Source organism: Felis catus, chromosome E2, assembly GCF_018350175.1.
Source record: "Felis catus isolate Fca126 chromosome E2, F.catus_Fca126_mat1.0, whole genome shotgun sequence".
Taxonomy (NCBI): domain Eukaryota; kingdom Metazoa; phylum Chordata; class Mammalia; order Carnivora; family Felidae; genus Felis; species Felis catus.
The window spans coordinates 7995204-8128814 of NC_058382.1; the positions used below are offsets into that span (position 1 = coordinate 7995204).

At 56.7% G+C, this 133611-nt stretch overlaps 10 protein-coding genes and 1 long non-coding RNA gene across 44 annotated transcripts in view; 5 read left to right on the forward strand and 6 right to left on the reverse strand.

Moving 5' to 3' along the window:
- Positions 1–661: 661 nt before the first annotated feature.
- ATF5 (activating transcription factor 5) lies at positions 662–4754 on the reverse strand. Its single transcript, XM_006940973.4, is given in 4 exon segments — positions 662–1616; positions 1619–1897; positions 2842–3138; positions 4451–4754. Coding segments are annotated over 3 exon segments (840 nt in total). The 5' UTR covers positions 3020–3138; positions 4451–4754; the 3' UTR covers positions 662–1233.
- Positions 3748–28198, forward strand: NUP62 (nucleoporin 62). Of its 2 annotated transcripts, none has more exons than XM_006940972.5 (2): positions 3748–3888; positions 25416–28198. In XM_006940972.5, exon 2 carries the CDS (start codon positions 25480–25482, stop codon positions 27058–27060), a length of 1581 nt encoding a protein of 526 aa, XP_006941034.1. In that variant the 5' UTR covers positions 3748–3888; positions 25416–25479; the 3' UTR covers positions 27061–28198. The 2 variants fall into 2 exon arrangements, with proteins under 2 accessions (XP_006941034.1, XP_006941033.1); XM_006940971.5 differs by lacking the exon at positions 3748–3888 and adding an exon at positions 4394–4525.
- Positions 4393–40627, forward strand: IL4I1 (interleukin 4 induced 1). Of its 10 annotated transcripts, none has more exons than XM_045046458.1 (11): positions 4393–4525; positions 29766–29888; positions 31796–31968; positions 32990–33393; positions 35211–35245; positions 35349–35587; positions 36244–36356; positions 36792–36993; positions 38667–38735; positions 39060–39196; positions 39687–40627. In XM_045046458.1, exons 5-11 carry the CDS (start codon positions 35233–35235, stop codon positions 40606–40608), a joined length of 1695 nt encoding a protein of 564 aa, XP_044902393.1. In that variant the 5' UTR covers positions 4393–4525; positions 29766–29888; positions 31796–31968; positions 32990–33393; positions 35211–35232; the 3' UTR covers positions 40609–40627. The 10 variants fall into 10 exon arrangements, with proteins under 10 accessions (XP_044902393.1, XP_044902394.1, XP_044902390.1 ...); XM_045046459.1 differs by having other exon boundaries at positions 31849–31968; XM_045046455.1 differs by lacking the exons at positions 32990–33393; positions 35211–35245 and adding an exon at positions 30453–30517 and having other exon boundaries at positions 31824–31968.
- Positions 40628–40881: 254 nt separating this feature from the next.
- On the reverse strand, positions 40882–53338 carry TBC1D17 (TBC1 domain family member 17). 2 transcript variants are annotated; one of them, XM_045046451.1, is made up of 18 exons: positions 53320–53338; positions 52978–53112; positions 52599–52697; positions 52295–52369; positions 48099–48222; positions 47179–47386; positions 46644–46755; positions 46375–46533; positions 45917–46045; positions 45718–45821; positions 44795–44889; positions 44245–44361; positions 44041–44141; positions 43861–43960; positions 42581–42678; positions 42304–42420; positions 41691–41777; positions 40882–41601 (listed from the first exon to the last, which is right to left on the reverse strand). In XM_045046451.1, the coding sequence occupies exons 2-18, from the start codon at positions 52996–52998 to the stop codon at positions 41383–41385; spliced, it is 1965 nt and encodes a 654-aa protein (XP_044902386.1). In that variant the 5' UTR covers positions 52999–53112; positions 53320–53338; the 3' UTR covers positions 40882–41382. The 2 variants fall into 2 exon arrangements, with proteins under 2 accessions (XP_044902386.1, XP_003997540.2); XM_003997491.6 differs by lacking the exon at positions 53320–53338 and having other exon boundaries at positions 52978–53202.
- Positions 53339–53352: 14 nt separating this feature from the next.
- Positions 53353–61667, forward strand: AKT1S1 (AKT1 substrate 1). 3 transcript variants are annotated; one of them, XM_023245725.2, is made up of 5 exons: positions 53353–53485; positions 57455–57840; positions 58870–58947; positions 59030–59199; positions 60590–61667. In XM_023245725.2, the coding sequence occupies exons 2-5, from the start codon at positions 57462–57464 to the stop codon at positions 60731–60733; spliced, it is 771 nt and encodes a 256-aa protein (XP_023101493.1). In that variant the 5' UTR covers positions 53353–53485; positions 57455–57461; the 3' UTR covers positions 60734–61667. The 3 variants fall into 3 exon arrangements, with proteins under 3 accessions (XP_023101493.1, XP_019674754.2, XP_044902397.1); XM_019819195.3 differs by having other exon boundaries at positions 53464–54142; XM_045046462.1 differs by lacking the exon at positions 53353–53485 and adding an exon at positions 54156–54611.
- Positions 61668–62059: 392 nt separating this feature from the next.
- On the reverse strand, positions 62060–63438 carry LOC123382312. Its single transcript, XR_006590515.1, has 2 exons — positions 63258–63438; positions 62060–63145 (listed from the first exon to the last, which is right to left on the reverse strand). It is a non-coding gene; the product is annotated as an uncharacterized LOC123382312 (long non-coding RNA).
- On the forward strand, positions 62164–76198 carry PNKP (polynucleotide kinase 3'-phosphatase). Of its 8 annotated transcripts, none has more exons than XR_006590514.1 (17): positions 62164–62549; positions 62832–63076; positions 63650–63696; positions 64033–64335; positions 65232–65311; positions 65391–65448; positions 65539–65646; positions 65965–66297; positions 66979–67027; positions 67135–67205; positions 67298–67390; positions 67487–67583; positions 67671–67732; positions 67970–68079; positions 68158–68245; positions 68474–68977; positions 69123–76198. XR_006590514.1 is itself a non-coding variant. In XM_023245718.2 (17 exons), the coding sequence occupies exons 1-17, from the start codon at positions 62359–62361 to the stop codon at positions 68589–68591; spliced, it is 2115 nt and encodes a 704-aa protein (XP_023101486.2). In that variant the 5' UTR covers positions 62174–62358; the 3' UTR covers positions 68592–68634. The 8 variants fall into 8 exon arrangements, 7 of the variants coding, with proteins under 7 accessions (XP_044902382.1, XP_044902383.1, XP_023101486.2 ...); XM_023245718.2 differs by lacking the exon at positions 69123–76198 and adding an exon at positions 68325–68386 and having other exon boundaries at positions 62174–62549; positions 68474–68634; XM_023245722.2 differs by lacking the exon at positions 69123–76198 and adding an exon at positions 68325–68386 and having other exon boundaries at positions 62185–62549; positions 62832–62995; positions 65965–66036; positions 68474–68634.
- Positions 69446–80086, reverse strand: PTOV1 (PTOV1 extended AT-hook containing adaptor protein). Of its 2 annotated transcripts, none has more exons than XM_045046461.1 (13): positions 79972–80086; positions 75140–75277; positions 74943–75025; positions 74804–74861; positions 74609–74716; positions 72909–73064; positions 72341–72427; positions 72166–72239; positions 72032–72089; positions 71652–71756; positions 70003–70200; positions 69846–69915; positions 69446–69578 (listed from the first exon to the last, which is right to left on the reverse strand). In XM_045046461.1, the coding sequence occupies exons 1-12, from the start codon at positions 80050–80052 to the stop codon at positions 69904–69906; spliced, it is 1158 nt and encodes a 385-aa protein (XP_044902396.1). In that variant the 5' UTR covers positions 80053–80086; the 3' UTR covers positions 69446–69578; positions 69846–69903. The 2 variants fall into 2 exon arrangements, with proteins under 2 accessions (XP_044902396.1, XP_023101492.2); XM_023245724.2 differs by lacking the exon at positions 79972–80086 and adding an exon at positions 77848–78134.
- An 8774-nt stretch (positions 80087–88860) lies between these two features.
- On the reverse strand, positions 88861–105965 carry MED25 (mediator complex subunit 25). 9 transcript variants are annotated; one of them, XM_019819186.3, is made up of 18 exons: positions 105772–105964; positions 105630–105675; positions 105314–105438; positions 97854–97952; positions 97332–97497; positions 96894–97056; positions 96638–96768; positions 96258–96345; positions 95972–96165; positions 95424–95552; positions 94959–95044; positions 94823–94880; positions 94611–94718; positions 94301–94489; positions 93850–93921; positions 93499–93717; positions 93011–93191; positions 88861–90696 (listed from the first exon to the last, which is right to left on the reverse strand). In XM_019819186.3, exons 1-18 carry the CDS (start codon positions 105903–105905, stop codon positions 90452–90454), a joined length of 2433 nt encoding a protein of 810 aa, XP_019674745.1. In that variant the 5' UTR covers positions 105906–105964; the 3' UTR covers positions 88861–90451. The 9 variants fall into 9 exon arrangements, with proteins under 9 accessions (XP_019674745.1, XP_006941036.2, XP_019674747.1 ...); XM_006940974.5 differs by having other exon boundaries at positions 97332–97452; positions 105772–105963; XM_019819190.3 differs by lacking the exon at positions 88861–90696 and adding an exon at positions 92404–92536 and having other exon boundaries at positions 105772–105963.
- A 7394-nt stretch (positions 105966–113359) lies between these two features.
- On the forward strand, positions 113360–118287 carry FUZ (fuzzy planar cell polarity protein). Of its 4 annotated transcripts, none has more exons than XM_045045850.1 (11): positions 113360–113578; positions 114200–114321; positions 114574–114658; positions 114773–114841; positions 115040–115144; positions 115944–116141; positions 116270–116365; positions 116677–116783; positions 116862–116926; positions 117007–117081; positions 118018–118287. In XM_045045850.1, exons 2-11 carry the CDS (start codon positions 114239–114241, stop codon positions 118242–118244), a joined length of 1110 nt encoding a protein of 369 aa, XP_044901785.1. In that variant the 5' UTR covers positions 113360–113578; positions 114200–114238; the 3' UTR covers positions 118245–118287. The 4 variants fall into 4 exon arrangements, with proteins under 4 accessions (XP_044901785.1, XP_003997544.3, XP_044901784.1 ...); XM_003997495.6 differs by lacking the exon at positions 113360–113578 and adding an exon at positions 113614–113933; XM_045045849.1 differs by lacking the exon at positions 113360–113578 and adding an exon at positions 113614–113778.
- AP2A1 (adaptor related protein complex 2 subunit alpha 1) overlaps positions 118280–133611 on the reverse strand; it is a 29610-nt gene continuing 14278 nt past the window's right edge. Inside the window, exons 5-24 of one of the 2 annotated variants that reach the window (XM_011289690.4) lie at positions 130417–130546; positions 129948–130049; positions 128464–128572; positions 124863–125013; positions 124372–124540; positions 124128–124265; positions 123768–123950; positions 123181–123278; positions 122744–122975; positions 122469–122636; positions 122226–122389; positions 121847–121912; positions 121445–121501; positions 121252–121334; positions 121030–121119; positions 119768–119891; positions 119552–119668; positions 119365–119434; positions 119032–119166; positions 118280–118719 (exon numbers count right to left, since the gene is read on the reverse strand). In XM_011289690.4, coding sequence (XP_011287992.1) covers positions 118642–118719; positions 119032–119166; positions 119365–119434; positions 119552–119668; positions 119768–119891; positions 121030–121119; positions 121252–121334; positions 121445–121501; positions 121847–121912; positions 122226–122389; positions 122469–122636; positions 122744–122975; positions 123181–123278; positions 123768–123950; positions 124128–124265; positions 124372–124540; positions 124863–125013; positions 128464–128572; positions 129948–130049; positions 130417–130546 — 2464 coding nt within the window. In that variant the 3' untranslated portion in view covers positions 118280–118641. The remainder of the gene's footprint in view (positions 118720–119031; positions 119167–119364; positions 119435–119551; positions 119669–119767; positions 119892–121029; positions 121120–121251; positions 121335–121444; positions 121502–121846; positions 121913–122225; positions 122390–122468; positions 122637–122743; positions 122976–123180; positions 123279–123767; positions 123951–124127; positions 124266–124371; positions 124541–124862; positions 125014–128463; positions 128573–129947; positions 130050–130416; positions 130547–133611) is intronic. The other variant, XM_011289691.4, reaches the window with a different exon arrangement.

Here is a 133611-nt window from a genome sequence, read left to right on the forward strand (position 1 = left end):
AGCGGGCTCCTCGGCACGGGTGCCCCATCCCCCTTGCTGCAGCCCCCCTCTTGTTTCCGTGTCGTCCCCTTTGGTGTGTGTGACAAGAACCACAAGGAGCTGGCATCTTCTGTCTACACAAGTAGTAAGTGGTCTGGATCTAAAAGTGGGTCTTGGGGGCTCCTGGGTGGCTGAGTTGGCTGAGCATCTGATGCTTGGTTTCCGCTCAGGTCAAGATCTCACAGCTTCGTGAGTTCGAGCTCCGCGTTGGGCTCTACGTTGACAGCAGGGAACCTGCTTGGATTTCTTCCTCTCCCTCTCTGTCCTTCACCCAGTGCCGTCTCTGTGTCTCTGTCTCTCTCAAAAATAAATAAACTTAAAAAAATTAAAAATAACTAAAATAGTAAGTTAATTAATTAAAAAGAAGTGGGTCTTGAGTCTTGACCAGTTCAATGATCCCATCTGGGCCTTGGCCATGAGCCAAGTGTGTGTGTGTAATAAGGATTATCTGTTGTATCTACGTCATCATTCTTTGGCCTAAGACTGCCCTCTCCCCAAAAGAAAGACACACAGACCAGAGAAAATTCTTCATTTTATTTCTGCTCACAAACCACCAAAAGGATCAGTCCCTGCCCTCCCTCACCTAGATGCAGCCCCTCCCCCAACACAACACGACCCCTCCCCCCACAACAAAACACTGATTTCCTCCCAGAGCTAAAATGAACACCCAGTCCCGACTATGGCCGTTCCCCCGCCCTGCCCACCTCCCCGGCTACCTGCATATTCACCTGCTCTGTGAACTTGGCCACCTTTTGGCTTCCTGCCCAAATATGTTTCCCTAAGGTCACTTGGCTTGCTTTTTGGGTTATATTATTATACAGGGGCCATTCTTAAGACCCTCCCTGGCTCACATCCCCTGGGGGCTCCCCTGTTTGTTCCACATTCATTCTGCACAGCTTCCTGGCCTCACTTCCCTGATTGAGAGGCCAGGGTTGCAAGCTCCCCGTCTCTGGGCCCCCAGCCCCTCAGCTGTTACTTGAGAAGTGGAGATGTTGAGTAAAGCCAGACATTCCAGGATTCTGGGTGGGAGAAGGGGGGCAAATTCAGAAATGGGCGAGAGCAGTCAAAGATAAAAGGAGAGGGAGGGGGAGAAAGTCAGACAGAAAAGGGGATGGTGGGATCCTCCGACCCCAGCCCCAGAAATAGAGGTGAGCCAGAGATGAAGACCAGTGCCCCCTCCAGCCCAAAGCCCCTCTAGCTGTTCCGGGTCCTCTGGCTCCGAGCCTTATACACCTCAATGAGCAGATCCTTGACATACTGGATCTCGCGCTCTACCGACTCAGCCCTCTCCCTCAACTCCCGGTTTCGAGCCTCCAGCCCCTGGCACTCGCCCTCCAGGGCCTCGCCCTCTGCCCGTTTCCTCTGGCGGTACCTCAGAGCTGCTGACTTGTTCTGGTCTCTCTTCTTTTGCTTGCGGTCCCCTCGGGTGGTGGTAGGATTCGGGTAGGGGGCCGGGCGAGAGGGTGGAGGTGGAGGTGGGGGGGCCTGCTGTGGTGGGGGCAGGGACGCCAACCCTGAGTCTCCTGGCCCGGCCTCACTGCGGCAGTAGATAGCCAGCAAGTCAAGGGTATCCAGAGCGGGGGCTGGGGGAGGTCAAAGGTGGGGAGGGGGAGTGGAAGAGGGAGGGAGGGGGCTGGTGGTGGCGGCTGAGGCAGGGGGGAGGATGGTGGGAGGAGTGGCGCATCGAGGAAGAAGTCTTCTATCTGTTCCAGCTCCTTCTTGAGGAGAGAGGCCATGGCCTCCAGGTCAGGTGGGGGTGGGGAGGGTGGGGGGAGGGCACCTGGGGGTAAGGGGGGTTCCAGGGGCAGGAGGGCTGTAAAGTCCACTCGCTCAGTCATCCAGTCAGAGAAGCCGTCACCTGGAGAATTGGAGGAGGGACATAAATTTCCTTGAGTTCCCGGTCTCCTGCCTCACCTGGTGCTCATTCGCCTCGGCTTCATTCATCCCATTCACTGAGTGACACCACCTACGAGCCAATCGGTCAACCGACCAACCCGTGAATCATCAGACCCCTCAACAAACCAGCCAACAAATCAAACATCTAACCAACCAGTTAACCAGCCAATCAACTACCCACCAGTTGGCCAACGAATCAACTAAGTGAATGAAGCAGTCAAGCAACCAGTCAACCTATTAAGCAGCCAATCAATGGATCAATCAACCAACCAATGACCCAAACAACAAAACTCAACCAGCTAGATCTTCAACCATTCCCAAATAATCTTTACTAACTACCCTACGTCCATAGTTTCTGATTTACTCTCCATCCCTAAAGACAAACTAGGTCTCACACACACAACACACCCGTTTCATCTTTAATTCATTAAGTATTGAGAACAAACCATGTGCCAAGCGTTTGGAAAACACTCATGAGTAAAATAACCCCTGCCCCAGGGCGTCTGCGTATGCCGTTTCCTCTACCTGAAAAGCTCTTCCTTTGGGTCTTTTCTTGGCTTATTCCTTCCCAGCCTTTAGGTCTCAGCCAAAATGTTACCTATATGTTTCCTGGCTACTCGCTGTAAACTAAGGCTGTGTTTTTATTTTTTTGGCTCAGCTACTGTTTCCCACTTATCCCGATATATCATCACTTAATTTGTCTTTTGTCTGCCTCCCCACTAGTGTGTGAGTTCCGGGAAGGCAGGGATTATGTTGGTCTTGTCTCAGCTGTATCCCCCAGCACCTAAAACATGACCTGGCTTATTACAGGTACTCAGTAAATATTTCTTGAGTGAATAAATGAATTCTTCTCCCCTGTCCCCCATGCCCCAGCTCACCCCACCTCCATTCTCCACCTGTCCTTACCTGCCAGGGGCTCTCCTCCCCCTGGGAGCCCACCCTCCAGGGCTCCCCCAAGGATTTCATAGGAGCCGAGGGGGGCAGGGGCCAGGGGGAGTTTCCCATAGTCTACGAGCCAGCCCAGACCGCTAGCTGGGAGCAGGGCCCTGTCCAGCTCCAGCCCCAGGGTCGCCAGGAGTGACATGGCTGCAGCACGGGCTCTGGGCACGGGTCGCAATGAAGAAGGCTGAACCAACAGCTAGAAGGAGGCTCTGGAAGTTGCTCAGCGGGGCAAAGACAGGCACCAAGGTGAAAGTGGAAGACCTACATGTGAGACAAAAGTAGTCAGTGTCAGAGGCTATCCACAGCCAAAGTCACAGGGTAACCAAGCCACACCCCCAAGTCCCCAGGGTCTTCCCTTCCGCCTTCCAACTAGGCTCGAGACTGCACCTTGCGCTCGCAGAATTCTAAACCAATGCTTTCTTTCCCCAAATCTCTGGGCCCCACCCACTCCCAAGGGAATTCTCTTTAGCCCTCACTCACTTTCCTTTAGAATATCCAAGCCCCACTCCTTCCAATATAGAAACATAATGGTCTCCCAGGGGAATTTCCTTAAGCCCCTCCCAGCCCCCCCCCCCCGCAATTATTCAACTTCATAAAAAACTCAATCCCACAATTTTCTTCCAGCCACACCCCTTCTTTAGGCTCCACCCTATCCCTAGATGCAAGCTCGAATCGGTTCTCAGGGGACTTGCCCCAGCCCCGCCCCTTTGTCAACGTAGAACACCAAGTCCCACTCTTTCCTTTCAACTTTGCGGTGACCCCCTCTAGCCCCGCCCCCATTCTTACCTTAACCCCACCCCTTCCCGAAGGCCCCGCTTTGTCTATTGAAACCCCACCCCTCAGCGTTGTTTGCTTAGCCCCGCCCCCTCTCACAATGGGCTCCCCAAGGCCCCACCCTTTGCAACCAAGGTGATCCTAGCTCCACCCCCTTCTTAACAGGTTGCCCCTAAGCCTCGCCTTACGCCCAATCTAAATCAGTCCCCCTCCCCCGAGCGGGTGCCTGAGTCAAAGGTAAGTTGTGCTGTGCGCCTGAGCAACATGGAGCGGGAGAGTGGAGGGGCCGGCAGATAACAGCTCCCCACCCCTGACCCTTCCACACGCGGCTCTCTAGCCGAGGGCCAAAGCGCATGCTCCGCCACCGAGCCAACTGCTCTTACGCCTGCGGGGGATCGGGGGGTCAGGGCGCATGTGCCGTTGCTTCCGTCCGCCCTTCACACAGAAATGCGGGCTCTGGTGGCTCGTGCACGTGAGCAACCGCTCGCGGACAGACTTGCTCAAGGAGATGGTGGGTGGGAGACAACGCACCCTCTCTAGGGGCTAGTGCGCAGGCGCACCTGCACACAGGCCATCTTTAAACACCAACATTCTCAAGAACGCACCCTTCCCCCCATCGGCCCAAATGCGCATGCCTGGCCACGCGCCGACGGCGCGTCTTTTCTCTTCTGCGCTTGCGCGACCGTGATTCCTCACTCTCGTCTCCCCACCCCACCCCCACGAGACCTGGTGGAGAAGGCCGCGAGCTTCGAAAGGGCGGGAAAGGCGGTTGGAGAGGGAGGGGCGAGCGGTTACTCACTCCATGGCTGTGGAACAGAGAGGCGGCGGCGGCCTCCGCTGAAGAAAGAAGGCGGTAGCGAAGAGCGCAAGCGCGGTGAGCGCAGAGACGGGCCGGGGCACGGAGGGGTCGCGGCTACAGAGCCATAGCCAGGGCTATGCGGGCGGAGATGGCGTCGCGGTAGTCTGAGGAGAGATTGTGATGTGAGGATGGGGAATGAGGCGGCCCCGGGGACTGGGGACAGATATACCGCGGGTGGCGCAGCACAGCCCGCCAGGATCCTTCCGCGCTCCGCCCCACCCCACGAGGTCCCAACCGGGGGGCGGGCCTGGTCCCTACCTCTCGGGGATCCTGGGATCCAGTCCCCTCCTCCTCCCGACCCCTAGAGTTCGACCTTTCCCTTCCTCCTATTTGGGGATTCACCCTCCTCATCTTTCCTACCCCGGGGGTTCCGAGCTTCCCTTTCCTCTGACTCTGGGATCCAGCCTCCCCCCGCGATTTTCTGGATTCGGTCCCCTTCCCCCCCCCCCCCCCCCGAGCTGCACCAGTTCACTTTTCCCCCCGCTTCCCGAATTTCCGGCCAGCCACACGCTAGTGTCCTCATCCCCCAACTGCCCCACGCTAAGAAACCTTTTTGTGGGTTAGAGTCTGGGGTGAGTCACGATGAGATCGCGCGCCTTTCAAATCTCAGACCTTCGAGGGTGGCAAGTGACAAGGTCTCTAGTCTCGTAGATTGGGGACTAACTACCTGTAATGAGGAGGATTAATAAATCAGGTATACCTGGTGAGGTTGCTTGTTGGAATCAAATAGGTCGATGCCTGTGAAACCGAGAGCCGGGCTCTTACGTACCTGTTCAGCGTATTTTATTTTATTTTTCAACGTTTTTTATTTTCATTTTTATTTTTCAACATATTTTATTTTTAATAGGAACCCTTACCCCTTCCTCCCGCTCTGGCAAAAGCCCCGGACATTTGAACATCCAGCATGTGCTAGTAGGTCACTCCTTCAAGGTCTCAGTAATTTCCAGCCATCCCCACCCTTCCCCATCGTAGATGACGGACGCTCAGCACATCCCTGTGTGGGGTGCGGAGAAGCCAGCATCATCACCGTAACTGCCTTTTCTCCATCCTCTTACTCTCCATCAGCTTATTTCTGCATCAGCTCTTATCCTCAGCACTTCTTTCAAAAGGTCCTCTGCTTCAGCTGTCCCCCCCCCCCCCCCATCAATTTCCCAAACCTGCCGGAAATAGTGAGATCTGCACTTCCCTTTACTAAACAGAGGGGCTTCCTGGCCATTCCCTTCCTGTGCAGTAGGCCCTCCACTAGCCCAGGTGGTTTTGGGTCTTTGCTTCAGAAACCCTTCCCCACTCTGCATCTGCCCACAGCAGGACACCTGGAGTTCAGCTTTCCTCGCTTGTGAGGGTTATGAGATCCAAAGAAAGTGGGGGAACCCTGAACTTGAGGGGTATCTGGGAATGAAGACGTGCAGGCTTCTGTTACATGCAGAAAATCCTTCTTGGGATCGGACCACTTTCACTTAGAGCACTAGCTGTCCAGTCTGCCAGTGTTTGAGGACTTGACCTACATGATTACCTGGGGCGCACAGAGTCTCAGTTAAGCACAGACTGTGGCGCTAGGTCGTTGGGTTCAAACCCTGACTCTACCCCACTTATTAGCTTATTGGCAATTTCGCTTACTTCCCTGTGCCTCAGTCTCCATTAATAGTACCAGAAGAAAGTATGAAGTTTAGTTAATAGAAACATAGCAATATACATGGCAGTTTAGAGTGCCTACTTCTTGGGTGCCTGACTGGCTCAGTTAGTAGAGCATGCGACTTGATCTTGGGGCCGTGAGTTTGAGCCCCACATCAGGAGTAGAGTTTGCAGAACAATAGTGCCTACATCTTAGTACTGTTATGAGGATTAAATCAATTCAGGTCGAGCACTTAGATTAGTGCCTGGCAGACAGGTGCTACATAAGTAGTGGTGGTGGTTGTTACTGAGGCAGCTGTGTTTTATCCCCACTGCTAAGCAGTAAGTGCTTTAAAAGATCTCCCAGCCTTTTAAGTGAGGCTTAAGGACCGACCTTCCTTCTACTTCTCAGTATAGATATTTGAGCCATAGGTAGGATTAGGACGGACTGCTGGCAGAGAGTCGTGTCCCCCCCACTACCCACCAAAGTCTGAGTTTTTTTCTGAAAAGATATTCTATGATATACATGTGGACTAGATCTACAGAAAAGTCACAAAGATAGTACAGAGAGTTTCCATATACCCCTCATCTAGTTTTCCCCCTCGTTGGCATCTAACATTACTGTGGTACATGGGTCACAACTAAAGAACCCACACAGATAAGGGGGTTTTAAAGTGCATGCTTTATTCTCATTTCACTAGTTGTTCTTAATGCTGTTTTTTTGTTCTAGATGCCGTATCACATTTAGTCGTCATGTCTCCTTAGCCTCTGGTCTCTGCAGCAGTTTCTCAGACTTTCCTAGTCTTTTCATGATCTTGGCAGTTTTGAAGAGTTGGTCATTCTGTAGAATATTCCTCAATTTGGTTTTGTCTCGTAGACTGGGATTATGGGTTTTTGAGAGGGTGGCCAGGTAGGATATTTGTTAGTTACTGGACATGAACTTGCTTAGTATGGGAATCATGTTGCCGGCTGCATGCCACATATGCTGACTGAGGAGACACTGGGGCAGGGACCCTGGTCCTCTTGTCCCAGCCCCTTGCAGCTTTTTCTCTCCCTAGCTGTTGGATCTCACCCGGTTCAGCCCTGGTGCCAGCTGTCCCATCAAAGCAGCTTGACTGATTCCTACTGAGTGGGTGCCAGTTCACACACTTAGCTCCCTAGCCCTTCCCGGTGTATTCTAATTTGTGACTGGTGGGTCATCCATGGCCACCTGTGAACCCCGGTCTTGGCACCCCAAGCCCTTGACCCCAGACCCATGGCACCTCCAGGACTCAAATGCCGCTGCCTCCCCAAGACTTGCAGTCTTGCACGTGGGTCCAGGTGCCCCAGTCCCTTCAACTCCTGAGCTGGGGCTGGGAGCATGGGCGGGGCTTCTGGGGACTCTTTTTCAGTGCGGAGGAGCCAGGCTTGGGGAGTGCAGTGGCCATTGCAGGCAGGTTGCATCACCCTGGCTCTTTGATGGGAGGGGGAGTGGGGGGATTCTCTGGGGGCCCTGGCGCACCTGGCAACAGTTCCTGGTTAGCGAGGCCCTAGAGGCCTGGGTTGGGGAGGGGCCCCAGCGCTGCGAGGGAGGGAGAAGGAGAGCAGCCACCTATGCAGGATCCCGAGTGTCTGAGACCAGTGTTGAGAAGAGGCCTCAGCTCACAGGCCGACCTGCTGGTCCTGCAGGGGCAAGACTGAGGCCCTGAGAGGTGAAGGGGGTTGTGCGCAGTCACACCGCTAGTTAGAGCCCAGGCCTCCACAATACCGCATAGCTTTCAAGACCCCACAAGCCCCAGGGAGAGCCTGTCTTCTTTAGGCTCTGTGAGGTCCCTGACCCGCAGTCCAGGGCATAGCCTGCCGGGAGGCCGCCTCATCTAGACCTTCACCTCAGGTTTGCCGCTGCTCACGATTGCCAAATTCCATCGATTCCGACCTGTTCCTCCCCATCTTCCTGCCCCAGTGGAGGCCCTCCTCACCAGCCACCCCTCACTGTTTCCCAATCAAGGTGACTGGGCCTGGCATGATAGAAAAGGCACCCAGTTGGCATCAGACGGACCTAGATTCTCTCTGAAGAGGTGCTAGGGCAGGTACCGGGGTCATGCAGGCCCGGAAGGGGGCAGGAGTTGGAGGTGGGTGTCCTGGCAAACAAGGGCAGGAGGGCCAAGGCCAGCCCGGTTGGGGAAAGGGCGGTACAGGGGCCAGGCATGCAGAGCATAAGTCCACCACGTGGCCTAGTAGCTCAGAGTCCTCGGGAGCCCTTCCGCTGCTCCTGGGGTGTCTCCCTCGGCAGAAGCAGCCACCGCCCTTCAAGCCTGGGTGGGCCCCACATGGCTGTACTGGCTCCGGCACCCTCGGTGCTCATCTTCTGTGTTTGTTTCCCGTGGCTATTGCAACAGACCATCATAAACGCAGTGGCTCAGATCAACACACTTTCGTTCCCTTTCACTTCTGAAGACTGAAAGTCTACAATAGGTTTGCAGGGCCGTGTTCCTTCTGGAGGGAGGCTCAAGGGGAGAATCCATTTTCTTGCCTTTTCTAGAGGCGCCTGTGTTCCTCAGCTCATGGCCCTTCTCGCATCACTCAGACCTTTGCTTCTATCGTCTCCTCTCCCATTTTCTCCTTTGATCCTCTTGCCCTCCCACTTACATTACATTAGGGTTCACCCAGATCATCCAGAATATCTGCATTCAGGATCCTCAGTTTAATCATATCTGCAGACTCCCCTTTTTCCAGGTAGGGTAATCTGTTCACAGGTTGTGGGGACTAGGATGTAGACCTCTTCGGAGAGCCATTATCCAACCTATCACACCTCCCAAGGGAGCCTATTTTCTCATCGGAAGATGAAAGCTAGGGCCAGCCCTAGGGTGCCCCCTCCTGTGCCCACAGGGACTGGCTATAGGAAGAGGACTGGGCAAACTGGAGGTAGTTGACAGCCTAGTGCCCAGAGCTCAAGATGCCATCACTTACTGCACTGTGGCCTCCAGCAAGATACCGGGCCCTTGTGTGCTGCAGTGGTCTCATCACTAAAGTAGGGACAATAACAGAACCCTCAGAGGGCAGTGGTGCAGACAGATAATACACGAAAAGGCGTAGAACAGTTCCTGGCTCAACGAACAAGCCTCTCCTTAAACGCAAAGGGCCTGTGTTCAGGAGAGGCCAACAAAGCCCCTGGGAAACCCCAAAGGCACCTCAGGGGTGACCCCACCTTGCAGTGCAGAGCTGCTGATTTTATGAAGTTGGAAATCGAGCATTTCCTGTGAGATCCAAGTTTTAAAAGGTTGGCAAGTGATTGAGAGAAACTCCAGGGAACCATGAGTGTGGATGAGACTCAGGCTGTGGGTCCTCCCTGACCTTTGGTTCAGTGATTTCCCCTTCACCCTCAGATCTGTAATCCTCGCTGCCCAGAGCAGAGAACAAAAGGAACCAAGTACTTCCATTCCAGAGTTGCTGAAAGTTGAGACCACACCGCTCCCTGCTGAACTGATCAAGATTGAGGATGAGCAGGGCCTTGCTCAGCCCCAGCCCCATCTAGAGTCGAGAGGACAGTGTTCGTGGGGAGCAGGGAAGGAGGCCTCTCAGGAATTGTCGTTGAGGGTCAAATGCCTGCTAAAGAGGGGCTGGTGTCTTACTCCCCCGTCTGTTCCTCATCTGTCCGCGCCTCATGCCAGAGGCTGCCAGGAGCACCTATAGTTGAACATCGGGTTTCTTGCCCTCCACCATTGGGTCCCTCGGGGCATCTCAGTAAGTGGGTGTTAGGGAGAGCTTCTTGTGGGAGCTGGGTGGGGTTAGGTAGCTTTGGGAAGGGTTCGGGAAGCAGGCTTGGCTCTGGATTGGAGGCTGGGCAGCAGAGGCAAGTCCGGAACTGGGTATCTCCACTTCATCTAGAGGCAGGAGGAGTGAGCCCAGCTAATGCTATGGTTAAGGTAAGAAGCTCCCGTCTGCTCTGAGCCAGGAAGGAGATTTGGGTCATTTTTGTGCTTTGGACAAGGTTTGTGCATCTGTCTGTGTTGAAATATGATTCCAGAGTGGTCTTGTTCTGTCTCATCCACCACAGTCGGAGTGGCCCTGCCTGGTGTTCTCTGAAGTTCTGTCTGACGGGAGCGAGCCAGGGCCTGGCTTTTCCTTTCTCAAAGCAAACGTGCCCCATCCTTCCAAATGGGGAAAGAGAGGTGGAGAGTCCCTGCCATGTGGTGGGTCACACATGCAGAGTCCCCACAGGGCTGCTTGAGCACAGAGGAATATAGCAGAACCTGAACCCAGCCAGCACTCGGGATGGCCAGTTGTAGTGGGAGCTGCGGGGAGCAAGAGACAGGCTGAGGCAGAGGCAGAGGACCACAACAGGAATGCCTCATAGGTCCCCATGAATGTGGGGACTGCCCGATGGAGAGCGCTGGGTCAGCGCCAGCAGAGCCCCGCTCTGAGTTCAAGAGCCCTTTGCCTTTCTCCTCTGCCAGCCCCCGCCCAGAGCAGGGACAGATTCCCGAGGTGGGGGCAGGAAAGAGCAGCTAATGCCCTTCTTAGCTTCTAGCCTGTGGCTGGGGACGTAGACAGCACTGAATTGGATTCAGAGTGAAACCTGAACAAGTCTGGAAGGTGATGGAGATGCCCCGGATGTCCTTAGAGAATGGGGAGTGCTAGAGATGGCACACGGTGTGGAAGGTGGACACGATGTCGCGTTGGAGAGGCTAGTGAGTGATTAGCAGCTCAGCTCTGGGATCAGATAGCCTGGGTCTGTCCTGACTACCTGTGTGACTTGGAGTAAGTTACTAAAGTTCTCTTGGCTTTAGCTTGCTCTTCTGTAAAATGGGGTTTTGAATAATTCCCACCTCATAAAGTTGGCAGTCGGTGCAGGTAAAGCACTGCCAACAGCCCAGCACATAACAAATGTCCAGAAATATTAGCATGGTGATTGATACCCCGAGGCGGGTAGGTGTGATTGGTTTCTAGTTCTCAGAATCGAGGCCACCTTGCCCACCCCCCCTCACTTCTGGTGGCTTTCACTTGGTTCCCAGAGAAACCATTTCCATGGCAACTGTCTCTACCACAACCTGGCCTGGGCCTTTTCCTCCCCAACCAGTGACATCACTGCCTCTCCCTTGAGATGCTGGTGTTGATTACAGGGATTGAGCTGGGGAGGGAGCACAAGTGTGTGCGGTTCTACACACACACACACACACACATACACACACGGTGCTCTTAGAGTCCCTCTCCAAGTCTGAATGTCCTCTCTATGCCTAACTGCATGTCTCAAGGAGTCCCTGATAGCCTCACAGCTGAGGGCATTTCAGATCCTGTCTGGAAACTCCTCTGCCCAGTCCCTGCCCTCAAGGTAAAGTCAGGACTGAGTCTGGCCACTGCCTACTTCTGCAGGCTCACTTCTGCCCTCCTAACCCCTTCCTGGCATCTCCTACCTATTGGTTAGTTTATTGGCTTTTATTGAGGTATTGTATAATGTACATCCATTTATTAAAGTGAACAATTCAGTGGTTTTTAGTACATTCACAGAGTTGTCCAGTCATCACTATAATCTAATTTTCAAACATTTTCATCATCTACCCCCAAAACCCCATATCCATTCATTAGTAGTCTCTCCCCATTCCCCCATCCCTCAACCCTAGGCAGCCACTGACCTGTCTCTACATTTGCCTTTCTGGACATTTCATTGGAATGGAATCATGTCATAGAAGGTCCTTTGGCTTTCAAGGTCTATCTGTTTTGTAACATATATTAATACTTCATTGCTTTTTAAAGGCTGAATAACATTCCATTTTATGGATATACCACATTTTGTCCATTCATCAGTTGGTGGGCATTTGGGTTGTTTCTACTTCTTGGCTATTACAAATAATGCATGCACAAGCTTGGGGTGGACATATGTGTTCATTTCTCCTGGGAGATACTTAGGAATGGGATTGCTGGATTGTAGGGTAACTCAGTGTTTAACCTTTTGAGGAATCGCCAGACTCTTGCACAGTGGCTGGACCGTTTTATATTCCCTGGCGGTGAATGAGGGTTCCAGTTTTTCCGCATCCTCGCTAACACTCCTTGTCCATCTTTATTACCATCCTATGGGGTGTGGCCTGGTATCTTCATTGTGTTGTGATTTGCGTTCCCCGGTGGCCAATGATGACGAACATCTTTTCCTATGCTTATTGGCCATTTGTGTATTTTCTCTGACATCTTGTGGTTTTAACGTAGGGTGTTTAACACTGTTCCATAAGGCAGCAGGCCCTTGCCTGTCCGACCATTTGCCTGGAATGAGGTATTGATCTAACCCCTCCCTACCCTAACTCTTCCATGTTCCTCAAAACTATGCTTAAATATCCTTTTTCTTCTCTAGGAGGGTTTCCCTGGCCCTCCCTTTACCCATCCCCCAGGTGAAGGTAGTCATCATCTCCCCTAGGTTTCCAGTAGGTTCTAAGTCTTTTATTTTTTGCGGGGGTCAGGGGGACACAGGATCCAACGCGGCCTCTGTGTGGACGGCAGAGAGCCTGATGTAGAGATTGAACCCATGAACCATGAGATCATGACCTGAGCCGAAGGCAGACGCTTAACTGACTGAACCATCCAGGCACCCCTTTAAATTAAAAAAAAATTTTTTTTAATACTCATTTTTGAGAGAGAGACAGAATACGAGTCTGGGAGGAGCAGAGAAGGGGGGTGGGCACAGAATCCAAAGCAGGCTCCAGGCTCTGAGCTATCAGCACAGAGCCCAGTGTAGGGCTTGAACACACAAACTGTGAGATCACGACCTGAGCTGAAGTCGGACACTTAACTGACTGAGCCACCCAGGTGCCCCTAAATTTTTTTTTTTTTTAATGTTTGTTTACTTTGATAGAAAAAGCAAGTGAGAATCCCAAGGAGACTCTGCACTGTTAGTAGAGAGCCCAACCCAGGGCTCCATCTCATGAACTGTGAGCCACCCAGGTGCCCCAAGACCTTACTGTATTCATCTTGACTTTGAAGTTCATGTTGACATTGGACAAGTTACTTAACTCTAAAAGGGAAATAGTAATGGTACCTGTCTCATGGTTGGAGTTAGTATACAAAAAGCATCTGGCACAAAGAAACTCCTGGATGCCATTGACATCCATTTAGTGCCATTGGCAACCATTTAGTGAGTGCCTGCGATGGCCAGCAACCATTACTAACTGGGAATACAGCAGTGGAAGTCACAGACAAAAATGCTGCCCCTCATGTAGCCGACATCCTAATGGAGAGACAATAAATGAGATCCGTGAGGTCAGTATATTATTTCAGATGGTGCTAAGTCCTAAGGATAGCCAGGGAGAACCTCACTGAGTAGGTGAGCAAAGGCTGAAGAAAGTAAAGGAGTGAACCCTGGGGACGCTTAAGGGAGAACATTTCAGGAGAAGGGACCAGCAAGTGCAAAGGCCCTGAGGCAGGAGTACTTTAGGCCTCAACAACAGGTGGGGCTGGAGTGCAATAACGGAGGCAATGAGAGTACCTTTTGGCTGTTGGGAATAGTGCTCCTGTGAATATTTGTGTATAAGTTTTTGAGTATCTGTTTTCCATTCTGGTAATTTTTTTATTCATATTTAAATATCACTCTGGGTTTCATGAAAATGGTAGCCATACCGTATATTACTGTCTTTGTTTGCCCAGCACAGGGTCTGTCCTGTTCTACATCTTAGTGGACTTAGTGCCAACACATGCTGGCATATAATGAGTGCTGAATGGTGCTTTTTTTTTTCTTTAAGTTTATTCTGAAAGAGTGAGTGTGCTTGAGTGGGGGAGGGACAGAGAGATGGGGAGAGAGAATCCCAAGCAGGCTCCGTGCTGTCAGTGAAAAGCTTGATGCGGGGCTCGATGTCACAAACCATGAGATCGTGACTTGAGTCGAAACCAAGAGTCAGATGCTTATCGGATTGAGCCACCCAGGCGCCCCTGAATGGTTAGTGCTTTTATCTTTATTTTTTAGTAAGTGCAGTTGGTACATCAGATGGGTGGGACTTTCCTAATCTCACGTGCTGGCAAGTTGTAGGGAAATGATTCTCTTTAGGAACCAGGATAAAAACAGGTATAGGCAGGTTGGAGGGCAATTTGGTCATCCCCAGTAAAACCAAACTGCAAGTGTCCACAGCCAGCAACTCTGCTTCTGGAGATGATCCTGGAAAAATGCACCTGTGCCAAAGGTGTGAATGAGCAATGCTTGTTGCCATATTGTTCAGGAAAAGAAAAATCGGAGTCATTTCATTTCCTCAGGCTCTGAATGCACACACAAGTTTGCAGATAAAAGATACGCAACAGCTTTTAACAGCGGTTACCTCACAGGTGTGGGCACCAGGGTGGAGGGTAGTGTTAAGAGAATCTTAGCTCTGTTGGTGATGTGCAAGACATTATTTTAAAGGAAGGACTGATGTAGTAATTCTGTAGTTAAAATATGAATGTTAAAAATGCAGCTAGGGGCCCCTGGGTGGCTCAGTCGGTTAAGCATCTGACTTCAGCTCTGGTCATGATCTCACAGCTCATGAGGTTGAGCCCCACATCGGGCTCTCTTGTCGTCAGCATAGAGCCCACTTAGGAGTCTCTGTCCCCCCCACCCCCACCCCTCCCCTGCGCACATGCTCGTGTGTGTGCACTCTCTCTCAAAAATAAACATTTTTTTAATGCAGTTAGAAAAAAAATCTTTCAATAGAAGAGAAACAAAATATACTAAGAATTGTTCTAAAATCTTTCTTAAAGTTGACTCTTCTTTTGTTTCCTGACTTCTTTTCTGTGCATGTCTTAACCTGATTTGTTTTCCCTATGGGAAAACTGCTGTTTTTCCTGCCACGTGAGCTCCTTTGGATGTAGTTATGGGTGTTGGAGTAAAGGAGAATGTAACTGCTAATTAGCTGGCTAGTGCTCCCTTAGGGTAAAACTAGTATTTTCAGGGGAAGGAAGGGAGGAGAGAGGAGGTTGGGAATATCGAATCCAAGAAGCATTTAGGTGCTAGCTGGAGGCAGCCCACAGGAGCAGGCAGCTGAGGCAGGATGTCGTTGCCTCGGCCAAGGTGGTTCCCCTCTGAGAGCCTGTTTCCTCCTCTCTCCAGCGAGGATAATAAGCCTGCTTAAGAGGAATCCTGAGATCTAGTAAGTGAAAATGAACAGCGCGTCCGGCACATGACATCTTGTGTGCGAAGGGGTAGAGAGCTCACTGCATTTGCTTAAATGAATCAGAAGTCTGACAAGGGGCACAGGAGACCTAGCCGCGTTTCTTCAGGGAGGAGAGCTGGTGGCTGTGGGGACAGGGGAAGACGGAGACCAGGGTATTATTTCCCTTTCGAATGTAGAACCACGTGAACAGACTGCTTGCAAAAAGAATCTTAAAAATTTCTAAAACAGCCACCACGTCGGTGGGTAGAGAAACGGAACACGTGTGACAAAGCTTCCGTAGCAGTTAGCATGCAGGGACATTTAGGGACCTGGTCAGGGCACTCCGCCTGGGAGAAGGAAGAGACAGGCAGCAGTGAGACAAGCAGTGAGGCTTTCCACCGCTCCTCCCCCTGAAGAGCAAACAGAGGGACAGACACGCCTTCTGCTTGTCATCTCCTCACAGGTGTCTAATATTTAACACAAGTTCGATACACCCGGGGGTGGAAGGGCCTCGAGTGTGCTGGTCCTCAGGGAGGGGCGGGCTGGAGGAAGTTAGGACCAGAATCCCAAGCGGCCTAAGGAGGTGAGAGGTGGGTGTCTATCCTGCCCTCTCTGTCGGGGACACCATGTACTGCGGAGAGAAAGGCCTCTAGGCAGTGGCGAGTACTGAGGTTTCCCTGCTGCCCATTTCGCTTAGGAAAGCGTCCCTGCCCCTCCCAGAGGCTCCGTTTCCTGGTTTCCTGCAACCGGGGTTGGCCGTGCCCACCGGGCAGGGCGGTCGTGTAAGAGCCCACGAGTGACCCGGACCCCGACCGCCACCCTCCTTCCCAGCCCCCCGCGGGGTGGGTGGGGGTCCTTCAAAACAAGATCCTGTGACACAGAGCCCTCCTGTGGCTTCATAGTGCACCCCAGTCTGGCCGCACACCCTCTCACTGCTGCCTCTTCAGCCTGGAACAGTGGAGACGCTGTCTTGGTTACGGTCTGGTCAGCGAGCTGCTCTGCGCTTATCAGTTGATTTCCATTCCCGTAGGGTAGGCTCTGTGAACTCACCTGTTCCCTGTGGGTTAGAGGGGTTTTCTTTGACTCCGAGAGAGAGGGGAACCGATTCAAGAGAAGTTTAAGAAGCAGAGTTGGTGGACTTGGGGTGAGTGGCCGACGAACGCATGTTGGTGAGACAGCCCAGGGGAGACGGTTGTGGGGGCGGGGGCAGCAGAGTGGACGGGGAGTTCCTGCACTGACGCACTTGGCAAAGGCTCCAGCCGGCGTTTGAGCCTCAGTGGGGACCAGATTTCCCTGGCTGCGCCGATGGGGGCCAAAGGCGAAGGTCCCTTCAGTCTCTCATTTTCCCCCTTTTCTCTCCTGCTCCCCTTGATTCTTCTCTGGTTTCTGTGCCTGTGATCACACTTCCTGCAAGTTCTTAAATTGCTAATTGTCTTCCTTTTCTTTTTCTTTCTTTCCTTCATTTTATTTTAAATCTCTCCACCCAGGAGATCCAGAGTCTCCCCATTAAATTGCTAATTTCTTGGGGGGAAAGGGTGGCTCCCTCCCAGATGGCTCATCCTTGCTTCCTGGGCGCCACCTGGGCTTGGCGTTGTTGGCAGCGCCACCAGGTGGCTGTGGGCCGAAATGTCAGGAGCATCTGTTCCAGTTGCTCCCAGAATAATAAGAGAGTAGCTTTTCCTGGGCCCCAAGGGTGTACCGTGTGGTAAGTGCCTGACGTGGATCAGACAGTTTCATCTTCACAGAGACTACATGATTCATGAGCTGTAACCCCCATTTTTCACATGAGGAAACAGGCGTGGCGGTGAGTTTAGAATCTAAGATCCCAGGGTTAGGAGTGGAGAAGCAGGGGCTCTGGCACGTGGGCTGCAGAGCCTTGCCAGGTGACTCGTGGAAAAGGACGAGCAAAGGCCCCTGTCCTCAGAGTGCACAGAAGTCCACGGTCTGGACATTTTTTTTTTTAAGTTTGTTTATTTTAGAGAGACAGCGCGAGCAGGGGAGGGGCAGAGAGAGAGGGAGACACAGAATCCAAAGCAGGCTCCCGGCTCTGAGCTGTCAGCACGGAGCCCAGTCACTCGAACTCGCGAACCACGAGATCATGACCTGAGCCGAAGTCGGACACTCAACCGACTGAGCCACCCGGGTGCCCCCACAGTCTGGACCTCTAATGACCCCTACTGACCTACTGCTTGCAGTCACTCTCCTGGCCCATCAGTGGACTAGAAAACCCTGGACTCAATCCCAAGCCCCACCGAGGAGCCCTGGGAAATAGAGCCGTTTGGCTTGACTTATTGCTGCCCCAAATGAAATGGAGTAGAACCGGTGTAAAGGAGGGGACAGCCTCTATCTCTACCCCAGTGGGGTGAGCCTGGTGTGGAAGGGTCGGTCACTTAAGCTTCTGAGGTGAGAAGACGAAGGCCAGCTTTAGGATCAGAAAAGGAAGCAGCATCATGGCTTTGTCTCTGCTAGATGGACTAGAGGCAGTCTGCCTCTGTGACCTGGCCCCCGGCTCCCCCTCCCCACTGCCTGCCGCTCCCGCCACAGCTATAGAGAAGCTGCCTGTATGTGTGTCAGTCCTGCGGTGACATGTCTGCCCGGAGAACCTCACTCATCCTTCAAGACTTAATTCTGACCTCTCCTCCTCCCATGTTCCACACAGAACAGCAGGACTTAGCTCCAGAAAGATCTGGATTCCCATCCTGGGACTGGTGTTTGCTGCTGTGTGACCTTGAAGAAGTCACATCACCTTTCTGATCCTGTTTCCCATCCCGAAGGGATTCGTTGGGCTGCTACCTAGTATTTCTGGCCCAGTACCATGACATAGGTGGCACTCTGTAAGTGGTAGTTCTGAGTTACCAGGTTGTCAGTCACAGTCACTTACAGAGCGCCTGCTGCATGCCGGCCACCGCTCCAGGTGCTGGGGATAACCACAGTGAACAAAAGCGAGAAATCCTGTGGGCAGACACCATCTCCATTATGAGCCCTCCTTGGTGCTCCCAGGCCACCTTTCCCTCCCTCTGTCACAGATGGCTTGTTGCTGGGTTTCATACACATCCGCACCGCTGATGAGGTCGCCCCAGCAGCAGAGGACATCCTGATTCTCAGAATCGCAGCTGCATGTTCTTTTCCCACCGGCTCCCCAGCTGCTGGGGCCCAGCGACTGCAGCAGCCTCCCGCCTTGGTCCTGATGCACAGAGGCAGACCTGCCCCGGCCCTGTCTCCTCTCGCTCTAGCCCTTTTCTCAACCCCAACTCTAGGATGTGTTTCCCAGCCATGTATCTAGATTTAGGCCATCCTGTTCTCTCTCCCCTATTCCTCTGTCCGCTTCCTATTGCTGTCGTAACAAACGATCATAAACTTAGTGGCTTAAAACAACACACGTTTATCCTCTTACAGTTCTAGAAGTCAGAAATCTGAAATGGGTCCACAGGATCTCATTCCTTCTGGAAACTCAGAGAGAATCCATCTTTTCTATCTTCTAGAGACCCCCTACGTTCCTTGGTTTGTGGTCCAAGCCCTGTCTTCAGAGCCAGCAACGCAGCATCTCTCGGAATTTTCTTCCCATGGTCACACCTCCTGACTCTTCTGCCACCTCACATTCCACCTAAGGACCCTTGTGATTACATTCAGGGTCCATGCTGCCATCCAGGGTGATCTCCCCATCTCGAAATCCTTAATTTAATCACACATGCAAGGTCCTTTTTTGCCATGTGAGGTCTCCTATTCACAGGTTCTGGGGCTAGGGCGGTGGACACGTATGAAGGCCATTCTGTCACCTAGGCACTCCCCACTTCCCCCCATTGCCTTCTCAATCCTTCCATTCCTTTCAGTCCAAGGCTGAGGTTTCCCCCTCCATATTCATTCCCAAACACCCCTGTTTCAGATAGAGGAAAGGGGCTGGGACAGGGAGGGAGAGAGTCCCAGGTGCAGGGACAGCGGCCCCTGCACCTTAACCACACTGGCTGCCTGTCGTCATGTCCCACCCAGGACTTTGTTGTGGCTCTTCCCTCGGTGTGACTCAGTCAACCCCTTTGCCCCCGTGCCGCCACCATGTTCCCCTGCCCTGCCCCACTTTTGCTTCCTCCATAGTGTTTAGCCTATTCTAGCATGCTGTATAATTGCTTTGTGAAGTTCGTTGTTCTCCTGTCTCCTTGGCTGGAATACAAGCCTCGTGAGAGCAAGGAGCCTCTGTCTCAGTCACAGCCATAATCCCAGGGCCTCGAACGGTGTCTGGACATAGCAGGTGCTCACAAATATTTGTTGTATGAGTGAATGTTGCACTGCAGAGAGTCTGGTTTGTCTCCGTTGTCATCCCTGTACATAGAATAGGGCTGAGTAAGTAATAGAGTAAATAAATTAGATAATCTGAGTTGGGATTTGGAGTGGCAAAGGAACTGCACAGGTCAGGTTAGTGGACCTGAGTGAAGTTGGAGGTGGTGGCAGAGAACGGTGGTCTTCAAAGCCGGGGCGGGGGCTGGGGGTGGTCAGAATCTCGGACTCCTGGGCTGTGAAGGCGGACGGATGTGGTGTGAAAAACAAGGACAGATGCAGGGCAGGCCGCTCTGTCACCGACTCCCTCAGTGACTTGGAGGCAGCCCCTCCTCACTCCGGGCCCACTTGGGCGTCACATCTGTGGCCATCTAGCCCTCAGCACCTGGCCCAAGCACCGTCCGCTTCTCTTGTAGGGAACTTTGCCCGTTTGGTGAAAGTGGAAAAGTCTTGAAATAGTGTATGTTTTTCAGACACGTTTGTGAGAAACTCCCAAGGTCCTGGTCTTGGTTGACGGCCTCGTTAACTGAGACAGCCCCACACAGCCATCACTCCATTTCTTTACATTTCCCAAACCGCGGTTCTCTCTCCTCTGTCCTCAGAGTCCTGGCTCTGGCTTCTGGCCTAGACCATCACCCCGACCTCCTCCAGTCCGTTCCCCACACGTACATCTGCCATGTTAGTCTCCCTACCCGTGAAGTGCCTCCCTGGCTGCCTCGAAACCAAGTTTGAGGCATCCGCATGTCATTTCTTGACCAACAGCTCCCGTCACGTGGTGCTATACACACACTGTGCACCGTGGTCCCCGAGACCACCCTTGTGTTCACTGATTAGTTAGAAGGACTCCTAAAACTCGGCAAACCTGTTAGATTTTGCCCCTGTCACGGCAAAAGAGAGAGGAGAGTCAACAAAGGTAAAAGATGCACAGGGCAGAGTCTGGGAGAGACCAGGTGTGAGCTCCCGCTCGTCTCCCAGTGGAGCTGACCCGACAGCACCGCACTTGGTTCTCCAGGCACCGTCGTGTGACCACACACGTGGAGCGTTGCCCTCCAGGGATGCTCCCCTGAGCCCTGGTGCCAGGATCTTCACACAGGCACGGAGCATCTGTGTGACTGATCTTCATCACTTGGTCTCTGGCCCCTGCTGAGGGCAGGCTGGCAGGATGCTCTGGGGGCTTGGAGGTTATCTCCCAGGAACCAGACACAGGCCAGTCTTTTCTTTGGATAATCCGGGCCTGCCGAGTCCACCTTTCACTGTGTGCACAGACACGCCTGCGGTTTCAGCCTCTCTGTGCCCGCGACCAGGCCCTTCTCCCCTCCTGCCTGGCCGATCCTGGCTGATCTCACATCTCGCCTCCACACTCAGTTCCAGGAGAGTGCTCCCCAGGGCCCAGGCCAGCGTGAGGACCTGTCCTTGCTCGTACAACACGTGACCCGGTCCTGTCCCTGCCTGGTGCCCTGGTACTGAAGGTCACGTTTGGCCACCTCAAGGACGAGGGCCATGGCTTAAGTAACCTCTCTGGGCCTCACTCTCCTGGCTTAGGAAAGGGACCTGCTTTCAGGAGTAAATGAGCAATGATACATCTAAAGTGCAAAGCGTGGGGCCGAGTCGGTGTGTTTGCCACTGCGAGTAGCTCCTGGCTCCTGTAGAATCAGAAACACGTGAGGCATTTAATAAATGGTGAACCATGAAACCACAAAAGCCCCCCACGGAAAATTGTTTTTCTTTTAGTTTTTTAACAGCTACAGATCTTTTTATAAATGCTCTTGTGGAAAAATTTAGCTGCAGCTTATTCATAGAAGTTCTGTGGGGCTGAGGTCTTGAGAACTGAGACGTGTAGGTGGTAGCTGTTCGGAGGCTATTGGCCGCCAGTAACCCGAACGGACCTGGCTTGACGCGGCACTTGAGTGGGGAGCTGGGCTCTCATGAAGAAGGGGTCCAGTGCGGGGCGCCGGCGGCCCTGGGGGCTCAGGCGTTGCTGTGGCGGGAGAGAAGGGACCTTTCCCGGAACCCCCGGAAGAGCTTTATAAAAATGCCACGGCCGGGGCGCCGCCCCCAAGAACCTGCCCCCAGAGGTGCTGATGGGCAGCCAGCCAAGGTCCCCAGGCTTAGACCAGGCAGCCCCGAGGTCCTCTCCTTAGAGGCGCGTGTCTATGCGGAACAGGCGAACGGAATGGCAGGCTCTGCCAGGAAGGCAGAGGGTGCAGTGGACGTTGGAGGGGGGCAGCTGCCACAGGTTTCCTCAGACCCGGGCCACAAAAGGATCCCTGGAGACCCTTGCAGAAGTAAAACTGGTCCTGAAGAGGGAGAGGGGAAAGGAATCAGGACTTGGGGATGCCTTCCCTGGGCCAGGCTTCTCAGTTGTGACCTTGTTCTTCACGGTGGGAGGGGATTGTCCTCCTTACAGAGGGAGGCACTGAGGCTTGGAGAGGCTCAGGAATAACTTGCCCCAGTCCCCACGGCTAGCAGTGGAAGCAGAGTTCGAACACAGGTCTTGAAGCCTGAAGAACCAACCTCGTGCCTCAGGACAGGGAGCTGTCTTGCCTCCGAACTACCTTTGCTGTCTTGGATGAAAGGGAAGTAAGAAACGCGGGTATTGGATGGAGGCTGGGGTGCAGAATAGCGTCCGTGCCCCAAAGCAGGGCTGCTTGCCCTGTGACCAGGTGCACCTGTTTGACAGGGTAGAACTAAAGAGGGGTTTACAGCCCAAGGCCAGGGTTCAGGGCCCACTGTGGGATAAGAATGGACAAGTTACTTCCATCTGAGCCTCTCTTTTCCCATCTGTGCCGGGGCACAGTCATCCCGACCTCTCTGTAGGATCGGTGTGAAATTAGCTGGGGGTCTGGCTAGGGAGAGTGTACGTAGCACGGTGCCGGGCACACCTGGCTGCCTGGAAATCCCCCCGGGGTCTACATCTCGTGGCAGCCTACCGTGAATTCGCGTTAAACTTGAGGTCGGCCTCAACCCCCGCGTTTCTTTCAGAAGAACTTCTTTACAGCTGGGTGTTTGCGGCCCCTCCTGGGCTCCTTTCCTTCTTTCCTCACCAGCTTCCAGAGGCTGTCCCCAAAGTAAAACTTTCAAGCGTGTGCCTGCGCATGGCAGCAGTGATAACGAGCACCCTAACTCGCATCCCACGGATGCTGGCCTCGCTTCAGCCCAGTAGCTGCCGCCCCACTTTCCTGATAAGGGAACTGAGTCTCAGAGAGGTTTCCTGTCCCTCGTTTGAAACCGGAGCCCTAGGGAGCCACTAGGTCCTACCTCAGGTCTGTCAGATATTTTATGCTTTCCAACCGTGTTCTTTCCCCATGGCTGCTCTCACAAATTTACAACAGCTTCTTGGCTTAAAATGACAGATTTATTTTCTTACAGTTCAGGAGGTCAAAGTCCGAATTCAGTCTCAAAAGGGCTAAAAGCAGGGTGTCAGCAGGGCACCTGCTGTCACCTTTTTCTAGCTTCTAGAGGTCTGTGTGTTCCCATGCTTGGGTCACTTCCTCTGCATCTCAAAACCATTAATTTAATCACACCTGGAAATTTCTTTTGCCACACACAGCAGCATATTCCCAGGTTCCAGGGATTCGGGTGTGGGCATCTTCAGGGGGACCACATGGTTAATAGCACTTCCCATACTGACTCCACTGGAAACTATTTAGGGCTCCCACCACCTTCAGGGTCAGCTCCACCTCCCCACCTCGGTCTGGCCCCACCCCAACCCCAGTCACCTTTGAGGCAGGGCCAGCCTAGGGGAGGCTTGTTTAATTCAGTAACTCCATCTATCCTACTTGAGTTGTGATTTTATTTTATTATTATTTTTTTTAATTTTTTATTTTTGAATGTTTATTTTTAAGAGAGAGAGAGAGTCAGAGCATGAGCGGGGGAGGGGCAGAGAGAGAGGGAGACACAGAATCCGAAGCAGGCTCCAGGCTCTGACCTGTCAGCACGGAGCCTGACGCGGGGCTCGAACTCACGAACCGTGAGATCGTGACCTGAGCCGAAGTCGGACGCTCAGCCGACTGAGCCACCCAGGCGCCCCTTGAGTTGTGATTTTAAAACCTGGCTGCATAAGTTCACTGGTTCCTCAGACTGAATCCACACCCTATAATTTGAGCCTCTTTGAAATACGAGGCTTATAGATTATGTCCCTCCATTGTATGGACAGAACAAACATCAAAGTAGAAAGGGGATGATGTAGTCCCACCACCCAAAGATGGGCCCTGTCCACATCGGTGTGTCTCCTTCCTGTGCTCCTTTTTTTTTTTTTTTTTTTTTTTTTTTTAATTTTTATTTAAACATTTTTTTTTAATGTTTATTTCAAGAGAGAGAAAGAGAGACAGAATCTGAAGCAGGCTCCAGGCTCTGAGCCATCAGCACAGAGCCCAACACAGGGCTCGAATTCATGAGCCATGAGATCATGACCTGAGCCGAAGTCAGACGCTCAACTGACTGAGCCACCCAGGCACCCCTCAAATTTTTATTTAAATTCTAGTTTGGTTAACATGCATACATTGTAACATTCGTTTCAGGAGTAGAATTTATTGACTCAACACTTAACTGTAACCCCCAGTGCTGATCCTAACAAGTTCCCTCCTTAATGCCCATCAGCCGTTTAGCCCTTCCCGCCCTCCTTGAAAGTTCTGTTTTCCACAGCTGAGATCACACTGCACTAGTGACGTGCATTCTGCCCAGGTCCCTTTGTTGTCACTTCTTACATTTCTTGTGTGTCGTAAGAGTCTGTCAGTAGGTGTAACGCAGCTCTTCCCTTACACCGAAAACTTAATCCCCTCGCTTGGTGTGAGAAAGTGCCCTGTTGTCCGGGACCCATGCTGGGCCAGTAGAAGTCAGCAAACAGGCCCGTGGCCTGGGGTCAGCTCCTGGCTCCACCCCTTGCTGGCTGGGAGATCCTGGGCAAGTCACCGCAGCCCTCTGAGCCCCATTGTCCTCACCCCACTCTGTCTCGAGGACAGAATCCCTGTCTCCAGGTATTAGTGAGAGTGAGCGTCTGTGAGCAGCCCCTGTGTCAGCTAACAGGTGACTCTGCTTGGGTCTTTTTCAGTCAGAAATCGTAGAAATCTAGTCTGCTTAGACTGAACAGGGTTGTGCTGGCTCACGGAGCTTCTAACGAAGATGGGGTGGGGCCTCTGAGTACGTGTAGATACTCTGGGCCACATGATCACTTTCTCCCTCTCCCCACTGTCACTCTCTCTGGTGGCAGCTCGGCTGCAGATGGCCAAAAAGGAGGGGGGTGCCCCACATGTGCATTCTCTGTGCCCTACACCTGCAGGTGAAGGCCACCTCCTCTTGAGTGCCTGGAGAGCAGTCCCAGGGGAGGTCTGAGTTAACTGACTGGGGTCTCCCGTCCACCCCTGAGTTAGAAGGAGGGCAGAGGGATGTGCCAACACGCCCTCCATCCTCCTAACAGGTCAGGGGTGTGCACAGATGGGACCTTCGCCACCTCAGGCCCTGCCGTGCAGCTCAGCTTTCTGGGGCCTTTCTGTGAGTCCAGAAGGGCAGTCAGCGTGGCACTCGGCCACATCAGCCCACCGCCCACCACCTCCCACCTGTGGTTGGCACGGTATCCTGGGCAGCCGGTCCTCCAGGTGTTATTTTGTGTGCCCTCCTCGGGGCTGAGGTCAGCTCAGGTGCCTGCTCTTTGGCCTTCTCTTCCACGGCAGCAGATACTCCTGCTTGTGCTGAACCTGGCTGCGCATGGCCCAAGCACATCTAGCCCCGAGCACCTGACCTCCAGGGCACCGGCTTATGCTTCCAAATCTTTCTTTGCTAGTTTAACAGGGCCTGTCTGGGCTGTAGCAGGGAGCAGGGTGGCGAGCACGTATTATAATTATGCAAAGTCCCGCCACCCTCCACACGTTCCATCATGCCATTGAGGTTGCCTTTCCCAAACTGCCATCTGATCATGTGACTTACTGTGCTTTGAAAATCTTCCCAAGGTTGCGGACACCGAGGGATTTGCTCTGGGAGTCAGAGTAGCCGCTGCCACTGGAATCTGGAGCCATGAGCGGGTTTAATTTTGGAGGCACTGGGGCCCCCACAGGCGGGTTCACGTTTGGCACCGCAAAGACAGCAACAACCACGCCTGCTACCGGCTTCTCTTTCTCTACGTCTGGCACTGGCGGGTTTAACTTTGGGACTCCCTCCCAGCCAGCTGCAAGCACCCCTTCTACTGGCCTGTTCTCGCTCACCACCCAAGCTCCAGCGACACAGACCCCAGGGTTCAGTTTTGGAACCACAACTCCTGCTACGGGAGGAACGGGATTCTCCTTAGGGATCAGCGCTCCGAAGCTAAACCTGAGCAATGCAGCCGCCACCCCAGCCACTGCTCACCCTGGCGGCTTTGGGCTCGGCGGCAGCACCCTCACCAACGCCATCTCGAGCACTGTCACCTCCAGCCAGAGCACAGCACCCGCTGGCTTTGTGTTCGGCTCCACCACCACCTCTGCCGCTCCGTCCACCACACCGGGGGGATTCTCGTTCACAGGCGGAAGCACGTCCCAGAGCGGGACCTCCGGTTTCAATATTGGCTCCATGGGGAGTTTGGCCCAGCCCACGGCACTGGGCGGACTGCCCTTCACTCCCGCCACGCCGGCAACCACTGGAGCAGGAGCCACTCAGCCAGCTGCTCCTGCACCCGCCGCGGCCACCACCAGTGCCGGGCCCACGCTGTTCGCCTCGCTAGCGACCGCTCCAGCCTCCTCCACCACCACCGGGCTTTCCCTTTGTACCCCGTCGACCACAGCTGCGGCACCCGGGGCCGGAACGCTGGGCTTCAGCTTAAAGGCCCCCGGGGCGGCTTCTACCTCCTCCACGACAACATCCACTGCTACTGCCACCACTGCCACAGCCACCACCACGGCGGCCACCACCACCGCCGGCTTTGCCTTGAATCTGAAGCCACTGGCACCGGCCGGGATCGCCAGCAACGCACCGGCTGCCGCGACCGTGCCTCCTGGCTCCGGCGCACCCACGGGGGCGTCCGCCAGTCCCGTGATGACCTACGCCCAGCTGGAGAGTCTGATCAACAAGTGGAGCCTGGAGCTGGAGGACCAGGAGCGGCACTTTTTGCAGCAGGCCACACAGGTCAACGCCTGGGACCGCACGCTGATCGAGAATGGGGAGAAGATCACTACCCTCCACCGCGAGGTGGAGAAAGTGAAGCTGGACCAGAAGAGGCTGGACCAAGAGCTCGACTTCATCCTGTCTCAGCAGAAGGAGCTGGAAGACCTGCTGAGCCCGCTGGAGGAGTCGGTCAAGGAGCAGAGCGGGACCGTCTACCTGCAGCACGCCGACGAGGAGCGCGAGAAAACCTACAAGCTCGCCGAGAACATCGACGCGCAGCTGAAGCGCATGGCCCAAGACCTCAAGGACATCATCGAGCACCTGAACACGTCTGGAGGTCCCGCCGACACCAGCGACCCCCTGCAGCAGATCTGCAAGATCCTCAACGCGCACATGGACTCGCTGCAGTGGATCGACCAGAACTCGGCCCTGCTGCAGAGGAAGGTGGAGGAGGTGACCAAGGTGTGCGAGGGGCGTCGCAAAGAGCAGGAGCGCAGCTTCCGGATCACGTTCGACTGAGCTGCCGGCCGTCTTCAGGGCCCGTGGGTTCCGAGGGTGTTGGGGGCAGTGGGCGCCGCGTAATTATTGTCTGGTTTTTGGTTGCAGTGAATACTTGTTTGCTCCTTTCTTCAAACGACTGTGCTGTTGAGAACAGTTCTGTGGTCTGGCATTTTGCATTAGTAAAAAGAGAAATATTCCAAGCACTCTGGCCCTGACAGCAGCCTAGTGGGTGTGGTTTCTTTTGTGTATCTTTTGCGTATCCCAGACCCCATGACCTACAACAGCACCCTCCCCATCCTTCTTGGCTCCAGCCAGGTGCTGGAGAAGTGCTGATTCGCACAAACACCATCCGTCTCCCAGCAGGGTCCGCTAAGTGGCCACTTGTCCAACACATAGTCGTAGGTGCAGTGAAAAGTCTCCGTCTTCGAGGAGACAGCATCCTCGTATGAGGTGTGTGCGTGTGGAAATTCACCACCAGTGCAAAGAAGGGACGTGTGAATAGAACCGACCGTTGGATGTAGAATTCAAAGGAGGAAGGACAGGTCAGATGAGGGACTTAAATGAGGTGTTGAGAAAAGGGTCAGACTCGAACCGGGAGGTCTTCACTTTGCCTGGCTGACATGCCTCCTGATTGTCCAGGTCTCATCTTAGGCCTCACCTCCTCCAGGAAGCCCTCTCGGCCACCCCAAAAGCTGGGTCAGATGGCTGTCCTGTGGTCCCTGCACCGCACTGAGCTCACAGCTTTGATAACGCTCGCCACACGATCTTAGGCCAACCGGTTACTGCCTCACCATTAGAGTGTGAGCCCCTGCGGGCAAGGAGCGTTCCTTATTCCCTTTTGTGACCTCAGCACCATCCCTCACATTTGCGAATGAATGAACAACAGAGATGAAAAAACAGCATAAAATGTTCATCCACAAAATGGCCTGCTGAAATGGCCACGGGTGCCAGAGGCGGCCACAGACTTGGTTCTGAACTTGACCGACGCTAAAGCAAACCTGGTTAGTTACAGTGAGATCCAGTGTCCAGAAGAACAGAAGGCAGCCAGTTGTATCCCAAGTGTCTTTCGTATTTGTCTTTACAGTTCGCTGCACTGTCTGAAATACCTGTGACTGTATGTTGCTTTCCTAAATAAAATTTATTGTGGAACAAAAAAGATGCCATTAACGTGGATAACTTAGAAGGCTGGGTAAAAAGAGCAGGTTCCAGGTAAAAACCGCATGAAGTGGCCGTTTGTCTGGAACTCAGAAACCAGCAGAACTAGACGACGCATTTAGGCCCGCCTCTGTGCCAAAACGCAAGTGGTATGTTCCTCTGGTGCTGACGGCAGAGGAGGGACACATGGGAGAGTGTGTGCAGGTGACGTTCTAGGTTATATCTTAGATACACGTCAACGTTCAGTCCTTTGCCATCGTCCCGAAGGCGGTAGCTCCGCGGTAGCGGGTGCCATGGGCAGCGTCCCTCTCCATTACCTGGGGCTAGCTGGAGGGTGCTCCTTGTGCTTCAGAGGTGGAAAGCAGTAAAGCTGGGATGCGGATTTGTTCGGGTCATTTCCACACGCCCAACATTGTGCCTCTTGTCCCCAGCTCCCGTAGGCAAGAATGACGCCCAGCAGTTGGATCTGATCTCCTGCTGCGGGGTGGAGAGTCTGTCCCTCCGGCCTTTGCCTCGCTGAGCCTGCTTTTTGCTAAGGAATGCCCAAAGCTTATTCCTGGAGACCTGTGGTCCAGTTGCCCAAAGTCATGACCATAAGTCGTTTCACCATCTTTGGCTTCCCAGAACAAGTGTCTTGCAAAAGCCACAGCAGAGAGAGAAGGGAGCCCCCAGACTAAACCACTTGATTCTCTCTAAAAGCTCCCCACCACCTTCCTGGCAAGTTGGCCTTCAGAGCCTCCGCGACCCGTATCTGACCCCTCTCCCTGAAGGGGGAGGTGGGATGGGGCAGCCTCAAGTCCCCCTAGAAAGTAGGAAGTAGTTCGTATTTTATACACATTTATTCATTCAACACCCATTTTTGGAGCACCTGCTAAATAGCTGGCCTGGCATCGGGGTCACAAAAATGGGACAGTGTTTCTGCCCACACACAGGTTGCTGGCAGGGGCCACACAGTCGTGCTAAGATTTCCCCTGAGCTTGCATTTCAAATGTATATCATTTGCCTGTTTTGCATATTAAACGCTCATAAAACTTAATTGCTTTCATATAGCTGTATTTTTAAATTTTTTTTTAGATTAAAAAAAAATTTTTAATGTATTTTTGAGAGAGACAGAGCACAAGAAGGGGAGGGGCAGAGAGAGGGGGACACAGAATCTGAAGCAGCTCCAGGCTCTGAGCTGTCAGTCCAGAACCCAATGTGGGGCTCAAACTTACAAACTGTGAGATCAATACCTTAGCTGAAGTCAAGACGCTTAACCGACTGAGCTACGCAGGTGCCCCAGAGCTGTATTTTTTTTTTTTTTTTTTTAATGAAAACATTGAAGTTCCATCTATTTTCTTCCTGTTCCCCAAGGGATCTTGGGCAACCCACTCAAACACAGTTCAAAACCAGGACGATGGCCATGTGGGAGGGCTGGCTACAGTGTTCTGGTGCCACAGGGAAAGCGGCCCCAACAGGCTTCCTCGGGGAGTCAGGGAGGGGTCCCTGAGATTGCAACAGATTCAGCAGCTGACTGGGTACCACCCTGCGGATGATGACTTCCTTGTCATTGCCGTTTCCCTTTCCAGGAAGAAAACAGATGCGCTTCTTTGCCAGTGCAGACAAATGGCCTCTGCTTAAGGTTCCTCTTCATGAATTAGTACGAAGACAGCCAATGTGGTGACTGAATTTGGAATCAGTGGCTTTTAAAGGTGAATCTCTCCATAAGCTATACCTGCGTTTCTTCTCCCCGTACAGGGATAAGAGTGGCAATTAGATCTGTGGCTATGACTTTCCGTTAAGCTCAAAGAAACCCTTTCAAACGACTGCCTCTCTATGGCCCAGCACCTTCCCCAGGATCATGCCTCTTCCTGTCAGCCACAGCTTGGCGTCAGAAGGATCAGATGTCCCCAAACAGCACCCTTGATCTTCTAGGGGAGGTTGAAACGAAGGACTCCCAAGCAGTGGTGTGCTGGTAAATGTTGAATAGCTGGCTCTCCAGAGAAGGGGAGAGCCCTCATGGGGTACCGGTTGTTGATCCCATGGTGGAAATACTCCCACCGGGGCTGATTTCAAGCTATCGACTTGAGGTCACTGAACATGACGTCACTGAGCATGAATTTGGGAAATTGACATGCACTATCTAGATACAGTGAATTCACCCTAAGAATATACAGAATGGTAAAATGTAATCCGGTGATTGGGAAGAAATGAGTTTTGAGTAAATCTGTGTTTCAGGAGATTGATCAGAAATTTTTTTTTTTTTTTTTTTAAAGAATGGCTTGCAGAATCAAACCGAGAAAAAGACCCTAAAAATGAAACCATCCGCTCTCGTGCACTGGTATGAGCCAGCCCCAGCACACCACTGCTCCCAAGTTTTCGATCAACCTTGGAATTACTTGGGTGCCTAAAAAGCCTGCTCTCAGACTCTCCGGGCAGCAGTGCTCTGCAGAACTTCCGGGAACAAAATCCCTCAGCCTCAGAAGCCAGCCCCCAGTCAGGCTTGACTCGGCCACGCTGCCCCTGTGCCTGCCCTAGAGTCCTCACACATTGGCACCGATCACTTCAAACGCCAGTGACTCACCTGGTGCACACACACACTTCACAGGCAGACACCGTCCTGGTCGCACCCATGACCTCCCAAGATTTCCCTGAGGCAGAAACCAGACCTGGTGCGCTGCTGTGCCAGGTTCAGGCCTGGCCTGGGGCTGTGGGGTCCCATTAAGCCCCTTGGTTCCAAGGACACAGACACCAAATCCACCAACCTGAAAGTAATACTCGCTCATTGACAAAGACCCTCAGCATCACTCAAATGCCAAGTGGGCCCTGTCTTGAGTTTTGATTCAAACCGACTGTTAATTATTTTTTCTTTTTTTTTTTTTTTTCCAACTGTTAATTTTTTGAGACAATCAGGGAAATGCGGACTTTGGTTTAATGCCATTTTTATTTATTTTTTTTTAAGTTTATTTTGAGAGACAGAGATAGCACGAGGGGGGGAGGGGCAGAGAGAGGGAGAGAATCCCAAGCAGGCTCCACACTGTCAGTGTAGAGCTTGATGCAGGGCTCAAAACTCATGAACCGTGAGATCGTGACCTGAGCCAAAACCAAGACTCGGATGGATATTTAAGTGACTGAGCCACCCAGGTACCCCTGTAGTTTTGGTTTTTGGTTTTTGGTTTTTTAAAGCAAATGAGTTCATATATATTTTTAGAGCAGAAGTTGGTTGACAAACTACAGTTCCACTTCCTGATTTTGTAAATAAATTTTTATTGGAACACAGCCACAACCAATTCATTTATACATGCTGTGGCTACTTGGAGGGCAGAATTGAGTAGGCAAGACAGAGATGGTGTGGGCCAAAAAGCCCCACATATTTACAGAAAAAGTTTGCAGACCCCTGTTTTCGAGAAGCATCCTGAAGTATTTACCTACAAAATATAAGATGTCTGGTATTTGCTGTAAAATAATCCGAGGAGGAAAGAGAAAATGTGAATGAAACAAGACGGGCTAGGAGGCGACGGATGCACTTGAGTTCGGCATCCCAGTCTCTCTGTTGTTACATATGTTTGAAATTTCCATAATGAAAAGCTTTTGAGAAAGAAGGACCTGCTCTCCACAGCCTCACCACTGTTCTGACTTCACACCAGGACCCTGGCACCTTTAATCTAACAGGAATCAGGACAAAGCCACCATCATTCACGCCGTTTCCGCACACGCCCCAAGATGACTTCTGTCCCGGGCTAACCAGAAAGGCCATGGGCACTGAGAGGGCCCCCCAGAGCCAGCTGTGCAGTGAGTGCCCGCCCCCATGGGGCCCAGGGATTCTGGAAACTGGGGAAGGAGGGGCAGGAGGGCTCCGTAGGAAGGGGGACTCTGTCCAGGAGTCAGGCCATAGATCAAGGGCCTCTGGTAAGTCTGTCCTCTGCTCTCTGTACCCCTCCCCGATCCAGGCCCGGAGCCCTGACTTCCACCTGGGGCCCTGGACATCCCCTGGGCAAGGCCCTGCCCTCTTCTGAGACTTGGGGAAAGTTTTAGTACCAACCACTCGTGGTCTTTGAACTGACTCTGGGAAAGCGATATATGTAGGCACTAGCCCTCTCCCCTGCACATCTGTGTGGCTACCACTATTTCTTTCCTGCCCCCATACCCAGGTCCCCGTCCTGCGCCATATCTGGCCACCTTTGGGAGTTCTATTCAACATCAACCTAAGCCTAGCCCAGTGGTTCTTAGCCAGGGTGATTTTGCGTCCCCTTCCCCGGAGAATGATTGACAATGCCTGGAGACAGTGTCTTTTGTCACACTTTGAGGGCCAGGTGCTGCTGGCATCTAGAGGGTAAGGCCAGTGAAGCTGTTCGGCATCCTACGATGCACAGGATGGTCCCCACCAAGATGGCCCCCAATGTCAACAGTGCCGAGGCAGAGAGACCCTGCCCTGGCCCCCTCCCTAGTTCACAAGCCTGAGCTTTCTGCTGGTGAAAAAAGTGCTTAAGAACATGGGACTGGAGCCAGGCTGCTGGGATCACACCCAGGTTCTGCTACTTCTTAGCTGGTGACTTCTCTGGGCCTCGGTTTTCTCCACCGTGAGATGGGGACAGTTAAACCCACCTTGTCAGAATTGTTCCCAGAGTAAATGAAGTGAAGCATGTCTGGCACGTGGTACCAGTCATGTTATAGGTAGCAAGATCAATCAGGCCTGGCCCTAATAGGGCCCCTGCGCCCTCAGGCGCTGCTGGTTTCCAGTCCTGGGTGGCCTCATGAGTTGGGTTCCTCTCCCTTCCTTTCCCTGTCCTGCTGAGCCCCACTTTTGTTGTAGAGTCCAGGAGGTGAGCTCGTGGCGTGCCCGGAGCCAGGGGATTTTTAAGCGCAATCCTGTGGTGGAGAGACCAGGGGGTCTGCTCGGACCCCGGCAGGGCCCTCCAAACTGATCTGGGGACCGACACGGCTTGCCGAGACCAGTGCAGGAGTTCCACAGCCCTGCGGCCTCCACCCCTTTCTGCGTCCATGTTACTCCTGCTCGTGACATTGCCATGGGGAAGTAGCACAGATGGGCCTCCGGGGAGGGGCCGGCCGGACCCCCAGCTCTGCAGGCCGGGCTCCCCCTCCGACACAAGGTGTCTGGGATTAGAGGAGAAACCAGGCGGTGTGCTCAACTCGTGTCACCATGAAGGAAGGAGGCAGGGTCTGTGATGGGAAGGCCTTCCCACGCTGAGGCCTGGGGTGAGTCCTGGGGTCCTCCTCCCCCACCTGCCCCCTGTCCATCTGTCAGATCCCTCCTCTGCCAAGAGCAGCTCTGTGAGGTCCACAGTGAGCACGAAGCACTGAGCACAGGACCACCTTAGTGCGCGCTCACCATGGGGACTGTCTCGGTCGTTTTTGCTGACTGTCCCCTTTGCTTTCTTGGCATTTGGCCTCAAGGCCCAAGGCTCTGTCCAGCTGATTGTGTTTCCTGCTTGGCTGCTGCCTCCCAGGCCCCTGCATCATATGTTTACTGACTCACTCAGATATACCCCCTCCAACCCCCACCCTCCGCCAAACCACATCCCTCTTTGATGTACTGTTTGGATTTTCCCATCTTGTTGCTGGAGAGGATCTGCCACCAGCTGCCTGGTGCCTTCTCCCCCCGCCCCAAGAAAACCCCCTGAAATTGCCTCTCTACCTCCACCCATTTCAGGGGACCCACCACGTGTCCCCTTGGCTAAAGTCCCAAGGGCCGAGGGACCCCTGCTGCCACGAGTGGGGACCCCTTGAGGCTGGGTCCTCTTGTTCTGACTGCCTGCCCCCCTCAGGGAAAAAGCACCCCACAGACAGGTGGAGAAGGCTAAGGCCAAAGGCAGAGAGGCGGAAGCTCCAGTGGCCTTTTTGCTGAGCCCCCAGCACCCTAGTGTGAGCGGAGAGCCACAGTGGTTCTCAACGTAGGGATGGGAAGGGTGAGCACACATCCTGGGCTGCGACTTGTGCAGGGCTGGGGAGCGGGGGTGGGGGTGGGGGGTCATTCCCTGAACCCCTGCCAGCGCCCCCACGGTGACAGGGGCTGGCAATTTCTAAGGAGCAAGTTGTAGTATCGACCCAGGCGCTTGTTCACAAGGCCTGACCTGGATTCACGGCCCCCACTTGACAGCTGGAGACCAGAACCACACAGGCAGGCACCAGGCTCAGGACCCAGGCAGGCTGGCCCCGAGCCCACGCCTCTGACCACTGTGCTGTTGCCTGCAAGTCCCACTACTGAGTCCATTTCACGGAGGGGAAGACGGAGGCTCAGAGCAGCCATGTGGGAGGGGAGTGGAGCCAGCAAGGGCCCTTCAGGGCACAGCGACGACAACTAGACACAGGGACAGACTCAGACTATCACAGGGAACATGCGGCCCCAAGGCCAGACACCCCCCCACCCCCGCCCCAGCAATTAAGGAGACAGAGCACAGAGGAGGGCAGACACAGGGACCCTGAGACCAGGCACCCTTAGCATGGTTACCTGAGCATTTATTTCCGGCCTTCCAACTGCCCCAGAACTATTTGGGGCAAGAGGAAGAAAATAGACTGATTTGCTTCCTCTCAACCCCCTTTCCCCAACGCCCACCCCCTCCAGCCTCAACTAAATTCTAAGCACCTGACCCTACAACCCAGGAAAGTAGTTTCATTTCCCCCACTGCAGATTTCTCAAAGGGAGGGGAGGGCGGGGCTCAGCTCATTGTTTAAGGACCAAGAAGGGGGCCAGGGCAGACCTTTGGAAGCAACAGGAGAGAGAGGGTGGTACCGCTGTCCACAGAGAGCCCAAGGTAGAGGGGAGGCTGCCAGGAAACTGGGACCCACAGAAATAGACACAGGGAGACAGGGCAGAGGAGAGGGGAACAGAGAAGAGAAGGACAAGGAGGGCAGGGACGGGGACAGGGGGGCAGATAGGTGAGCACAGAACAGGAGACTGCTAGAAGGGGTAGATGGAGGCATGAGGCTCCAGAGAGACAGGTGGCCTTAGGGACGGGGCCTGGGGTGGGACCCAGGCCCCTGTCACAGTGGCCCTTGCTTTCCCTCCAAACTAGACACCATCTCCCGCGGAGAGTTATGGCCTCGTCGGGTAAGTAAGCAGGAGAGGGGGGCACAGGGACGGGGGGGACGGAGCCCACTCTCCCCACACATACCTACTGACCTTCCCACTGATCCCGTCCTCCTCCCTCCAGCCCGGTACTTGCTTGTCCTGATCTCCATCTTCTTCAGCCTGGTGGCCTCCCTGGACTGGAAGACTTCCCATAGCCAGGATCCCTTTGAGAAATGTATGCATGATCCTGACTATGAGGTGCTGCTCAAGGTTGTGACCTTGGGCCTCAATCGAACCTCAAAGCCCCAGAGGGTGATTGTGGTTGGTGCCGGTGTGGCTGGGCTGGTAGCTGCCAAGGTGCTCAGTGATGCCGGACACAAGGTGAGAAGTGCTGCTTGCAGTCTACCTGGAGTCTTTTGTGCTGCAGGCTGGGAATCCCGGGTGTTAGGGGCCTGGCCACGTCCCTGTTGAGGGGCTGGTAGGAGGTGGAGAGAGGAGCTGTGCTTTCCCCCTCGGTCTGAGGACTGAGACTGGAGGGGAGGCTGAGAGACCTTTGACCTTCCCTGCCCCACTCTCTCTCATTCCCGAGGGAAGTCCCTCTGAAAGTCCTCCAACCTCCCGGAGGGGAATTTGTCCTGGTGGCCATGGTAACTCCACTCAAGGAACACTGCCTGAGGTCTAACCACTGCCCCTCTCACTGAAAGCCGAGAAGGAGAATGGGCTGGGCCAGGACTTCTGTGCACGGAGGAAATCTTCCCGCCCCTACCCCCACTCCCTAGGCTGGGAAGTTCCTCTGCAATCTGGCTTGCAGTCGTCCTGCTGCAGCTGGGAAACTGCATATTGTACGTGCTTGCTAGGACATCTGTTCTCCCACCAGCTCCTCTGGCTTTTTCATGTAGAAGGGCGTCCTTCTCTAGTCTAGGTCTGGGCTGCTGTGGGGATGGAAGCTGGGTGCTGGCACAGGGTGGGGATGGGGGGGGGGGTCAGTGGGAGGAGCTGAAGGGCCCTGCTTGGTGCTCCCCACCCCCATCCCTCAGGTCACCATCCTGGAGGCAGACAACAGGATCGGAGGCCGCATCCTCACCTACCGGGACCGGAAGACAGGCTGGATTGGGGAGCTGGGAGCCATGCGCATGCCCAGCTCGCACAGGTGAGGCCTGGCCAGGCAGCCCTGTGGGCACCGAAGCCTCCCCTAGCCCCACCTCTGTGTCCCTGAGGTGCTCAGAGCTCCGTGTCCAGCCAGAGTTCCAGTTCTGCCCTCCCAACCTTGTCTCCTCCGCATCGCAAGCCCTCACCCGACCCAAGCTCTGTCCTCATTCCCACTTCAGCCCCAACGAAAGCCTGCCGGGGCACCAAACACGATCCGAAACCCGTATACCTTCAGCCTTCCAGCCTCTCTCTCCTCTCATTCACGGCCCCAGCTCCAGTGACCCACCCTCCCACCCGACTCTAGCCCCGATGCAGACTCAGGCCCATCCCCAACCCCTGCCCCCCCCCCCCCCCGCTCCAGAAGAGGGGCCCCAACTCCTCCCAGCCCTGCTCCCGCCCCCACCTGACCCTCAGCAGCCTCTCCCGGCTCCTTCAGGATCCTCCACGAGCTCTGCAAGAGTCTGGGACTCAACCTGACCAAATTCACTCAGTATGATGAGAACACGTGGGTAGAGGTCAACAACCTGAAGCTGCGCAACTATGTGGTGGAGAAGATGCCAGAGAAGCTGGGCTACAAGCTGCGCCCCAGGGAGAAGGGCCACTCGCCCGAAGAAATCTATCAGATGGCTCTCAACCAGGTAGGCAGCCTCGGGAGCCCCGCGGCCCGTCCCCCACACCCCTCTGCCCTCGGTCTCTGATCTGCTTCTCAACGCACGCTGTCCGGACAGCCTCAGATTCTACGAAGGCCTTTGGCTTAAACTTTGGTCTTCGACCTGATGTTTTCCCCATCCATCTTGGGGGACCCAGACTTTTGTCCATGTCCCCCCTCCCCGGGTCATACCCCAGGACGAGCTCAGCATCTTCCCTTAACCCCACGCATACTCCTGGGTTCCCCCATCTCACGATGGCCCCATCACCCCCACCCTAGTCACAAGGCAGACAGACCCTCAGGTGCTGTCCTAGCTCCCTCCCTGTCCCTTCCACCACCAGTCAGTCCCCAGCCCCATCCCTCCTGCCCCCTGACTCTCCTGCAGTGTTCCCACCTCTCTGTCCCCACGGGCCCTGCTCTGGCTCAGGCTTTTCATCCTGTTCCAGCCCCTGCTCACAGCCCCCTATGGCTCCCCAGCGCCTTAGCCTCAGGGTCAAGCCCTGAGTGGTCTGGTTTCTCTCACCCCTCTAGCCTCATCTCTCCTCCAAGAAGTGTTTGTTACCCTCCAAAGCCTTCGGAGTGGCCAAACACCCCAGCCCTGCACTCCTTCGTACCCACAATGCTCCTTCACCATCCTGCACCCATGCCCTTGCTCTTGCTTCCTGCCCCGCCTGGCAGGCCTTTTCCCTTTCCCACCCAGGGAACCCTACTAATCCCCCAAGAACCAGGTCCAACGTCCCCTCCTCCAGGAAGCCTTCACTGGTGCCCTCAGGGAGGAGCCAGCCTTGGCCTCCTCTGGGAGCTCCTGTCTGGCTCCCCTCCTGGACCAGGGTGGGCACTGAGTGCAGGCCATTTCTGTGCCCTGGCACTGACCAGTTCAGGGAGCCTAGGGAGACGCAAGGTGAATGGTGAGTGAGTGAGCAAAGGAGCACATGCTTTGAGGAGTTCCCCAGCCACAGGGGAAAGCCACGTGGACAGAGTAGAAGGCTAACATCAGATGGGGCTGTGAGGTTCCCAGGAAGGGAGGAGACTTGAACAGCGCAGTAAAGGATGGCCACTCATGTTTCAGGCAAAGACAAGGCAGGGGAACGAGTGCAGTGGTGCGGTGCAAGTGGCCGGGGGGCCCGAAAGTGGTCTGGGCACTGCACATAGTGCTGCAGAACGACAGCTGCTGTAAGATGGTGACTGAGGGGCCCTGGGCCCTGGGGAGCCACAGGAGGGCTGTGGGCAGGGGAGGATCCAGTGAATAACCCCTCAGGGCTGACAGGGGGCAGAAGGGACTCTGCTTCTGTCTGTGCCCCCAGTGATGCAGGTGACAATCACTAAGCACCAGGAGGATACAGCATTGACTAAAACAGACACGATACCTGCCTGCACTAATTCACAGACTAGGACAAGTGCAGGCCAACAGTACCCAATAGGGCTTAGTGTGACACTGTCAGGGTGGGATGAAGGCTGGGAGATGAGGGGCATTAACAACTTGGGAAGAACTTCCCAGAGTGGAGGGCAAGGCCGAGGGCACAGCATGGACAAGGACTTGAGCAAGAATGGTAAATGGCTGGTCATGGGCAGGTGCGGGAGGAGAACCCAGGTTTGGACCCCAAGTCTGGCCTCTGCAGTCCTGCCCCTGGAGCTCAGCACTGTCCCCTTGTTCCACCACAGGCCCTCAAAGATCTCAAGAAACTGGGCTGCAGAAAGGCAATGAAGAAGTTTGAAAGGCACACGCTCCTGGTGAGTGGGGGCCTTGGCGTCGCCGTCTGAGAAACAGAAACAAGGAGGGCACCCGTGGGCTTTAGCCCTGGAGTCAGAAGGCAGGAGTCCCGGACTCCAGGCCTGCCACGGCCCTCCTGCCTGACCCGAGGCGGCACACGGCCCCCTTTCTGGGCTTGCGTCCCTCCTCTGGATGGCTAAGCTTCAGAGAACCGTACTAATAAGCTCACGGTCCTGTCACGGAACCAGGAGGCCCAGCCTGGGAGGGATCCCCATGGGAGCGGGGACAGAACAGGCAGGTGCAGGACGCTTGGGTCCTGACCCGGGCGCGCACCCATCCCCCAGGAATACCTCCTCGGGGAGGGGAACTTGAGCCAGCCGGCCGTTCGGCTCCTGGGAGACGTGATGGCCAAGGACGGCTTCTTCTATCTCAGCTTTGCGGAGGCCCTAAGGGCCCACAGCTGCCTCAGCGACCGGCTCCGGTGAGAGGCGGGGCCGGTGGACAGGGCGGGGCCGACGAGGGCCAATGCGGGCGAGAAACGGAGTGGGCGGAGCTGTTGGCGTTGGGTGGGGCGGGACTGGCGGGAAAGGAGCCGGACGCACAGGTGCGGGAAGGGGCACAGAGGGCGGAGAGACGCGGAGCTCGGGTCTGGCCACACGCGCCCTCTCGTCACGGTTCCTCCGGAGGAACTGGATAAGAATGTTCCCGGAAAAAGGTGTGGCTCAGAGAAGAGACGGGGTTCCCGGGTCGCACATTCTCTGCTCCCTGGTCCTCCGGGTGATGTCAGGGACTGGCGAGGTCAAGGGTAGATGAATGGGCGGGGCCCGCGAGAAGGGGCAGGATAAGAGGGGACCCGGCAGGTGAAAACTAGGATGGGTACCGGGGAGTGCCCAGGGCGGGGCCCGCGGGGAGGAGCCCACGAGGCAGGGCAGTGCCCGAGCTCCCGGATCACGCTCTCGCCCTGCCCGCAGGTACAGCCGCATCGTGGGCGGCTGGGACCTGCTGCCGCGCGCGCTGCTGAGCTCGCTGTCGGGGCCAGTGTTGCTGCACGCGCCTGTCGTGGCGATAACGCAGGGGACGCACAATGTGCGCGTGCACGTCGCGAGCTCGCGCGGGGCCCGGAGTCTGAAGGCCATGACCGCCGATGTGGTGCTGCTCACCGCGAGCGGGCCGGCGCTACAGCGCATTGCCTTCTCGCCGCCGCTGACGCGCAGGGGGCAGGAGGCGCTGCGCGCGCTGCACTACGTGCCGGCCACCAAGGTGTTCCTGAGCTTCCGCCGACCCTTTTGGCACGACGAGCACATCGAGGGCGGCCACTCGAGCACCGCCCGCCCGTCGCGCGTGATATTCTACCCGCCGCCGGGAGAGGGCGCGCTGCTTCTGGCTTCGTACACGTGGTCGGACGCGGCCACCGCCTTCGCCGGCCTGAGCCAGGAGGAGGCGATGCGCGTGGCGCTCGACGACGTGGCGGCGCTGCACGGGACGATCGTGTACCGGCTCTGGGACGGCAGCGGCACAATCAAACGCTGGGCCGAGGACCCACACAGCCAGGGCGGCTTCGTGGTGCAGCCGCCGACGCTCTGGCAAGACGGCGGGGACGACGGGCAGGACTACGACTGGTCAGTCCCCTACGGCCGCATCTACTTCGCCGGTGAGCACACGGCCTACCCGCACGGCTGGGTGGAGACTGCTGTCAAGTCGGCGCTGCGCGCGGCCGTGTTAATCAACAGCCGCGAAGGGCACAGCCGCGAGGGGCACACGCTGGTCAACGAGGAGGGGCTCGTGCGCCAGGTGCCCAGCCGTCCCCGGTGCGAGTTCCAAAAGGCTGGTGCCACCCACGCTCCGGCCCCACATGGGATGACCGCTCAGCACACCAAGAGACCCGAGCATTAAAAATGTATTTTCAGAAAAAGCCGTGTGGTTCAGTAGCTTCCCCAATGTGCACGAAGCAAAGCCGTTAGCCTTCGTGGTGGAAGGAGCTGCGCCTCGTTCTGGGGCCGCAGCAGCTGTCCTACTTCTTCCTGGGCGGTGGGGCCCCACCGGGGGAGGGGGAGAGGAGGGACCAGATGGACACTGCTTTGTGCCACTGGTAGATGGTAATCACGGTGCCCACTCCGGCTGTCACCAAACAGAGGAGCCCTGATGTCAGTAATAGCCCAGCAGGCAGTGGGTTAAACACGAGTTTATTGTTTTCATGTAACAAGAAGCTGGTGGGCAGAGTCCCTAGAGCGTCTCAACAGCTCTGCAGGCCCTTCCATCTCGGTTATGTCCCGGACGTGTCCCCGCAAAGCTACCGGTGGCGGCCATACCCCAGCACTTCCTCCTCATTCCTCCAAAAGCCCCAAATCCAGGCGGATAACAATAGCCCTACCTCCACGAGCCCCCCAAAGGCCTCCTCTGACGTCTCATTGGCTGGGTCGGGACCACGTGATCAGGCGTCAGCAGAGCGGCAAGGCCACCACCCCCTCCCCATCCAGGTCCACGCCAAGATAGCCGCCTCCTTCACCTACACGAGGCCAGCTGGACACGGGAAGTGTCAGTTTAATGAGATGGGCTCATTAGGAGCCACGGGAGGTACGGTGGGGAGGCCCACCCTCTTCGCACACTTCCTCCCCAGCCTCTGCGATCTGGATAAAGTGCTTGTGCCGGGCAGGCCGGCCGGGAGGGTTAAGACTTCACGCTTTCCTCTTCCTCCCCCTCCTCTTCCTCCTCCTCCGGCAGGATCTCCAGGCTGCTGTCCGGCTGCGGGGCTGTGTCCTCGGGGGGCGGTGGGGCCGGTGGGGCCCGGGTGGGCGACAGAGGCAGTGGGGAGGCAGGGGGCGAGGGGCTGTGGGGCTCTGTGGGTGGCACCAGACCCAAGACCTCCTGCACGTTGTGGGGCAGCTCCTGCAAAGTCGGCAGGTGGGAGCGAAAAGTCAGTGGTTTTACCGGGGGTGGTGGGCAGGGAAGGGTGTCGGCAGAAGTCGGGGGCTCACCGGGCAGGCGGTCAGTTGCCGGTAGAGGGCCTCGGCCCGCGTCAGCACGTCCTCCACGCTCAGCTTCATGGTCAGCTCATTGATGTGCTGTGGGAAGGGGTGGATCAGGCCTGCCGGCCTACGGGCCCTCAACCACCACCGCCCCAGCGCCCATTCTGTGCCTCTGGGTGGGGATATAATGGAAGAAAGACAGACTGGGGAAGGCTGGAGGCTGGGGAGAGGACGAGGTCATGCCCTCAGGCTGCTTGCCAGATGCAAGTACAGTGAAGGGAAAGGGCACTGAGCTCCACCCCTATGGCCCTGTCGTGCATTAACGTGATAGGGAAGGGGTAGGTCCCCCCTCACGTGCTGGCCGCACCCCATGAGGGTGCTGCTGGCAGCCAGCGATAGGATGGGGTAGGGAAAACAGCCCGATGTCACGGCCATGGTGCTCACAGCTTGGCCAACCGCACTTCCCACAATCCTGTTTTGAGTAGTTGCTACCCCAAGGTAAAGTGTGGCATGGGCACAGCACCAGCCTCTGCGGAATTCACACCTGAGCTGCCTTGAAACGCTTACGCAGGTCAGGACTGGCAGGGAGAAGGGGAGGACTGGGAAGGAGCCAAGGCCTCACCTTGAGGATCTCATTGGAGCCAAAGCCAGAGAGCATGAGGGTGTCCCGTTCCATGTCCAGAATGGCACAGGCCACCAACAGGTGCAGATTGGGGCCAGGGAGCCCCGTCCACAGCACCTGGGAGGGCCAGAGGGAGGAGTCACCGCACAGTCTCTGCCTGAGGTCCCACCCAGGTCTGCCTCACCCCTGCCCACTTCCCCCCCACAACCTCCCAGCCCGGGGTTGCTGACCTATTTCTCTTTCCTGTTCACCCACCGACCCAAACTGGGGGGCCCACCTCCCACAGCCGAAGGACGTCCGGGAAGGGGAATTCTCTCTTGAACCAGATGAGCAGCCACCGGAAGCAGAAGCAGAGAGAGCCAGAGTCCTGGGAGTCTGGAGAAAGACAGTGGTGGGGAGGGGAGGTGCTGAGCAAAGAGCCAGCCCCAAAGCCATTCCAACCCCATTTTCATTTACAGTGTGCACGGTGGTCAGACTGCGACTCTAAGAAGTTATCTCAGTCGTAAGAATCTCCACCAGTCTAGGCAAGGAGCTTATGCCCAGCATGGGAAGGCTTCAGCAGTGAGCCAGGAATGCTCTGTGTCCACAGGAACCTTCCAGACTCCAGATGAGGTGAGCCAGTCCTGTTTCCCACCTTCACATAAAAGGGGTGCAGTGTGCACTCGAGGAAAAAAATAAAAGGTACCAATACCCAATGCTGGTGGAGGCGTGAGGAACCGGGACACTCGTGTGACACTCGTGTGACACGTGTACTCGGCTAGCAAAAAAAAAGTTGGTAAAAACTTCCAGGAAAGCAGTGACGGGAACAAACATTTCAAAAGCCGTGAAACTATCTCCTGCCCTGAATACAATTTCACTTCTTGGGATTTAGCCTAAAATAATCATCCTGACTATGGTCATTGTGATGAGAAACTGCCAATAACTGACACGTCCGGCAGGTCAGGGGAGATCTAGTCTTGCAGGCACTTAAGGCAGACACAACACCTAGTCCGGCAGCTAGTGGCCTGTACTTTCCTGGATTGCCTCCTCTTTGGTGAGGCGATTTCGGCAATAGCTCCCTCCCCCAGGGCCACCCTAACGTCAGTGAGGAAACGCCCCTAAAGAACTTAACTCATCGTCACCTGCGTTCAGAAAGAACCATATTATCGACAGTAGCTTTGACTTTCCTTATCGGGATTCCCTGCATTTTTTACATCCAACAAGCAACGAAGAATAATTTTGAGGCCGGAATGCAGTGGGCCCAGCCCCGGGAGCCCCGACAACCAGTTTGCAATCCTGGTTCAAGGTGGGTGGAGGGACGAAGTGCTAGCAGCCGCGTCCAGCCCCCACCCCTTCCATCTGTGAAGTAAGGGGCTTGGGGAGCGTGGAGGAGCGGGGGCGCACGGGAGCGTGGACACGTCTGCGCCTGTGGGGAGGTTTGCTCCCAAGGGCAATCCTGCGTAAATTTTGGGTTCTGGGTTTATGCGGGGAGACATTTCTCTTGTTTGGATCAGGACCAAATGTCCCGGACACCGTCCGTGGCCCCGCCACCCACTGACCGCCCGCTGGGACGCCTACCCAGGAAATCACAGAGCGACGGGTCCAGCACCCTCAGGAGCAGCAGGAGCTGCCCGAGCTGCCGCTTCATCGTCTCCTGGCTCTCCTCGAAGTTCCCGTGCTGCAGGAGGGACGGCGAGATGAGGAGCCAGACCCCGGTCCCTGGAGGGGCCTGTCTCCCATGCCCTCCTGGGGCCTCACCACGAGCTCCATGAAGCCACAGAAACACCAGAAGGCATCCACCTCGTTCTGGATGACGTAGAGGATCGGGGAGAGGAGGTCACTCATGCCCTGGACGTAGCCTGGGGGAACACGAGGTCAGGGCCCGGCCTAGGCCCTCAGCACCCCGCCCCCCTCCCCAAGGGAAGGCCGGACCCCCAACCCCTCCCCGGGCCGGCGTCGCACCGAGGTCGAAGTGGTACATGCAGTAGGTGAGGAGGATGTCGTTCAGCAGGCCCAGCCCTGGGTTCTCAGGACCCTCATAGAACTTGTTGGTCCTGTCGGTACGGCTCACGTCTCTCTCTGCGGAGACAGGGCGTGGGATGCCAAAGTGACGAGGCTGTGGGGGCCCATCCCTACTGGCTGTGGGCACCAGCCCCCGCTCCTCCCTTCCGCAGACCCCGGGCAGGTGTGAGTCAGTCCAGAAACCGTCTCGGGCGCTCTCACGTGAGGCGCCCTGCTTCATGCTTGGCCAGGTCGCTGCATCCTCCCAGCCACCAACAGTCACTGAGCCATCCACAGGTGGGAAACTGAGGCCCAAGGAGGCAAAACCACTCGCCAAGGCCTGACGGTATGCAGACGGCAGGCTGAGCCCAAGGAGTCTGGCTCCCTTCCCCTACTCCCCATCTCCTCACTGCAGATAACCTCATCCCTTTTCTTGGGAAGGTAAGGGGCTCCCCTGTCCTCTCCCTGCCGTTTCCCATCTCCCCGCCCCAGCCCTGGCCCCGCGACCCACCGATGAGGCTGCGGTAACCGTGCAGCAGTGAGTTCCTCCGCTCTTGCTCGGGGCTCACAGACTTCCACTGCAGCTTCATTCGGAAATACTCATCCCTGAGGGGCCCAGAGAGGGTCACACAAGGCCACGACGCGAGCCACCCAGTCACCCTCGCCCCTGTCCCCGTGCTTCCCCTTTCTGACATCTCTCACAACACACAACAGCCTTGTGAACTCTACACCCGACGTGGGGCTCAAACTCACGACCGGAAGATCAAGAGTCGCACGTTCTACGGTCTGGACCAACCAGGCACCCCCCACCCCCGCCCTGTTGCGGGCTTTTGTTCCGAGTCTGTCATCCCCGCTGGACAGAGAGCACTGGGGCAGGGACCAGGACATACACAGTGGGGTCACGGTATGTACCAGGAAGGAGGAGAACTGGGCCCATGGGGTTAGGAGGACCGCCACAGAGTGCTGATAGCGGCAACGTTATGGTCTTGGAATGGAACAGCGATGGACATGGGAGATGGACCAGCCTGCTCACCACCATCTCCCTGTGCCAGGGCCGGTGCCCGCATGTGCCAGGCTCTTGACTGACCCTTCGGGAGCCAGCCTACCTGTGCATCTGTGATGTATCAGGTGTCGTGCCGTGATAGGGGGATATGTTCAACTTGGGGGGTGGGAGCTGGGCGGGGCGGGGGGCCCACAGTTTCTCACTCGTGTTTTCTTTCTTTCTTTTTTTTTTTTTAAGTTTATTTATTTTGAGATTGTGACCGAGGGAGAAGCAGAGAAAGAGGAGGTGAGAGAGAATCCCAGGCAGGCTCCATGCTGCCGGCACAGAGCCTGATGTGGGGCTCGAACCTGCGAACCGTGAGATCACGACCCGAGCCAAAACCAAGAGTCAGATACCTAACTGACGGAGCCCCCCAGGCGCCCCTCACTCACGTTTTCTTGCGCACATGGGCCTTGTGCTCCTCGGCTGAGCCCTCCCAGCTGAGGTACCCCAGGAGGAACTTCCAAGCTTCGCGTCTCAGGCCAGGGCTCAGACCCTGGGGGAGAGAGCGGGGCCCGCCACTCAGAGGAGCCTCCTCCTGGCCGCCGGCTGGCCCTCCCCAGTCCTCTGCCTGCCCACCCGGCGCCTTACCCCCGAGAAGATCCGGGCCTTCAGCATGGGGACTTGCTGAAGGCGGCCCTCGGGGCCCACATGGTGGGCCCACTCCTCCTCTGTGACCGGAGGTGCCCGCTCCACGGCTGGCCGCGGGCCCAGCTCCACCTGCGTGACACAAGGCAAGTAAGCTCAGGGCCTCACCCATCCTCCCCAGGCCACGTGCACGGCAGCTCAGAGCCCTCCTTAGCTCCACGGACAGTTAACGTTCAGGGTGGGGAGCATCTCCTTCCCGGGTCAGCGCCAAAGTCACCCTCCATGTCAGGAAGGTCCTCCCCGAGAGTCACAGGCTATAAGCGTTTTCCTCGAGGTCACTCACACGATCTGGTGAGAGTGGTGCTCTGTCGTCCCCGTTATTGTGGAAAAGGGGACCCAAGGAAATGTGGTCGCCCGCCAAGGTGACGGCCAAAACACAGCAGGGTCCACCTGATACTCACACAGGAGATGACCTCGAACCCAGGCTCGGGCTCGTCATCGGGCGGTGGAGGAAGGTCGGGGGAGGCCCCCTCTGGGTGTGGCTGCAGGGCTCCCCGGAAGAAGTTGGTCACACGGGAGAAGCCGCCAAAGGTGGTGGAGTAGGGGTCCTGGAGGAAGCGCTGTGGACAGGGCCAGAGGGCGGTCACGGCTCCAGCCCACCCTGCCTCGCCCACCGAGGCGACCACCCCTCCCCGCCCACAGCGGCCCGGCCCGGCACCGCGACACTCACGGACACCACGTTGGAGCTGTCCTGGTCAAAGAGCTGGAGGTGGTGGAAGGAGCTGGAGAGGGCCGAGGAGTCGTGGGGGAAGACAAGGTAGAGGCGGGAGTCCTGCGGGGAGCTGGGGAGGGGCAGGTGCGGTGACACACTGGGTGGGTTCCCTCCCGCTTCCAGCTGCAGCGGCCCAGCTGCCCTTGGGGAGGCCCTCGCCTCAGCTGGACCCCAGGGGTGGGCACACAACCCAGGGCTGGCCGGTGAGAGGCGGCTCCAGGATGCCGCCGGAGAAGGAACTGCTTCTGTCACCGGGGCCGCTAGGCCAGGCCTGCAGGGGCCCCCAGAGAGTGATACCAGCTCTGACACAAAGAGAGCAATTCTTCCTAACGTTCCGGGGCCCGGGTCCTGCCTGAAACCAAACTACCCTTTGGCTTTGCGGTTGCACGCACCGGTGGATTCCCCCTTTCCTGCCTTTAAAGCAGTCTGTTTCTTTCACAGCCCCGAGGGGCCGGGCCCCGGGCACAAAGGCCGGTGCTGGAGGAAGGCTCACCTGGCCAACAGCAGGTAGCGGCTGAGGACACGGAGGAGGGCGCGTGTACCCCCGCGGTGAAAGTGCAGTGCGGGCAGGGAGCCTCCGGCCTGGGTCACCAGGACCAGGTAGGCCCAGCTGAGACCTGGCTTAGACCGGCGGATGGACTTGAGCTCCCCCAGACTCACCGAGAAAGCCCAGGAGCCCCGGGGAGAGCTGGGCTCTGCACCTGGAGAAGAGAGCCGTGTTGGGAACAGGTGCAGGGATCCAGAGGCAGCACACACATCTCCCAGGAGCCCTCTGGGAGCCCTGGGTCACCTCCTGTCTCCTCGGAAACGCCCACCGCGGGCTTGCTCCGAAACCTCCCTCGGCTCTCAGAGTGACAGCTGTGTTCCTCGAGCTGGTGGCAGGCCCCTCGAGTCTACCTCCTGTCCGTCTTGTCTCCAGTTCGTTCTCCAGACCCCACACTCGGGCCACAGCTCGAGTTTCCTAAATACACCCGGTGCCCTGTGCCTCTGGCCTTGCACGGCTGCTCTCTCTGCTGGGGAGAAAACTCCCAGGTGTCGCCCCCCCACCCTGCCCCCAGAGCCAGAGGCTGGCATCACCTCTTCCCAGAAGGCTTTTCTACTCCCAGAGGGGCCAGATGCCTCCTCTGGGGCCCCCAGCACCCTGCTGAACTCCAGGATAGCCCAAATCACCCTGTGACTCTACAACTGTCCACCCCCACAACCGATCAGGGAGGGAGCCCGGTGAGATGAGCAAGGTTGGAAGCCCTGGGGACCCTGCCAGGCTGGACCTGGACTGGGGACAGTCCTGCACCCGATCCATTCTCCTGAGACTGGAAGGCCATCTTGACTGTGACCAGCAAAGCCTGTGGAGCCATGACCGCGGAGGGTAAGCTGTGTGTCCACCTGCCCCTCAGGGGCACCAGCTCAGCCTACCTCTAGTGGGCTCTGAGTGGCGGGGCTGTGGCCGCACAGTGCTGATGACAGCCCAGTCGGGTTCGTAGCCGGGGTCAAAGGTCGGTTCCTCCTCAGAGGTGCAGGCGTCACCCCCACTCACATCCTTGGGGTAGGAAGATAAAGAGAGCGAGGGGCTGTAGATTCAGGACTTCCAAATCCGAGCTGTGAGGCTGCCCTCGAAGGCGGCCCCATTGAACAAATAGGGCAACTGAGGCAGAGAGGGGGCACAATACTTGCCCAGAGTCACCCGGTGCGGCCAGGGACTGGGATAGGGCCAGGACTCAAAGCCAATCTCCTGGTGGCTCTAACCCAAGCACCACCACACGGGGGAGCACAGAGAACGCCCCGGGACTGTGCGCTCCGCCCGCCGACTGCCGGAGGGCACAGTGCTTATAAGTAGCCGGTAGTCACTGGGGCAACTCAAATCAAAGCCACCATCAGGTACCACTTCACACTCACCAGGACGGTGAGGATTAAAAAGACCGGTTAAGAGAAGCACTGGTAGAAAAACCTGAACCGGAACCGCATATACTGCCCCGGGAACGTAAATGGAAGGAGCTGCTGCGGAAAAACCTGGAAGTTCCTCAAAAGGTTAAATGTACAAGTACCATACGCCCCAGCGATTCTACTCCCAGGCGTATACCCAAGAGAAATGAAACCAAGCGTCCACTCTTGAACACACAAACGCTCAGAGCAGGATTATTCATAACAGCCCCAAAGGGGAAACAACCCAACCGACGCGTAAGCAAGATGCGTGGGGCTCCGTTTATACACCACGTCCAGGAAAGGCCAAGCCAGAGAGACGGATTACTGGTTGCCAGAGGCTGGGGGAGGAGAGGATGGGGAGCAGGGGCCAACGGGTGCAGGGCTTCTCCGGGGGAGGGGGGGGGGTGACGAAATGTCCTGGACTTAGACAGTAGTGACAACTGCCAAGACTTTGCGAACAGAGAAACGCTCGCCTCTGTACTTTAAGAACTTAAGTTCTTCCGTGACCGTGTGCTTTATTGTAAGTGAATTCTACCTCAATAAAAGAGGCAACTCACAGGTTGTTACGAAAACAAGTAAAGTGCCCTGCGTGGGGCCTGCTGGCGGATTTGGGGAAGCAGTGCAGGTGAGGGCCGTGCTGAGGGTCACAGTGCAGTCCCGGCCGATGGTGCTGGCCGTGGGCCATGGGGAAGGACAGGGAGGGGATGGGAGTCCCTTCACAGGACGGTATGCCTTCCTGTCAGGCAGAGGTTGGAAGGCGAAAACCATTTCCCCGGCTCCTCTGCAGCTAGAGGTCAGGATGCAAGAGAGAGGCTACCGGAAAGCAGAAGCGAGGCAAAGGCAACTTCTGGCTACGCTGGCTGTGTTTGGCTGACGAAGAAGACTCCTGTTTTCCCCACACACAGAGAGGCGACTAGGGTAGAGGTGGTGGCTAGCTCAGTCTCCCAGTGCCAGGCACTAGCCTTGTAGGGCCCAAGCAGCTTCCTGCCCTTGGGTGGCAGCTGGTGGTAGGGACCGCTCCCAGGATATCTCTCCCTGCTCCCTCATTTTGGCAGTGGCGGCAGCTCCCCTGGCAGGTCAGTTCTGCAGGGTCAGTCCCGTTCTATCAGCCCTTGAAAAAACTCTACAGGCCTCTCCCTGCCAGCAGGAGGGTGGCCTTTAATCCTTCCCTGCTGAAAGTAACTGGTGTTTTGTGCCTCCTACGATGAAACCCTGCGTGATGGGACTTTGTTGGAAGGACACAGACAGTGGATCCACCCCAAAGCCATTTCCGCTGCTCCTTCCAGGCTGACGGAGCCCCTCCCACAACAGAAATTAAAACCTCCCCGTGTTTCCTTTCCCAGCCTTCCCTGTGGCTCTGAGTGGCCGTAGGGACCCAACTCTGGCCAGAGGGAGCTGAAATGACACCTGTGGGGAATGTAAAGGGAAATTCCTGATTTAAAATAAGGCACGTACAGGGATGAACACCCCGTTTAGAACAGCCTTTGGGTGCCGTTGATGGAGAACGTGGTGTCTGTAGCTGTGGCAGGCAACCAGGGCCAGAAGGGAGTCAGAGACACCCATCCACAAGGCTGCTGAACCAGCCCTGGCAAAGCCATCCCTGCCCTGCGTGTCTTGTGAGATGAATTTGATGTTTCGACGTTTACATGACATCGAGAGTCAGTGCTGCCGTCTGCGAATGTTTGCAGCTCTCTACTCCTTGGGCACACAGCAGGATCACTGTTCGCTGAACTCTACTGGCTGGATGGAGCCATGCGGCTAGTCCTGACCAAGGGGCTGGGATGTCTCCAGGATGGACTGCTGAAATGCCGGGGGAAGAACTCTTTCCCTCTGCCACAAGGAACGGTGGCTTCTAAGACAGCCACTCTAGCAGCACGCCTCCCCGAGTAATCGTGACGAACAGAGCTCCTTGGCCAACCTGCAGCACACATATAAAGTGAGCAAAAACAGCCAAAAAGGCTGGCGCTCCAGCAGCCTCTTTGGACCACAAGGCAGCCGTGAGGATGCATTCCCGTGTGCTGGGGATGGCAGAGCAAAGATGGGAGGGACCCGCCGTCTTCTGGACTTTTCAGCTGGAGAGGTATGAGCTTCTATCTAGCTGAAGCCACTGTTATTTCCATTTCTATCCCACGTAGCCAAATATAACTGCTAACTGATGCCGAGAGTTTGTGGGAAATCGAGAAAGACAGATGTGAATGGCACCCTGCCTGCCCCCCTCTTCTCTGCCTTAAAAAGCAGATGCAGGGGCTCAGCTCAAGCAGCCATTTAAAGGTGACCAAGGCAAGCGTGGTCTGGTCTCACCGATCCAGGCCCCAGGGTCACCAGCCACGGCCCGTAGCCCCATACGTCTTTGGCAGTCTTGTGAAACAAGAGAGATAAACTCGTCGGCTTAATTTGTTGTCGGCCAGATGTTGTGTTCCTTGGATTAATACGCTGTATGCACCTGTGCCTTTTCTGCTGAAACCCGTCTCAGTGAGTTTCTGTGGGTCAAAAGTAAGACTGCCAAGGAGAACAGCAACATTTTCACGAAAGGCACTCAGACCGCCCGTGAGGCTGATGAAAAATGCAGAATCCTGGCTGGTTCTTCCTCAACCCCCGGAAGCCAGATCCCACAACGGATTCCTGGAATCTGGAATCGCCACTTGTAATGCCCCCACACTAGGTTATTCAAAGCTCCACTGCCCCAGGTCAGGCTTCATTCTCTCTCCCTGGCCCAACACAATAACCTCTCCCTGGCCTCCCAGCCTCCAGTCTCCCTCCATTGAGGCCTTCTGCCCACCCCCCCCACATGGTTTCCCATGGAAACTTTCCACACCCACACCCTTCTCCCCCGATGTTTCCCCCAGGGCCCCTAGAACGCAGCCCAAGCTTCTCAGTCGGGCATTTCACGTCGAACTACCTTCCCGGAAAAACCCTCTACATGGGCATCTGTATCCTGAAATACTTTCTCCTACCATCCCTGAAATACTTTCTTGCCCCCTCCTCCTTCTTAGGGTTCCGGTGCCAATGTCTGCTTCCTCCGGAAATGGGCAGGGCTCTGGAATCAGAGTCTGGGTTCAAACTCAAGTTCCAACACCTCCTAGCTTTCTGACTTTGCAAACAGGGCTCCCAATCATCGTGCCTCAGTTCCCCTAAATACAACGGGGGCGGGGACTAAGGCAGGGTCTGATTGAGACTCATCTCCGGTCCCAGCACAGAACCTGGTGACAGAAAGCCTCAGGAGTCTGTAATAACGAGAAGGGCAAAGTCTGGTACCCGGGGTAAGAAGGAGTACTGGTAAGTGGGCGAGCCGCCTTGGTCACGTTCGGTTTCCTCTCTGGACACGGACGGCAGACCTGCCCGAGGGGAAACGCCACACCCTTTCAAGTTCTTGTAGGCTGAGAGCCCACGGAACCCGAATCCACAGGCTGTGTTGTCCTCTTGCACTCTGGCAGGGCTCTCCCAAAGGGCAAAGGGGATGAGGGGGCAGCTGTCCCCATGGCCACAAATCTCAGTGTCTGCTTTCTTTCGAATGGGCATCTTCAGCCCCATTTCACAGAGGGGAGGAAACCAAGGGGCAAAGAGAACCCTAGATCCCAAGCAGGGTCACACAGGATCTAAGAGTTAGTCTGGGACTGAACCCAGGTCCTTCAGATGTCTTCTACCGCGGGAACCTGGAAAAAGCAAGTGGAGAAGAGAGAAAAGCCTACCTTCTTGGCGAAGAGAATCTGGGTGGAATCTCCAGCCTCCTCTACAGGAACCCACTGCAGGAGGACATCACTGTCCTGAGGAAAGGAGAGAGGAGTTTAGAAGTGCTGCCCTCCAATCTCCCCAAACCGTATTTCCAAACTTCTTCCCCAGTCTGGACCCCCACACTTACAAAGCCCCTTCTCTCCCTCCGGTCCGCACCCCCTGCCTTCCTAAAGCCCCATCGTGACCTCCAGACCATACGCCTACAGATGCGGCCTCCATCCCGCTCTGGGCCTGCCCGAGCCCCGCTGCCTCCCGGCCCACCTTCTCCACAACGCGGATGACGCCAGCGATGAGGGAGTCCGGGTCTTGATGCTTCTTGGCACTGGTGTGCAGGTACACGCCACCCTTCTCAAACACCACCTGGGGACAGGAACCAGTGAGGGGCGGGGCCCAAGCGCAGGTAGACGCCCAGGGGGCGGGGCCTAGGAGGGGTCCAGCCGCTCAGGGGGCGGGGCCATAAGGTAAGGGTCTCGCCTAGGGCAGCGGAGGGGAAGGTGACAGCGCATTTATAAAGGAATGATGTGTTTGCTAAGGCTCAGCCGGGCTCCCAGAGCCCCGGCAGAGTCTTGGGGCGAAGCCGACCACCGGAGGGCGGCGTCTCGCAACCACAGAAGGGAAAGAATGCGTCCTCGGTGCCTACCTTGTAGCCGGCTCCCTCCATAGCCGCGGCCGAGGTCCCACTACCCAGGTCCTCTCCCTTTCCGGGTCATCGTGCTGTCACATCCGGATAGGAGACTCCCCTGAAGACTGGACAGTGGTAGCGCCCTTGCCTGTTCTAGAACAGGAGTGGATGTAACCATCTTTCAGAATCGGGTGACTGAACTTGAACCACGAGGGCTTAAGTCACATGGCGCAAACGCTGAAGGTAGAGCAGCCCAGCGAGAGTGCGCAGACGCAGTGCTGCTCTCCTGACCGCGAAGTAAACAAGGGGGAGGATCCAAGGGCTCCACCCCTTCTCTCAAGCCGTCTCCGAAACACCTACTTCTTTCTCCATATTGTATACTGGCATTGAAGCTAAAGAGATGCCATTTTGCTCGAGGGCACAGGCAAAGCCGGTCAGCTGCGGCCATGTTAATGCGGGGCACTTTCATCTCTCTGAGGGGCGCGACAGTGAGGTCCTGGAAAAGAAACGGATAAAAGAAAAGAAGGTGAGAGAAGGTGTGCGTCAGAAGAGGTGCTGAGGGACTTGGGTTAACGGGATGAAGCCGTCCTTATTCGCGGGAACGAAGCGGTCCTAGTCGAATTCCTGAGTCACCGTCGAGAGAAAGCAGTCTAGGCAGCCATATTGAATCCTGGCAAACCGAAGCAAAAAGGGCTACCATATTGGATCTTTACCAGCCTTGGTGCTGAAGGGGGATAGGTTGGAGGGAGAGTCCATGTACATTTTGGGCAAGTGATGCCAGGCTGGCCTGCCATGTCATTAACGGGCATGCCTTTTCTCTACTTCTGTGGAAGAGGTTGACAATGGGTGAGGCGCATCAAGTCGCTGGCCTTAGTTTACTGACGCCTTGAGTGTGCATATGCCGACGGCCGTATTTCTTGGGGGCAAATCGAAATGGTTTGGCTTGTTTCCGAGCAAGCTGAAGCCTTTCTTTCGCCATCTTTCTTATGGGCACCGTGCTGGCGCCATTGCCCCGCTGTGACCCGGTGATGTCCCCGTGGCCATTTTGGTTTCGGGCGGCCCGGATACGGGAGGCGGAGTGTGCATGGTGGAGGAGGGCCAACCACGCGGAAGTGACGTGAGGCGCCGCCATGTCTTTTGAGGGCGGCGACGGCGCCGGGCCGGCCATGCTGGCTTCGGGCACGTGAGTGGAGGCGGCGTTGTGAACCGCGGTGTGGGGAGGATTTGGCCGTCCGGAGGAGAGGGGCGCTGGGAGGGCGAGCCACTCGTGGGAGGGGTATGGCCTGCGTAGATCAGAGGGCAGAGGTCGCCCAGTGACCCTACGCTGAGCGCTGGAAAGGGGTCGCCCGCGGGAACCGTCGTGTCTGACCCAAGGCAAAACCTAGACAGCCTTCTCATACGGTCTCCAGACCCACAAGGGTTCTTGCCTTGGTCGTGGACCATGTCCACAGGGTCTGGGGGTTGCCCGGGGGGACTTGGGGCGCCCCTCACCCGTCCAAAGGCGGGACTTCCGGTCCTGGCCCCCACCTGGGCGGGATTTCCTGTTTTCTTCCTAGAGAAGTGGCTCTTCCCTGGACCCTCGGGCGAGGTGGGAAGGTCTCGGAGAGGTCGAGAAAGAGCCCAGACGTTCACCTTGTCCCCGGCTACGCGGGGTAGGGGGGTGAGGGGCATCCTCGAGTTTCTCCCACTTTCGGGCAGGGGGGCACTCGTAGTTTGACAGGTGGTTGGAAGGGGGCTTCACTAGCATCCCTCATTCCTTGGGGGACTCTGCCTCTTTCCTCACCTGTACCTAGAATTCTTTTCCTCAGTTCATCTCATCTCATCCTAGGAGGCCAGTTACCTTAGCCCTCCCCTCCCCCTCCTGTGGGGGACAAGTCTCATCTCCTCTCCCCCATCTTAAACTCTTCAGTCTTGGGGGTTGGGGACCCTCCGTCCATCTCTCCGCGCCTTAGAGGATAGAGGACTCTCCAGCAGCTGAAAGGGTGGAGTCTCCTCTGGTCTTGGCCACCCTGCTTTTGGGTAACCAGCCTCAGAGAGCCCGCAGGCCTTGGCAGAGAGGTGTGAGTTACTCTTCTCATTTTTGCCCAGGCCTCCTCTTCACAGTGTGAAGGGGGACCCTCACGCCCACTCACCCCCATTTCACTCTTTCCAATCCTGGAACTGCTCTAAGATCTAGGACGAAGAGTTTAATCCTGATGTCCTGGGGACACGAGAGCCCCAGGCTTAGCACTGGCAGGCTGTGCGACCTTGGACCAGTCATTTCCCTGCTCTGAGCCTTGGTGTCCTCCACCAGCTAAGGGTGACCCCAGGAGGCGCTGTGAGACCGTTAGGCTCCCTGGGCCTCACTTTCCCCACCTGGACTAGGAGATCCTAAACTTTCCCTGGCAAGGAAGGCAGGCTGGCATCCGAGATGAAGCACGGGCTCAGGATCCAGCCCTCTGACTCTATAATCAAAGCCCTGAATCTCCCTGACCCTCAGTTTGCCACCGTGAAGCGGGTTGATAACAGCCCCCTCCCTCGTGGGGTGGGGGAGAGGCTGGGATGACACGCTTGCACCCCTGAACCCCTGCCTGGCGGATGGGAAGTGCAGGGTGAATTTGCCGTGGGGCGTGTCCGGAATGGTGCTGGCTGTTCTCGCTGCACGTAGCTTCCGACAAGGGCTTTGTGGCCCACGAGCCCGGGCTGTCTCATTTGTGAGGGAACCGCTCCCACCTTAGTGGATCAGGTAGGAGGTGAATTGACAGGTGCAGACTCCATACACTTAGTCGCTGCTTTTCAAACAACGGCTTAAGGGATTATGCGTTGAAAAGGGACTGCGAATTGAAATCCAGCTACAGAAGACCTTGGCGGGCTGGACTAGAACTGTGCTTGAATTCCTCCAGTGATGGGGTGCCCCCTACCTCCCTGAAGAGGCCCCTCAGCTTCCCAGCAGCCCTGGCTCCCCCACTGTGGTTTATAGGAAGAAGAAAATGAGGCAGAGAGAGGGCCAGTGAGTGGTCCAGGGTCACACAGCAGGTTTGCGATGGCAGACAGCCAGTCCCCTTGCTTTTTTTTTTCTTTTCTTTTCTTTTTTTTAAGTTTATTTAAGTACTCTCTACACCCAGTGTGGGGCTCAAACTTATGACCCCCGGGATCAAGAGTCACAAGCTCTTCCAGTTCAGCCAGCCAGGCGCCCCAACTACTTGCTCTTTCCATCTCATAAGGGGATGCAGCCAGCAGCTTGTCTGCTTAGGGGAGGCCTGTCCTGCGTCCTCGAGCTTGGGGAGCTCACAGTCTGATGGAGGAGGCAGCAGAGGTACAAGGGTCACAAGCTCAAGTGACAGTGAGCTATAACGGAGGTAGCCCAGGGCACTGTGGGTCTAGAGAAGCCATCTGATCCATCCTGGGGGCCAGGGAAGACTTCCAGAGGAATTGCCAGAACAGTCTCAGGAAGTACAAAACTTTTGCGGATGGAAATCTAGGCACAGAGGGCGTCTCGCACACCATTTTCTGCTCAGCCCCCGCTCTCCGAGGCCTGCCACGTGCAGGGCAAGGCTGGTGGCTCAGAGATGAAGGCTGCAGGCTCCCCAGAGGGCTATGTGCTACAATGGGGGACTCTCCGCCATTGTAGGAGCCCAAAGTGGGGGGACTGACCCGATCTAGGGGCGAGGGCAAGCTCTTTCCACACTAGAGTGAAAGAAATATTGACTAGTAACTGGAAGGCAGGCCATCCAGGTGTAGGGGGACCACCTTGACTGAAGGCCTCAGAAGTCTTGGAAGGCTGTGACGCCGAGCGCAGGGCCAGGTTGCGGGCCGTGACCTTGTCCTGGGGCTGCTGGGGAGGGGCAGGGGCTCTTCCAGCCGGGAAGGACCCCCAGGGGGCCGTGTGCTGGCCTAACTGGAGGCTGAGAGGTTCAGGAAGAGGCTGCAGTGGTGGTCCAGTGGGAAAAGAACGCAGGCCAAGCATATAGTTTCAAATCTTCTATAAGCCACATTAAAATCGTAAAAAGAAAACAAGGTCCGCTTTCGGCATATGTCTTGTTTAGCCATTATGGCTGACACGTCATCATCTCCACGTGTCATCCACAGCAGACCTGACAGTGAGATGTTAGACACCCTGCTTTTTTGTGCTAAGCCTTCAAAAATCCAGTGTGGATCTCATACCCATGGCCCCTCTCGCTCTGGAGCCGCCACGTGTCAAGTACTCCTTAGTCACGTGTGGCAGTTGGTTCCCAGGTCGGACAAGGCAGGGTCAAAAGGAGGGCCCAAGGCCGTGGGGACAGGGTGGGGCAGGAGGGATGGGGCTGGAGGGTTGAGGATGGTCCCAGGAGATCTGGGTGGGGAGGAAATCTGGGGGAGTAGCGGGCTTTGGGGAAGAAGCTGAGCTCAGCAGGCACAAGGTGGCTGGGAGGCATGGGCGTGGCCTCTAGGGACCGGTGGACACACAGGGCTGGGTGTAGGCCGCGCCATCAGCCATCAGCGGAGCCTCAGCTCTCTGTCCTGCTCTGCCCTGCAGGGCGTGGATGGCGTCGGGGCGCCCCGAGGAGCTGTGGGAGGCGGTGGTGGGGGCCGCTGAGCGTTTCCGGGCCCGGACAGGCACGGAGCTGGTGCTGCTGACCGCCGCGCCGCCCCCACCGCCCCGCCCGGGTCCCTGTGCCTATGCAGCCCACGGCCGGGGGGCCCTGGCAGAGGCCGCCCGCCGCTGCCTCCACGACATCGCCCTGGCCCACAGGGCCGCCGCTGCCGCCAGGCCCCCCGCGCCCCCACCAGCACCACAGCCACCCAGCCCCGCACGGAGCCCACCTCGGCCCACCCTGGCCAGGGAGGAGGACGAGGAAGATGAGGACGAGCCGACAGAGACCGAGACCTCGGGGGAGCGGCTGGGCGTCAGCGATAACGGAGGTGAGAGGGGCAGGGGCTGGGGTGGCTCTTGGCTCGGCAAGTCGCCTCCAAGGTAGGTTTTCCTGGGGAGGTGGGACTTGCTTGTCTCTGAGCCCTGGCTGACTTGCCGGGAGACCTTGGGCGGTCAGTCCCCATCTCTGGGCCTCAGTTTCCTTACATGTTACCTGGCGCCAGCCCCGTGGTGGGAGGTGCTAGACAGACGCAGAGCCAGTCCAGGCCCTTTTCTTGAGGGACTCCTGGCCTGGCCAAGAAGTTGGTGGTCCCCATGTGAGGCAGTGCCCCGTGGAGGCCATAGGGTTGGGACCTGAGCTGGGAGCTTGAGCAGCACAGGAGTTCTTTCCAAATCTGGGGCGCCACATGCTCGTGAGAACAAAGGTAGGAGTCAGGGATGCAGGCAATAGCTTAGAGAGGCCAAGGGAAAATGCAGCTGTGTGTTTTGGGGGTAATTTGGAGGTTGGACTTCAAAGAGACTGGCCGGTAACATTAGGGCTTTGAAGAGTGATTAGGAGTTTGTGGGGGGGCTCAGCAAGTAGGACTTACTACTCAGCAAGTAGGCTACTACTAAGGCCTGCTTCTTCATTGTTGCTGGAGACAGCCTGCATAGGGCTAAGGGCACAGACTCTAGAGCCCGGTGGCCTGGGTTCAAATCCTGGTGACACGGTTATTAGCTACGGAACTTTGGGCAATGATATAACTTCTCTGTGCCTCCTGGTCCCCATTTGTCAAACGGGCTCATAATCGTCTCCTATTTTTCTCAGTCTCTTTTTTGAGCCAGTTCAGCCCAAACAGATCTTAAGAGATTTCATGTTTATCCAGCCAGTTGTTTTCACCCGAGGGTGTAACAGATAGAAACTGGATTTGTTTCTGCTGATGACCTGGAAGATAACCGGGGCAAGGGTGTTTGAGGCAGAGGGAATAATTCCAGAAGCCCTGAGGCTCGCAAGGGCCTGGCCCCTATGGTTGGGGGGGGGGGGGGGGAGGTGATCTCAGTGGCTGGATTCGAGCCTGGGCCACTAACACCATCCACAGGGCTCTTTGTGATGGACGAGGATGCCACACTCCAGGACCTGCCCCCGTTCTGTGAGTCGGACCCTGAGAGCACAGATGGTAAGTGTCCCAGGCTGTCCCCATGCCCAGGGCTGCTGGGATGAAGGCAGGGACAGAGGCTGAAGTCCACCCTCTCCCCCAGATGGCAGCCTGAGCGAGGAGACCCCTGCTGGCCCCCCAGCCTACTCAGTGCCCCCGGCCTCAGCCCTGCCCACACAGCAGTATGCCAAGTCCTTGCCCGTGTCCGTGCCCGTCTGGGCCTTCAAGGAGAAGAGGACAGAAGCACGATCGTCGGATGAGGAGAATGGGCCGGTGAGGGGCAGAGGGGAAAAGGGAAGGAGGGTGGAGGGAAAGACTCAGAGTCACTTCCTCCAGGAAGCCCTCAGGCATGGATGGCACATTTCATAGGATTGATCCTCCCCTCCACCTCATGAGGCAAGTTTTGGGGCTAGAGCCCTAAAATTTTTTAACTATTGCAGCCTTATAATGTATCCCAGTGCCTTGTAGGGAAAGTCTTTTCTGGTTTCTAGGAATAGCTTTATTTACAGAATACCTGCTCCAGGCAAGGTACCAGTACTTTGGTATCCCCTCCAGAAGGAGAAACTGAGGCTCAGAGGGGTCAGATCACCTATTGTCCCCACCCTGCATATTTCTGGCTCCTCCTGGCATTTCCCTCTCCCCCACTTCCTCTGTTTCTCCCACACGGTTGTACACGTGGTATCCCTGGGCTGGCCTGGGTGGACCCTCACCATCCATCCCGGAACTTCCCTGACACACTGGGAGTGTATGTGACTTCCTTGGGACCTCAACTTGTGAGGGACAGAGCTGGGATTGGAACCCAGCTTCCTTTTGGAAAGGAGTTACAGGCCACAAGGCAGGAGGCCCTGGGTCCCTTGGGCCCCCTCCCCGTGTGCCTCTCAGAGTCCTCGTTGACTCACTGGCAGCATCCATCCGCTGTTGCTGTCCTTGTTGCCACTGGTGGAAGCCCAGTGAACTGACATTTGAGGCCTGAGGGTGGGGGTGCCGGGCTGGACTCCGGAGGGGCTCTCGTGCAGCTTCTGCCTGTGGCCTCTCCTGTTCTGCTGGAAGCCAGGCCCAGCTCGAGGGATCGGGCCATACGGGAAATTGCACTAGTTGCTGGGGGACAGGATGACAGGGCCCCTCCCAGGTGGAGGCCAACACGAAAAGGGGTCCTTTCCTTACAGCGCCAGCAACGTGATGGCTCAGGGCTCTTGAGCAGTCACTGGGCTGATGGTCTCAGGCTCTGTCATCATCCCTATGTTTTAAAGGGGAGAGAGAAGCCTAGGGAGATGAAATGCCCGTTGACAGCTTGTCGGTGGCGGAGGCCTGATTGTTACATGACTCGATGCCGAGCCCACCCCAAATCCTTAGACATGACACTCTCTGGGTGCACACAGCCTTGATGGTCAGCAGACAAGCAGCACTTCCATTGTATAAGGAACTAGAACGGCGATGGGACAAGTAGTTCTTGCGCGTGGAGTCAGGCCAAGAAGGGGAGGAGGAGAGAGGCAGGAAGGCTTCTTGGAGGTGGTGGTGTTTGAGTTGGGTGGAAGGATCCCACATGGAGCAAGACTGGGGGGTGGGGGGGAGGGCCTTCCTAACAGGCGAGAAGCGTTGGGCTGGGGCGTGGCGCCGAAGAGGCGGGGCCGCAGCGGGCGCTGACCCCACCCCCGCTCCGCAGCCCTCCTCGCCGGACCTGGACCGCATCGCGGCGAGCATGCGCGCGCTGGTGCTGCGGGAGGCCGAGGACACCCAGGTCTTCGGGGACCTGCCGCGGCCGCGGCTCAACACCAGCGACTTCCAGAAGCTGAAGCGGAAATACTGAGGCCCAAGCAAAGAGCTTCCCGGCCCAGCGTCCGCTCCGCTCCACACTACACCCCTGCCCCGCCCCCTGGGCCGGCCAATCCGAGTCAGACCTGGGACCGACCTTCCAGGTGGCCCGGGCCCCGGGATTGCCCCCTCCCTGCCAATCCCCGCCATCCTTCCAGCCCGCGATCCCCTCACGCGCCGAGGAGCGGGACCTATCTAGTTTCTCGATTGGGTCTGTCGCCGCTTTCTTTGCCCTGCGACAGATTCTTTCGATGAAGGGATTAGCTCGCTCCCTGATCGGGGCGGCCAGTTTTAAGCCCCAAAATGGGTCAACTGTTGTTTTTTGCCTAGCGACAAGGGCTTTGCTCGCGCGGCATTGGTCGAAAGCGAAAAGCCAAGCCACAGGATTGGGAAGCGGCAAGCCATTTCGGCCTAGAGATGGGAAGCTCCTACATTTGATTGGCTCGAACCCAAAGGGCTTGACCAATCTCCCGGAGTCGCCATCCCACCCTTCCTGGGCTGTCCCGCCTGATTGGCTCCAGCGTCCTGAGGGCGTGGCCAAACCCTCCTGTGCCCAGGATTGGCCTGCGGCCTTAAATTTACGTTCTTTACACTACTGGGACTGGGGTTGTTTTTGACCTAGTCCCGACCAAGTGTCCCTCTGCCCCCTCCCAGGGATGGCCCAATTCTGTCCCTGCGTCTGATACCCTCTCATTGGTTCCATCCCACAACAGCCTGCCAATCGAAGTCCGTCCTTGCAGCCCGGACGGCACCAGCTCCCGCCCCTCTCCCCCCACCCCCACAGGTGCCTTAAAGGGCCTTCGTCCGCCCAAGGTGGGGGGCAGGGGCCCTCGCTCTCCGGCCCTTGTGTGGGGGAGAGAGTCGGGGGTGGGGATTGGGAGTTGGGAGGGGTGGTCTGAGATTAAAGAATTTTACCTCTGGCAAATGAGTACAAAGTGTGTTGTGTTCATTCAACAAACATTTCCTGAAGCCGAATGAGCAGCATTTCATGGATTTTCAGGGCAAAGCTGGGAGTTTTTACAGATAAAAGAGATTCACAGGGTGGGAGTGGGGATTCCAGCCCTGTGTGACCATAGATCCCCACTCTTCAGGGAGATGAATGTTGGAATGTGAATAGTCTTTAAGGAATCAGTGTTCTGAGTCCACATAGACCCCAGCAAAATCAGGAACCTCCACTTCAGGCCGGGGGTTTTCTGCCTGACAGAGCTGAAATTGGCACCTGATCCCAAGTCTAGGCGGGGTCCAGTAAACCTGTAATTTCATCTCCCATCAGACCACCACCGGAGGAATGCGCAACAGATGAGACATAAACAGGACGAACTACCAGCCAAACAATTTTATAAAGTTATTAACATGTATTAACTCTTTTAATCTTCCTAGTAACCCCATGAATGGAAACGATTATCCCCACTTTACAGATGAGAAAATCGAAGTATTGAGGGTCAGGGCTGCTGTCGGGGGAGGAGATTTCTTGGACTGGCAATGATCATCAAATGGAAAAAAAGTTTCTCCCGCTATAACTAAGGGAATGAATGTTACAGAGTTCAACGTGGAAAGAAAATCTGCGAAAAGAAGACCCACACCCCCTACTGGCCCGAGCCGTCCATTGCTGCGGGAGAGATGAAGGTCAGAGCACCGGAGGACCACAGGGGCAGGTCTGGAGAGGGGCGGGGCTCCTGTAGTGGGAGGAGCCAAGGCCCTGCCCCCTCCCGTACGACGAGTCATTTCCGTCCGCCGAGAAACAGAGAAAGAAGCCGGTGGAGTTGCGGGCAGAGCGCCTCGGGCCGGACTTCCCTGGTCGCAAGTGGCAGGTGAGCCCCGGTCCGGCATGGTGAGCGTGGGCCGGGCTGAGGGCGCGCGCGAGGTTCTTGGCTTTTGCCTTCGGACGCAGGGGTCCGGGCTCGCTGCAAGACTGAGCGGGGCGTCGTCGCCTGGGAAACGGCGCGAGCCTGAGGCCGGCAAGAGGGTGGGATTTCCGGGCCCTTCAGCGGAAGAAGGGAAATTCCTGGTGGACGGGGAGGGAGGAGGAGGGACTTCCTGTGGCAATTTGAGGGCGTTCTGTCAATCAAACCTGTTTACCTACTTCCCCTTAGGCCGGCGCTAGGGATGGCCGAGGTGGAGCCCCAGGGCCGCCTGTGGCTGGAGAGCCCCCCTGGGAGTGCGCCCCCCATCTTCCTGCCCTCGGACGGGCAAGCCCTGGTCCTCGGCCGGGGACCCTTGACCCGGGTTACCGACCGGAAGTGCTCCAGAAACCAAGGTGGGCGGGGCCGGGGCTGCAGGGGGTGTGGCCCGCTGCTGGAGCGGGAACGCAGTGCAGGAAAGCTGGACGGCCGGTCCGGTAAGGGAGATGTTTGGCCACCAGGCGGAATTGCGTGGTGTAGCTAGTCCTGAAGTTGATAGGTGCCCTCTGGAGAGTATAGGAAGAGAAAGAGGCTGTGCCTGACCTGGAACTAGCCAGGCGCCTTAGTGGGGAGAGGATAGAACCAATCCCTATAGAGGTGTCAGAGGAGGATGCTTACAGGTCACCGGGAAGGCTTGAGTCAGGTCACGACCCTTGACAAGGAGAGAGCCGATCCTATGGTGAGAAGTACTACGCAGGCCTAGGTGGTAACGGGGGAAGCCCAGGACCTGCACCTAAGCACACGGCTCATCAGGGAGAAGCCAATTCTTTACGGAAAAAATGCCCGCCCTGTCCCTAGGCGAGAACCCGCGTCACGGGCAGTCCTAAAGGCCTTTATCTGATTCCTGCATATAAAGGAGAGAGCCGATCCCATTTAGAAATAAACTGCTTTCCCCTCCGGAATGGGTGCTATGGCCCCATCCTGTGGCTTAAAGCTGGCCGTGCTCTCCAGTAATGAGGAAAACGATCACACAAGGATGCACATTCTGACTCCACCCTCTCAACCCTCAGTGGAGCTGGTCGCAGACCCTGGGACTAAGACCGTGGCAGTGAAACAGGTACCAGTTCCTCCGTGAGGCCTGGGGGTGGTGTTGGGCAAGAATAGCAACCCGGCCGGGAACAGGCCCATTGGAAAAAATCTGGTTTGGAGGGAAGGGGGTGTGGCCAATAGAGAAGCCTGGGCGTATTACCTTCTTCAGTTGGGGATCCATCCACATTTAAATTGGATAAGGCTGGCGGCCTGTAACATTTCCAGATTTCTGATTGGTGGTACACAGCGAAGAGGCGGGGCTTATGGATCTGACTGGCAGGTGGGGAAAAGAAGTCCCGTTTAATTAGAGGAGGTTCCTGGTGGGGGATGCAGTTAATGCCAGCTCCGCTCTCCCCCTTTGCAGCTGGGAATTAACCCCTCAACTGCTGGGACCCAGGAGCTGAGTCCGGGGGCAGAAGGCTCTCTGAGGGTGGGGGACACACTGTATTTGGTCAACGGCCTCCACCCGCTAACCCTGCGCTGGGAAGAGGCCCGCACGTCTGAATCCCAGCAAGACACTCCACCCGGCACCCCTCCGGTGGCCCCAGACGCTTCAGGGGACGTTGAACCACCGAAGAAGAAGCGGATGCGGAAGTCATCCTCCGGCTGGGAGAATTTTGAGAAGCTGCTAGTGTTTACAGCACCTGGGGTGAAGCCCCGGGGCAAGGTGAGGGCCAAGCTGAAGGAGCCACGCAGGCGGGGGCTTGGCTCTAAGTTTGCTGTGTGCCCCTGGGCAGGTCATTCAACCTCTCTAGGCCTCCACTTTTTTTTTTTTTTTTTTTTTGTCTGAGAAGTGGACCTGATGACAGTCAGGCGCTGGGGGCGTGGATGTATGTCAGCTCCGGCCTGACCCGCAGTAACCTCAGCAACGAGCCACAATCATGGTAGCAGGTGTAGCACATTGTAGCAGAGACCCGAGCTCACGTGTCCTTACTTCACGTGTCCTTAACGCCACTAGACTCCCCAGTAAAATGCTGAATCCATGCAAAGCATGAGGCACAGCCCCTGACACGCGGTTAGTACCCAAACAACCCCACTCCTGTTTTTATTTCCAGGGTTATTAGACTTCTGGCGTGAAGGCCAGGGGAGGAGGGTGGGCAGGATACGAACCCCCCAAAAACAAAATTTTTAATGCTTATTTTTGAGCGACAGAGAGTGAGAGTGAGCAGGGGAGGGGCAGAGAGAGGCAGACAGAGGATCTGAAGCGGGCTCTACGCTGAGAGCCCGATGTGGGGCTTGAATCCACAAACCCTGAGACCATGACCTGAGTTGAAGTCGGGCGCTTAACCGACTGAACCACCCAGGTGCCCCGTGAAACCCATTTTAAAGACTGGAATACTGAGGCGCTTAGAAGAAGTGGGAGGCAGTAGGGTAGAAATTTAGGCTCTACGCTCTGGTGTCAGGGACACATCCTTGCTGTGGCTTTGCCTTCTCGTAAAATGTGGAGGCTCTGTGACTCAGTTTCCCTAGGGGTGAAGGGCGAGTGGTAAGTCTCCGCCTTGCGAGGGGGGGGGATGGGAGGCGTAACAGTGTTGCTGTTCCTCTTTTCTCGCTGACCATCAGGTGGCCGCCTTTGATCTGGATGGGACCCTCATCACCACCCGCTCTGGGAAGGTCTTTCCCACTGGCCCCAGTGACTGGAGGTGATAGGCAGAACAAGGGGGTGAGTGAGGCACCCACAGGGGGTCCCCCGTCACCTTACCCCTTTCCCATCCGCCCTAGGATCTTGTACCTAGAGATTCCCCGTAAGCTCCGGGAACTGGATGCGGAAGGCTACAAGGTGCGTGTGCTTTGTGCGGGTTGGCTGGGCCACGGGGCAGGCCGGGGCCCGGGCGAGGAGGGCACCAGGTGACATCCGTGTGCTCCCCAGCTGGTGATCTTCACCAACCAGATGGGCATCGGGCGCGGGAAGCTGCCGGCAGAGGAGTTCAAGGCCAAGGTGGAGGCTGTGGTGGAGAAGCTGGGCCTTCCCTTTCAGGTATGGCTGCCGGGGAGTCGGAGGGTTGTGGAGGTGGGGGGTGGGGACCCAGAGAGAGGGGAACAGAGATGCTGAGCTGGGGGCACAGAGAGGAGGGGACAGGGGCCTGGGGAGAAGCCGTAAGTGCCAGTGGGGAGGTGGAGGGCGGGGTCTGGGCGGGGTTATGCTGAGAAACTCATCAGAAGTGGCCGGTTCTGGGGCACCGGTTCTGGGGCACCAGGAGCTCTCTCTGGATTGGTGAGGGTTGGGGTAGCATCCTTGGAGGATCCTGGGAAGGAGCCCGGGAGGGTGTCTGCCTTCAGTGACTCCCACCCACAGGTGCTGGTGGCCACGCACGCCGGCTTGTACCGGAAGCCGGTGATCGGCATGTGGGACCATCTGCGGGAGCAGGTGAGCCTCGGCGTCCGGGTCATTCCCCTCTTCCCTCTGCCCGGCCTCCCCTCCACAGGTCTCCGGGGTTTGCCGTCCTGCCTCCTTCCTCTTCCTCTCCTCCCCTCCCCAGGTCCTCGCCTTCTGTGTCACATTCTGTTGGTAGGTGAGGGCAACGCTCTCGAACTCAGAAAGTCAGAGCAGTCAAGGAGGAAATCAGTCGCTTGTTGGTTGTTTTGTGTGTGCAATTGTTCTGAAGTTCAACAGCTTCCTGAGCTGAAGGTATCCGTGTACCAGACAGGCCTGCTGGGGCACCCACATACCAGTGAGGGTGCAGACTGTACGTGCACACGCTGGTGTGTAAAATGGTGGGAGGAAGCGAGGCAAGATGAGGCAGGGTGTACCTGCGGTGGTCAGGTAAGGTCTCTTCGAGGTGCTTTTTAGACCTGAAGCTGGTTGTGGGGGGGGGAGCCATGAGGGTGTCTAGGAGGAGTGGTCTAGGTGGGAGAACCAGCAAGTGTAAAGGTCCTGAGGCAGGTCTGTGACTAGGGTGTTTAGGGACAGTGAAGAGGCCGGGTGGCTGGACCTGAGTGGATGAGGGGGGGAGAGAGGGGTATGAGGTCAGGGCGGGTAGGTGTGGGACTGTGATGCTTGAGGACCCAGGTAAGGGCTTCCCCTTTACCCTGCAGGGGAGCAAGGGGGTGGTGCCCGGTAGGGTTGGGAGGGGTGGGGGGGGAGTCAACATGAGCAGGAACTGGCACCCTTTGGTGGTCATGTGGGGAACAGACCGTGAGGGCAGAAGCCTACAAACCAGGATGAAACAGCCCAGGATCTGGGCGGTGGCGGTGAAGGGGGTGAGAAGTGGCCTGAGGGTGGCGCCTCCAGCAGGGCACCGACTGAGCCAAGCATCTCCAGGGAGATGTGGAAGCAGGCTCCTTACTGCCGTCACCTGTCCCTCCCCAGGCCAACGAGGGCGTGCCCATCTCCGTAGGGGACAGTGTCTTTGTGGGAGGTAAGGGCCTGGGGATGGGGAGGGTGTGCGGATGGATCCACTGGGGCTGGGGAACGTGTGTCCCCAAGGCTGCTGGTGGACGCGGGGGTGTGTCCCCTGTGTTCCAGACGCAGCCGGACGGCCAGCCAACTGGGCCCCGGGGCGGAAGAAGAAAGACTTCTCTTGTGCGGATCGTCTGGTGAGCCCCCCCCCCCCCCCCCCGTCCCCTGCCCGCCTGGAGCTGCGTCCCCACCTTGTCTGACCTCTGCGTCCCCCGCCTCCTCCTCCCAGTTTGCCCTCAACCTTGGCTTGCCCTTCGCCACACCGGAGGAGTTCTTCCTGAAGTGGCCCATCGCCAGCTTTGTGCTCCCCACCTTTGACCCGGTGAGGCCCTCGGGGCGGGGCGGGGGGGGGGTGGTTGGGGGGGAGGGGGAAGGCGGGAGTCACACTCATCACGGCCACCCCTCCCACCCCTCCCAGAGAACCGTCTCCCCCTCGGGGCCGCTCTACCTCCCTGAGGCCAGCTCCCTCTTGAGTCACAGCCCTGAAGTGGTGGTCGCCGTGGGATTTCCTGGGGGTGAGACACCTGACCCCCTGACATCCGGAAGCCCCAGCCCCTCTCTGGGTCCTCGGGCGCCCCCTGATCCCGTCCCCCGCTTCACAGCTGGCAAGACCACCTTCCTGCAGGAGCGTCTCGTGTCGGCTGGCTACGTCCACGTGAACCGGGTGAGACACCCCACGCCCCAGGCCGAGGGCCGTGCTGCCCGGCCCCTCGCTCGCTTTCCCCGCCTTACTGGGTTGCCGATTCCCCTCCAGGTCTCCGTGCCGCCTCGCAAGGCCTCCCCGCCCCTGTCCTGGTGCTCACTCCCCACTTCCATCTGGGTCTCTGTGCCTCTTCTGGGTCCCTGCGTGCCCCCGCCGCCCCCCCCCCCACCGGGTCTCCTGACCTGCCGTGTCCCCCAGGACACCCTGGGCTCATGGCAGCGCTGCGTGACCACGTGCGAGACCGCTCTAAAGCAAAGGAAACGGGTTGTGATCGACAACACAAATCCGGACCCTCCCACCCGGGCCAGGTACCAGGGTCCCCCGGGTGACCTCTGTAGGGCGGGCCTGGGGCCCCTCACCAGCCCGGCCCCTTCCTGGCCCAACAGGTACATTAAGTGCGCCCGGGACGCAGGGGTCCCTTGCCGCTGCTTCCTCTTTGGCGCCACGCTGGAGCAGGCGCGCCACAACAACCGGGTGAGCTGGCCTGTGCCCCCCGTCCCCCTCCATCCCAGCCCCCGCCTCCCAGCCTGACCCCTGACCCCGCCCCCCACAGTTCCGAGAGATGACCGGCTCCTCTCACGCCCCCGTGTCCGACGTCGTCATGTTTGGCTACAGGTGAGCCCCGCCGCGGGGAGGCTCCAAGCGGGTGGGCGCCAGGGGCCCAGGCTGGGTCTCACCTCCCCTCCTCACCCCTGCCACCAGAAAGCAGTTCGAGGCCCCGACGCTGGCGGAAGGCTTCTCGGCCATCCTGGAAATCCCGTTCCGGCTGAATGTGGAGCCTCCCCTCGAGCGGCTGTACCGCCAGTTCTCAGAGGGCTGAGCTGCCCCTGCCCCCCAACCCCCAATAAATGGTTTTCCTTTAAGCTCGGGCACCATTGTGCTGGGAAGAAGGGTGGTCTGCCCGGCCAAGGACTGGCACCTGGCTAGTCCCCAAGCAGGGGCGGGGGGGGACTCCCGGGGTGGATACAGGGGTGGGATTTGTCCTGAGCGTGTCTGGCCAGATGCCTCTCCCGCCGGAGTAACTGAGGCCTCTCAGCCCATGGCCGTGGGTGCTCTAGACACCCACTTGAGGGGGCTGGGGAGCCCCCTCAAGGGACACGGCCCCCCGGGGGGGCGGGGTAGGGTCTTCCTTGCGTGTGGCTGCCGGGCTGCAGAACCAGTGCAGGAGCATGTGTGTTGTGACCCTGAGGATGAGAGCTGGATTTGGTGAGTGAGAAACTGCGAGCTGAAGTTGACCTTGGGGCAGGGCCTGCAGCAGTAAAGGGGGTGCTGGGAACACAGTCACAGGGGGCAGGTCCCCGGCCCCAGCTTGTGTTTGCTGCTGGCCAAGCACGACCTGTCGAACCCAAAGGGATGGAGAGAGAACCCCGGCGGCAACGGGGAGCAGAACCCAGGCATGCGACTGGCCTCGAAGACAGGACCACCAGGCACGGCGGGGCCTGCGGTCTGGGGACCGACCTGCCACTGAAGGCATAAGTGGCTCCACGTGCGGCCCGTCCATCTTCGCTCAGGTGATGGTGCTCTCAGAGGGCCCCCCCCCCCCCCATCACAAGGATGCACGTTCCCACCCCCCACAGCAGGGGCGGGCTGGGCCATCAGCTCTCTGGGAGCCAATGCCACCCAGTCTGAGGACCCCCGGCCAAGGCTTCTGGACATGGAGCGCGGTGGCCAACGGGCTTTTAAAAGACTTTATTGGGGAAACGTACAGGGGTGGAGACCGTCCTTGGAGACAGCTCACGACGCGGTCCTCCAGCCCATCTTGCTGGGCGGCTGCCATCCCAGGGGCCCCTGCTCAGAAGCATCTGACCTGGGGGCAGGAGAAGAGGAGGGGCTGGACGGGGCCTCCCAGCTCCTCAGGGAGGGGCCCTGGCTCAAAGGGGCGAGCCCTCTCCCCGCCCGGGGCTCCATCACCTCCTGGGGGAGAGGGTGGCAGTTTCCCAGGAGGCCTGGGGCTACCGGAAGCTTCCCCGACATGCCTCTCGGCTCCGGTCTCGAGACCAGAGTCACACGACTGCTCCCCAAGCCCCAGACACCTCAGAGGGTCCCTCGTGCACTCGGGCCGGGTGCCACTCACCGGTTTTGGCGGGGGCCTCGTCTGTGACTCCTGGAGGGGCCCAGCCTGGGGGTGGCCACTACCCCCCCATCTGCGGGGGGGAAGGCAGGGGGGCTGTGTCAGTGGCAGGGACTTGGGAAGTGGGGGGAGGGGTGGGAGGTGGGGGTCCCGGCCTCACCCCCCGCTGCTGCTGCTCCTGCTCCAGGTTCCGCTGCAGGACCTGCTGCTGGTTGGCGATGACGCGCCGGATGCCGTTGACGAAGTTGCTCTGGTCGTGGGGGATGAGGCCGATGAAGATCTTCTTCTCCGAGGAGTAGAGGAGCATGAGCACGCGCACCTCGCACGACGCCTTGTAGGAGAAGTGCACGCAGCCGGCCTGGCGGGCGGGGGCGGGGGTCACTGGCCGCGGTGCGGATGCGCCTCCCCACGGCCACCGGGGCATGAGCACGTGGGCCGGCGCCCCTTGGAGCCGCGGCACACTGCGTCCTGACCACCGTCCCCCCAGCCCTGGTGTCGCTACCGCTTGGGGACAAGGACACACAAGCCCGCAACGGCCTGGGGACCGACGGGCTCTGCACAGAGGCACCGGGACTTGGCTGCGACGTGCTCCAAGGAGACCACGGCGCCCGCGACAAGCAGGGTGATGGCGGGCTGGCGAGTACGCGGACTGCCCCCGAGGCGCCAGGTGGCCGTGGCCAGGACTCGCAGAGGCCCCCTCGGGCCCCAGGAAGCCCAGCACTAAGTCCCCCACACGTAGGCCCTGGAGGCAGCTCAAGTGCCAACCACGAATCCCCAGTGGACTGTCAACGACACTGTTCCCTCAAACCAGGGACGCGGCCGAACGGACAGCCACCTCGGGAGAAGCGCTCCCGCTCTGCCTCCCTGGGCCCTGCTCTCCAGTCACCACCCCCGGCTTACAGGTGGGCAAACTGAGGCTGAGTTCAAGGACTCCCAAGGCCCCTCAAACCACAAGGGGCTGTGCCTTCCTGTGCGCCACCCCGGGGAGACGGCGGCGGCAGGTGTCCAGGGGGGAGCCCCGGCCCCGCAGAGGGAGCGCGGAACGCTGGGCAGGGCCGGCCAGGTGCATGCGCGGCTTTTCCAGCTTCCCCCGCGGGAGCGCTGTGCCCTCAAACTTTTGTGACACAAGAAATACACAGCCCTCCCTCCAAACACACTTGCGCTGCTGTGACGGAATCAGATAGTTGGGGACGCATGCCGGCCTGTGACTGCAAACGCCCACAAAACGTGGCGACGGCTGTGCTTTCACAAGCACCGAGACAACGCACCTCCCCTCGCAGACCAGCTAAGGTCAAGACCCGCTGGAGGATAAGCCGGCACCTTGAGAGCTCGGGCTGGGAGCAGACAGACCTCGCTGCCTGGCAGGGCTCTTCCGGAGCCTCGGATTGTCCATGAGAAAACCCGGTCCCCGTGGAGGAGGGACCTGGGAGCACCGGGTCAGCACTCAGTGGTTCCAGCCCCTCGAGACTCTGGCGAGACTCCGAGTCGACCCTGGAGGCCGTACCACACCGGGTGCGAGTCCTACTCTGAGCCTCAGTTTCCCCATCTATAAAACGTGTCCGGGACGGCACAGACCCGGGGAGTCCCGTGGACCGGGAGCCGACAGGTGTCTGGACACGAGGCCGACCGGCTGTCACCGTGGGGGCTGCCGCCACTCTCTCCCCAGCCGGCTTTGGGGAAACAGCCACCGGCCGTCATCCGCCTTCTAGTTTTCAAACACAGAGCGGACCCGGCCCCTTCTGCCTGGGGAGGCCTTTCCGGCCGGCCGCGCCCCCACCCACTCGCCCGGCCCGCACACGCCGCACTCACGAAGCCGTTGTCCATGATCCGGCACAGGCTCTTGAGCGTCTCCAGGTCCTTGGTGAAGTGAAACTGTACCAGGCGCGAGTTCCGGAACAGCGGCACCAGGGTGGTCTGCGGGCAGGCCGGACGGCGCCGTGAGACAGGGTGCCCAGAACGGTCCGCGGCCACGCCGCCCAGCCTCGCCCCCGCTTCTGACCTCCACCGGGTCCACACCCGCCTATCTTCACTTGCCGGACAAGCTGGCCACAGGGCCCTGGCGCGTGCTGTCCCTCCGTCTAGGATGTTCTCCAGCCGGCAACTCCAGTGCCCCCTTCTCGGGGAAGCGCCCCGGCCACCCCATGGTCTGCTGGCTGTCACAAAGGCCGAGTGCCTCCCATCACACTCACCAGCAGCTGCTGCGGGATGAGCTGCATATACAGCTTCCTTGGCCACTGCTCGGTCCTCCTGCGGGGCAAGGGGACGGGGGTCAGGAAGCTGGGTCTTGGCAAGACGCTGCCTCCGCCCCCAGCCCGGCACTCACAGGATCTCCCCTTGGTTCACGTAGACGTGCGACGGCAGCCACCTCTTGGACCGACTGTTGGGCTCAGGCCTGGGCTTTTGGGGAGAGGAAGAGGGGAGACATCAGGAGGGGGGAGGCACCCCAGTCAGCGAAGACACGCTGGTCTTCAGGTCGGCCAGGTCCCCCCAGGACTCACCTCTTGCCACTCCATGACCCCGCTCCACGCCAGGAACTTGTTGTTGACGATCTGAACTGGGCCCGCGACCCCGCCGGGACCCACCGCCTGCGGGAACAGACGAGTGGGGCCAATGCCTGGGAGTGCCCCAGGGATGCTTCTGGGGAACCTCAGAGCTGTCCTGAAGACCCTGGCCCCCGTCTCCAGGCAGTCTGGCCACAGCCCCAGAGCTGGCCCTGCCCCTCAGCTGCTCACAGACCTTCCATGGCTCCCCAGTGCCCCAGAACAAGTCTCAGATGCTCAACCTGGGGTACAAAGCTCACAGGGTCTGCCCCTAAGACCCAGACAACCCTGTTTGTTGCACAAACAGGAACACTACTCATAAATAACTGGCAAGGGGTGAACCAGGACAGTTACCCTCCAGAGCCTTCCAGCCGCATAGCAGCCCTCCCCATAAGCCTGCGGCCCATCTCCAAGCCCTGCTGTGTGTAGGAGGCCCTCCAGTGAAGAACCGCCCTCCACCACCCCCCCGCCCCCAAGCCACGCTGACAAGTCTGGGGCAGGGCTGGCCTGGGCTCCACCAGCACACCTGTTTGCGCGTGGTAATGACCTGCCGGATGGCGTTGACAAAGCCGCTCTGGTCGTAGGGGATGAGGCCCATGAAGATCTTCTTCTTGGACGAGTACAGGAGCATGAGCACGCGCACCTCGCAGGGGGAGATGTGAGGAAACAGCATGCACCCCGCCTGGGGGGGGGGGGCAGGAAGTCAGAGACCCCTCCAAGCTAACCAGAGACTGTCCTGTCTCGGGGACAGGTCGTCACTGGACAGAAGTCCTCAAAGTCGCCCTGTGCCCTTCCGTGACGAGTGAGAGGCCACAGCACAAGGCAAGAGCATGTGAATGTGCACTTGGGGGTCTCCCTCAGCTGGTCAATCTGTGGTGAGGGCCTGGGACCCACCGCTGAGGCAGGAGGATCCTGAGAGGGTGGCACCTCCCCCCCGCCCCCCACCGCGTCGCCCCCTCTCGATGCCGCTTTGTCCCGAGTAGGGCCTGCCTCGGCCGAGCCGCCTCCAGGGAGGCACTGGGCGCAGCCCCAGCTCTACTCCCTCCTACGTGCGTGCCCCAGTGCAAATCACTTCATGTTCTGGACCTCAGTTTTCCCATCTGTAAGATGGCTTAACGACAGTCCCGTGGTCGCCGCCACATAAACATCTTTACGCGAGACGCCAATGCCTCCTTGGCATGACGTCAGAAAGGAGTGTCACAGGCCTCTCTATCTGGGCTGTCGGGACAAAGAGGCGGCTACCTCGGGGAATACCCCTGACTTGTCCTGTCACCCAGGGGCCACCTGCTCAGGGAACCTGTCCCCTGCCTTCCCGGACCAAGGCGCGGCCCGTCCTCCCAGAGCTACCAGTAGGACCAGGAGTGTGACCGGCCAGGGAGCGTGCTGGTGCGCTTCTCCCCTGTGGCCCTCGGGCCCGTCGGCCAAGCAGACGGCAGGCCCTCAGCAAATGGCGCTGAGGTCAGGGCCGGCCCATCGGGCAAGAGACTGCGCCAATCACGACCCCCGGATTGTCCGGGCCCCAAGGGAACGGGAATCTACCTGGACACTGGGGGTCATGGCCCGCCCACACAGTAGGCGGAAGGAGGCGCTTGGTCCCAAAGGGGACCCCAGAGCCGAGTCCTGTGGTGTCCCGAGCGGAGGATCCGCTCTCCTCTCTTGCCACCCATCCCCCGCGAGCACCTGTCCCCTTCGGCAACCAGACCCCTGTGGGGTGGGGGTGTTCACCGCTGAGATCAGGGCCCGGAGGAGACGCTGGGGCCCAGACCGGAGGGGCTGCAGAGACCACGCCAGACTCACTCCCTGACGGCCCCATGTCACAGTCACTCACCAGCCCACGCTGACCAGGTGTCGACCACACGTGCAGGCTGCCTCCTCCAACACCACACAAGTTCACTCCCGCTAACCGCCCTGAGGCGTCCCGCCGCCAGCCCCGCTTGCCGGATGGGGGAACGGCCCCAGCACAGAATATCCCCCTGGCCCGGCTCACCCTCCCCGCACCCCCACGGCCATCTTCAGTTGGGTCCCTGCCACGTGCCGTGTCCCCAACAGGCTCCTAGGTCTCAGGAGGGCCAGCTGGGGCCCTCCACTCACTCGCATCCCTGGCGCCACCGCCCGCGTCCTCCGTGCTCTGCCTTCCCTGACACCCGCGTGTTCAGACACGGACCAAGACTCCGGAGGGAGGCCTTGGGCCCCCGGCCCCCCGCCCAAGGGTCCCGCTCTACTCACGAAGCCGTTGCCCATGACGCGGCACAGCCCCTTGAGGGAGTCGCAGTCTCTGTTGGTGAAGTGGAACTGCGCCAGCTGGGAGTTGCGGAACAGGGGGCCCAGGGTGGTCTGTGGGCGGCCAGGGGACAGCTGGGTCACCGCCAGGGGCGGGGTCCCCGGGAAAACGGGCCTGGGGAGGCCGGAGGTGGGTCTTACCAGCAGCTGCTGCGGGATGAGCTGCATGATGAGCTTCTGCGGCCACTGGTCGGTCTCCCTGCGGTGGGGGAAGGGGGGGGATGGCGAGTCAGGGGAGCCCCGGCCACCCACCTACCCCCGCCCCCTGCCCGCCACTCACAGGTTCTCGCCCTGGTTCACGTAGGCCTGGCAGGGCAGGGCCCGCTTCAGCTTCGCCGTGGAGTCCGAGTAGGGTCTGCGCTTCTGGGGGCGGGGGGGGGGGGTCACCGGGCACAACCCGGGTGCGCGGCCCGCCCCACACACAGGGCCAGCCCCCCACCCCCACCCCCGGGCTCGCGAGGGGACCCCGCGGCTCACCTCCTGCCACTCGAGGACGCCGCTCCAGGCCAGCAGCTTGTTGCCGAGCCGGTGCTCGCCCACAGCCAGACCCCCGAGGGCGAGCCCAGGCGAGGAGGGCCCGATGGGACCCAGGGCCCCGAAGACCCGAGCACCTTGCTGCGGCAGAGGGGAGGGGGGAAGCCGAGGCTGGAGGACCCGCAGGGGCAGCCTGTCCACCGCACGCAACCCAGCGTTCAGACCCAAACCCCCTGCTCAGAAACTCCCGGGGCCACGTCCAAACCACTCGTCCCAGGAGTCAAAGACCCCAAGTGGCTGACCTACATATCCTTTCCCTGCCACTACGAGCCCCTCCTCCCCGGCCACTTGTCACCTCAACGCTGGTCTGCTCCTTGCTCCAGCTGTGCCCTTGGCCCGGAATACCATCCCTCCCCCTTCAGGAGATGCCACTCACTCACCCTCCTGGCCCGATCAATTCTTGGTCCCTCTGTCCTGACCCAACTCAGAAGCCAGCGGCCCGAGGGTCCAGGCCTCCATGAAGCCCCCACAATGCACACACCAGTCTACACTGCAGCTGGCTGCCTGGCACATGGGTTTGCCCCAACCCACCCACGCTGAAAACTCTTCCAAAGCCCCCCACGGCCCTCAAGAGAAAGTCTGGACTCTCTCCTCTAGATCCTGCCAACCTTTCCGAGGTGGTCGCCGGCCCTCCTTCCCTCCCTTGCAGACCCCGGGCGGGGGGAGGGGGGGGGCGGGGGGTGGAGAAGGGAAACCAAAGCACAGAGAACAGAACCATCCAGGGAGGCAGAGAAACTTTTGGAAGAGGGAGCGTAACATCAAGAGGGATTTCAGACACCACATCTTGAGAGTGGTTGCAGAACACCCAGAGAACGTTCCAGCAACAAAGCCAAGGAAAGCTACACGTTCGACTCTTCACAGGGCACTCTCCCAGATATCCTTTTTTTCCCCCTAAACCAAAGACATCTCAAAGCAAACAAGGGAAAGGCTTTGGAACTGGCTGGCAGCAAGTACTCCCTACAAATCTCACCAGTAAATGCCTCCGGGCAGCAGAAAAAATTACTAACGGGCGTTGTTCTTTTTCATGTTATGTTAGAGGGCACTTTCTGCATTTCCTATAAAGCACACAGATGTTTTCTGTCCCAGAAAGACAGTAAAACTCGGATTTTCCAGGAGCTTAAAAAGGCAAACAAAAAACCCTGAGCAAGCACGTCCTCCACCTGGACAGGTGATTCTGGAATATGGGCAATGGTAGCGGATCAGGAAGAAAACCAAAGAGAATCTTGGCATAAGAACATGTTGGTGCGTGTTCAGGGCCGGGCTGGGTCTGAGATGCAGGACGGGGGTTGAAGTCCCAGGTTTGGAGATGCCACAGGTGGGGCAGAGAACATCGGAGAATATGTGCTTAAAGCCCACAGCTGAAGAGCCTTCGGAGGGCCAGATGAATGCACTTTAGGAGCCGGTCAGTGTAAACTGGGAGAGCACGTGTTTCAAGTCTGCTTTGTCTGTGAGGGCCAGCTGACCACGTTAGGCTTAAAACATGTTCTGGTCTAGAACGTAAAGACCGAGAATTCCTAGCTAAAAACTCAGGTCTACCTGCAACAACAGGGTAGGTACGTCCAAGTGCACGACCACAATTAAGGACGAGAGTTAAGTGCGGTCCTAAAGGAAATCTCATATCCGGGCAGATGTGTGCGTTTGACGTGTGAACTGTTTCCTGCACAGGGAAGCCTATTTTGTACTCGGTAGGAGAATGAAAGCCTTAGGGTGCACAGTTTCAGGACCGGGAAGCGCTTTTGAACTAGATGCAGATGCTGAACGCATCCCCGTAAGACAGTGGAGCCGAGGGGTATGTTTAACTTTTGAGAGACGTTCAGAGTCTTCCTGTCTACGTTTAAGATACGAAAAAACCTGTTTTAAGGCCTGCGTGGAGCTGCCACAGCTCCATGCCACGCACAACGTCGGCGCAGGGTATGAAAGAAGCGAACTCGAGAGCCAGCCTAGGGTAAAACGCACATCTGGGCAAGCGTGAAACGCCGAGACGTGCAGGTTTACTAACATTCCAGGTGCGCCTGAAGATTTTTGAAAAGTATGCGCTTATTTTAGGTCTGGGGAAGCGTGTGCAGTTAACGTCCCGACAAAGCCAGATGTTTACGTTTGGGCTTGTTGCACTCTGTGAGGGCATCCCACATCTGGGCGAGCGTGCAAAACCCGGGCGCACACGCCACGGGCGCCGTGCAGACGCGCGCGGGCCCGGGAAGGAACAGCCCCAGGTGCAACACCTGGGCGCGCGAGTGCAACACGCGGGCCCCCCTCGCCGCGGCCCCGCGGCCCCCTCCCCCATTTCCAGATTTCCTGCGCGGAGAGAGACCAACTTTCCAATTGGAAAAACAAGCATGCACGCCTGCCGTCGGCCCGCCCGCCCCCCACCCCGCGTTTAAATCGGGACGCGGAGTCAGCAGTAATTTGAGCCCTCCCCGCCCCCGTACCCCACCCCCGCCACCCCAGCCTAAACGCGCAACAAAGGGGAGAGCACGGCGCGTACCACCCGGGGGGGGGTTCCACGGGGTAACCCGACCCAGCCGGGACCACCCTTCGGGTCATCCTGAGACCCCACAGAAGAGGGGGCCGCGGACAAAGACCCGAGCCCGGGGGAGGGGCTGGCGGGGGCGGGGCCGTGGAAGGCTCTGGAAAAAAGGCGGGGGGCTCACCATGGGAGGGGCCGAGCGGGCCCGGATCCGCGGTGGCTGCGGGCCCCGGGGGCTGGCCGGCCAGGAGCGCGAGCGGGCGGCGCGCACCGTGAGGGGCCGTGGGGGGCGGCCGCGACCCCCGAGGGGGCCCCCGGCGCCGGAGCGGTGCGGAGCGCGGCGCGGACGGACCATGGCGGGCGCGGGCCGAGCGGGCTGGGGGCTGCCACGGGCCGCACGGGGGGCTGCGGGCTCCACCGACTGAGGGGCGCGGGCGCGCGGCTTCGGGGGAGACGGGCTGGGCTGAACCAAGCGCGGGGGACGCGCCGCCGGAGAGGGGTCGCCGCGGCCAAACCACTGCGGCGAGCGGGGGAGCGCGGCGCGTACCAACCGCGTCCGCGAGGGGGCGTGGCTGGGCTGTACCAAAATAGGGCTGGGGGAGCCTCAGGAAGCGGAGAGGGTGTGTGGGGCGGGGAACACGGCCATTGGAAGATGCTCTGGGCCTCTCGCGCTAGAGGGGGGAGGAACTGGGAAGACGTGCGAGCAACAACTTCAGGGGGGTGTGGCGGGAGAGGCCATACCGAAGGGTGGACGGGGGGTGATAAGCGAAGACGACGGTACTAAGTTGGCTTCGGGCTGGGGGACAGGATACCAAGAGACCCTACCCTTAGTCGCGGAGCCGGGCGACTACACCAAGAGACCTTAGGAAGAACAGGAATAAGGGAATAGTGGGCCTTGTGGCGAAGGAGCCTACCTAGAAGTTTGGGGATACGGATCGTACCTTGCACCAGGAGAGAACTTAATGTTTGAAGGCAGTGACGTGGCTAGGTGGGCCGGAGACCACAAATCCCAGCGTCCCCCGCGCGGCCTGCCTGGGCGGGGCCAGCGACCCCAGAGACGCCGCCAGTCCCTGCTGCGTGCCCATTGGTCCCGGTGCCCTAAGGCTCTGCCTACCGCCCCAGGTACCTTCTCGGGCTTCTTGCCACTCGGGCCGTTCATTGATTCACTCTACACTCAGCTATTACAGGACTGCGTATTCACTTACTAGGAGTTGTGTAACATTTTCTGCTTAAATTTGTCTGTTTCTTAAATGTTGGTAATAGGTAACCGTGAAGAGGCTATGAGGATTAAGTGAGTTAATATAAGATCACTACTCAGCCTAGTAACCACTTAAATGTTAAATCTTTTTTTAAAAAAAATTGTGATGAACACCAGTGGATAAAATAAAAACTTAAAGAAAAATCGTTATTGGGACGCCTGGGTGGCTCAGTCGGTTAAGCGCCCGACTTCAGCGCAGGTCGTGATCCCACAGTCCATGAGTTCGAGCCCCGCGTCGGGCTCTGTGCTGACAGCTCGGAGCTTGGAGCCTACTTTGGATTCTGTGTCTCCCCCTCTCTCTCTCTGCCCCTCCCCTGATCATGCTCTGTCTCTGTCTCAAAAATAAATACATTAAAAAAATTTTTTTAAAAAAAGAAAACTCGTTATTAGTTTCCAGTCTATTTCCAGTCTGCGCGAGCAGTGCGTATACTGTGATGACCAAAACAGACAGGGTCCCCCACAGAGCCCAAAGTCCACTGGAGCAAACAAAATAATCGCAGTTTGTGATAAGTGTGATAAATAGAGCAAATGCACAGGACGACAGCGTGGTGACCACGAGAAGTCAGGGTACCGACCTTTAGGTAGCCTGCAATTCTCTATGGGCTGGAAGAGCCCTAAAACGAGGGAACAGCAAGGCACAAGTCCTGAGGGCAGAAGGAAAGTAAGGGAAGCCGGCACAGTTGGAGCGGACTGAGGGTGGAGGGCTGTGGAAATGGGGAGGTGCTGGGATCCACGAGCAGGGACCTGCAGCCTTGCTATGGAACTTGAATTTTAATCTCACTCTGCTGGGGATCCACCAGAAGGTTTTCAACAAGGGAGTGACACAGACTCCCTTATTTTTAGACAAATCACTCCTACAATACTCGGAAATGACATTTCTACAAGTCTACCGGAGTGGGACCCACAGTGGCCTCTGAGGAGAGAAGGCAGCACGCAGAGGGAATGGGGCCACAGCGACAGAAAGGAGATTCAGCTGCCTCTCTTAGGCTATCTGGAATTCTTACATTATGCAGATGTTGCCTACTGAGAAATAATTTTTGAAATACTTACATCTTTTTGGAAGGATTCCTCTGGCTGCTGTGTTGAAAATAAAACGGTAGGGGTGCCTGGATGGCTCAGTGCGTTAAGCATTCGATTTCAGCTCAGGTCATGATCTCACGGTTCATGCGTTTGAGTTCTGTCAGTGCAGAGCCTGCTTCAGATCCTCTGTCTCCCTTTCTCTCTGCCCCTCCCCTGCTGTCTCTCAAAAATAAACATTAAAAAGAGAGGAAGAAAATAAACTGGTAGGAGATGAGTGGAAGCAGAAGGGCAGAGGAGACTGTGCCGATGATCCAGACAAGAGGCATAGATGGGATGGATGGCAGGCAGGGTGGCCACAGTGGAGGTGGTCGCTTCCACAACGTATTCCAAGCCAGAGCCCAAAGGGCTTGGGCAGAGAGTGAGTGAAACAGGCGTGAAGGACGATGCCATGGTTTTTGGCCTGTACCGAGATGCCACTTAGCGAAAGGGAGCAGACTATGGGCCAGGTGGTTTGTGATGCATGTTAACTTTGAGATGTTGGGGCGCCTGGGTGGCACAGTCGGTTAAGCGTCCGACTTCAGCCAGGTCACGATCTCGCGGTCCGTGAGTTCGAGCCCCGCGTCGGGCTCTGGGCTGATGGCTCGGAGCCTGGAGCCTGCTTCCGATTCTGTGTCTCCCTCTCTCTCTGCCCCTCCCCCGTTCGTGCTCTGTCTCTCTCTGTCCCCAAAATAAATAAATAAATAAATAAAAAACGTTGAAAACTTTGAGATGTTGACTAAGTGATGTAGACAGGGGAGTCTGGAGATACAACTCTGAGAATCTTCAGTGTCTGAGTCAATGAGACACTGAGATCACGAAGGGCATGTGTACAGACAGAGACCGGGACGCTCCAGACCTTTAGAGGTCAGAGTCCTGAGAGGCAAGCAGCAGATGGGACAGGAGTGGCCAGTGAAAGAGGAGAAAGGCTGGCTGTATTTCCCACCCTGTTTGCCCCGCCCAAGGGGTTCCCAGGGCGGGCTCCAACCTGGCCCTGAGTTCCAAATCGGCCTTGGATTGTGACCAGATGGAGAACCGGTGCTCTCCGGACCCAGACCACAAGTTAGACAGCAAAAGTTACCTCCAGAGCCCCAACAAGCATCCATGTCTGGACAACCCACTACTGGCAGCAGGGAGACAGAACCACAGGGACAGAAGCCTCCTTAATCCCCCTAAATCCTAATTTCTCACCGTTCTTGTTGGTCCAAGCCTTCACAAACCCTGGTCTGGAAACCCCCTCCTCGGTGTCTCTCGCTTCGCTCACCCAAACACCCCAGCGGCTTCCCTTAGAATTAAACGCAAACTTCCTCCAGTGCCCCGCATGCTGGCTGCTGGCTGCTCTATCCACACTGATTCCTCTGACATCCCTCCTGCTCGCCAGCATCCTTCAGCGCCCACCAGGGCGCATGCGTGGGTGTGAATCCCCAGGATTGTACAAGCGGAGAGAAAATTGTGCCAGGATACACTCCGGCGGGAGCAAAATGGAAACATCCCCGAACATGACAAGAAAACGTAGGCAGAAATTATGAGTTACACGACAGTACAGCTCTCCGAAACCACCTTGCTTCCCCGGTGTGCCAGTTTAAAAGGCAACTGCCCACTTCATCTGTGAAATCTGCTGCCCAGGCTAGCGGGCTGATATGACTAAGCAATTCTGCTCCCATCTGTCAACACTTCCTGAAAACTGTTACCGAACCTGTTTATGCCGGTTGCTCTTGTTAATAACTTAATCCTGTCCAACCAATGAAATGTTAACGCAAGAGAGTTGTTTATATGGAAACCAGGTAGCCTGCATTAGAAGAAATAAAAATGAGTTGCTTAAAAAAAAAAGAAAAAAAAAAAACAAAAAATAAAGCGCTGGAAATGACAAATAACTTGTGCTTTGCAGATGTAGCTTATAAAAGAATATGATGTTTTTGACAGGTGGGAAACGAATACTTAAAGATCTTGGTCCTAACAGAAAACAGAAAAGCTGATTACTTATTATTTTTGGGAGACAGTGTGAGTGGGTGGGGGAGGGGCAGAGAGAGAGGGAGATCCTAAGCAGGCTCCATACCCCCTGCCCCCCACACCCCCCGCAGCTCGAGCCCCACTTGGGTCTCGAACTCATAAACCGTGAGATCACGACCTTAGCCAAAACCAAGAGTCAGCCTTAGCTCAACCACTAAACCACGCAGGCGCCCCTGAATGTCTGTTTAAATGTTCTTAATTAAAACATTCAAAGTGCTTAGATGGGCATAAGTGCCATTTGCCATCTATTTCTAACTCCATCTGCGCCCCGCCCCAAAGAAAAGGATCGCACTTGTTGGGACTCCTGGGTGGTTCAGTCGGGTAAGTGTCGATCTCTGGCTCAGGTCATGATTTCGCGGTTTTGCGAGTTCGAGCCCACCATCGGGCTCCCTGCTGTCAGCGTGGAGCCTGCTTCAGATCCTCTGTCCCCCTCTCTCCCTGCCCTTCCCACACTGGCGCTCTCGCTCGCTCTCTCTCTCTCTCTCGCTCTCTCTCTCTCTCTCTCTCTCTCTCTCTCTCTCTCTCAAGCAAACCTAAAAAGATGATTGCACCTGCTGACCCCATTATGGTCGAGTGAGGTCATGTGATTAGTTCTGGCCAATGAGATACGAGGGAAATGACATGTGCCTTCAGCCGAGCATTTAATTACCAGCGCACGGAGGAAAGCTCTCTAAGCCTTTCTTGTGCTGCTGGCAATGTTCCAGATGTATCAGCATCACCAAGCTGACCCTCTATGTAGCAGGAGTGAGAAAACCCACCTCTGTTATTTCAAGTCGCTGCGATTTGGAAGTTGTTCATGCAGCCAAACCCAGTCTATCCTGACATATGAATGTCCTTTTTAAATAATCCCGTTTAACCAACATGATTGAGTTTACTAAAACGGCAGATTGAGAGTAACTTCGGGTTGGATGTGTAGCTGACACAGACAAGGACACAAAGGCAACATGGACAAACAACAGTGCCTTATACAACAAAAGGTGAGCAAAGTGATCTCTGTCTTGAAGTTTGTTTTGTTATTACAAAGTTACGTTAAAAAAAAAAAAACAAAAAAACACGGTCTGCCGGATACATGCGTCCAGGCTCTATATAAGCTTCCTTAAGCTTTCTCATCATGATTTCTAATTATCTGTGGGCCCACATCAGCTTGGGAGCTTTGTAAGGACAAGCATCCCATCACGTGTCACTTATTCACAGCGATGTCCCAAAAAGCCCGACAGAGTTCTCTACGTCCAAATGCTCATGCACCCCCAGAATGCCCTCCGCCTCTACACCTCTACACAAGTGGGGTGATGTGTTTGACACCCCATTCTCCCTTCCAGGGCACACCAGAAAACCACGTGTCCCAGCTTCCCCCGTAGTAGATGGGGGTGATTTCATCCTCACCAGTGGAAACATAAACGTGAGCACCACGATGTCGCGAGCACCACCTCTGGTCACAGGCAGGTAAAAGCCTGTGCGCCCAGTCCTCTCCATGCCCATGCTCTACCCCCACTGTTGGAGACCAAGGACCTCAAAATGGAGGGGCTGGCTATTGAATGAAAGCAACAGGACCCCTGAGTCACTCTTGGAGGACAGCCACCAGGGGGAACAGCTTGATCCACATTAGACTCCGGGTCGTGGCAGGGGGTTATTTCTCACGAGGGTCCTTCAAGGTCAGCTTATCAGAGCTTCCCCTGACAGATACGAGAGAACCTTCAAAGCAAGCAACCTGGTCACTTCCTGCCAACCATGGAAGGGCGGAACCACAGCCATCTTTTCACGGCCACAGCCCTGGCCTCTAGCAGGCAACCAATCAATATTTTTCAAACACATGAACTGCAAATTTATGACCTCCAGTGTCAACCAGAACGTCTAGAAGGTTCCTCTAAGTGCTCAGCAGTAGCCTGTACAGCAGAGTGGGTCAGATTGGATGTCAAGAGCTGATGCCAGCCTGGATCACTTAATTAAAAAAAAAAAAAAAAAAAAAAAAAAAAATATATATATATATATATATATACACACACACACACACACACACACACATATATAGTATATATATACATATACATACCATTACACACACACACACACACACACACACACACACACACACACCATTCTAGGGGCGCCTTGGTGGCTCAGCTGGCTAAGCATCTGACTCTTGGTTTTGGCTCAGGTCATGATCTCACAGTTCATGAGTTCAAGCCCCGCATCAAGCTCTGTGCTGACAGTGTGGAGCTTGCTTAGGATTCTTGCTCGCTCTCTCTCTCCCCCTCTCTGTCCCTCCCCCACTCCTGCTGTCTCTGTCTCAAAATAATAAACTTAAAAAGAATACCATTCTTGGGAAAGCAATAATGATAGATAATATTTCCTGAACACTATACTTAGTACTTCCTTTTTAAACTCACACCATGAGGTTGGCAGTCTTGTCCTCACTCTATAGGTAGGGAAACCAAGGATTAGGAGGCAAGAGCCTGAGGTCATGGCTGAGGACAGGCCAAGGGGGGTGGTCTTGAGGAGGGGTTCTTGATTAACCTCAGCAGAAGCCCTTGACTCACTTGATGGAAAAAATGAGGGGCATCAGGCGTGAACGCCTCACTTTCCTGTCCCTCCTGCTCAAGGCGCACCATGGCTATCAACTCAAGATGGGGCCTTCCCATCCCTGTTACCACAGCACTTCTCACACCTGCCTCTAGCCACCACCAGTTCCAAACGCTCCGAGAGCTCTTCCTCATACGGAGAGGACTGTGTCCTGCCCCGCCTCTTCTGATGCGGTGAGATCTATACCGGCAAATTACTGAGAAAGCAGATATTTTTGGAGGGGGCGATTTGGCAGTTCTGTCTCAGTTTAAAGCGGGCACCCCAAAAGTCCAGAAGCATCCTCTATGACTAACAATGGGGGGTGTAAAACACGGTGGCATTCAGGGGCGCCTGGGTGGCTCAGTAGGTTAAGCGCCTGACTCTGGACTTGGGATCAGGTCATGATGACCTCACAGTCCGTGAGTTCGAGCCCCTCACTGGGCTCCACAATGACAGCGCGGACCCTGCCTCAGATTCCTCCCCTCTCCCTGCCCTTCCCCCGCTTGCATGCTCTCAAAATAAATAAAGACTTAAAAATAAATAAACAAGTAAATAAATAATAAAAAACGGTGACGTTCACACAAGGGAATACTCTGGAGCCATGAAAAAGAACAGAGGGCTTTTTGCCCTGGTATACACCGTAAGATGCCTTGTCAGATGAATAAAGGAATCTACAGAATAAGATAGGCTAAATCTAAGTTCTAGACATCTGCTGTAGGACACATTGCTGACAGTTAGCAATCCTCTACTGGGCGCTGAAGTTTAGGAAAAGGGCAGACTCATGTTAAGTGTCCTTACCACATAGACACACACACACACACACACACACACACACACACACACAAAGGGACACAAGGAAACTTTTGGAGGTGACAGAGGTCTATCTTGATTGCAGGAATGACTTTATGGGTGTATGCATATGTCCAAACTCATCAAAGTGTATACATTAAATATGTGCCAGGTTTTGTTTATCGATTACACCCCAGTAAAGCTGTTTTAGAAATATAAACGGGCTTGCCACCGGACAGCAGAGCCAGAAAATGAATGTTTCTGTTTGCTTCCACCTGCCTGTATAGATCTTTAAAGGATACATAAGAAACATGGCAATTGAGGGGCACCTGGTGTGACTCCTAATCCCAAGGTCATGAGTTCAAGCCCTATGCTGGGCATGGAGCCTACACTCAATCAATCAATATAAATAAATAAATAAATAAGTAAGTAAGTAAGTAAGTAAGTAAGTAAATAAATAAATAAATAAATAAAAATCTTAGAAAATTGGTAATTGATCTCCAGGGGGAGCTGGGAGAGACCATGCATTGGGTTAACTCTGGAACCTCTTAAAGTGTGAACCATATGGAGGTTTTATAAACACAAAAAATAAATTCAATTTTTACAAAGTCAAAGAAGTAGAAACGAAAACCAGCACACTACTCGATTTTGAACTTTTGCTGTTAGGAGCGTTTCCCACAGGAATGCCGGCACAAGGGAGCAAAAGTAGACACGGAAGTACGTGCACATTCTCCGCAGCGTTTTTAAGTGAAACTGCACAGCTAGCCAACTGCCACCCACAGTGTGGCAAACAGCTTCAAACCTGGCCCCCGTACCCCCCACACCTCGCGGTATCACATTCTCATTATTATGCTTCAGTGTGGGCTGGGCCTACTGAGTGGTCGTGACGCACAAAACACGGCAAGAGTGATGGGGATATCGCTCCCACGATTGGGTTACAAAAAGACGCTGGCTTCCCTTCCATCTTGGGTGCTCGCTCACTTCCAGAGAGGCCGCCAGCCATGCCGTGAGCTGCGCTATGAAGAGGCCTTCACCTGTGAGGCACTGAAACCCGCCCACAAGCACAGAACGAGCCGGGAAGTGGGCCCTTCCCCAGTGGAGCCTACGGATGAGACCGCAGCCCTGGCCCACAGCTTGACCGCAACCTGGACAGACCCTGAACCGGAGGCAGGAGCTCTGCTGTCTGGATTCCTGACCCAGGGCAACTGTGAGGCAAATCCTTGCTATTTAAGTCACTGGGTGGTGGGGGCTGTCACACATCGACAGTGTGCACAGACCGGATGGCGTGCGGACTTGGCCATTTAACAGAGCCAAGTGTCATGAATGATGTGGACAGAAGGCCACTACTTGATTGGAAAAACAAAACAAAACAAACCAACCAACCCAAGACAAACTGACCCCACGAATGTAAAACATTTAAGAAACTATAAACGTCTCTACAACCCAATGCATGGAAACCCAACACCGAACTGGTACGTCTGCCTCTAGGGAAGAAAGTGGTTTGCTCAGCGTGTGTGTTCGGGGTGAGAGGGGAGAAGAGGTATGAAAGGGAACTTTTTATGCGACACGCTTCAGTGCCTTTGTAGCTTTATGAAACTGTAATCGTGTGTGGCATCAATATATTTTTAAGGTTAATTAAAAAAAAACCCAAGATGGTGGAAAAATACGTATTAGTGAGTCTGGTGTACCTTGAGACAAATAGATCCTTTCTAGAAGGTCTCCTTTTTCTCATGGTCTTCCTTCCTGTCAGCTGGGCATTTTCTCTCACCCAAGACAGGTTCACAACTATTCATGTGTTGGTGTTTAAGCGTTTTTTGCCCTCCTTTTTTTTTTTCTAAAGTTATGTTCTACCATCGGGCGAATTCTCGGGAATTTCCTACTTCCAGCTCTAGATGCAACGGTCCAAAAGCAAACTGATCAAAAATGAAATGCTTCCAACTAGTCACTCATCCAGTTCCGACGGTCACGGATGCTCTGGTGATTCTGACAAGTTGGCATGCACCGTTAGAAACAGGTTGGCCCGCTACACTTGCCTCAAGAGTGCACTTGCGGGCGCCTGGGTGGCTCTGTCGGTTAGGCATCCCACTCTTGATTTCGGATCGGGTCACGATCCCATGGTTCGTGAGATCAAGCCCCGTATCGGGCCCTGAGCTGACCGCATGGAGTCTGCTTGGGATTCTCTGTCTCCTCTCTCTCTGCCCCTCCCCCGCTTGCACACACGCGTGTGCACACGCTTTCTCTCAGAAATAAATAAACCTAAAAAGCAAAACAAAGCGCATTTGGCCAGTGAGGACAACAGAAGCTAAGAGCAGCTTTCCTGTGGGGAGGACTGTGCTGAGTCTGTCTCATGCTCGATCCTGTGGGGAAGCCGCTATTTGACAAAGGGAAAACTGAGGCTCAGAGAGGCGTGGGGACCTACCCAAAGCCACAGAGCTCATCGATGCAGGAGCTGGCGTTTAGACCCTGTTACTCTAAGGTTTTCCACCATTTCCTTCTACAAAGTAGCCTCGATACTACCCTGCGCTCAGAGAAAACCTTTCCCCAAAGACTCGTTGCTGGTGATGGCTGGTTCTAGGGCGCTTGAGCACTTAGCCGACCGTCTTTCCCTGTACGGACCGTGAGGTGAGCAGGTGAGCCCTAGGTGTCTAAACGTTCTCTCCCGGACATTCTAGCAACCCTGGGCTTTCCTCTGCCTCACCTGGGGAACACGCACCCGTGAATACGTCAGGACGGTCCCTTTGGCTCGCGTCCCCGGGTGTTGAGGTCGAGAGGCCCTCGCTGGCCAGACACGGACAAACGAGCGACTGGAAACGTTTCTCTTCGATCAGTTTCTCCCGGACCCCAACCTGCAGGGCTATTCGGCCAGGTGGAAACAGCGCCGGCTGCTCCCTCCTGGTCTCTCTGCGGCCAACGTGGCGATCGCGCCCTCCTGGAAACACTCCGCTTCCACGACACTCGCCTCGTCCTCCTGCCTCCTGGCTCCCTGCCCAACCTGACGTGTGGCTCTGTCCCAGGGCTGTCCTTGTCCCCGTGTCTTCTCCTTCTTCCAGAGGTCGCAAAATGGCGGCCCGGTGGCCTCGTCAGACCCACAAGCGGATTTTGTTTGGTCCTCACAGTGTTTTTGGTTGCAATTTGAGTGCCGTTAGGTGGGGCAAGCACTCGACAAGTTCGCCACGGTCCCCGTCACTCCCTATTGTCTTCCACCCGTCCGCTTCACGCATTTCCATCACCTGCCTGGTCCCTGAAGCCATCTGAGTTTTCAAAAGCCCCTGCTACACACGCTGCCTGGGAAACGTCACCCGCTTGCCCTTCAACTACCACCGGCGTCTCCCACTCCACCTTTCGTCTGCAGGACAGTCACCCAGGGAGCTCGTTCAAAGGTGGCCGATTCCCAGCCTCCCTCCCTCCCCCAGATTTCACTGAGCAGAGCCAGGGCAGGACGGTCAACTCAAATGCCTACGGGGGCCAGGCGGGCCACATAAATGAGTGAACTAGCCAGGCATGACAAAAGTCGACGGCCAGAAATATCATCAAATTGTATCTTTACTGAACGATGGCGAATGCACGGAACACAATACAAACATGTGTGATACTGGCGTTCATATTTCAAATTCAAAATTGAAAAAATACAGATTGAAAAATAGAAATATTTACTTATTAAAATTTTCTCTTTCGTTACTTCTGTTGCTCCTTTGATTTGAAGCCAAAGGCCGACATCATCCCTTCCGCACCGAGAGGTCAACGTCAGGCCTTTGGCTGTCACGGTGGGACGGGACGGGCAGTTTAGAATTCAACCCTGAATCCTGAACTGGGAACGGTATTTCGTTTGATTCAGTTTTGTAACGGAAAACAGCCGTTCGCAGGCGTGGGTACTTCCAGACACAGAGACTCAAAACAACTACTGGGGAGAGTTGTACGGCTGTGATCTTCACCAGAATCACATCTAGGAAACCAGCACCCTATTGCACTGTGGTCCAGTAACTGCTCGGGTCTGATTCACACGATCGACAGCAACCCGCAAAGGCCAACCGCGCAGTGTTAGTTCCTTTTCACAAAGTCTGGATGCAGAGAGCCTTTAGGGGAATTTGGTCTTGAAGCCCACAGTCTGGGTGAATGCGGTCCAGGCCGTGTCTTTCGCTTCTGGAAACCCAACCGTGGCAAAGGAAAAATACTTCTTGCCGACGGCTTCCCCATCTTTGCCGGGACGGGGTAAACACGATCATACATTCAAGTAGCTGTTTGTGAACATCTTTGCAGAGAAACAGTGTTCAGAGGGGTTGTGACCTCCACCGGAAGTCTTTGACGGACCTTCTCAGGGGGTGTGGCCTTCGCTTCATTGGAAAGGAACCGAGGGGACAGATTTCAACTGTTCAGGTTCCTTCCACACCATCACGTGACGACCAGGTCACAGTGCTTCTGGAAAATACATCAATCAAGTTCACATTCAACCTGCCCACGGTTAAAGGTCAGGTGTCGTGTCGAGGACGTCCACGGTGTGTTCCGGGTACTTTCTGAACGCGACTCGATTCCTGGCAATTGAGGCAACGAGCCGGCTTGCGTCCTGGCCAGACGTGGCCCCTGGGACTGAGGAGTCCTGACAATGCCCACCCCCTCCCCGGGACACAGGTCATTAGGTTACCGCACCCGTCTGCCGCCGCGCTTAGGAATTCTCGCCAGTCTATGTGAGGCTTGTCATTTCTCTCGGTACATAAAAAATAGCTCAGCTCCCAGTGCCGGGCCTGCCTCGGCACCGTGTCACAGGCTTCTTCGGTCACGTCAAAATCCTCAACACCACAAATAAATAAAGCTAACCGGCTGGCAGTAATAGTTCGTGAGCGACGACAGAAAAGGCCACAAATGATCGGACTCTTTCAAGCGACCGGACTTGGAAATCCTCTGGTTTATCTTCGACTCACGGTGCGACACAAATGTCCGTTTGGCTGAAGCGACAGTCTCGACTGGCGTGTGTTTCTGTCCGGGATGCGTCATCCCGCTCCTTTATAAACTCGCCGTCTGTGGAGTTTATAATGCCCGGGGAAGTTCTTTTCTCGCTACTCTGGAACTGCGTCTCGCGGCCACGCCACGTCTATGACCTGCTTTCTTTCTGAAGCAAACCCTACTGACGTTTGAGGCCCTTTTTCAGTTCATTGAGTATCGCGTCTCGCGTCTGTTCCGTGTACTGGTCGAAGCTCTTACTGTGCTTGGATTCATAATGACGTCTCAGGTTGTATTCTTTCAACACAGATACGATTTTTTTGCATATTAAGCACATAGGCATACTCTTCACTTCCACAAAGAAATAGGCTCGCTCCCATTTTTCTCGAAACACGTGGCCCTCTCGGTCTCTCTTTCGTTTTGCCACTTTTGATAGAGACATGGGTACAAGAAAGGTTTCACTCTCCTCTGATCACTACCCCGGGAACAACCACAGCGCAAGCCCAAAGGCAACGAATGACCCTCTGCCTAGCGGTGGGAGCCAAACAGGAGTGGTGGGGACTGTGGCGAACCAGAGAGCACACGCCCCATTGATGGGGGCAGCTCCAGCCCGTTGTTGCTAGGCAGGAGGGCGGGCCCGAGGTGCCAGAACTTCTGACTTGTCGAGAGGAGCCAAGGCTGTAGATTGTGTGTGTGAGTGTGTGTGTTTGAATGTGTGTGTGTGTGTGTGTGTGTGTGTGTGTGTGTGTGTGTGTGTGAATTATCCCGATTTTTACAACTAACTCGTTAGGAAAAAAATGCTACGTATGCTAACACAGGGAAGGCCAAACAAAACTCATCTGCAGAGTGGCCCATGGGCCACCAGATCGCAACCTCTCTCCTAGGACAGGGCCCAGGAATCTGATGTTCACCAGCGTCCCAAACCACACGGATGCTGGTGGTCCAGGCACGGACCACGTGCTGAGCAATGCTAGTCTAGAGTCTGACAACAGGCCGTGAACTCTCTGCCTCCATGCCGGGCCACCCTCATACTCCAGATCGTGTCTGCCCCTGGGCGCCTGAGGACGCTCTTTAGGGCTCTTGCCTCGCCACATTCCAAACCTGTACCCTGCCACGCTTTCCCTCTCCGGGACAGGCACCGTCCACCCCGTCTAAAGCCCTGGGAGGTCAGGTTCTAACTGGGACCCGGGGCTGGCCCTCTCCTCATATGTGACCCTGTCCGCTCCTGTGGCTTCAACAATCAAACATACACCGTCCCCTAAGAACACATCCCGAACTCCCAACACGTCACCTGTGCCTTGGACATTCCCTGGACCCGTCAGCGCTCACTACTGGTTCCTCCCGCTTCCCTCACTCAGGGAGGCTCCCCCATCTAACGGCACCCCCGGGCCAGAAGCCCACTCCACCACCCCTTCACCCCTACTTCCTTCACATGGCGTGCCAGTCCCGACTCACCTTGCTGGCCCTCTGACTCGGTCCCAGCCCCTCCACTGGCCTCTCTCCCCCTGAGGCCACTACCCTAGCCTCCTCCCTGCGTTCCTGGCCTGGTATTGATTGCCCTGTCACACTCCACAACCCAGAGGCCCTTTCTCACAGTGGGCTGACCCCGGCCTGCTCCCTGCATGTGGCCTCCCGTGGCTCTTCTGAGTCCCCAGGACAAACCTCGAGTCACCCCATGTGGAGCCTGGGCCTCCTCCCAACCCGGCACCTGCCCACCTCCCTAGGCCCTTCCTTCCTCAGGCCGGACTCGTATCTCTGAACATCCCAAGCTTTCTCCTGCTTTCCCATTGTCCCCGCACCTCGATCACCATTGGCCTCCTTCCTCCCCAGCCTCGTTGACTCCTGCTTCTCTCCCAAGACTGCCGAGCCCGGCCAGCTCAGAGGCCTCTTCCGGGCCCACACGGTCCCCGCCCTACCTCCACGAGGGCACGCAGTCCTGTGAGCTGTGCCTGCCTGCCTCCGTGTCCCCCCCAAGCCAGGCTGCACCAGACTGCCTGACTCACTGCTGAGGCCCTGGCGTCACCAGCCCGGAACCTCAGGGACATCTGCTGAAGCGAGAACAAGGACAGAGAGGTCTCCCCCCAGGTGTCCTCCTGCCCAGTCCTGGGGGACGTCAGTGACGGGAGCCGGGGCGTGTGTTAAAAGGAACTTTATTGGGTGTCGGGGGTTCAGATGAGATCCATGAGGATGTCGTCCTCCATGACGCTGGGCTGCAGGCCCGGCTGAGGAACCGGGCCCCGGGGACCCCCGCTCAGCAGCATCTGACCTGGGGGGCAGTGGGGAAGGGACTGCATCTCCCAGTAGTCCCTGGGGCCCTGAAGGGCCCTGGGCCTGCTTCCTCCCTCTTCCTCTAGGAGCCCAAGGTAATGACTTTTCTAGGAAGCCCCAGGGGGACCCATCAGAGGCACCTTCTGGCCCCGTCAGGGCACAAATGTACTGATTCCCATGAGCCTTTACAAGGCCATCCCCCCAAATACTTCTCTGGCCCTAAGACTACGCTTCCCTTCAGCCCCAGGACACGCAGGAAAGGAATCACGGAAAGAGCTCTTGTCCCACTAGGTCTCGATCCCCTGGGCTGTATTCTCCAGAAGCCCTCAGAGCCTCCCAAGAACCAAGGGAAACCAGCTTCCATTCTTGAATCCAGGACTTCACTTCCCAGGAGCCCTTGGTCTTGAGGCTCTAGCCAGGGGCTGCTGGGATACCTGGTCCAGACCCCTGCCCTCCCCAGGGACCTCCTTACCTGGCAATGGAGCTCTTGGGGGAAGCTGTGCGGGCCAGGACTGGGCGGGTGGTGGGTGCAGGAGGGGGGGCCCCAGCTGGGGTTGCCCCAGGCCCTGGTGTGGTGGGGGCAGCAGTGCAGGAGCCCCTGGTGGCTGGAGATGGTGGAGGGAGGCTTGGGGTGGGGGCACGCCAGTCTGGGGCTGGGAGATCAAAGAAAGTGGCTCAGAAGACCCCAGCAGAGAGCCCCCCGCCCCACCAAGCAGCCTCTAGCACAGAAGTTGCCCAGAGAACATCTCATCCAGTGGTTGGGGGTCAGGGGTGGTCTTTCTTCAAAGGAATCTTAAAAGAAGCCCATGTAAGACACACAGAAGAACCGGCCTGCCTGGGGCCTGTTCATACCCTCTGATCATAGCCAACCTCCTTCCTCCCAAACAAAAGGACCAGAAACATCAGGGCCCAGGGCCCAGGCCCTGTGGCTCCCATCTGCCCCCCACCCCTAAATCTCACCGGCGGTGGGTTGAGGAGAAGACTCCGCAGTTGGGGGTTGGCCCCAGGGTTCTGAGGCCGAAGGATGGGTCCAGGAGGGGGGGGGCCGGGGGCTGCTCCAGGAGGGCCTTGGGGGGCGCCCGGGGGGGCCTGGGCAGCACCCTGGGGCTGGGGCTGTCCCGAGGCCGCAGAGGCCCCCACGGTGCCCTGAGGCTGGGGCTGTGGTGGGCGGAGCTGGAGCTGGTGGGAAGAGATGGGGGTGAGGGACGAGGCAGAGTCCCCACACTCCTTGGCCTCCGAGGTCAGGTCAAGATGACAGTGTCCTTTGGGGTCTCCCCTCCCTGGCCCTGACCCCATCAGCCCTCTCCTCACCAGATTCTGTGAGGGTCTCGCCTGGTCCTCCAGAATGGGGCCCAGCCCGGGGGGTGCCTGCTGTGCCCCCATCTGTGTGGGACAGGGAGCAGGTCAGTGACTGGGGGTGGGAGTGGGGGGTTCTGCATCTGGGGTGGGGAGGAGCATTGTGAGCCCTGAAGGGGAACCTGTGAGGAGCTAGGAACGTTCTTTGGGAGTGGGTGGTCTGGGAACTAAACCTTACTCTCCCCAGTCCCCAAGAGGGGGTGGCCTCAGAGATTTGACGCAGACACGGAAAATGGTACAAAGATCACATGAAACCGTGGGGATGGAACTGAACTCAGGCGGCCGTGTCTTGGAGAACAGTGGGCACTGGCAGTGGAGCCCAGGAGGGATGCCGGGGGTCTGGCCAGACACTCAGGGGGGGCAGGCAGCCTTGGGGGGAGGGGTGCCAGGGGCCAGGGTCACTCACCCCGCGCTGCTGTTCCAGCTTCTGCTGCTGGACCTGCTTGTGGTTGGTAATGACCTGCCGGATGCCGTTGACAAAGCCGCTCTGGTCGTAGGGGATGAGGCCCATGAAGATCTTCTTCTTGGACGAGTACAGGAGCATGAGCACGCGCACCTCGCAGGGCGCCGTGTGGGGGAAGTGCACGCAGCCGGCCTGGTGGAGGACGATGAAGCAGTCACCTCCCCACAAGGAGGAGCAGGAGGAGGTGGCCCCTCGCCCCGCCAGGTTCTAGAAGCCCTACAGGTGCCCGGGTCCCGCCCAGACGCGGACTCACAAAGCCGTTGCCCATGATCCGGTAGAGGCCTTTCAGGGATTCCAGGTCCTTGTTGGTGAAATGGAACTGCACCATCCTTGAGTTCCGGAACAAAGGGCCCAGGGTGGTCTGGGGGAGACACGGGCCAGCCAGCATGCTGAGTGGGGAAGGGAACGGCGGGGGCGGGGAAGGGACGAGGGCAGGGGCTGGCGGCGTTCTCGTGAGCCACTCACCAGCAGCTGCTGCGGGATGAGCTGCATGATGAGCTTCTGGGGCCACTGCTCGGTCTTCCTGGGGCCGCACAGGAGAGGTGTCAGGAGGGTGGCGCACGCCTCGGACCACCCAGCCCCCACCCCCACAGGCACCTACAAGTTCTCGCCGTGATTCACGTAGACCTGGCACGGCAGCGACCGCGTCAGCTTGGTGTTGGCGTCTACCGAGGCGGGTTTGGGCTTCTGAGCGGAAAAGTGGCACGTGTTACGGCGAAAGGGGCCCCGAACCCTAGTCCCCTCAATGTCTCCTGCCCTAGGCTGGGAGCCCCAGAGCACATGGGCTCCCCTGGTGTAAGTCCCACGAGCCCTGGGCCCCTCCTCCAGACCACCAATCCCACAAGCTCTGGACGCCATGATCTCCTGAATCCGTCCCGACCCTGAACCTAAGACTTCGTGGTTCTTCACCTGCGACACAGTTCTCACTACCTCCCTAGTCCCAAACCCTGAGTGAAAAGTCCCAGGCTTCTCTCCTCAGGACAAGTCCTACGGCCCCATAGGGACCCCGGCCCAGTCCCATGTCCTAACGGGCCACGAAAGCCACTTGGCTCCTCGTGCTACTCACCTCCTGCCACTCAAGGACCCCGCTCCAGGCCAGGAGTTTGTTGGAGACTGACTGCTGCCCACCGAGGGCCGGGGCCCCCAGCTGGGCTGGGGAAGGGCCGCTCACCCCGCCTGGGGCCACTGTGCCCGCCTGCCAGAGCGGGGAGGGAGGACAACAGAGTAGGGTCAGAGGGTCTCTCGGGAGGCACAACCGGAGGCACAGACAGACCGGCGGGAAGAACGGAACGCAGGTTCCCTTCTCAAGGACTCGATGGTCCCTAGGACCATAAACCTCTGTAGGATTTGAGGACTGAATGCCCGTGATGCCCTGACTCCGGTATCCCTTAGAGTCCTCAGCCGCTCTCCCCCTCCAGGAGCCAAAGCCCCACCCACGATTCCGTCCCCACACCTTCCAGTCTCTGTCATCGGTGGCACAAGCCCCGTGAACCCGAAGACTCAGAACAAGACCCATGTGCCCTCACACCCTCCTCGGGAAGGCGAGCTGCTCGGCCTCTGCTCTGTTAGCGGCTGGAAGGAGCAGGGCGGTGGGGCAGGCGTGCGAGCACCTACCATGGACGGTGCCCCAGGTTGTGCGGGCGGGGCCAGGCCCGGGCCGGGAGCCACGGTGGAGACCAGGCTGGCCTGGGAAGCAGGGGGTGGCTTGGGGGCGCCAGGGGGCCCCGGGGGTAGTGGTGGGGCCGGTGCCTGGCTGAAGGGGGGACCCACTCCTGGAGCAGCTTGCTGGAGAGGGTTAATGGGTGAGACTGTGGGAGAGACCAAGAGAAGAGGTGGGGACCGTTGTGCAGAGAGGCCTGGCTGACCCCAGCCCACCCCGCAGCCCGGCCCCAGGACTCACAGCGTGGGCCCAGCCCAGCCTTCTGGTTCTTGGCGGCTTCCACCGCATTCTGGGCAGCCACCTGAGCTGCGCTCAGGTTCCCAGGGACCTGGGTGGGGAGAAGGTGATGAGGGCCACGCACCCCAGTCTTGGTGCCCCATGGGGTCATGCCACCGTGCCCCCACAAGGCACAGCTACGCCAGCTACAACGCAGCAGGAGCTCACGGCTGCCATCACACCACGGGGACATGACTCTCCGGCCCGAGAGTCCCACCCACCCTGGTGTCCCCGTGGAGACTCCCATCACCCCACAAGCCCCAACATCCTACTAGGTCTCTCCTGAGAGGCCAGGGCTCCCGCTAGGCCCCAGGAGCATGTCCCCTTCCTGGCAACATCCATACCTGGTACTGCTGGGGGACCGGGGGCAGAGGCTGCTGGGGGGCTGCTGAGAGCGAGGCGCCTGAGGGTGGAGCTGGAGGCAGGGGCACAGGCTGCTTTGGCTGGAGGGGGCCTGGGGCTGAGCCACCCCCAACTGAGAGTGAAGGATGGACGACCAAGCCCCGTGAGAAGGGGTTCGAGAGAAGGGAGAGAAATCTAAGTCAGAGGGAGCGTGGTGGGGGGCTGCCCCCCACCGTCCCACCGGCACCCGGGCCTCACCCGGCAGCACCAGCCCCCGCACCAGCACCATGTGCCGGGGGTCCTGGCTCACATCTGTCGGTGGCTGCAGCGGCTCCAGCATGGCCGGAGGAGCCGCCTTCTCGAACAGAAGCCTCAAGGCAGGCAGCTTCCGGGGAGACACGATGGAGAAGTGGATCCCTTGCTGCAGGAGAAGGGATGAGTGGTCAGGGTGGGGGCCCAGGGGCCACCCCCCAGGTAACTGCACCTGCTGGGCCCTAAACCCAAATTCCCATCGGGCTCTGAGACCAGTGACCACGAGACCTGGAGGTGCTGCCCTAGGGCATTCTGGGTTATAGCTCTTCCAAAAGGGGTCAGCAGAGCCGGCCACTCTGACGCAGGAGTCCGGGCCCCGGCGCTCTCCTCCCTCAGCTCTGGGACTCCAGCCTGTGCCCCTCCGTCAGGCTCAAGAGTCCTCACCTCCCCGATCTTCTGCACGAGACTCTCCGTCGTGTACCCAGAGTACGTGGTGCTCTCGACGGCGGGCAGCAGGTAAGGGGGCGAGTTACAGATGAGGAGGCAGACGCGGTGTGTCTGGCCACTGCCAGGGATAAGGAAAGATGTGGAGCCGGGAAGAACGGGGGCCCTGAGAAGGGACAGACCCGGCACCGGCAGAGCCGCGAGTCGGGAGTAAAAGCCCCACTTTACGGCTGAAAACACGGAGGCCCAGAGAGGTTTCTGACTCCCTCTAGGTTGCCCGGCTGGCAGGGGAAGCAGGAGACGGACCCGCGGCAGGCTGCTCTTCCCAGTGAGGACACTGAGACCGGCCATGGGCCAGGGGACACCTCCCACCTCCTGCCTGCCACCCCCAGCGCTCAGCACTCAGGGCCCACCAGCGCCCCCCAGGGTGAGGCAGTGGGCAGAGTCACGAGCCAGAGTTCTCAGCCAGGTAGAAAGGGACACCTGGGCCCCACATGGACCCCACATGCCGGGCACACTCACATCTGCTCCCGCATCTTCTTGAAGTCATCGAATAGCTGCAGGGCGGTGCTGAGGCCTTCGGCGATGAGGCTGCAGGTCTCGCCTCCCCCGCCCATGAACCTGCAGGAGGCCAGGCTGTCAGCCCCAGGGCGTGGGGGTGCCCGGCGGCCCCCAGGGCTGCCACCTCCCAGCCCCCAGGCCACACCTGGAGAGCCTGCACCTGCGTGTCGCCCTCCTCTCCACGCTCCACCACGCAGGGACACTTGCACTCCCTGCTCTATCCCCGGTGCTGACACAGTGCCGGGCCCAGAGAGTGAGGACAGGGGCCGCCCGTCATCTCCTGTGAGGGAGGCCCTCTCGCAAGAGGCCCTGTCAGAGGACAGAACGGGGAAAGGCCCCGGACACCAGGCCTATGATCCCGTACTGTGTCCCCATCCCCGCACGCCTCCCCTCTGGGCCATCTGTTCCCTCTTTAAAGCCAGCCCTGGCCCCAGCCCATGCCCCCCACCAGCCCAATACGGGGGCCTCCGCTGTCCTCCCAGCATCGAAGGCTGACCTGTGTCCGTCCCCCTCCACAAGAGATATGGAAATCCTAACCCCAGTAGCTCAGAATGCGCCCTTATTTGGAAACAGGGTGTCTACAGAAGTTATAGACTACGCTGAGGTCCAAGGGTGGGCCCTAATCCGGTATGACCCACGTCCTTACGGTCAAAACAGGGAAATGTAGACACGGAGACAGACATGCTCAGAGGAAAGACAACACAGACATATGGGGAGAATGCCACGTGGAGACCGGAGTCACACAATCACAAGCCAAGGACCGCCTGGGGACACCAGACCCTGGAAGAGGCAAGGAAGGATCTTCCCCTACGGGCTCCAGAGGGAGCACGGCCCTGCTCCAAACCCTGATCGCAGACTTCTGGCTCCTGAACTGTGGGTCACTACCTTTCTGTGGCTCTAAGCCAACCCGTTTTTACTGCTTCGCTATGGCAGCCCCAGGAAACGAATACACAGGCCCGGGTTTCTCTTGCATCTGACATGGAGACAGGTCACCAGAGCCCATCCCCCGTGGGGCACGGCATAGGGAAGGCCTCTATCTGTGTGAGGCTGTTGTCACGATTCTTCACGTCACATGGCTGTGAGGCTGACTCTGCCACAGGGAACGTTTGTGCAGGTAGGGCCCCTCTCTGGGAGATTTGAGGGCTCTGTCCCCTTGAATTGTATGGCCCCTGCACTGGGGCCACACATGCACACGTCTGAGTCCTCTCTTACCCCCCGCCCCCCGAGTCTGACATGAGGGAGACATTGGAAAACACGAGTTAAAAACGAATTGTCGGGGGGACACCTGGATGGTTCAGTTGAGTGTCAGACTTTTTTTTTTTTTTTTTTTAATGTTTATTTTTGAGAGAGAGAGAAGAGAGGGCAGACAGAGAGAATCCCAACCAGGCTCTGCACTGTCAGCACAGAGCCCAACTCGGGGCTCGAACTCACAAACTGTGAGATCAAGACCTGAGCCAAAACCAAGAGGCAGACACTTAAATCGATTGAGCCACCCAGGCGACCCTGAGAGTCCAACTCGGTTTCGGTTCAGGTCATGATCCCAGGGTCTTGGGATGGAGTCCTGTGTCGGGCTCTGCACTGAGTGTGGAACCTGCTTAAGATTCTCTCTCTCTCCCTCTGCCCCTCCTCTGTGCACGCAGGTGCTCTCTCTCTCCCTCTCTCTTTAAAATGGGGTGGGGGGGCCCTGAATGGCCATTTATGGCCTGGCTGGCTCGATGAGTAGAGGATGCAATGCTTGATCTTGGGGCTGGAGTTCGAGCTCCATGTGTGGCATAGTTTACTTAAAATTAAAAAAAAAAAAAAAATTGAAAACAAACAGCTACCGATCCAACCATGTCCATTAAGGCCAGAATAAAGCCAAGCTCTTATCTGGGCATCCGGGGCCCTCTGTGCCCCGGACTCTACCCAACTACCTGCTCCATCCTTCTGTGGGTACGTCTTCCAGAATGTCTCACGTGTCCCTGGTCTCCGCAATCTGCCACATAACCAGTCCTCTGCCTGTGCTACCCACCGCCCCATGACCACATGCCAGCCCTCTTCTGGCCCGGGAGGAAAATCCCTGCTTATCTATCCTGTGACCCCTCCGCCTCCAGCCCAGAATCCCCTCCTCCAGGAAGACTGACTCACCTGCCACCTGACTTCAGCGCCGCCCCACCCCGCAATCATATCCCACGTCACTGGATACCGCGACCGACAAAGCTTCCCTCCGTGGCACACCCAGAGCCGGGACGGCCTTCAGTGACGTGGACCAGGTGGCCTGAACCATCTCAGCACGTGCCCAAGGTGTCTGAAGACACACAGGGCCTCAGAAAACGCCTCCTGGACCAGTGAGTGGTGCACCAGCAGCCAGGCCCACAGCCACGGCAGCTCGAGCCCCCTGCTCCTTAGCCGGGGTCTTGCAGGACTCTCTTTCCAGTTTCAGGCTTCTGCCCTCTGCTCCCTCCACGCCGTGTGTGCTGGGAGCCTGAAGCCTTCCTTCACTGCACTGCCCCTTACCCCCCCCAACCCCCCCCCACCCCACCCCCGTCCAGCTCCCAGCCCTCCTCTTCCTTACCACTGACACTCTGTTCTGCAAAGGAACTTTCGAGACCACAGAGTTGGAGCAGATCCCAATGAATGAACCAGCCTTACATCCAACCTGCCACCGCTGTCTGTTCCTGAATAAATCAAACCACTATTTTCACGGGCCTTTTTGAGCCAAAAGTTCCCTGGGCTGGGCCTGGCCAGAAGGCAGTGGGGGTGGAGATACGAGCAACTGCTGCCCCACGTGCAGGGCTCCTTTTAGGGGCACAGAAATGCTTGGGGACCAGACAGAGGTGGTGGCTGCACTGTGTGAACTTACAAAATGCCACTGAATTGTTCACTTTAATATAGCCACCCAGGGGCGCCTGGGTGGCTCGGTCGGTTAAGCATCTGCCTTTGGCTCCGGTCACGATCTCACAGTTTGTGGGTTCGAGCCCCACATCGGGCTCCCCGCTGTCAGCATGGAGCCCGCTTAGGAGCCTCTGTCCCCTTCTCGCTGCCCCTACCCCGCTTGCGTATTCTCAAAAATAAATAATCCATTTAAAAAGTTTCTTTGAATAATCACCTCTGTTATGTGAACTTTGCCTTGACTTAAAAAGTAATTTATGAGGGAAAGCGTGATTGGCCAATCACTTCAAGATTCTAAAACCTGCTTTTTGCCTTCCTGAGTGTAAGCTGTCACCAGCTCAGAGAGATAATGTAATGAATGTTTTGCCCAGGAATCAAGAAATGCTGGAAAACGGAGGGGGAGGAGGGGGCAGAAATAAAATCTGGCCACTTGCAAGGCAGGTTTTGAATACCATAAGGTTTACGACGAGCCTTCATCCCAAACAAGCCCCTCAACGATGCGAACCGTGAGATCAGATGAAATACAAGTGCCCTGGTGTCACGGGTGGGCTGACTTGTACTGCTTCCCAGGCCCCTTGCTGAGGTGACACCCTGAGTCTGCACCGCCCACTTTCACGGGGTAGTAAGTCCTTGGAGGAAGTGGCCGAAATGAATGAATGCGAACAGCAGCCAGGCTTGCCCCACCCAGCTGCTCACCCCACGTGAACACCCCCTCCTGGAGGGCCAGGACCTGGCCTGTCTCATGTCCCCAACTCCTCACGGCCTAGGACGGTTTGCTCCACAAACATCCATTGCATGAATGAACGAACGCGGGCATGCACGAACAGACTGTCACGATGCTAAGGAGAAAGCGCTCAGGGCTCTTTTCTTTCCACCTCCATGGCTTTGGATTCTGGGTCACTTGCTGCAGAGAAGGAGGGGGGAAACCCACCTCTCTCGAAAGAAAGGAAATGGAACAGCAGAAATAAATCCTCCCAAAGCAAGGACGTTTCAAAAGTCACATCGCCTGCTTTGTAACTTAAGTTGCGGACGTTCTGGGAGAAGATGAGATTTCCTCTCCGAGTGGGAACAAAACCCGCTGACTCTCTGTGATCTCTGTGCCAGACCTCCCGGAAACGTCACAGAAACCAGAGCGAGATGGTTACATAGGCCTTGGTGAAACAATGACCGCTGCGAACGGTAGATAATGGCTTAAAATGTTTATCAGCTGACTGGGAGGACTCCACAGTGAGCGCACAGCATACAAAGCTTTTTCACTTGGTTAAAAGTACAGTGTATTCTAAGATGATTAAGGGGGAGGCACGGATATGTGCTGAATGTGCTCAGAAACTACTTCCCTCTTCTCTTCCAGATGCTTTGGAAAGATTTATCTATTTATTTATTTGGTTTTTTCAACGTTTCAGTCTTTACTTATTTAACCAGTCTCCACACACATCGTGAACTCACGACCTGAACTCACGACCCCAAGATCAAGAGTCGCATGCTCTTCCGACTGAGCCAGGTGCCCCTCCCCGCCCAACCATGGAAAGTTTTTTTTTTTTTTTTTTTTAACGTTTATTTATTTTGGGGAGAGAGAGAGACAGAGCATGAACGGGGGAGGGGCAGAGAGAGAGGGAGACACAGAATCGGAAGCAGGCTCCAGGCTCTGAGCCATCAGCCCAGAGCCCGACGCGGGGCTCAAACTCACGGACCGTGAGATCGTGACCTGAGCCAAAGTCGGACGCTCAACCGACTGAGCCACCCAGGCGCCCCGGAAAGTTTTAAATAAGGGGGTTTAACTGCTTTTCCTGACACTTAAACACCCACCAGAAGGCTTGGTTTCTTGGGGATGACCTTCCCCATGGCTTTCACTCATTCATTTACTCAGTCATGGTCTCCTGGGGCCTTCTGGGTGCCAGGCCCCAGCTGGAAACAAAAAGCAGGGGAACACCAGGGACCTAGACACGCATAGTCCAAAGGCGTGGGGCCGGGACAGGGGAGGGAGCAACTGGCGGCTTGCCAGAATCAGGGAAGGGACATCTGAGTTGAGTCCCGCAGCTCACGGCTCACCGGGAAGAATCGTTAAGGACCATTACGCGTGTTCTGCACGTTCACTCACGCATTCACTCTTTCCGCACGGTTTTCCTAGACCTCCTTTGCGCCAGACCCCGCGCTTGGTGCTACGGACTTGAGCGACATCAGACATGAACTTGGGCCTCAAGGACCCCCATGTCACATTATTCAAGCCTCACCACATTCTATCTCAGCAGTGCTCAGCTGGAGTGGATTTTGCCCCCTGACCCTGACCCAAGGGGACATTTGATAACGCCTGGAGACATTTTTGGTCACCGCTTGGGAAGTGGCTACTGGCATCTGGTGGCTAGAAGCCAGGGAGGCTCCTGAACAGCCTGCAGGGCGCAGGACAATGAATGATTTGACCTAACGCGTCAACAGTACTGAGCTTGAGAAATGCTGCTCTGTCCGGACCACTAACTCCAATGACCGTGAGGGGGTCAAACTTGGGTGTCAACTTCCCAGTGAACGTGCAGCACCCAGTCCAGCACACACGGCCTGGAACAAAGCAGGCACCCTGCAAACAGTTGCTGCACGGACACGTGAAGAGAACAGCAGCCACGAGCCAGTGCGCTTTAATGAACTCTAACTACAGATCAGAGCTGGGGCCAGGCAGCACAAAGGCACGGTATGAAGATTAGCTCCAGGGAGCGCCCTGGGGGACTCGGTCGGTCCGTTAAGTGTCCAACTTCAGCTCAGGTCACGATCTCACCATTCCTGAGTTCGAGCCCTGCGTTGGGCTCCGTGCTGACAGCTCAGAGCCTGGAACCCGCTTCAGATTCTGTGTCTCCCTCTCTCTCTGCCCCTACCCCGCTCTCCCTCTTGCTCTCAAAAATAAAAAATAAATAAGAAAATAAAAAGATTAGCTCCTGGGATCCTCCCAGGAGCACCGAGATACGGATCACCGTTATCCATTCACAAACCAAGAAACTGACACAGGAAACAATAGCAACCACTAACTAACAAAGCACTTAAGTGCCACGTGCTGTCTTAAGTAGTCATCAAGTCAACGTGATTCCCAGAGAATGCCTACAAAGTCATGGTAGCCAGGTCCCTCAGTGGCCCCCACTCCTGGTATTCAGACCCTTGGCATTCGCCTCCCTTCACACTCCCCCTCACTGAACGGGACTGACTTCTAAACTGGACAGAACGTGACACAAAGCAATGCTGTGTGACTTCCAAAACTTGATCATGAAAACCCTCATAGCTTCCTCTTTGTTCTGTCCTGTTTGCTCAGTCTGAGATAAGCCAGCTGCCACTTTGGGAGCGCGTGCCGCAGCCACACAGTGAGCCACCTTGAAATGGCTCCTCCAGTCCTGCAGATGACTGCAACCTCATCAGACCCTGAGCCAGAACTATCCTGCTAAGCCACTCCTGAATTCCTTACTTATAGAAATGGCATCAAATAGTCAACATTTATTGCTTCAAGCCGCTGTTTTGGAATACTCTGTCACGCAACAGAGAATAAGGAATACGATAAGCAAATAACACAAGTACCGTTAACGCCTTCCCTTTAGAGAAATAGGAGAGGGCCCTCTGGGTGGCTCAGTTGGTTAGGCTTCTGACTCGATTTCGGCTCAGGTCATGATCTCACGGTTTGTGAGTTAGTTCGAGCCCGACATCGGGCTCTGTGCTGGTAGTGGGGAGCCTGCTTGAGATTCTCTTTCCCTCTCTCTCTCTCTCTGCCCCTCCCCTCCTCGTTCTCTCTCTCTCAAGATAAATAAACAAACATTAAGAAAAAATAGAGGCGCCTGGGTGGCGCAGTCGGTTGAGCGTCCGACTTCAGCCAGGTCACGATCTCGCGGTCCGTGAGTTCGAGCCCCGCGTCGGGCTCAGGGCTGATGGCTCAGAGCCTGGAGCCTGTTTCTGATTCTGTGTCTCCCTCTCTCTCTGCCCCTCCCCCCTTCATGCTCTGTCTCTCTCTGTCCCAAAAATAAATAAATGTTGAAAAAAAAAATTAAAAAAAAAAAGAAAAAAGAAATAGGAGATAAGCTACGTTAGGCACAAAGGGAGCAGGGACGCCTGGATCTCGGAGTTCTGTTGTGGTTTATCCGTGATGTGACCCCAGGCTGTCTGCACCCGAAAAAGCCTGTAATGCGAACATTCAAAATCCCATCCAAAGCACAGAGGGGTCTATATCCTGGCCTAGTCCCACCCGCCTTGCACTCAGGCTTCAAGGTAGCCCTCTGAAAAAGGAAGACGGGGAGTACGGATGAGACACAGCAGAAACCACGCGGAGAATCACACGGTACAGGTGGGCGCTGGCCCTCCGCAGGCCTCCTGAACTGGGAAGGTTGCTCTGCTTCCAAACCGGACGGCAAAACTGCTGAGCACACAGAACCCACCACTGAAGTGACTTAGGGACAAAACTCCCTCCCCGACCGTTCGGCCACCCTGTGTGAAGGGATGGTTCCCGAAGCTCAAGGCAAGCCACCATCGGTTCATGGGCCCTCACAGGGTGTCCCCCCCCCCCACCCCAAGCACAAGAGAAAGCTCACTTAATGCCATCGAGCCAGGTGACAAACTCATAGGCGCTGCTGGTGGGAGCGTGACACTGTACGTAGGACTCAGGAGCGCAGTCCACCGTGTTGAACACCACGAGGCTGTACTGGGTCCCCCCATACTGGGAGAGGAGGACAGAGAAACTTTTCATCTGGGACCCCACCTCCCACCTCCCGCAGACACAGGAGTCCGGGCCCCGGCGCCCTCCTCCCTCAGACTCAGGAGTCCGGTCCCCGGCCCCCTCCTTCCTCAGACTCAGGCGTCCGGTCCCCGGCGCCCTCCTCCCTCAGACTCAGGAGTCCCAAGACTCACGTCTCCCCCGAAGTCCGTCTCAGCAGGAGGACCACCATTAAAGTACCTGTGAGGGTCGGAGGTAAAAGGTCGGGGTCAAGCCAAGAGGCTGTGGAGAACTAAAGTCGGAGGGCGGGGTTGGAGTCGCGGAAACGGCACTCACTCGATGGCCGGAAGCAGGTAGTGCTTGCGCAGCCCTTCGAAGTAAGGCCCCAGGTTGGCTGTGCCCTCGATCACAAACACCACGTCAGCCACGAGGCCCCCGGCGCGGGCCGGGCCCTCCGACCCGGGGACCATGCCCCGCGCAGCAGCCGCCACCGCCGCCACCGCCGCTGCCGCCGCAGCTTCTGCGGGAGGAGCGGAAGTGCGCCTGCGCTGCGCGTGCGCCGGCGCCGGACGTCTCAGCTGCGCTGCTGGGCGCGCCCGCGGCCATGTTTGTGCGGGGCACGCAGGGCTCGTTGGTTCTACCTCCATCCTCGTCCGCACCCACCGCGAGCGAGATGAAGCGCATAGCGAACCCCTTCAGGAACCTGACGGGGGAGATTGAATCATTGTCAGGACTGTGGAGAGTGGCACGTATTGAAAGAGGCACCGTCAGCCGCCATGTTTGAGCGAGGCGCCAGTTCCGACTCTGGTCTCAAGGGGGGGGTCAGAAGATCTGGTTGCTATGCAACGCGTACGCTGCCCTAGTTTTCTAACGGAGAGATTAGGTTTCTAGTTCAGTTTTTTTTTCTGGCGGGAGGAGATGGAGGGGGAGGGTCGCGTGAAGGCTCCAATCACAGCCTCAGAAATAGGGTTACTAGGCAACGCTTAAGGCTGCCGTCCACTCGGAGGGAAATGAAGCTGTTCTTCCCACTCAAGCCGAATTCCGACCCAAGTGGCGGTTGCTAGGCAACCCTTGATTGTTGTTTTCTGGGAGAGCAGCCAGAAACTGGCCTAAAACATAAATACATTCCAGGCGGATTAAAAATGTAAATGCGAAAAAAAAAAAAGTAAATGCTACAAATGAAACCTTAAAAATAGCTGAAGTTATAAAGAAACACGCTGTATAATCCTGGAGGCTGGAAAAAGAGTTTATCATCACAGCAAAGTCAGAAAACATAAAATATTGATCAGTTTGTCCAAAAGTCTCCATGAACCAAGTTGAAAAAAAAATATGATAAACTGAGCAAGTCATTTGTAACATACATGTTGACTGAAAAACTACACAAATACATCTTACTAATCAATAAAAACTTAGGAAAATACAAATACTTTTTTTTTAATGGTAAGAAGGCTCTTCCCCCACACAACACAATTAAAATTGGAGAATAAACATCTGAAAACTGCTTATCTTCACCAATTAAAAAGCATTCTACCTTTGCCATGCTAATTAATGTTGGAAAGAATAATGTCCATGAGGGTGGGAGAGTTTGGGCTCAAAATTTTGTGGGGGTGTAAATCAGCACAATTTGCTCCAGTGCAATTTGGCAACGTATTTCAGAATAAAAGGGCGCGTTCCTCTTACATACAGTTGTATCACCACTTTGTCACATTTACCTTATCCACCACTTTTTGCTTTTATTTTCTTTGCTGAAGACTTTTTTTTAAAAAATTTCATGTAAGTAATCTCTACACCTGAAATGGGATTAAAACTCACCACCCCGAGATCAAGAGTTGCATGCATGTTCTTCTGACTGAGCCAGCCACGCGCCCCTTGCTGAAGCCTTTTAAAGCAAAACCCCAACATCCTATCATTTTACCTCTACAGGCTTGGCAGAACTCTCTAAGAAGTCACGGGCATTTTCTTACACAGCCACTATGCCATTATCACCCCAAACAAAATCATTTCCTAGTATCATCTAAATCCACGATCAAGGGGTGCCTGGGTGGCTCAGTTGGTTAGGTGTCCGACTTTGGCTCCGGTCATGATCTCATGGTTTGTGGGTTTGAGCCCCGCATCGGGCTCTGTGCTGATGGCTCAGAGCCTGAAGCCTGCTTCGGATTCTGTGTCTCCCTTTCCCTCTGCCCCTCTCCTGCTCACTCTCTGCCTCTCTCTCTCTCTCAAAAATAAATAAACATTAAAAAAATTTTTTTACTAGTAAATCCACAAATTTCCCCAATTCTCTCAAAACGTCCTTTTCCATTTGCTTTATTTGCGTCAGAATCCAAAGACCAAGCACATATTTAGACATTATATCTCTCAAATTTCTTTTCATCTAAAGCAGCTCCCATCTTTTGTATGCCAGTGTAATTCGATTTTAATAGAATTGTAAGGAAGATTAAATTGGAGAAAGGAAAAATGATCAACAGGTAAGAAGATTAAAATACTTCCTAAAATTAAAAATCTGCCCTAGCAGCTAAAAGGAAACCTTTCTTTCTTTTTTTTTTTTTTAAGTTTATTTATTTTGAGAGGGAGACAGAGAGGGAGGAGGGGCAGAGAGAGAGGGAGAGACAGAATCCCATGCAGGATCCACGCTGTCAGCCCACTCAGAGCTTGAACCTCCAAACTGCGAGATCATGACCTGAGCCGAAATCAACAGTCAGACGCCCAACCGACTGAGCCACCCAGGTGCCCCTGAAAGGAAATCTTTCTTTAGATAAGCTGAATGTATGATCAGCTGTACGAACTTATTTTTTAAACATTTCCATTCATATATTACAAATGATAAAAATAAATAAACAATTAGATAGTTTAGCCTGGACTTCAGCTTCTGGGATTATGATGGATTAGGTGCTATAATACTGTTTTTGCAACATTGGTGGTTTCTTAAGAGGTAGACCTCATGAGAGGTTCTTCAAGAATCCTAACCGACCCCCCCCACCACCTTCTAGGGCACCTGGGTGGCTCAGTCAGTTAAGCCTCTGACTTCAGCTCAGCTCTTGATCTGAGGGTTCATGAGTTCGAGCCCTGCATTGGGCTCGCACGGGACTCTGCTCAATATCAAGTAAGGAGTTCGCAGTCAAAGGCCACCAGCACAGAGGCAAGGACTGTAAGTTAGAGTCCATGGGAACAACGGTTAACAGATGTGAGATCCCGGGACTCCGAGTCCCGGAATGGTTGGGTTCCTAATGTACCATGATGCCCAAAATGGTGAGAGAAACAAAGGACGTTGTCTAAGTTCTCTCACGCTGGGTGACGAATTACCCTAAAACTCGGCGGCTTAAAACCACGCGGATTGTTTCGTGGTTTCTGCAGATCAGGAATCCAGGTGTGGCTTCGCTGGCTCCCGGCATCAGGGTCTCTCACTGGCTGTAATCAAAGCGTCAGCCAGCACGGAAATCGTCCGAAGGCAGAACTAGAGAAGCTTGCTTCCAGGCTCCCTCTTGTAATCGTGAGCGGGGTTCAGTTGCTCCCAGGCTGTCAGCCCGAGACTGTGCTCGGGTCCATGGTCCGCTTTGGGTGCGTCACAACATAGCACTGGCTGCATCAGAGCAAGCAGGAGACAGTACCAGCAAGAGGGACAACGTAAGCCAGATGGAAGTCACAGTCTTTAGAACTTAACTTGGGAGGCCCCTGGGGGGCTCAGTGGGTGAAGCGTCCAACTTCGGCTCAGGTCGTGATCTCACGGTTCGTGGGTTCGAGCCCCGCGTCGGGCTCCGTGCTGGCAGTGTGGAGCCTGCTTGTCCTCTGTCTCGCTCGCTCAGTGAATAAAATTAAAAAAAAAAAAACAAAAAAAAAAAAAACCAATCCAGGGGGTCCCTGGGTGGCTCAGTCCGTTGAGCGTTCAACTCGACTTTGGCTCAGGTCATGATTTCACCGGGTCATGAATTCAAGCCCCGCACGGGGCTCTCTGCTGTCAGCACAGAGTCTGCTTCGGATCCTCTGTCCTCTTTCTCTGCCCCTCCCCTGCTCATCTTCTCTCTCTCTCTCTCTCTCTCTCTCTCTCTCTCTCTCTCTCTCAAAATAAATAAATACACTTTAAAAAAGTTAACAAAGAAAAGGAAAACAAGGAAAAGGGAAGAGATTACCCAACTAGGAAACGAAAAATATGTTTTAAATTTGAAAATGGATATGGTGCTAGAAAGTGAAAGTCTGACATTTCTCTAATTGGAGTCAGAAATGGGAAAAAAAATGGAATAAAAGAGAAACAACATTTTTAAGAATTTATTGCTGTGCATTGTCTAGAGCTGATGAGAAATAAAAAAAAAAAAAATCGGGGTGCCTGGCCGGCTCAGTCTGTAGAGCATGTGACTCTTGATCTCAGGGTTGTGAGTTTGAGCCCCGTGTTGGGCAGAGAGATTACTTTAAAAAATTAGTGTAAACAAAACAAAACATGAATTCTTGAATCCTGGAAGCACAGAATATAAAGTTACATTAAATTTTTTGTAATGTTTATGTCAGAGAGAGAGAGAGAGAGAGCGCGCGCGCGCGCGCGCGCGCGCGCGAGTGGGGGAGGGGCAGAGAGAGAGGGAGACACAGTATCTGAAACAGGCTCGAACTCACAAACCGAGCTGTGAGATCATGACCTGAGCCAAAGTCAGACGCTTAACCAACTGAGCCACCCAGGCGCCCCTATAAAATTATGTTTAAAAAAAAACCTGCTCGCTTTGACTCATTGTAGTGAAAGAGAAGCCTAAATAGCCCGCAGAGTGAAAGAAATTTCCACAAAGAAATTATACCTAGAATGACAGCCAACTTCTTAACTGCAGAAATAGAAACTAGAAGAAGGTGGTAGATGTTAAGACTCAAAAAAAATTAACGATCACTCCAGAACTGTATGATAATGAAGGTGGGAGGAAACCATTCCAGGCAATAAAAACAGAATCCAACTCCAAGAGACTTTCTAAAAGATGTGATATTATGGTATAATAAGAAATATATGTTTGCTTCTGGTCCCGCTTCTTGGCCCAGAGTTCCTAAAATCCTTGTAATTTCCTGTGCTAAGGGGAGGTAGGGACATCTTTTATTGTCCCATGTAGCCTCAGTTTCCTACTGGTTCGTCACACAAGAGCTTCTAAGACCCCTGGGATCTCTGGGGAGGGGAAGAGTGCTGGGGATTGAGTTAATCGCCAATGCCTACCTAATGAAATCTGCATTAAAATTTTTTTTAATGTTTATTTATTTTTGAGAGAGAGAGAGAGAGAGAGAGAGAGAGAGAGAGAGAGAGAGAATGAATCTTAAGCAGTCTCCATGACCAGAGCACAACTCCAGGCTGATCTCAGATCATGACCATGAGATCACGACCTGAGCTGAAATCTAGAGTGGGACGCTTGACTGACTGAGCCACTCGGGCGCTCCACGATTGATGTCCAAAGTGGGGGCAGACTCATGGGACTGAGCCCTTGACCTTTGGGGTCTGCACTGACTCCAGGTGGTTAGAGTCAGAACTGCATTGACTTGTAAGACACCCAGCTGGTATCCACAGGGCACTGGAGAATTGCTTGGTGTGGAAAACCCACACATGTGGTGTCAGAAGTGTTGTGAGGAAACCGGTTTCCAGTAGGCTGTACTTCAGGAAGGAGGCAAATTTTAAATAATGTTGAAAGGATAGTTTGAGGGGCGAGAAGGAAACAGGAGGGCAGATGAGTCATCAACACTTATGTAATTACAAAGAAACATTGCCTGGGGGCACCTGGGTGGCTCAGTCGGTTAAGCATCCAACAGATGCCTCTGACTTCGGCTCCGGTCCTGATCTTAAGGGTCCATGAGTTTGAAACCCCATGTCGAGCTCTGTGCTGACAGCTCAGAGCTTGCTTTAGATTCTGTGTCTCCCTCTCTCTCTGCCCCCCCCCCACTCGTGATCTGTTTGTGTCTTAAAAATAAATAAATGTTAAAAAAAAACATTAAACAACAACAACAACAACAACAACAAAGCCAAATAATCATTGTCTGCATAAAATAAAAATATTCAATGAAGACAAAAAAAGTCACAATTACAATTCTGGAAACGGTTAGTCTGGAGGGAGTTTAACAGAAGTAAGTGTTATATGCTTTTTGTATTATTTGAGAGAGTATTTAAGATCTTATTTAACTTTTTGCTAAACTAAATGTGTATGGCAAAATTTCAAGGGTAACCAAAAAGATTAAAAGAGAGTTAGAGTGTATAAATTTGAAACCAGAAGAGAGAGGGAAAAAAAGTATTGAGGAAACAAACAAACACACAAAAATCCAGAAAAAGATAAGAAAGGAGGAATAGGGGCGCCTGGGTGGCGCAGTCGGTTAAGCGTCCGACTTCAGCCAAGTCACGATCTCGCGGTCCGTGAGTTCGAGCCCCGCGTCGGGCTCTGGGCTGATGGCTCGGAGCCTGGAGCCTGTTTCCGATTCTGTGTCTCCCTCTCTCTCTGCCCCTCCCCTGTTCACGCTCTGTCTCTCTCTGTCCCAAAAATAAATAAACGTTGAAAAAAAAATTAAAAAAAAAAAAAGAAAGGAGGAATAAAAGCATTAAAAAAAGCAGGTCAATAAGAAATATTAAAATAAGATTGTAGAGGGGCGCCTGGGTGGCTTGGTTGGTTAAGCGTCCAACTTCGGCTCAGGTCATGATCTCACCATCCGTGAGTTCGAGCCCGGCATCGGGCTCTGTGCTGACCACTCAGAGCCTGGAGCCTGTTTCAGATTCTGTGTCTCCCTCTCTCTGACCCTCGCCCGTTCATGCTCTGTCTCTCTCTGTCTCAAAAATAAATAAACGTTAAAAAAAATTAAAAAAAAAAAGAAATAAGATTGTAGAAATAAATCAGAAGTCATAATAAATATGGATGGATTGGGGTGCCTGGATGGCTCAGTCAGTTGAGCATCCGACTTCGGCTCAGGTCATGATTCTGAAGGTTCCCGAGTTCAAGCCGGCATTGGACACTGTGCTGACAGCTCGGAGTCTGGAGCCTTCTTTGGATTCTGTGTCTCCCTCTCTCTCTGCCCCTCCCCCACTCAAGCTCTGTCTCACTCTCAAAAATAAATAAACATTAAAAATTTTTAAAAATAAATATGGACTGAAAAAAATTCATAGAATGGCAGGGAGAAACTGATATTTTACTTCATTTATTATTTTATGTATGTTTATTCCTCTAGAAGTTTGATGTAATTTAGTGTGAGAATAAACCTCTTAATATATTTCGTATCAGCTACTAAACACCAAATCCAGAATGCAGGCAAAACAGGTTTTCAGGAAACAAATGTTTTTTAACATTACTATATATTTTGCAAATACATTTGGGCGCATGCAGGCCACTGTTCTCACAAAGCAAAAAAGTTCTAGTTGATTAAATTCATAACTAAATGAAATTCTACTTTATCAGTTTACTTTAAACACACAGAAGAAAGAAACGGATGTATGTCAATACAGGATTGGCTAAATCGACCTGCTTACATCCGTAATGTTGATTATCAAAAGACATTTATACAAAAACGGCGTATTTACGCGGTCTGAGGAGAAAAAAAAGTTTGAAGGCAACATTAGCACAGTGATCATATTTGTCAACAATGGGTGAATATTTTGTGTTAAATGTCAACCTTTTATCTCGGGAAAGTGGGGGCTATTTTCACGTTCGGCGTGCTACACTAGCGTGTATAAATTTATTAGAAAAATAAGGTTATTTTTGTGATTCTGGAAAATAAAGGATTTCGTCTTTCTTTTTCCAACAACAAAAACAACCTTCTCCTCTGGTGGTTACTAGGCAACGTTCGCCGGACCAAACCATCCGCGAGGGGGAAGGGGGAGATGGTATTTTTCTCGGCTTTGCTCGAGATTCGTCATGCGGCCATCTTTGAGTGGGGCACAGTTCTATACAGTCTTAGCCTGGAAATTAGACGGAACGCGGGGTTGCTAGGCAACGCCCCGGCACCGTCACCATCTTTGAGTCGGGCACAGCTGTTTATCACTTTAGAATGTAAAACATCCTAGCCTACCTGACGCTTGCTAGACAACGCCTGGGCGCCGTCACTACCTTCAAGCCGGGCTCTTCATTCTCTTCTCTAAATAAATGGAGTCAGCCGAACTATTTCAGGGAGAAACTACGAAGCATTGCAAGCCCCAGAGGCGCCATCTTTGTTAGGGGTATGTGACTTCCGGCTGGGGCGGAAGAGAACCTAACGGGGCTTGGGGGAGGTGCTGGAATAGAGACTGAGGGTGGGTTTGAGTTGGATGGAGAAGGCGGGAATTTACTTCTCTGCCAATCAGCTCCCCATCTCGCCCTCTGGCGGCTTCGGATGGCCGACCGGCCTGCCGACTTGGCGTGACTATGGGCATGTTCCAAGGTGGTCACTGACTGCCCCCACGAGGGGACCGGAGGGGGTTCCAAATGGGCGAGGAGGGGACGGAGGGCACCGTGCATCTGCTCTGCCTCGCGGCCTCCAGCGGAGTCCCCTTGTTCTGCAGAAGCAGCCGCGGCGGCGCCCCCGCCCGCCAGCAGGTGGGGCCCTGGACGGCTGGATCTCCAAAATAGAAGGGGGCTGGGCACGTGGACTCTGGGTCTGCAAGGGAGTAGGGTCTGGAGAAGTTTCAGAGTTGAGTTTAGTTAGAGGGCCACGAGTGTAATGAATGGACCAATAATCCTGGTTCCCAGAAGAGGAGGGGCCAGGGGATCCAGAAAGAGGAGGGGGCTGGGGCCCCGGACACTTGGGTCCCAAGGTGGAGGGGTTTGGGGGCTCCCGTCTAATGTCCCCAACTTTTCCCCAGCTCCCGTTCTCGGTCATCGGCTCTCTCAATGGCGTACACATGTTTGGGCAGAATCTCGAGGTGCAGCTGAGCTCTGCAAGGACCGAGGACACGACCGTGGTGTGGAAAAACTTCCATGACAGGTCTCCACGTGGTAGCTTGGGGGCAGGCACAGGGCCCGGATGATAGCCCCTGTCGAAGATGGCCTCCACGGCCAGCTGTTTACTTGGCTGTGGAAGCTTTGCCAAGCCGGTTACCCTCTCTGATCCCTGGGTTTCTCTGTACGAGGAGCGGGTTGTGCTGGCTGGCAGAAGACGTAGCCGCCAGAAGATCGAGTCACTGCCCTGTTTCTGAGGCCTGGACTCATTCTCGCTTCTTGGCCCCCTTTCTCACAGCATCACCCTCATTGTTCTGTCATCTGAGGAGGGCACCTCGGAGCTGAGGCTGGAGAGACTACTCCAGATGGTGTTTGGGGCCATGGTGAGACTCCCTAGCCCTCTTCCCCAAACCCAGGAACCTGAGTTCTCAGTGTCCTCCTCCCTCACACCAGGAGTCCAGATCCCCAGCCCCTCCTCTCTTATTTGCTTCTTCTAGGTTCTTCTTGTGGGGCTTGAAGAACTGACCAATATCCGCAACGTAGAGAGGCTGAAGAAGGAGTTGAGGGTGAGGCTTCAGGACGTGGGGATGGAAGTTAGCTTGCCCCGTCGCTGATATTTGGGAACTACAGTTCCCAGCAGCCTCTGCGGCGGCCTGGTCAACTGACCCCAGAGCTAGACTCCGCGGGGCTAGTTTTCTGAAGGGGAGGCGGCAGATCTGGGGGCCATCCGGGTCCTTAAGCCCCTTCCTTCTCCCCTCTGCTAGGCCAGTTACCGCCTCGTTGACAGTTTCCTGGGGGACTCTGAGCGCATCGGGGACCTGACCCAGTGTGTGGACTGTGTGGTTCCTCCAGAGGTGTCTCTCCTGCAGGTACTGAGGATGCCTGGGAACCCTTGAACCTGTCACTGTGGCCCTGGCTTAGTCCTGATCCTCTTACCCCGGGGCCTTTGCCTCAACCTCTTCCCATCCTCTGGGCCAACCCCAACCCCCCACTTGGCCCCAGAAGGGTCTTTCTACACCCAGGGCTGACCCCGCCCCTCCCCAGCTCACAGCCCTCCGGTGGCTCTCATCGCCCCCAGGACCAGCTTCCATGCCCTCAGCCTGGTGCTTGAGGACCTGTGGGATCTGAAACCCACCAACGAGCTCACCCCGACCTCTAACTCCACAGTCCGCCTTCGCCCAGCTGCCTCGTGGGTCTCACGAATCCCAGCAGCTTCCCAACTTCCTTGCCGTGGCACATGGTGGTCCTTTTGCCAGTGGATCTCTATCTATCCTTCCCTAACTACGGTTCTTGTTGAGTCACCTGGCATGGCCGCCTCCCGGCAGAGGGACTCTGGGCAGGCGACCTGACCTCTCTGAGCTGGAGTAGGCTGTCGATTGCGCCTACTTGGCACGTAGTAGGTTTCAATAAGCCGCCACTGGGCTGTTGTAACCGGTGGCTTCAGTAGCACGTTGTCAGGCCAGGGAGCAGGCACGTTACCTGTTTAATGTCACTTTACAATGTGACTTGGGGATGGTACCTGCATGTGAAGGGGAAGGAACCCAGGCCCCGGGAGGGTGAGGCAGGCGAGCATGCCAGTTTCTTCACACCCCTGGCCCACCTGGGAAAATCGTCGCTGCCCCTGCTTGTGTCCCCTGACTCCTGACTCGGCCTGCCTGCCTTATCCAGGAAGCCCTCTCCGGGTTCGCTGAGGCAGCAGGCACGGCCTTTGGCAGCCTGGTCGCGTCGGGCCGGGTGGTCGCAGCAACAGAGAGCTGGTGGCGGCTGGGGACGCCGGAGGCCGTGCTGCTCCCCTGGCTGGTGGGGTCCTTGCCGCCTCAGGCCGCTCGCGACTACCCGGTGTACCTGCCACACGGGAGTCCCACGGTGAGTTGCGGGGGCTCTGCGCCTGCGGTGGGCGAGCTAGAAGGGACGAAGGGGCCGAGACGTGAGGGGGCGGGGCTTCGGTGGGGAGGGGCGGGGCTCCGGCCGGCCCATCCCGCGCCCCGCTTCAGGTCCCGCACCGGCTTCTGACCCTGACGCTGCTGCCGGGCGTGGAGCTGTGTCTGCTCTGCGGGCCGCGCCCTCCCCTCAGCCAGCTGGATCCACAGGTGAATCCGGGCGTGTCCCCGCTTTTTCCCCGTTACACCCTCTGCCGCGGGCCCCTGTGCCCCCTCACCACCTCGCCCGGCCGGCGCTCTCTCCGCACTGGACCCGCTCTCCGTCAGCCCTGCCCCTCCTGTAGGCCCCGCCTCCTGTGGCCTGCGTTCCAATCGCCTTCGCGCCAGCCCCGTCCCTCTTTCGCTCTCGTCCCCTCCTTGGTCCCCTCTGTCCTCCGCCCTCGTGGGCCCCTCCTCTCTTCCCTGCCCACGCCCCCTCCCCTAGTGCCCGCCCCTGATCTCGCCCACCGGCCCTGCCTCAGCTTCTGGACCGCTGGTGGCAGCCAGTGCTAGACCCGCTGCGGACCTGCGTGCCGCTGGGACCCCGAGCGCTGCCCGCTGGCTTCCCCCTGCACGTGGACGTCCTCGGGTAGGGTTTGGTCGGGCGCGTGGGTTGGGGGGGCCCTCATCCCCTCTTCCCCGGCCCGTGACACCCCCTTTCTCGCAGGCTGCTGCTCCTCCACCTGGAATTGAAACGTTGCCTCTTCACCGTGGAGCCCTCTGGGGATCAAGGTGACTTGGCGAGGGCGGGGCTAGGAGGGGCGTGGGCCGTGGAGGAACTCTCGGTCACCTGGTCTCTCTTCCCCCTCCAGAGCCTTCTCCTGAGCAGCGCAGGCGCCTCCTCCGCTCCTTCTATTCGTTGGTCACCGCCACGCACTTCCCACCAGGTCAGCGGCCGAAAGTGCCTCCTTCGCGCACTGCAGGACAGCGAGTCTCAGATCACAGCGGGGAGGACGGGGCATCCACACTGATGGGGAGGGGCAGGGAGGTCCCAGCCTCCAGACTGCTGGGAATCTACTGGGCAATCCTGGTAGTTAACACTGACACTGAATCTCTTGCCGAGGGCTTATGTATGTAATGATTCACTTCATCCTCATAGGTGAGGGATATCGCCTGTTAAATCCTCATTCCCATAGTACAGATGAGGAAACAGAGGCTCAGCTGATAAGCAGCAGAGAGCCGGCGTTCACACAGAGGCAGCCTGGTTCCCATACCCACACACACCACTGAACTGCTCGAAGTACAGGCTTTGTCTGCAGTTTTTGCCCCCCCCCCCCCCGGGGGTGGGGGGTATCCCGCGGAGCCTGGATTAGGAAGGGAAAGTTGTCTTGCAACCCACGAGGCCCTACAGAGACAAAGGAAGGGACCTAGGATGCTTCTACGACCCCAGTGAAGATCCCGATGAATGCAGCAAGATGGTAAAGGGCTCTACTTGGGAGGGACAGAGGTCTGTCCCTTCCCCCTCCCCCCCCCCCCACTTCTCGGTGTCAAGTGGGGCGGGGTCCTCAGTAGGGTTAGAAGGGAGCCCCATGCCTGGTACCGGGTAGGGGTGACCTGTGTGTCTGTGGTCTGTATTGCTAAGCGGCTTGTCCGGGGCTGCACACAGTATCCCCAGGGAAGAGGGGGCGTCGGCTGGCTGGGAAGAAGGGGGGGGCGGTGAACTCCATGGCCTTCTTCAGTCAACGGACAGCCGGCTGAAGCCATGAGGCCCCCACCCATCAGAAGTCGAATTTAGGCCCGGGATATGGCGTCGCTCCTGCGGGTTGGCGTTCTAGTTGCCCAGGCCCCACTGGTCACCTTGGCCCTTCCTGTCCTTCCTTCAGAGCCGGGGACACCAGAGGACAAGGTGGAGGATGCAGCCCAGAGGGCCCAGGTGCCGAGAGCCTGCTACCTGGTGTCTGGGCCCGAGGAGCCAGGCACAGGATGGCGGCTGGTGGCCCTGCAGTTGGGGCCACGGCGGTTGCTGCTGCTGGTGTCTGCCCAGAGCCCCACCCATGGGCTGCGGAGCTTGGCCACCCACACTCTCCACGCCCTCACCCCGCTCCTCTGATCCCTCGGCCTGAGCCATGAACACAGACACGGCTGTTAGCGTCTCTCTGTTTATTCGCTCACAATAATACACAGCCCCTGGACGGGGAGGGGGCGGGAGGGGCTACGATGGGGTGGGGTGGGAGGGGAGGAGGCGCCCGCTTCCCTGGCCCCTCTCCCCTCTGTGCTTAGGGGGGAAAGGGAGGGAGGGGGCTCCCCCTTACCCCCCAGAATGTAAACAGCAGCAGATGAACAAAAATAAAAATACAAAAGGCCGGAGGAAGGTCCCAGGCATCCCCCCACCCCTGGGGTCTTCCCTGTCACCAATGGAGGTCCCCTCCCTGCCCCATCCACCAAAGCTGCCTCAGTCCTAGGGGCTGCCCGGCGCCGGCCACATCCCCGGGGGCAGAGTCCAGGGCTCAGAACTGCTGGGCCAGCAGCTCACACAGGTGACGGGAGACGGGTTCCTTGCTCGTGCGCAGGGTCAGCCGGTACATCTGGGTGGGGGACATGATGGCGTGGACTCAGGGAGGAGGCAGAGGGGTCGGAGAGCCCGGGAGAGGAGGATATAAGGGAGACAAGAGAAAAGGGGCAAAGGGATCAGAAAGGTGATCGAAGGGACGAGAGGCAGGAATGGAAGCGACACGGGAGGTAGAGGGTGAAAGGTCAAAAGCCAGAACCAGAAGGGGGGAGATGCGGAGAGGTGAAAATCAGGAGGGAAGGGGAGAGGAAGACAGCGCATAGAGAACACAGGGACACAGAGAACGTACAACCAGGCAGGGGGTGACGCCTCCCAGACCACCACTCACCTGAGCCTGGGCATTGGGCTCCAGCCGGAGCAGACAGCCCACCTGCAGGGCTTTCGTTTGGATGATTCCAGCCCCCACGAAGTTCTCGGGGTTTGGGTCCACATTGTCCAGGAGAGCAGAGCCAAACCCCAAGAGCTGGGGCGAGAGAAGGGGAGCCATCAGAGGGTGCCGATCCGGCAGCAACCAGGCCGTAGTGAGCCAGTTCCCCAAAACCCTTGCCAGTGGGAACCGGCCCCGCTTTACAGAGGGGAAAACAGAGGCACAGAAAAATGGGCACGGTTCCCCAGATCCGAATTAGGGGCCCCTCTCCTGTCTTGCTCAGTTGTCACTCACTTTTGCCTTAGTGACTTCCGCATCCATGGGGTGGTTGGCTTTGAAGATTTTCTGAGCCTCCTGTTGGGGGCTGGGGATGGGGGGGGGGAAGGAAGTTCAAGTCAGGTCAGTTCAAAGTCAAGTCAAGTCAAGTCAAGGCCCCACCCCCTCCCCAGATGTGGCTGTGGCTCCGCCCCCCGCTGCTCACAGGCTCAGCTGCTTCCAGCGCTGGAAGAAGTCCTGGGCCGCCATCTCTGTGGGCTGGAAGAACTTGTTGATGGTCACGGGGAGCTTCAGGGTGAGGGACTGGGGGGCGCCCCCGTACCTAGAGGGAGGGGTGGCAAGGAGGGCTCCATCAGGCCCCGCCCCCATCCAGGAGACCGTGCCCGCTTGCTCCGCAGTGCCCTGCCAGACTCAGACTCACCGGAAGCGCACGGATAGGAGCGGGGGCGTCAGGAAGTCCCGCAGACACTCGATGTTGAGCACCTGCTGCACCTGCGCCCCGCCGTCCACCTGCGCGGCCACGCGCTTGGTCTGCACCGCCAGCTGTACCCGCCTGTGGTCAAGGAAGCCGGAAAGAGGCGGCGGCCCCGGCGGTCGTGGCCATGAACCCCTGATGGTTCTGAACTTTCCCCGCGGCCCCAGCCTGCAGGCCTCTGAGGAGCTGGTCCCGCCATCCCCGACTCATACCACAAGGCCCAAAGTCCCTCCTAAGTGAGACCTTCGACCACCGCCTGGGTGCCTACTCTGGCTTTCTACCATGGGCTCAGCGACCTCCATTATGGCATGTCGCACCCTACCGGGGTGGAAGCCCTTCCGGGGCTGTGATGGCTGACCTGAGTTTGAATCCTGGATCTTACCACCTCGGTGACTATGGGCAAGCAACTTTACCTCCTAGCCTCATCTGCAAAATGGACAGTGTCCTCAGCATTCAATGAAATAATCCAGGACAAGCACTTATCAGTGTGTCTGGCACATGGTAGGTGCACAAAAAACCGGCAGCGTTACCACGTCTCCCTTCAAGTTGGCAAGGACGGGGTCTTACGCGTCTCTCGCCCTTCCCCTCCCCCCATGCCCAGCACAGAGCTGAGCCTACGGGAGTTCTCTGGAAACATCGATGCATGAGGCAACGGACTGAAAAGGTCCTCCTAGCTTTGGGGTCTAACCCCCGTAGTTTCATGGGCGTGAAAACCACTATCAGAGAAAGGAGAGGGGACTGACCCTTTCCTTTATGCCAGCCACCCTTCCAGAGTTTTCCAACAACACCGATCTTCAAAACAACACTATGAGAAGGGGACAGGAAGGCTCACAGAGGCAAAGTGATGGGCTCAGGTGACACAAGAGGGCTCTGGTCAGCATCGAGACCCCCAGGCCTGGCTCTTGGGCGCAGGAGGTACTTGAATCGTGGGTGTGGAGCTCCTTGGAGGACGAGGTCAAAGAGGCCTGACAGAGACAAGCTGAGCCATGCCTATCCCATCGCTTCCCTGTCTGCAGGCTGTCCTGGGGAGAAGAGGCCCGCCCCGGTATCACAGACACTAAGCCTCAAAGTAACCAGGTGCTTAGGCTTTCAAGTAAGACGACCGAACAGGGCTCTGGACCTGGGTCCATCTGCTTCCCAGTGGCCAGGAAGGCAGGCCTGGAGGGGCCAGGCTCAGGGGAGGGGGCTGGGCCAGGCCGGAAGGATATGAGTCTGGAGGTCGCCGGGGTGGACGACAGTGGGCGAGAAGTTCTGGAACTGCACAGATGTCTTGTTGCCATAGAACAGATACATGCGGCCTGCGCAGGGTGGGGAGGGGCAGGGTTCCATCTGAGGTCCTTCAGCCTCCTCTCCAGGTACCACCCAAGCCCAGGGGTCACCGAAACCCCATCCCCACAGCCCAACCACCCCGCCCCCAGCACCAGACACACCCAAGTTCTGCCGGAACTCGGACTTGACTCCAATCTGCAGCAGCTGGTTCTCAAACAGGACCCCATTGTTCTTGCACACGAACCTGGGTGGGGTGGCGGGCAGCTCAGGAGGCCAGGAGTGCCTGTCGACGAGGCCCTTCCCCGTGCTCCCCACCTGTCCCCACTCCCCTCCCTGAGCCCTCCCCTGACTCACTTATTCAGCAGCTCATCCGCTTCTGGGATGGGCGGGCCGATGTCCTCAGGACCTGGGCTGCAAGGTGGAGAAAGCAGTGAGATGGGAAGAGGCCGGGGGCTAGAGGAGAAGACCCAGAGCTAAAGGTGAGAGACAGGAGCCCCCAAAAGGACAGAACCCCAGAATCCACATAACGAGATTCCCCCCAAAGGACCCCAGAATCAGACTGGTGATTGTCTCCCATGGGAACAGGACACTGGTGTGTGCCCCCACCCCTGCCCCCGTATCAGAGGACCCCGGCTTTCACTCCCCTCCAAATCCGGGCCTCTGCAGCTCATCAGGAACCCCTTGATAAGGGCTCGAAGTCCCCTATCCCTCCCAGGGGCCGCAAATCTGCCCCCCAACCCTGAGGCCACCCCTTACTCAGCAGCTGGAGCTGGGTCAGCCAGCAAAGCCATGGGGCTCTCAGGGGCAGGCGGCTCCAGCTCGCTGGGCCATCCAATCCCAGAGCAGACAAGAGAAGACAGGCGTGGCAGGCAGCCAATCCCAGAGAGGCAGCAGAGGGCCGGAGACAGAAAGAGGGAGGAGGGAAAGAGAGAAGGAAAAGCAGGCTGAGACATGGCTACGGGGAAGGACGACACAGTGTGGCCAGGGTCAGCCAAGAGTACAGAGTGGCCAGAGGGAGAGAGGAGGCCCGGGGAAGTGGCAGCCAGGGCGACAGAGGCACAGGGACAGGGAGGGAGGAGGGGGCTGTGAGGGGGCAGAAGGAAAAGGGGTGGCCCGGGGCCCAGGCAGGTAGTACCTGAGGAAGGCCTCCTCGGGCGTGGGCCCCAGGCTGGGCTGGGCAGCCGGGCCGTCGGAGAAGACGTCCACCAGGAGGTTCCCTGCACCCGAGGTCGCTGGGGGTGCGGCTGGGGGAGGGGCTGCCCGCAGCCCCAGGAGGTCGGCGGAGGGCGAGGGCGTTGACTGCAGGGAAGGTGCAGGTGGAGGTGAGAACAGGCAGTGCCCGGCGGGCCCCCCACCCTGCGCTGGCCGAGGGACTCACCACAGTGCTAGGGGTGGGCTCCACGCCCCCGTTGACGTCATTGCTGCTGGGGTCCCTCCTGCCATCATCCAGGGCGCTGCCGGCCCCGGGGCCCTTCTTGCGTTTCAGCTTGGCCAGGATGGACGACTCGCGCTCGGGGAAGGGCGGCATCTCCTCCAGCACCGTGGCCTGTGGGGTGGGAGGGCGAGGGCGGGTCAGGGACGGCTCGGTGGCGGAGGAGAGGGCGGCCAAGGCTCAGGGGTGCGGGAGGGGCGCGCGGGGGCCGGCGCTCTGACCAGGACGTCCGTGCTGGCCACCGAGCTGAGCGTGAGGTACTCGACGGCGCGCTGCTGCAGCTCCACGTCAGCGTTGCGCAGCTGGGAGCCCGCCCGCAGCACGCCCTGGATGGTGGCCTTGGTCTCCGGGAAGAGGTTGATGAACTTGATGTAGGTGGACAGCAGCAGGGCCCGCGTGGCCACGCTGCACAGGTGGAACTTGGAGTGCAGCAGAGAGAACTGCACCGGGGGGCTGCGGGGAGCGGGGCGCGTCAGCAGGTGCACCCCTCCCCGCCCGGGGCCCTGCTGCCCCCCTCAGAGGCCACCCCGGCGGCGGCCAGCACGAGACACCCCGTCCCAGAGGCTCCTGGGAGCCCCGTCGCCACTGACCCTGAGACTCTTTGGGTCCCCCGAGCCCCGGACTCCTCGAAGTGCCGGGTGCTCACCCCTCCTCTCACCTGGAGCGGGGGTCCCCAGCAATCAGATTCCCAAACTCCCCGAGGATGTAGCCGCCGACCTTCACCATGTTCTCGTGGCAGGCTGGGGCCTGGAGCGCCTGCAAAGGCAGGGACAGGGCGGGTGACGACAGCGACGGGCAGGCACCCAGACTCAGGGCTGCTTGGGGCGCCGGACTCCTATGAACCTGTGGAACTCTCACCCTGCTATGATGTGTGTGTATGTGTGGGGGTGGGGGTGTAATAGGAAAACTGAGGCGCAGACCGGTCACGTGACTGCCCCCCTCCCCCCCCCCCCCCCCCCCCCGGTGGTATCTCGGACGGCATGCGTCCCGCCTTTCTCAGGCCGAGGGAGTGAGAACCTGCCAGGACCCGGAGATCAGTGACCACACACACGCTGGGTGGCCCGCACACGACACCCCGCCGACCCCCACACTGGCCCCCGGGGGCTGCCGGTGGCCCAGGGAGGCCACGGCACTGCTCTGAGGAGGATGAAGCAGGATGGCGGCCCGGGATGGCTGGTCCCTCAGCCCCGGCTGTCCTGCCTCTGCCTCGGTGTCCCGCGGTGCGGGTGAGGTGGGGGTGCCGACCTCAAAGACGGTCTTGGCCGCGTAGCCCTGGACGTCATCGCGGTTGGTGACGATCTGCAGCACGCGGTACCACACCTCCTCACTCACGTAGTCGCCCGCGATGCGGATGAGGTTGAGGATGGTGTCCACGTACCAGCTGTAGTCTACCGCGTACTTCTCCGCCAGGATGGCCACCTTCAGGACCTGCCGGCCAGGGAGGGAGGCCGCGTGAGGGTGTGCGCGCGCGCGTGTCCCCACGGGGCAAAGTGCGGAATGACCGCACCCGGGCTCACCGCTGTCCCGGGCTGGAGACCCCAGGAGTCCCGAACCTCAGCGCCCTCCTCCGTGGGAGCCGGGTGCCCAGCTCCTCCCCGGACTTACGATCTCTTCGCGGATGGCGTAGTCGGCCGTCTCCAGGTACCGAAGCATCTCCGACACGATCTGCTTGGCGTTGCTCCGGTCGCACATGGCGTAGAGGAGGTCGGCCGCCCGTTGTCGCACACTGACGTCCCGCTCCGTCTGAGGGAGGAGAGCAGGTGGGGGACGGTCCAGGCTCCGCGACGGCCTCCGAGCCCCGCGCCTCTCCCCAGGAGCAGAGATCCAGGCCAGCTCCGACGTGTCATACCTTGAGGGCATTGATGACCGTGTCGATGTGGGTCTTGACCGCCTCGTGGGAGAACTCGGAGCTGGCCAGCGTGCACATGCTCTCCAGGGCCAGGTAGCGGAGGTTGGTCTCCCGGTGCTGCAGGAACTGGCCCAGCTGGTTGCAGGCTCGCACCAGGAGGTTGGGCTCACTGCCAGCGAGAGCGCAACAGAGACGGGGCGAGGTGGGGGCACGTGAGAGGCTGGAGGACCTGGGCCCAGCTGACCCATCCCACATCACCCTCAGGACCTGGATCTTAACTCTCGCCCTCCATCCCCGTCACGGCCCCTCTGGTGACGCAGACAGACATCTGGGCGTTGGGCCCACATGAAGAGACTCGGGAATTCTGCTTTCCAGGAGGGGATCCCGCACCAATCTGGATGGCTTCATCGTCCTCTTACGTAGAAGTCACGACCCCCAGACCCGTCCTCCTAGGACGCAGGAGTCTAGGGCCCCAGCCCCCAGGCAGGCACCTGTCGTAGTGGATGATGAGGCTAATGGTCTCGAAGAGGATGGCGTTCTTGGCGTTGGAGTGCTGGACCTTCTTGGACTTGGGCGGCTCCTGGGCCTTGTTGAGCACGGTCTCCAGACACTCCACCAGCCGTCCCTTCACGGCAGCATCCTCTGGGGAAACGGAGGGCACGTCCCGGGCTGAGCTGTCGGCGCAGCAGGGGCCACCCCACGGTGCTCATCTTCCACTGGAAGTGTGGGCCCTGCAGCCGTGGCCTGGGGTCTCTGCTCCCTCAAGCTCATCCTTGGTCTCCAGGTGACCCGGGGGCAGGGGGTATGTGTGGCAGCAAGGCAGCAGAAGACACGACTCCAGACCCGGGCTCTTGTCCTGCTCTGTGCTGACACCCACCCCGGTGAGCCTCAGTTTCCCCTTCTGCAGCACCGACACCCTTCAGGCTTCTCACAGAACAAAGAAGTCTCCAGAAACCATCCTGGGAGACACTGTGAAACCTGGGTCTCCCTAAGAAGCGGTCTGAGCACCTGAGACAGACAGACGCCGACCGGAAGTCCATACAAACACCCATAACTGCCATTCTGTGGAATGCGAGGCAGCACCACGTGGATAGAACAGCCGGCAAGGGGCGCCCGGGTGGCTCAGTCAGTTATGCATCTGACTTCGGCTCAGGTCAAGATCTCACGGCTCGTGAGTTCGAGCCCCACATCAGGCTGTCACTGCCCTGTCAGCACAGAGCCTGCTTTTGATCCTGTCCCTCTCTCTCTGCCCCTTCCCAGCTTGTGCTCTCTCTCTCTCAAAAATACACAAACATTAACAAAAATTAAATAAACACACAAGACCAGCTGTCAAGCGTTCCAGTGAAAATTGTTGCGCCCAAATGTCTCAGGCGGCTCACGGGCAGAGGAACAAAAAACAGGACACGAGGCAGCTATGGCCAAATCCAGAATGCGGGACACCCTTTCAAGGCAAAACCCTCCCGGCTTCTTCAAAAACAGGGAGCGAGGGGGTGGGGGGTGGGGGGTGGGGGGCTATTTCCAAGCCACAAACAGGGACAAAGACCTGATGAAATTTAAGCCGTGGTCCTAGATTGTACTGTATTTTTTTTTTTTTTTTTCTTTAAGGCACACAAACAAAGCTGTGGACGAGGGTGGTTTGCATGGTGCCTGGACAGCCAGTCGACACTGTGAAGAGATTCTGAATCTTCCCAGGTGCGACAGGGGCACCGTGGTTTTGCGCTGTGTTCTCGGTCTTATGAAATGTGTACAGGTGGACTTGGGGGAGGGGAGCGCTGTGATGTGTGCAACTTACGTCAAGTAACTGAGCAAGCGGGTGTTTGAGAGAACAAAGCCAACTGAGGGCGTGAAGAGCAGTGTTAACGGTCTCTGCTGGGTCTGGGGCGGGGCTTAGGCGTGCACTACTCTGTTCTCACAAGTTCTCTTCATGTTTGAAGTTTTTCATAATAAAAAATTGGGGTGAGGGGCGCCTGGGTGGCGCAGTCGGTTAAGCGTCCGACTTCAGCTCAGGTCACGATCTCGCAGTCCGTGAGTTCGAGCCCCGCGTCGGGCTCTGGGCTGATGGCTCGGAGCCTGGAGCCTGTTTCCGATTCTGTGTCTCCCTCTCTCTCTGCCCCTCCCCCGTTCATGCTCTGTCTCTCTCTGTCCCAAAAATAAATAAAAACGTTGAAAAAAGAAAAAAAAAATTGGGGGGTGAAAGCCAGGGTCACAGAATAAAGGGACAATTCCTTACAGATTTAAGACAGATTTATGAGAAATAATTAAATCTGATACTTGTCTCTTTTTCTTTTTTCTTTTTAAATTTTTAAGTAACCTCTATGCCCAACGTGGGGCTCGAACCCACAACCCTGAGATCAAGAGTCGCGTGCTTCACCGACTGAGCCAGACAGCCCTCCCTCAGGGCTTGTATCTTGATTGGATCCTAGTCTGAACAGACTGTGATTGCTATGTTGGGGAAAATTAGGGAAATCTGCAGTGGCCTCGAGGCCACTGGGGAGCCACTGTTAGCTTTAAGTGTGACCACAGAATTACTGCTGTGAATAAAAATGCCTACAGTTTGTAGCAATGCATAACAAATACTTAAAGGTAAAAACATCATGATGTCTGTAACTGACTTAAATATTCAAGAAAAAAATTAGCAAAATAAGAGCAAGCGTACAGCAAAATGTCAAGTCCAGGTGGCGGGGACACTCTACTTGTCTGTATCCTGGAAACTTTTTCATAATGCGTCGTTAAAAAAATTTCTTGTAAATAGGGGCGCCTGGGTGGCTCAGTCACTTAAGTGTCCGACTCTTGGTTTTGGCTCAGGTCATGATCTCACGGTTCGTGAGTTCAAGCTCCACATCGGGCTCTGTGCTGCTCTCTCTCTACCCCTCCCCTGACTCACGCTGTCTCAGTCTCTCTCTCACAACAAATGAATAAACTTAAAAAAATTTCTTGTAAGTAAACGGGAGACGGCCCCTCAGTCTCTCTGCGCACCATTTGCTCAGAGTCATGGATGAAATGCCTACAATGCAGAGAGGGTGAGAGTAGGTGAGGTGCATGCTCTGGGCACACCCCAAAATGATGAGGCAGGGCTCCTGGGATGGAAGGGAGCCTAGAGATCTGCCTGAGCTCTTCCTTCCAGGATGAGAAAGAGGCCCAGAAAGGGCCCGAGACTTCCCCAGGACCACATGATAAAATTCATCACTGGCTTTCACAGCCTGGGAGGGGCCTCTGGTGTCACTTACATCATATAGCCCATTAGCGTGTGCATGTACGCACACAGACGCGCAGACACGCGCAGACTCGCACACACGGCCAGGCGTTCGCAGATATGTGCTCATGCGCACGGTTGGCTGTGAAGATGCAGGGCCGCACATCGGTCCCTGGCCACAGCAGGTGCTCGGTACCCTGGCCGAACTGAAGGGAACTGGTTTATCGGTCACCTACTATGTTCTGAGCACCTCAGCACAGGGTCCCTCAAAACTGCTCCATGAAGTGACACAGCTGAGGATATGGGAGCTCAGGGGAAGCCCTGGCCCGTATGGCGGAGTGAGGGATTTACAGCGAGAGGGTGCAGTCAGGCTCTGCCCCTTAGTCACGGCCTGGGCCTGGAAAGGTGATGTCGCCTCTCCAAACCTGTTTCCCTGTTTGCGTATTGCAGGGATGGCTCCCCCTCACCGGCTCTGTCGGGAGCACATAGACACCCCCGGTGCCTTACCTGGCTCACTACGGGCGCAACATCCACACCATGGCCGTGACCTCGAGCAATAAGGTCACGGACACCTCTGACAGAGCTATGCTAATCCAGACGGCACTGCCTGGAATCACCCCCTGATCTGCTGGGTGACCTTGGGCAAGGACCCCCTCCTTCCCAAGCCTCGGTCTCCCCCTCACTAAAATGGGTGTGGCAACAGCCCCTACGTTACAGGGCTAGAGCACAAGCGTGGCTTCCCAGGGACCCCAGCCCACAGCAGATCAACACACGCCGTGATCTGTCTGATTCTTTGGGTTGCCCCCCCCCCCACTGCAGCCTCGCAGAAACCCTGATAGCCCCCCGCCCCTGGCCAGGTCAGAGGCCCCGGATCCCCGGTCAGGTGGGCTCGGCGGTACCTGGCGGCGGGTAGCACTGCAGCAGACGCAGAAGCTTCACCGAGAGCCAGGGCGCCGGGACGAAGTAGTAGGTATAGTCCTGGAGGTCGGTGGAGGCCGAGGAGACGATCTGGGGGCGGGAAGAGGGGGTGAGGCCCGGACAGGGAAGGGCGGGGCAGAGTGACACTGCCTTCCCCAGGGGGCGCAGGAATCTGAGGCTGGGGGAGGGGGGGGAGGAAGCCAGGGGGCACACAGCGAGGGACGACCTCGGCTGCGGTGCTCGCCGATTTTTTTTTTTTAATTTAATTTTTTATTTTTTAAAAATTTACATCCGAATTAGTTAGCATGGTGCCCGTCGAGTTTTTGACAGTGCTGCCGTCTGCAGGGCGGGAAGTCTCTGCCGATCCAATTCCCTCCCGTGAGCTCCTTGCTCCAAGGGCTGACAGCGTGGAGCCTGCTTGGGATTCTCTCCCCCACCCCCCCACACCCCTGCCCTTCCCCTGCTTCTTCTCTCTCTCAAAAATAAACAAACATTAAAAAAAAAGAAAGAAAGAAAGGCTCGGGGGAATAGGTGGGGAATTAGTAGAAGGGTGTGGGACTTCTCCTTATGGCAAACTCCTGCTCACCCCTCCTCCAGGAAGCATTCCCACCATGCTCTGTGCCACTGCCATGATGGTATGTGCCCTGACCCGAGTGTCACTGTAGGTGTCTCCCGGACCAGCCTGGCACACAGGAGTATTCAGATGTATGGTGAATGAATGACAAAGCAACTGAATGAGCTGGTGTGTTTGTTCTCTTTGCTTGCGAATCCAGGCCTCCCCTTACCTGCCCAGGAAATGTTCATATTCACTCCAAGTCTCAGTTCAGGGATCACCTCTCCCGGGAAGCCTTCCCAGAGTGCCAGGCTGGGTTAAGTGTCTCCTCTGGGGGTCTACAGTGCCCTGCACTACCTCCGTGACAGCACAGATCACTCCTGTGAAAATCTGGGACACTGTCGGCCCTACCGCGTGCCCCTCCCCCCCGAACAGGACAGGGCTCAGGCTGACTCATCTGTGTCCCCACAGGAGGCCTCAGGGCATGTTCCCAGGACATGGGCGAAGGTGGTAAGAGCAGAAGGAAAGAGAGGAAGGGAGATGGAGGAGAAAGAGAAGCAGGAGAAAGTAAGAGACAGGAGGGCGGGGGGGGGGTGGGGTGGGAATCCGGAGAGCTGTTCTCACCTCCCGGGTGCTCATACTAACACCATATAGACGGACTGACAGCAGCTACACCGTGAGGTGGGCGCCGGGAGTGTCCCCATTGAACAGACTGGGGACATGAGGCCCAGAGAGGTGAAGCCTCTCTGGAAGTGGCCGAGCCAGGATGGACCTAGTTCAGAGCCTGAGTTCATCACCACCGGGCGGGGCTGCCGTTCCGGGAGAAGGAGGGGGACGAGAGAGGGGCTCCAGGGGACAGAGAGCCTCCAGGGAAGGCCACCTCCCTGCAGCCAGCGCCAAGACCACACCCACCCGGCTCAGGCGAGACACGGCCAGGGAGATGCAGGTCTTAAAGTCGTCCGGGTTCTTCTTGCAGAGACAGGTGATGAGGCTGACAGCAGCCGTGACCACACCCTGCAGAGACAGACGAATGGCAGGTCAGGGCTGGGGGGCGGTGGGGAGGGTCAGACTGGGGATAAGTGTCCAGGCTGTGGATCTGAAAGCAGAGGCTCAAGGGCCGGGCGGGTGATGGGTGTGGGGGACGCTGGACAGGATCCCTGGGCAGTCAATCAGGGATCGACGTGGGGGTTTCTGGACACTTGGGTGGGTGACAGGTACTAAGGACACTGGACCAAGATCTCTGGGTGCCTGAGCAAAGGCAGGGACAGAGGTGGGGGTCCCTGGGCGTCCAGGTGGGAATCAGGGCAGAGGCGGGACTCCCTGGGCTTCTACGTGAGCGTCCAAGGCAGAAGGGTCTCCCGGTGAGCGGGCAGGGCCTCACCATGTGCTGGTCGTTGAGCAGGTGCACCACGCGGGCCGTCCACTCGCCCATGGGCACTAAGTCAGGCGAGGCCTTGTAGAGTCGCAGCAGGCACAGGGCCGCGCTCTGTTTCACGCTGTCCATGCTGTCCCTGCAGGGGCACAGTTTGGCAGGGGGAGGTGAGTGCGACCCCAGCCGCACAGAACTACGAGACCATGACCCGAGCCGAAGTCAAACGCTCTGCCGACTGAGCCACCCAGGCGCCCTGTCCATCTCCTCCTTATGACAAACCGAGGAACCGGGGCCAGATGCGTGTGCTCGAGGTCCTGACTTGTGGGGCGCGGCTCCGGGACAAGCCGCTGACCCTCTCTGATGGGCTGGGGGATGGAGAAACGGCACCGTGGACCAGCAGCTGGCGCGGCCTGGAGCACAGAGGGGGCGCGGGAGCTGTTCTGAGCGCCCGGGCGGCCACCTCGAGGTGCAGCTCTCCCGGAGAGGATTCAACCACAGCCCGGGCCGAGGGCACCAAGGAAGTCCCTGCACCAGTCGAAGGTCGGGTGCAAAGACCTCTCCCAGGACGAGCAGTAGAAACACAAACTGCGGCGACAGAGCAGCTCTGTATGCTCCCATCAGACAGGCAGACGTGTGCGTGCCGGCCGGGCCAGGGGTGCAGACATGGGGACGGGCCCTCAGGAAAGGAGCACAGTGGGTGGGGGTGGGGTGGGACAGGTGGTGGGCGCCCCTGGCCCGCGTGCCCCTGGGAGTGACGCGGACCAGGCCCGGCGATATGCTCCTGGACACCCACCCTGGGGAAGGGCGCACACGCGTGTTCAAGCTGATGGCTCGAGACGTTCACCGGCTGACAGTCGTCAAACTAAAACCAAAACTGGCAGAACGTCCGTCCCAGTGGTGCTCCATTAATGACCTTTTTACCATTGTTACAGCCCATGTGTCAGGAGCCCTGAGCCCAGGCCATGTTTTGTTCTAGGTGTTTCTACACAGGAACCCTCATCAGAGCTCTCGAGGGAGGTGACCTCTACCATCACCTCCAGATACAGGGAAGGGAACGTCCAGCCGCACACCAAATGGAGGAATAAGGGCTATTTATCACCTTGGTTAACGTGAAGACAGACGGTGCGACTGGTTAGGCAAAGCTGAAAACTGCGTAATGTAGGGGTGTGTGCCCAGGTATAAAAGGACAAGGGGGCATGTGGGAATTATGACCATCAAATTCAGGGCACAGAGAGGTAGGGAAAAGTGGAGCAGGTGTGAAGGATATGGAAGGAATTCTACCGTAACTGTTTCTTTTTTTTTGTTTCCTTTCTAAGAGAGAGAGCACACGCGTGAGCAGGGCAGAGGGACAGAGAGAGAGAGAGAGAGAATCCCAAGCAGCCTCCAGGCTCAGCTCGGAGCCCGACGCGGGGTTTGATCCCAAGACCCCTGGGATCACCTGAGCTGAAATCAAGAGTCGGACACTCAACCGACTGAGCCACCCAGGGGCCCCTGCCTTTCTTTTGTTAAAAAGCTGTGATACTACATGACCCAGCAATCCTGCACCCAGGCATCTACCAACTGAAAACAAAGTTCACACTATGCATGTGTACATTATTTGTAATAGTCCAAAAAAAAAAAAAAAAAAAGGTGGAAACTTTCTGATGGATGAATACAGCCGAATATCACTACTGGGCCACAGAAAGGAAAGGAACCACAGCTTCATACAACATGGGGGAACCACGAAAACATTATGCCAAGTGAAAAAAGCCAGACACAAAAGGCCACGTGTTGGGCGCTTCTGTTTATCTGAAATGCCCGGAGTGGGCAAATCCAGCACAACAGAAAGCAGATGAGTGGTTGCCTGGAGCGAGGGGCAAAGGCAATGGGGAGTGACGGCTAACAGGTATGGGGCTTCTTCCCGGGGTTAAAGAAACATTCTGGAATTAAGAGAGTGGTCGTGGTTGCACAACATTGTGAATATCCTAAAACCCACCGAACTGCATGCTTTAAAATAGTTGAAACAGTGAACTGGGTGTGATGTGGATTTGATCTTCAATTAAAAAAAAAAAAATCTATCTAAAAAAATATATTCCCCTGCGCTCCCGTCACCGCCAAGGCGAAGCTTTGGGAGTCGAGAGAGACCAGCCGAGCACTCAGACATCCCCGGCCTGGCCGCTGACTCTGACGCGGCACAAGCCCCCAGCATCCATTCCCTGGTGGGCAACTAGGACATCGCCTCTGCCCACGAGTCTGTCACACTGGCCTCCTTCTCGGCCCTCACAGGCACCAAGCTCTCCCCGTTGGGGTAGCCGGCAATTTGTGTCTCACCCAAGCCAATGGTGCCTGCCTGTCCTCATCTTAAAGAAACCGAAAACGGCATCTGTCACGCCTGACCACTCCGTCCCATGCGAAAGGTTCTTCTAGTCCCGCCCTATGGCCCGTTCTACATTCTCCTCCCATCTCCCTGGCCAGACCTCGACCGGCTGGGCTGCCCCAGGGCTTAGCCTTAGGTCACTCCTCGTCCCCTCTCATGTCTTCCCTGAGGCACTTCAACTGGCCGTGGCTTTAATTACTGTCCATCCTGCGCTGTCCCGTACGGTGGCCCCAGCAACGTGTGGCTGCTGGACACAGGAAGCGAGGAGAACCCGAGCAGAAACACAACGTGTGTGCGTGTGCGTGCATCACACTTACAGGTGGTGATGACACGAACGGTTACATGGGTAATTTTCATGCTGATCCAAGGTCAACGTGAAAATATTTTAGAGTGACTGGGTGAAATTAAAATATTAAAATAAGTTTCATGCGTTTATGTTCTTCCTTTGTCTGATGTAGCGACTTGAACCGTGGAGAGGCTGTGTGTGGCCCGCGTGCCATTTTTAGTGCTCCGTGCACGGCTCTCCCACACTCGCTCTCCAGCCTCAAGTCCCCGCCATCCAGTCGCCCACCTGACATCTCGGCCCAGATGGCCAATAGGCACCTCACGTCCCACGTGGCCAAACCTGGCTCAGGTCCTGCCTCTAGAGTCCCTGCTCCTCCCCAGTCTTGGTCATCCGCACACCTGTTCACCCTCATCCTCTCTCTCTTTCCTACCCCCACGTAACCCGTCCCGTCAGCGTCACTTCCCGAACATAGCCAGCCCCCGGCAGTTCTGACCTGGACGGCAACAGACACCTCAGTGGTCTCCCCGCTACCACCCCCCGCCCCCAGTCTCTAGTTCTGCTT

Excerpts from the sequence above, each read along its gene's own strand:
- FUZ (XM_003997495.6), top strand. The coding sequence starts at position 113,823 with ATGGGCGAGGAGGGGACGGAGGGCACCGTGCATCTGCTCTGCCTCGCG. Across the intron at positions 116,927-117,006 it reads GGAGCCCTCTGGGGATCAAG|AGCCTTCTCCTGAGCAGCGC; the intron begins GTGACTTGGCGA and ends TTCCCCCTCCAG. Across the intron at positions 117,082-118,017 it reads CGCCACGCACTTCCCACCAG|AGCCGGGGACACCAGAGGAC; the intron begins GTCAGCGGCCGA and ends TCCTTCCTTCAG.
- PTOV1 (XM_023245724.2), bottom strand. The coding sequence starts at position 78,018 with ATGGTCCGTCCGCGCCGCGCTCCGCACCGCTCCGGCGCCGGGGGCCCC. Across the intron at positions 75,026-75,139 it reads GCGTCCTCGAGTGGCAGGAG|AAGCGCAGACCCTACTCGGA; the intron begins GTGAGCCGCGGG and ends CCCCGCCCCCAG. Across the intron at positions 72,090-72,165 it reads GTGAACCAAGGGGAGATCCT|GAGGACCGAGCAGTGGCCAA; the intron begins GTGAGTGCCGGG and ends CTTGCCCCGCAG.
- PNKP (XM_045046447.1), top strand. The coding sequence starts at position 62,359 with ATGAAGGTCAGAGCACCGGAGGACCACAGGGGCAGGTCTGGAGAGGGG. Across the intron at positions 65,449-65,538 it reads TGGATGCGGAAGGCTACAAG|CTGGTGATCTTCACCAACCA; the intron begins GTGCGTGTGCTT and ends TGTGCTCCCCAG. Across the intron at positions 68,246-68,473 it reads AGGCGCGCCACAACAACCGG|AAAGCAGTTCGAGGCCCCGA; the intron begins GTGAGCTGGCCT and ends CCCTGCCACCAG.
- IL4I1 (XM_045046455.1), top strand. The coding sequence starts at position 31,932 with ATGGGCACTGAGAGGGCCCCCCAGAGCCAGCTGTGCA. Across the intron at positions 35,588-36,243 it reads TCAGTGATGCCGGACACAAG|GTCACCATCCTGGAGGCAGA; the intron begins GTGAGAAGTGCT and ends CCCATCCCTCAG. Across the intron at positions 38,736-39,059 it reads TTGAAAGGCACACGCTCCTG|GAATACCTCCTCGGGGAGGG; the intron begins GTGAGTGGGGGC and ends CCCATCCCCCAG.
- AKT1S1 (XM_019819195.3), top strand. The coding sequence starts at position 54,090 with ATGTCTTTTGAGGGCGGCGACGGCGCCGGGCCGGCCATGCTGGCTTCG. Across the intron at positions 54,143-57,454 it reads GCCATGCTGGCTTCGGGCAC|GGCGTGGATGGCGTCGGGGC; the intron begins GTGAGTGGAGGC and ends TCTGCCCTGCAG. Across the intron at positions 59,200-60,589 it reads CGGATGAGGAGAATGGGCCG|CCCTCCTCGCCGGACCTGGA; the intron begins GTGAGGGGCAGA and ends CCCGCTCCGCAG.
- NUP62 (XM_006940972.5), top strand. The coding sequence starts at position 25,480 with ATGAGCGGGTTTAATTTTGGAGGCACTGGGGCCCCCACAGGCGGGTTC.
- MED25 (XM_019819186.3), bottom strand. The coding sequence starts at position 105,905 with ATGGTCCCCGGGTCGGAGGGCCCGGCCCGCGCCGGGGGCCTCGTGGCT. Across the intron at positions 96,769-96,893 it reads GCGGGGGCTGGTGCTGCCGG|TTGGGGGTGGCTCAGCCCCA; the intron begins GTGAGGCCCGGG and ends CTTCACTCTCAG. Across the intron at positions 95,045-95,423 it reads GGGTCCTTGAGTGGCAGGAG|AAGCCCAAACCCGCCTCGGT; the intron begins GTGAGTAGCACG and ends TTTTCCGCTCAG.
- TBC1D17 (XM_045046451.1), bottom strand. The coding sequence starts at position 52,998 with ATGGAGGGAGCCGGCTACAAG. Across the intron at positions 46,046-46,374 it reads GGTTCGAGGTCATCTCCTGT|GTGGAGCTGGGCCCGCGGCC; the intron begins GTGAGTATCAGG and ends TGTGTCACGCAG. Across the intron at positions 44,142-44,244 it reads CATGTACCACTTCGACCTCG|GCTACGTCCAGGGCATGAGT; the intron begins GTGCGACGCCGG and ends GTGTTCCCCCAG.